Source organism: Rhipicephalus microplus, chromosome 8, assembly GCF_043290135.1.
Source record: "Rhipicephalus microplus isolate Deutch F79 chromosome 8, USDA_Rmic, whole genome shotgun sequence".
Lineage (NCBI taxonomy): Eukaryota > Metazoa > Arthropoda > Arachnida > Ixodida > Ixodidae > Rhipicephalus > Rhipicephalus microplus.
This window is the reverse complement of record NC_134707.1, coordinates 101,760,720-101,904,898: the sequence shown is the minus strand read 5'-3', so window position 1 is coordinate 101,904,898 and position 144,179 is coordinate 101,760,720. Positions and strand designations below refer to the sequence as shown.

At 44.3% G+C, this 144,179-nt stretch overlaps 1 protein-coding gene and 3 long non-coding RNA genes across 7 annotated transcripts in view; 2 read left to right on the top strand and 2 right to left on the bottom strand.

Moving 5' to 3' along the window:
• LOC142768691 (uncharacterized) overlaps nucleotides 1–1,212 on the top strand; it is a 2,564-nt gene extending 1,352 nt beyond the window's left edge. Inside the window, exons 2-3 of the long non-coding RNA XR_012885396.1 lie at nucleotides 50–135; nucleotides 499–1,212. This is a non-coding gene — a long non-coding RNA (uncharacterized LOC142768691). The remainder of the gene's footprint in view (nucleotides 1–49; nucleotides 136–498) is intronic.
• Nucleotides 1,213–56,761: 55,549 nt separating this feature from the next.
• On the bottom strand, nucleotides 56,762–95,383 carry LOC119186190 (uncharacterized). Of its 4 annotated transcripts, XM_075872421.1 has the most exons (7): nucleotides 95,263–95,383; nucleotides 92,784–92,858; nucleotides 91,323–91,373; nucleotides 67,252–67,394; nucleotides 61,613–61,695; nucleotides 59,335–59,421; nucleotides 56,762–57,012 (listed from the first exon to the last, which is right to left on the bottom strand). In XM_075872421.1, exons 1-7 carry the CDS (start codon nucleotides 95,335–95,337, stop codon nucleotides 56,843–56,845), a joined length of 684 nt encoding a protein of 227 aa, XP_075728536.1. In that variant the 5' UTR covers nucleotides 95,338–95,383; the 3' UTR covers nucleotides 56,762–56,842. The 4 variants fall into 4 exon arrangements, with proteins under 4 accessions (XP_075728536.1, XP_075728537.1, XP_075728539.1 ...); XM_075872422.1 differs by lacking the exon at nucleotides 92,784–92,858; XM_075872424.1 differs by lacking the exons at nucleotides 92,784–92,858; nucleotides 95,263–95,383 and adding an exon at nucleotides 92,335–92,396.
• Nucleotides 95,384–107,649: 12,266 nt separating this feature from the next.
• On the bottom strand, nucleotides 107,650–124,715 carry LOC142769294 (uncharacterized). The gene is made up of 3 exons (XR_012885753.1): nucleotides 124,574–124,715; nucleotides 123,270–123,346; nucleotides 107,650–107,827 (listed from the first exon to the last, which is right to left on the bottom strand). It is a non-coding gene; the product is annotated as an uncharacterized LOC142769294 (long non-coding RNA).
• A 2,678-nt stretch (nucleotides 124,716–127,393) lies between these two features.
• LOC142768690 (uncharacterized) lies at nucleotides 127,394–131,698 on the top strand. The gene is made up of 2 exons (XR_012885395.1): nucleotides 127,394–127,608; nucleotides 131,199–131,698. It is a non-coding gene; the product is annotated as an uncharacterized LOC142768690 (long non-coding RNA).
• The last annotated feature ends 12,481 nt before the right edge of the window (nucleotides 131,699–144,179 follow it).

The window sequence follows — 144,179 nt, the reverse complement described above, 5'->3', positions numbered from 1 at the left end:
TTGTTAGAGGCGTGATTTAAGTAAGTAAATCTTTCACTTTTTTTTGCAGACCTCTTCGCTAGTGCCACGCCCAAGATCATTTGTTCTCATGTAAAAGAGAAAGCAGAGATGTCTTCACTGTTTGTACATGAAGAGGTAAGTTTCTTGTGTGTTTTGAGTAATGCTACATGTTCTAAACGTTGTACTTTAAGAATTGTTTTTCACACTGGCTTACTACCCTAGAAGGAATTTGATTATTAAGTGAGTTCAGGCTTTCGTAAGTGCCATTTTTGAGCTGTAGTCTTACACTTCACCTCATTTCGGGAATTCGCTGTATGCTGAAAAACTCTTATCTTTATCATACGAAATTATTGGAATGTATGGGTTGTATGCTTCGAGTTCAGTGTAATGTCAATTACACGCCATTTCGAAGGATACACACTACACATTCTTTATATATGGTGCTGCCAGAACAGCACGAAACTTTTTTATGAGAAGTCATATTTGCTCTTATTACAGGATGAGAGGGTGCCGCTGACGTCCTGCGTAGTCTACCCTGGACCCAGCCTAGAGCAAGCCTACTTGCTGAACCTCCACATGGATAACCGAAAAATCTTCCGTGTCAGTAATGACGAAGAAGGAAGGAGTGACAGCACTGATGAGTTGATTTTTTTTTATTTTCAACATTGTCTACGGCCGCAAGGCCTTTAACAACCACCGTGATTGAGCGGCTTTTTCTCGGCGTGAGTTTGGAGTTTATCAAAGAAGTTGTTCAGGCAGTACGACGCTGAAAATTTTAGTGTCACAATGCCTGAACAACTTTTTCTAGTGTGTTCATGGTAGATGAACAAATATTGTTATTTGTGTAAGTTATTTTGCTTAAATATAGCTGGACCATTCCATGCCAAACGTCCCAGCCACTTTGGCGACCATCTGAATTGTATTTGAAAAAAAAATGTGCTGACTTACTGCGTTGAAAACAGTGAACTGCTAGAATACTTCAGCGAGAAAAAACGTTTTGTTCATGTGGCTGGCTTATAACTTCCTGGCATAATGCCGTCTGTGTGCTGTTTGTGGAAAATTTTGTTTTAAAACTACCGCTTATTTTTTCTAAAGCAGATTCGGTCTACCTGTTAAGTAAATGTGCTTCTGTAAGGTATTTGAAGCTCAATAATAATAGTGCAATTTTTTTGCCACATTCGCTTCCAAGAATAAAGCCAAAATGTGTTATGTTTGCATTTTTCATTGCAATATTACACTTTGTATGAATATCTGAGCAGTGAATACTTACTCCACAGAAGGTATATTCTGAGGAAAAAATATCTTTATACCTCTCGAGCTGCTGAAATATACGAGAAAATATCACGAATTTCAGAAAATCGTGATTTTTGTCCGTATTGAGATGCAATTTGCTCCATGTTGTGATACAATGAAAACTCATCATTATACCTAAACTCTAAGAAAATGAAATTCTTTTCTGTAATAAAAATCTTATCGCAAAAAGGACAGGAAAGAGCGCTGTCAACTGAATTTTATTGAAGGTGCTACGAGCGTTTTTATACTGAGCACAAGACCAGGGCTCATCTGCAACACCACATGTGTGACCATGACAAAATAATTTTAACCGAGAAAAGAATACTCTTTTTCGGAAAAGATAAGTGAAAGTGTACTGATGCATTGATCCTTGGCCTTCCTGATAAAGAGTTCTAAAATCTCTCATTTTTCTGCTTGCTTTTTTTTCAAAAACCGTGTTTTATGAAACCTAGGACTACAGTTACATTCTTTACGGTGTCCGGCCATGAGACTACTATAGCCCTTCTTAACATTTGAAGCATGCTGTCTTGCTTGATCATTGAAGCATTGCCCAGTTTGTCTTATGTTTACTTTTCCACGTGTTAGCGGTATCTCATACATATTAGATTGGCATTCAGTAAACCTATTCTAGTGACGAATGGTGCAAGATTGACTATTCCTGTTGCTGTAAGTACATGCACTTTTGAAAGCTTGCAAGGGGTGGAAAACAACAATGTCATATCTGCTGGCTCTTTTCCTAAAATTGTGAGACACCTTATGTACGTAGTACCATGTGACATGCAAAGGTGATTGGTCATTCTCTTTTTCTTTTGGTCCTGTTTCCTTTAACTTTACTTTCTGCAGGAGGGTTTCGCAAACAAGTGTGATGATGCTGTTGGGGTATTGCCTGGTGCTAACAGCCCAGGAGTGCTAAGAATGTTCTGCCTTTTGATAGTGGTCATTCAAAATTAATAGAAAGAGGAATTGATACCACATGTATTCAGGCCACCCTTCAGAAGTCTTGTTAGCGCAAGGGTGAGGTCAGGCTTAAAAACCAGATTAAAAGACTAAAAGATGCTGGGTATCCCAACAGAATCTTCACACCCGTTTTCAAAACCCTCCTGCAGAAAGTAAAGTTAAAGAAGACAGGACCAACAAAAAAGAATGACCAAAACCTTTGCATGTTATACCACATCACGTGTCTCACAACTAGAAAAATAGCCACCAGATATGACATTAGCGTGTTCTTTTCCACCCCTTGCAAGCTTTCAAAAGTGTGTGTACTAAACAGCAACAGGAATGATCAATCTTGCCCCATTCGTCACTAGAATAGGTTTACTTATTGCCAATTTAACGTTTGTAGAAATATTTTTTATCAGGTAAACCAATGATCAGTGCATCACTACACGTTCACTTATCCTTTCCGAGAGGGAGTATTCTTTTCACAGTTAAAGTTATTTTGTAGTGCTCACACGTGTCGTCGCGCATGAACACGGTTTTTGTACTCCGTATAAAAGCGCTTGTAGCACATTCATTAAATTCAGTTGACAGTCTGTGCTCTTTCCTGTCCTTTCTGTCTCTTCCTAAAGCTGTCGCGCTGTCACTAGCACACAACCACGATGAACTAACTCTCCCAAATTAGGCTCTTGTTACGTAACACGTAGACGGAGTTTCGTATGGAAAGAAGGAGCGGTGCTTTTAAAATAAAATTTTTCACATACAACACCTAGACGGCATTCCAGAAAGTTCAGAAGGCAGCCACGTGACCAAATATTTTTCCTCTCCTAAATATTCCAGAAGTTCACTATTTTCAATGCAGCACGAGTTTTTCGAATACATTTGAGATGGTTGCCAAATTGGCTGGGACATTTGGCATAAAGTGACCCAGCTGTGTCATTAGCCATAAGTATGCATTACCTCTTTTGTTTTTTGTGTGTCCTGACTCAGTTTTGTGTTCGTTTTTAGCATATTGTGTTTCTAATCATTGTATTGTTTTCTTAAGTATCCGCTAAAGTTATATGTGCGAAAACCCGTATATGATTGCATGTACATCATTTCTCATAACAAATTGTTATACATCCAGGAATACAAAGCTTAAACCACTGTGATTGTATACATTTGAAAACACTATCCATATATTTTTTTGTGTGCATCACTTCTTGGGAACGATTGTGTACATGAAGGCGTATATAGTGAAATCATGGTGATTGTATATATTTGAAAGAATCATAAGTATATATTTGCCTGTATTTCATTCCTATTAACCGATTGTGTACACGAAGGAGTATTAAACTGGAAACCACTGGGATTGTAGAAACCTGAAAGAATTATAGGGATATATTAACGTGTATTTCATTTGTAGTCTCTATGTACTTGAAGCAGTATACTAAACTGAAACCAGTGTAATTGTATGTTGCAATAAAGTGAAACTGAAAAAATATAATAAACATTTGAGGTGTTGCATGTGTAGTGTACGTATACATGAACGTATATCTAGTGAAAAAGTTGTGTGGCAGAAGAAAAGTTTATGTTTTATTTGCCTATTAAATAAACGCAATATGCAAGGGCAGCAAGGCTTCATTTTCTGTAACGCACATTATGCATATACACTGAAGTATATATAGATCCAGCACAAGTTCATACACGATTGTACGCGTTTATATTTTTGCCCACACGCAATGAATGGAGCTCGACAGGTGGTGTACCATCGATAAACAGGACCACTTTCTTCAAGTAGTGTTTAATCAGTGCATGCTGGTATCTATTGGTGGCAGTAGTTGCCACCCCTGCCATGGGCACTCAACACCCTTGTGCACCCTTCTCGCACCCTCCTCAGAGGGTGCTAAAAAAGTGATGGACATCGAAGGCACCCTTTCTTAAGGGTGTTTTTTTAACACCCTACAGTTTTTTTACATGTACACCCTATTCTAAGGGTGCATGGTAAAGCACCTTTTTTGGAAGGTGCTGAATTAACACCCTTAGGGTGTCGTCCACGGGCCAAGCTCATTTACACCCTTCTGGGTGTAAAAATTTTTACTGTGTAGGCTTTTGCAAACACAAGTAATTTTCATGAAGCTTTCATCACATTGTAGCTGCTTTAAGCATTTATTTTAAAATGGTCCATATTTATTTACTGGTTTCTTTTTTATTTGTTTGCTGTACTCTTTTCAAGGGGAGGCTTTACTGTTCTTTATGCATGCTGGTGCATCTATTTATATGTGTACGTGTACACAAGCAACCCCCCCCCCCCAATCCCAGCATTGCCTACGCCAGAATTCTGTGCGATTTTTGCAGCTGAAGTGAGTAGTGGCAATGCCTGGTTGGTGATGGGCTCTATCTCATAAAGAGAAAATTGTTGCTGAGCCTTGGTAAGGACAAGAAAGGAAAGTACTTGTGAATACTTTATTTTTTACCTTCTGTTTGAATGTATACAAAGTGCATTTATTACTGAATACTGTGCTTGAACATATGTACCTACCTTGTGTTATATTCTTGGCATTTGCATCTATTTATAGGTATAGTTTGTAAATTATTGCGCGCCAGAATTTCTTATATTCATAACAGGATATGTATATAGGTTTCACACATATTGTGGTGGCTTTCATGTTTGATTTTTCGCGCATTCATTTCAAATGTGTGCACAATGAATGTCTCACAATATTTGTATTTGTTAGACACGTACATTGCGTAAATCGATCATAATACAGTTTCACAACATGATTCCTTATAGCAAACAAGCTGTGTTGTATTTTGCGTGTGAATTTTTTACTATAGACTACATTCTATCGAGCTTCTCACTCTACACAGGTACTTTACTTTATTACTGGAAGGTAGGGGAGGTAGTCCCACTTCTCCTATGAGGTAACAAAAGCCTAACAACCAACTATCGCCCCATTTCTCTTACGAGCACGTGTTTTTTCCTAAAATTAACACCTTCTTTTAACCTCCACAACATGGTTTTAGGAAATCATAATCATGCGAGACTAAGTACCCGATCTAATTCTTGATCGTTCATTATCCGCTGACTGCATTTGTTTTATATTTTGCAAAAGCATTCGATCAAGTGTGTCATAAACTTCTCATCCACAAGTTACGGAACCTAAATCTTGACATTAACCTAATAAAGTAGGTCGAATGCTTTCTTGCTAATCAGTTACAATACGTTACCGCTAACAGCTACAATTCATAAATGCGCCATGTTGCCATGAGAGCGCCCTGAGAGTTGGTCCTCGGTCGCTTGTTGTTTCTATTATATATAATTGACCTAACCTCTGTAGTAATTCTAACATGCATCTTTTTGCTGATTGCGATACTTTTACAGAAATTACTTCAAACGACTATTGCAATCGCGGCCTACACTCCAATTTAAATATAATATCTAACTGGCGCAGCTTGTGGCTAATAGAACTAAATAATAATAAATGTAAAGTTATACATGTATATAGATCATCTAACTGTTCCCAGGTATACTACATAAATATTCTTTCTTGAGATCAAGTAACCTCATACAATACTTAGGAATTCATGTCACAACCAATCTTGCTTAGACAACAGACATCAATTATAAAATTAACAATGCTAACCACACCCTTGGCTCCCTCAGGCGAAACGTTTTTGATGCTGCTGACTTTTTAAAATTATTACACTATAGACCAGTATACGTCCAAAATTGGCATCATCCTCATCAGTCTGGAACCTTAATAACACTAATCTCGTTAAAGCATTAGAACTACTTCAGAATAACGCCGCCTGTTTTATTCTTTCTACTCATAACACAACTCCCAGCGTAACAGCCATAAAACTAGCCTATCACTTTCGTCTCTTGCAGCCCGGTGTGAAATCTTAAATTTTCCATTGTTTCGAAAAGTATTTCACCACACAACATTGCATGTCACGCATGGTCATTCATAATACGCACTATGTATCGCGTTGCATCGATCATTAATAAGTTTCATGCTCTTTTTAGCAGCACCAACACATTTTGTCAATTATGCATTTCTTGCACGTCTTTACAGTGGAACCACCTTCCCAAAAATATTTTATGTATTAGTGAAAACTCCTTGTTAAGTGTTGCACTAAGCAGCATTGCTAAGTAGATTGTCATTTATTTTGCTGCATATTGTGTATGTTTGTTTTTCTTGCTTTTCTATTCATTGTATAACTTATCTTGATTTAATACTTTGTAATGGTATATTCACTTTTTTCTCTGTATTGCACATTTATGTTTTACCTATGCTGTGCAAACTACTGATTGTAACCTGTAACGTACACCTCTCCTAATGCCCTGTTTGATTCTGACGGTACAATAAATAAAATGAAAATAACCTATGAAAATATTTCGCTTATTCCGGAATATTTTCGTTCTATCTAGGACTCAATTCGTACTAAAAATTGGGCGAGCTGGATTTGATACAAGGTGGACGGTAAAAACCGCACAAAGAGAAGGTTACAAGAAAAGTACTATTGACGCATGCACTGGATTTATTTCTATAGGCTCATTCATATCGTTCCGCAAGTCCATGTATTTGCGCTGTTTTATACCTTCTACCTCACAGGTGGTCTCACAGGGACGTGACTTGAGCAATGTTGGTACAAGAGGAAGTCATAGTTTTGTTCAACAGCATTTTCACGCGTATTGTTGACAGCTATGACGTCCTGCAGTGTAAACTAAGAATGTACTAAGCGCAGAGTGCTCTAGAAACTGCATCGGGGACTTTATTCAGGAACACGCACTTTAATGAGATCGCTTTGATGCATTAATTGTGTTTGTTCACATTGAAAACTTTTTCGGCGCGAATGGGACGGAGCACAAATAAGGAACTACACAACACAGGCGCTGGCTATCAACTGAAGTTTTATTGAATTAAAATTCAAATTCAATGCATTAGGCTTACGTAACTCCCATTCTGAAAGGCAAACGGACGGCTCAGATATGCAAACATCTCCCGCATCTTTTATGAAGTACGCTCCCGCGAGTTCTCGTGCCCTTCTATCACTATGCTTGTGCATGATGGCAGTATTGTCAAAGAACTGCCCTGTTCGCGTTGAAAATTTTTCAATTTACATCAGTTCTGACTCGCCCACCTATCTATTTTACTGCAATTCGTTCACAGTATCAACTTGCAAGACAGACACGCATTATGGACGAATATGCCATCCACACAGATCTCAGCAGTTCATTTGAACACATCTTAAATCGGGTACAATAGAGTTTCCACATTTAGCGTGCAAATTTACGCAGTAGCCACGTTAGGACAACGAAGCTTGGACGTTGTGCCGTATTGACTAATATGCTAAATATTTAAAATAAATCTCATGGGGTTCCTCATACGCTCACCTAAGATGAATGACAAGCGAAATTAGTCTTACTTCTTCTCACCCATTGTACCCATCGTCTCCCCTCCCGGGTATTTCTATATCAAACATGGTTTTCTGACTGCCTTAAAAATGCGCTAAACTGCGAGCAATGAAAAATCAAAGACGAGTGAAAAAAGAGGGTTCAGCACGACCGAAAACCACTTAACATTGCTGTTGCTTTTCGCAGTCTCTAGCGCAGAGACTCCAGGGCGTAGAGACTAGGACGCTAGTCTTGCTAACTTGATAGGCAAAGTGGAAGGTGCTCTGGAGGCTTATACTAGAAGCTGGGTTATATGAAGATGCGTGGAGCAAGAAACCATGTTACCGCGATTCTAAATTAGTGCCGGTGCTCCAGCGCTTTGCTTTGTGTTCTCCTTTGCCCCTTCGACGCAGCGGGTGAACAGAACAAAGCGAGGAAAGCACAAAACAACGCAGGGACCGACCGACTCTAAGTCATTGGCTGAACTGACACTCTATGTGATAAAAAGTCACGCTGGCCGCCATATTGCAGAACACCTGTCTCTGACATCAGATAAAAACAATGTACAATATCAGAGCCCTAATTACTTGGTTGTGAAATATATCATTTAGGCCTTAAATAATCGTCGAAGCGGAAATTATAAAGTTAATATATTACCAGTTAATATAATACAAAAAGTATTATTGGTTGGGCGTGACTTCTTTGTGTACTATAGGTTCTCCGTGAATGCACATATTTAAACTGTTAATGAAGTCACGAACTCAACTGAGCTAGAAAAAAAATTTCTCAGCCTGCGAAGCCGTGCATGGCCGGTCCAGATTATATATAATATGAGTGGTCATTCATTAGAGGAAAAGAAATGCGAAGACGCTTGTTCGTGCCTTTCGTATTGGGGTCACGGCTTAGCGCTTTGTCGAAAGGGTATAAAGGGGATATGAAAAGAGAGAAGGAGAGGAATTAGTAGGTTAAGACAGAAGTAGTCCACCCTGGCACGGGCACAGAGGACTACTTGCTGGCCCACCGGCCTACTCCTGAACCGTTCATGAGTCAGAAAGAATAGGTAGATATAAAAACGGCGCGTCGTCTGCTACAGCACTTACGGTTGAAGGAACCTTCAAGGCTCAGCTCTTCACTGCTTCAAGTTGTGTGCGATTCAGTGTAATCGGGGAGGAGGCAAGATAACTGGTAACAACCGCGTCGCAGAAAGTACGTGTTTACTCCCGATTACACTGAACGGCACGCACCTTGAAACAGCTTAAACAACTTAACACCTTAAAGCAGCTAAAAACACCCTAAATGCCTTAAATATTTTAACAGAACAGCTAGACATCGAACTGGAAGACGTCATTTGGCTATCTACCACTCCAGAGGGGAAAGTGAGGAGCTCACTCACCACGATCAATATTGCTGGTGGCAGGTGCGCTATTCTTGGCCTCAATGAGTGGTTACAGGAGAGAGAACAAGGTGTATCGAAAACCAGTGCCTTCTCTACTCTCAGACGCATGGCACGTCGGCCACTGTGTTTTTCCGGCTTTTGCGCCGGTTTCTCTAAAAGGGCTTCAACGCTTAAATGCGGGAAAGATTGGCAGAGCTCAGCAGAGTGAAAGTATACAAGTTCTCAAAACGAAATGAGAGCGCAAACAACAACACTATAGCACAATATTTATTTACTGCAGCCCAACTGCCCGCTAAACTTCATGCTGAAGGTAGTGAATTATCACAAGATTGTAATAATTATGGGATTGAAAATTTCTTCAACATCCAGAATTGAGAACAACCTACATCAATACAAACACGATCAAGTGGGTAAGAAATTGTGAACACATTTAGAAAAAAACATTGCCACGTGAAAAAATTCAGTGACGCCGACCTCTATACTCCCTTCTAAGGTCCGTACCCGCTGTGCGTTTATTTCCTGTGCTGCACCCAACGCCCCTCTGTTTCTAGTTTAATGCAGCGTGTCTACTTTGCTGGTTGCTATGTGATTAAGAAGTGAAAAAGCAGCGCTGAAAACGGGAAGACAAAAGGACGTCTGTCGTCCTTTCAACGTCCAGTGTCCAGCGCTGTTTCCTCACTTCTTAATATATTTTGTTTTGTTTCTTTTTTGTGCGTGTTCACCCCTCTCAGCGCAGCAGTTAGTTTTTCTTGTGGCGCGTCTCTCCCTCATCATGCCTGAGTGTGTATTTTTTTTATTCTTCCCCCTACGGGGAAAAGGGGTTGAGGGCTCGGCGGATGACTCCGTGGTGCAGTATCCGTGCTGAAAGGGCAGGCATTGGGAAAAACTGTTCTGCACTCTGCGCGTTCCTCTCGTAGCCCGTCTGCTTGGTAGTGGGAGGAGAAATGCGAGAACGAGTGGGAGGGTTCAAAGTCATGCGCCACGTGGTGGACGTTTCGCGAACTAGCCTCTCATGAGCCGGAATACCGCATGTTCAACATAGTCGGTAGTTTTATACAAATCTCACACTTCTTTACCAGCTTCCACGAAACACTCATGAACAGATATAACTCTTACATCACGGTGTCTGTACAATAGCATACTACGCCAAACATAATGAAGACTAAGTAAAAAAAATAACGTCCAGATGTTGCACAAAACTTTGACAAGGCAAAAAAAAACGTATTTGATGTGGAGTAAGGGGTATTTTTTTTAATTTCTCTGTTTAATGTCCAGAGAGAAAATGGCAAAGTTACTATCAATAAATACATGTTATGGTTTTTACACAGGCGACAGCTGCTACCCTGTGGTACATACATCCCTCTCTCTTAAATCCATGCTTTCACGGACAACGTTCCCGTATGAATCTTGAAAAAGAAAACTGTAACATTGGGTGGTGTCCGCAAGTTCTTCACTTGTTTTAGTACGTCTTCTCTCAATAATTTCTCATACAATGAACGGTGAAAGGGCCACAGGAAGAATATTCTGTATTGAGTCTTTCATAAGGCGTTTTTTGTTCATATATACCGGAGTGAAATTTCGTAATGGCATACCGCGTTATATAAAAAATTCCCGGAACATTTCCAGATCATTGAAAAAATACTACTTTGAAGCAATTTTCTCTGCTTGAGTTGACTGATACTTTAGGTTGTAATTTTTCATTATGTACATATATTGCTCTTTATGTGTTTAGTGTTTTCTTGGAAAGATGTTTTAATTTTGTATATATATTGCCCTTTATGTGTTTAGTGTTTTCTTTGAACGGTGTTTTCTTTGAAAGATGTTTCAATATCCTTGTTCTCTATATTAAGCCATATAAGAGAACTACAATTGATACTTGCAACTACAAGTATCATTCTTTAGGTCTGTACGCCACTAGTCAAATATTTGTGTTTACTACAAGTTATGTACTTTTCCTTTTTTAATGTTCAATTGAATTCATGTGACTGTTGCTAGCGGATAAACATTACTTCTTGTATACCGAATTTGAATTGTTTACTTCTATTTATTTTTAATTAGAACTATTACAGTTTCACTTATGTATACTTTCAATGGGACGTGCACTAGCCTTCGGCTATGGGATCATACAGTTTGTGTTATTTTGTAAAAGATATGAGTGCAATAAAGATCATTCATTCATTCATTTACTTTCGTTAGGCACTTTATCCAAAACATTGCCCTTAAAAAAAAACTACATGAGAACACAACTTCGCACGAAAACGGTGAAAAGTTGTGTGTCCTCCTGTGTCTCAGGATACAAAAATGTCAGGCATGTGGTGTAAAAACACTGTTTGTAAAATAAAGAGCTTAAGAAAGCGTCTCAGAGACAGCCATCTTTGCTTAACACGCTGAAACAAGTTCGTTCTAGATGTCTTCTCTCATGTAGAGCTTCTGGTGAACGTGGCAAACATCCTGTGAATCTTATGGATGCTTTTACGCGTACAACTAAGTGCCTGTAAAAGGTGCATAACTTTAGCAACCAAAAACAAGTTACATACAGCTGACCAAGAAAAAATTGATAAGCTAAGGCCGCCCCAACCTTGAGTTGCCTCACGCTGTTCCTCCACCTTTTCTAGCCAAAACACTGCACTGTCTCAAGCCCCATATTCAGAAATGCTGTTTGACTTGATATTGACTTGTCACGGATTTCACTGCAGCACAAACGCGTTTCGAACGCGCTGTCTTTAGGCCATGCAAAGGTAACACAAACGCCGAGACGCGTTGCGAATGCGCTCAATCGAAGGCGATTGCAAGTGAAGTTCAAGTCAACTAGCGTTTCTGAATACGGGGGTTAATACCTGTTCAATTACACTTCTAGGTAACGACTAGGGGTCGTGATCCGCTGTATATTTCCGAAAAAACTGGGCCTCAGGTCCCAATTACTCTCCCATAAACTCACGCTTTTGAATGCGGCGCATTTTTCAGCAAACTTCAGTGACAATAAGCGTATCTATTTATCTAGCCGATTAAGTTTGGGTGCCCTTGTGGTCACCCCCTCAACTTGGCGTGAACCAAAATTAGCATGGGATGGTACGATGGTTTGACGAATATGATGCGCTGGTCAAGACTTGAATAGTGACACAATTTGGTAATGTAAGCCGTCAAACACTTCCCGCCAGACAGTGGCACATGGCCGCGGACAGGTATGTGCCACAGTTGATTGACACTTACTATCTACCCACGAACGACGAGAACGTACTTAGGTAATTTTCACGCGCCAGCGTCAAGAAATACCCGACATTTGTAGCGTCAACCCGACGAATAGAAAGAAAAAAAAAACGTCAGGGTGCCTTCTGGAACAAAACCCAAGTATCTGCATGGGAGTGAAAAATTTTACCTCAAACCTAGGCCAGGTCACAAAACCACTTTTCAAAAAACACGCTTATCGTCGTGAAACGTCAACAGTCATTGTAGTGCTGCCTACACAAGTTTATAAACATTACATATGTACCCCATCGATACAGCCATCACATCGTGTTAGTGTCAATTGTGGTTAAGTACTATGCACTGAGGTTGATTTATGTAGCAGTGTATGGGCCAGCATCTTCAGGAACATCAGCACTTCATATCAGATTGTGGTGTCGTTAATACGCATATTTCAGTTCACATAGTTGCGCAAGTGCAAACAACTGGTTATATTAACATATGGAACTCTTCAGCATATGTCTGTGCGTGAAAGATTTGTATATATATTCAGCTTCATTTCTTGACGTGTCGCTCAATGAAAAAAATTGTAACACGTTCACCTTCCCTTCGCATGCTTCGCATAACGTCGATTCCCAGGCACGTGGGATTTGCCGAAACGTTTTTCTTTGTTCAATAAACCTTCACATGTGTCGCAAAATCTTTCAGTGTTTCTTAATAACTAAGTGACACTTTCTGTATCAACAGCAAAAACAAACAGGCAATATCATCTGCGTATGCCAAAACACGCGCTTCACATGACTGCAACTTGAAAATATTCATCTCAGCGTGGTAAATCACTTTCTTACACAGTGGTTTCAAAAATATATCAAAAAGTAAAGGACTCAAAAGACACCCCTGGCACATGAAGGAAAAAACCTGTATGCACTGTGAGAGTCCTCTATTCACAATAAATTTGTAGTACAACTTTTGTATGCCATTCTAATACCTTTTCATGTGATCGCATCAAGAATTACGTGCTCAGCTAGATTAAAGGGTATACTGTGTAGAACATGTGGAAACCTTCATTTATAGCAATCTGTAGCATGGCTACTTTCTGATGTGCAGCGTCACAATACTCCAAAATACTCCTGCCAACATGAGTATTGGTGAATACTCTCCTACGCTTGATGCCGCAAGTCTGATGCGGCCCGATCAATTTGTGTATCACTCCTTGCCGCTTCCTAACCGGCACTTTCATTACTACCTTATATTCAACGTTTCTTAGGGTAATTGACCTGTATCGCGTTACTTTGCGTAAAAGGTGTTGCTATTTTCTTTTAGGAATCACTACAGTGTGCGCACGATTAAATGATAGAGGCAGAGTACCTCGACCTAAGACTCTAAACAAACCTTATACAATGCTGTGGCCATATGCTTATTAAACGCTTTTTTTAAAAGGCGGTAATAATGCCATAAGACCAGGCTACTTGCCCATGCAAAGATCTTCGATAGCCCTCTCATTGTGTCCTATACTAATAGACATTTCTAATAGATTTGTGTTCCCAGCATTACGTGTTAGCATTTTTATCAAGACCTCCTGTACAAAACCCGGCTCCTTTGCTTCACAATAAGCGAAAAATTCTGAAAAGTACTATAGCTTTCAAAAGCATTCATGATAACTTTATGTATCCTAAATATTTTATCATTCAATAATATCTCTAGTAAGTTGTGAGCTCAAGTGTATGCGTTTTCATCTGACAAGGCTCGTTTTGGCTAGCCTTCACCAATAAGCTATTTCTCTGCTCTTGTGCGCATTATGTTTTACACAATTGACCCTTTATATTTACTCTGTTCAAGGCACTCAATTTTGTTAATTGTGACCTGCAGTTTATGTGGAAATAAGAGCGGATTTTCTGTTTTAATTTTCAACAAATACTTTAGCTCTACATGGACCTTGCATTCCTGTTTTTGAGCTTGATACTGGCGACAACACTCAATCGCCATCATTTTTATCTTTGCATAAATGATTCTCATCCTTTCGTCGCACTCCTTTCTGCGTGTTTTGAAGAATACTTGATTTCCTTTTTTGTCTTATCACCAAGCTTTTCATGAGTAAATGTTTTGGTATTCAGTTTTCGTGTTTGCTATACAACTTTTTTCACTTTTGTTCTATCCTAAACAAGACTAAGCAATTATCACTGAAGGAAACATCATAAACTTCATAGCTCTGACGTTTGCCAATTCTCAGATCAAACATATGGTCGATCTGGTCGTGCGTGACTAGAGCCTTGAAAATGTGTGAAGTGTTGGCGACTACCACTCTTCATAAACGTTTTGTGTTGTTAAACTCCCCGTATAAATCACTCTTCGTAACCAGAAACACGTAATGCAAAAATAAATTGTCAAGGCTATCTCTAAGAAACTCAACCCTTTGATCACTTACTTTAACAGTATACGTACGATCACCTTGGCTGAGAACACAATTCAAGTCACCCAACAGAATCGCACATCTCTGACACTCAAAGCACGCTTACAATTAAAAAAAAGACATCTGTCTCTCATATCTATAGGTGTTTATACACACCTATCTTTAATTTTGTGTTCCAGTAACAATTGTCGCACAAAACAAAACACTCGTGTAAGCAAGTTATCACTTCTACTACAAATCCAAGAGAGTGCGTGAACAAAAAAAATTGGCAGATCCCGCATATACGCTGGGAATCGATAATATGCGAAGCACGAATGAGAAAGGTTGATATGCCACTTCAAAATCAGCACAACGTTACGAGATGGAGGTAAATGATGCCGTACATACCTTCCGTGTCAGGAATATTATGTTCGTACTTGTCGTTTACTTTCGTCATCTATTCACGTCACGTGATACCGAATTTAGTGTACGTAGAGCTAGTGATACGCCCGCGAGCACGCTGCGTGGTATGTTGTCATTTTCGTATAAATGACATGCGTGTCAGGATTATCTTGTTTGGATTATGATTATCATGTTACGTGACGTCAATGAATTATCATCCATTGACGTCACGTAACACCAAATTTGGTATATATAGAGTTAGCAAAATGGCCGCGAGCGCATCGTGAGTGTAGCATGTAGTCAAGTTGTTACATGACACGCATGTCGTGATTATCAAGTTTGGCTGGGTCATTTACTTATGTCGTATGTTAGCGTCACGTAACACAAGATTTGGCATATGTGAAGCTAGCGAAATGGCCGCGAGCACATCATGAGCGTAGTATGTAGTCCTGTTGTTACATGACACGCATCTCATGTTGATCATGTTTGCACCAGTATCATGTGTTACTCGTCCATTCATGTACCGTAATACCAAATTTGGCATATGTGATGCTAGCGAAACGACTGTGAGCACATCATGAGCGTGGCATGTAGTCATGTTCTTACATGAGTCGCACATTATGATTTTCATGTTAGGGTCTGTTGCTTTTGTTCGCCACCCAATCTTGTCATACCACAGCAGTTTAGCACCATGCCATGTGAACAAAATCACCGGAAGAGCTGCAGTGACATGAAATCACGACATTCATGACATACAATTTAAGATTTTCGTATTCTGACTAATCGAATATGTTGCTCGTACAGTCTTGTTACGCTATACCAAGTTTAGTATTGATACCATTATCGAAATTACCAGGAGAGCTAAAAGTCGTAGGTGGCTAGATAGATAGTACGCTCAAAGTTCGCTAAGAAATTCTTCGCATTTAAAAATGATACATCCAGCTGATGTTTTCACCACATGGCTCGTACATGCATTTCACTAGAATGAAAATTGTGATACCCAGGTATCAGTCACGTCCTCAATACTAAATTTTGTCTCCTGGACCGCGAGCAAGTCAAGGTCGTTTTAGTGCTACAGGCATTTCAACTGGTACTGTTTGGGACGCGCTCCTAGGCCACATACATTCAGAAGTACCAATGCGTAGAAGCTTAGTCATGCTAGTCACTTTGATGATAAGGATGAAACTACCATACTGCGCCTACCATGTCTCGTATACCGTGCAGTGAGAAAACCAGGGTTTCACGCGTCTTGATTCTGTCCCCGAACCGCGAACCGATGACAATGACAGCGACCAGGTTTCTAGGACATATTTTTCACTCATAGAGCCCACGATGCGATGTCACAGACGCTCCGGGCATTTCAGGTTACGTTCCGTGCTTTCCACTCGGGTGCGCATTCCACATCTCACGGTCGCTTCCGTATACCTTGCCCTGGCTTTTGGTGTACCCATCTCGCCACTGGTGCCCGTGTCTTCTTTGACTGAATATCCTGCTGGCCGGCTGTTTAAGCCAACTCATCTGCTTCCTTTGTTGAGTCCTTGCCACCTTGCGTTGGTACGTAGTCTGTCTCTTCTCCAGTCGCCTGAACGTTTGCGTCACATCCCATGAAGTTGCGGGCAGAGGCCAACTTCTCAACCGCCTCGGAGTGTATTAAATTTGCTTGGGCGTCGTCTGTTCGCAGTGAGGTGTGTGTTACTCTGGCATGACGCCTGGCGTAATCTTGACTTTCATGTCCATACAGTCGCCACCAGTGTGGGAAGCCTGGCAGTCTCGTCCTATATGTTCTAGCATGTGACACCTTAAGCAGAGTGGTGCCCGACCCGGGGCAACAGGAAGGGCAATGTTCCAAACTTAAAAAAAGTGCAGCAAGTCTTCTAGCACCACGCCTTCCTTCAATTCCTTTTTTCTGCGCTGAGAGGACGGTGATGGTCGCTAACTCGCTTGCGGTTATCTAGAGGGGGGGGGGGGGAGGGATCGTACGCCATGGCTGCCCTCCAGCTTTCACTGGAAGGATTTTTTTTAGTTACTGAACGCAAAAAGGTCACTGAAATCGTTGCACAGTCTCTGTTTACAAAAAGGCACACTTTTCAGACACAGTGAAGCAACAGCTGACACGCTGATTAGCGCTCATCTGTACGTGTGAGTAGGTTCTGTGCGTAATTTGTGCGTGAGAAATGTGGTGAACGTTTCGATGTGCTTACATTCGGGTGCGTGACTTTCTCCTTTGTTGCTATCGCATTCATTGCTTCACCTTGGCGGCAAAGCTGTGACTTTTTAGTGGCAGTGGCGGTGAACGATCAGCTTATAATTCACGAGCAGCGAGTTGCATTTCGCGTCTTTTGTGCGTTCAAGTTTTTCACGCTCATAAGCCACAATGGTTGTATTTAGTGTACAATATCCTTCAGTGAGCTCAAAACAGCCTCGCAAATGTGGTCTAGTGGCTAAAGTACTCGGCTGCTGACCCGCAGGTCGCGGGTGCATATCCCGGCTGCAGCAGCTGCATTTTCAATGGAGGCGGAATATTTGTAGGCCCGTGTGCTCAGATTTGGGTGCACGGTAAAGATTCCCAGGTGGTCGATTTTCCTGAGCCCTGCACTACGGCGTCTCTCATATTCATATTGTGGTTTTGGGACGTTAAATCTCACAATTCAATCAATCCATAAGTGAGCTCAAAACAAAAAGCATGTTTTTGCGCACTGCATGTGTCCCATATACAGTGGATATTACGAAGCGTCGCATGATGCCAACACATTCGAGCTCACGCAGCAAAGCGAAAAGGTTAGAGCAACGAAAGGTGCAGTTACGACTAAAGTCCACGCTTCTTGGCTAACTTTCGCCTTTCACCGGTACCGTCCGAACGACGTTGTCGTTCAACGAATTTTCATTATTTCAACTTCGCGAAAAGCGTACGCGTGTATTTCGATATGCTTGTTGTGATCGCGCTGATGACAACTGCATCATTCGTGTGCTGTAAATTGCACACTGTTAGATTCTCATCATGGCTGTCCCACAAGTGCTTGCTAATGGGAAGTTCACTGCTTGTGTTGCGTTGTATAACCAACTTCATGGTGCTCAGAGCGCAAATAGTGACGACGGCGTAATACGTTTGCAAACTATCGTATGGTGTACATTCGGTCCCGTGCAGCTGCGATGACGCGCTACTCACTAGTGGCCGATTTCTCGGCAAATTCATCAGGCAGGCTTTTCACAAATAATCTAGGAGTGCCGTTCAGTTCGTACATCAATTCGAGTTCGCACAGTTTTTGGTAGCACGTGAAGAATTACACAAAGGGTCGTTGCTTCACGGTCAATCAGCTGAAACTACCACCCTTCGCACTACGGCAAGAAAGAAGGTGGTGAATATTTAGTAGTTAATATCGTTCAGTAAAGCACTCTGGTGCCATATACATTCATTTCATGATCAATAGTACATCCGGTGAAAGCAGCATGGGGCATACGTCCGTGCGTCCTATCTTTTCCTATGCGAGTTCACGGGTTGTTCTTAATTCGGCAGCCGTCCTAGATTGTACGTTGCGCCACCTATAGCCCAAGGGCATTGCAAACACTGCTGATTCCAGACATGTGCAGGTTGTGCTCGTTTCGCCAAATTGCTATTCTCACACACTGTCCCGCCCATGGTTAGTTCGTGCGATGAAGATGGTCGGCACATTTTTCCTCCTCTTTAGCGTAAATGGCCAACAGCGCTGCCCAGTTTTTTACTCACGTTTCAATAGAAGACGTTTGAGCCAATTTTGTGACTACAACTAAATCATGCGGAGCCTTAAAGAGGCTTTGATGTTCACTGTAAAAATAGCTGGAGTGTTCATCTAACTATCTTCGTATTATGATATCATGTTTTCACCGCACGTTTGAAGCATTGAGTCCCGCGTTTCTTTTTTTTCTTTCATAGATAACTTGACTACAAAGTTGGTCACATAAACTTGAAGGGGATTGAAAAGACAATGGTTAGGCATATTTCATTATTAGAGCTCACCAAATGATGACCTCCCCGATCGCCATCTTGATAAGGATAGTCTGTGACAAAGTTTGAGCAGTCTTGTTCTTCAACACGGGTTTTGCTCGGATGCACTTGATGTCTGGCCAGTCCAGTGTCATTAGGTTCAAGTAGATATCTTTTGAATTCATGTACTGAATAATTGGAAATGTGAAAAAGTACTTTATATGTGTGCATCTAAAAACAATTGGGCTGCTCTTAGGTACAATTGCTAAGCAAATGGCTTTTATATATCAAGCTAAAAACGTTTATTATAAATTCGAGAAATAGACGAAAATAAAAAAATAACTGAAAAAATGTGAATTAAAAGCCAGTGCAACAATTCCTAAAACTAAGAAAAGTTGGGTAGCGAACACTACATAAGGTTATTTTGGAAAAACATAATTTCTCAGTCATAAAGTTTGTCATCCTTTGTTGACTATTGTTACGCCGCAAGCAAATGGTAATTTAAAAGGTCGAGATAGCAATATTCATGCATTAGGCCAAATTTGTAATAGTGTAATTAGCCCGGCTATGCAGTTTCATTCTATTTAACCACTAGCCACAATAGTCTAGTTTCCATGGTGAGCGACTGCTCACACGGAAGTAGTAGGATGCAATCACGGCTATGGCGGCTGCGAGAATTACTTAGACCAGTATACTTATATTGAAGTACACGCTAAAAGATTCTAGATTCTAAATTTGGGGGGACCCTACTACTTTTCGATCCACCGCATCTCATAATCACATTGGACTGCACGTATCTTGTTTAAAACAATATATTGATCGGTCTTTCCCCAACGAAAACTCTGTCACGCGCTGTGCAGGTCTCGTGAAAATTTCGCGAAAGCTTCACGCTTCTTTGAGATTACTGCCCCATCGCGGTGGTGTAGTGGCTAACGTACTCGTCTGCTGACCCGAAGGTCGTGGAATTGAATCGCGGCTGCGGTGGCTGCATTTTAGATGAAGGCGAAAATGTTGTAGGCCCGTGTGCTCGGATTTGGGTTCACGTTAAAGAACCCCAGTAGTCGAAATTTCCGGAGCCCTCCACTGCCGCGTCTCTCGTAATCATATGATGGTTTTGAAACGTTAAACTCCACATATCAATCAATTATTTGCGTATAATTTGCTGAGATGACACACAGAACGCGAAAGGTGATGTTTTATCCAGAATGAGCTTGAGTGCCAGGAACAACGCTAAAAAATTTGGTGTACAGTGTATAAAAACGGCATGTTACAGCGATGCTCACTTTATCACCGGCGAACGTTGAGTTAATGACTATCATTGTACACTGCATATAACTGTTGTCTGACTTTCCATTTGCCGGCCACAAGTTCGGCCAAATAAACAGTTTCATCTTGGAAGGGCTGAGTGCTGCTCCGTCAACGTCTCGATACCATATTATGTGGTGGACGGGCAGGGCCGTTTTACTTAGCGAAAAAAGTAAAAAGCCGGCATCGAAACCTTCAACGCTAATGCAGTAAAGCTCAAAGGTAGAATAGGGCTAGCGACAGGCTTCAAGCTCCCCAACCGGAGGTTGGACATCTACCTGACTACACAAGAGCCATGGCAATGAAAACTGGCACTCTAACAGGCGTCTCCCACCACAATCACGATGCAGCTACCCTGATAGCAGCAGTTTCCCATCATCGTCATTTGTCAACCGCATTTTTCAAAAATACCCCGACTGTCGGGTTATGAATCATTCGTCTCTTCATCGTGCATTCACCTAAGTCAAGTTGATGTGTACATCCATGAAGAACTCACTTATGTTCACCCAAGAGTAGAGTCTCACTATGGATATCACTACGTGTGTCCATATGTTAAAAAAGTTGACGTTTATATAGCACCATCACGTCTACTAGATAAACAGATATAAAGTATATATTTTCGACTACTCCATCTCCTCGGAGATTGATGGGTGACTTCAACGCCCATCATCCACTGTGGGGAAGCATCAGGACAAATCGAAAGGTCACGAATCTACTTGATCTCGCATCACAGCATGGGCCTCAGGTGCTCGACGACGGCAGCCCGGCTTATCTCTGAGGAGTAACTTAGAGCAGTTGCCTGGACTTGAAATTGGTGTTGCATAGTATTGTCACAAAAGTCCAATGGTTCACAGATATCAAAGCCCACTACAGTGACCATATCCTCACGTACGTGACAGTCAGGGGTCTTGGCGATCATCCTTCCCCAGGAAACTCAAGACTGGGAAAAGTATCAGATATAAATGGAACGTAAGTGCATGCACGAACCACCGGAATCCGTTGAAGAAGTGATTGGTTGTGCGATGGAGATTTCCCCGAAGATATACTCGAAAGAATTGAGACGTATCGCACTCGGCCAAGAGGTGGAGCAACTTCAAGCTGTCCGCTGGCGTACCGAAACACGATACAAACGCGCAAAATCTATGACCTCAGAGATGCCAGACGCACAAAAAATCCAGCGTCGTATACACAAACTCCAGGAACAACAATGGAAGCGTTTTTGTGACTCGCTCGACCCTCGAAAGCCTTTGTCTCCCGTACGGAGGACTCTTCGAGGTATTCACTCGCATCCGTATCAGCGTGATCCCTTCGCTGCTCTGGTGCTACACCAACGTCGCTCACAGCTTGATGTTTCTTGTGAATTTTGAGCAAACATCACCGGAGACATCTCTATATTGATCGATCTATTGCCACAGGACGTTACAGTCACACGAGATCAGCATATGGAGGTGGCATTCACAATGGAAGAACTTCATGCAGCATTGAACACATGCAGGTGCTCATCGCCCCCAGGTCCGGATGGAGTGACCTATGCTGCTCTACGTCGCCTAGGCCCGGAGGCGCAGCGTTGTCTCCTGGACATTTTTGATAGGTCTTAGCACGATGGAATGGTGCCTGATGAGTGAAAGTGCAGTCACCTAGTGCGTTTGTTGAAGCCCGAAAGTCTCCATTGGATTTGGCATCATACCAACATATAGCACTAGCAAGCTGCGACGGCAAGGACATGGGGAGGATGTAGCTTACACGCATGGATCGGTACCTGTAACATTGAAACATCTATTGATGATATGGCTGGCTTTCGACGAGGTCGTTCTCCAATTGATAGCGTCATGCATTGGCTTAGTGACCTCTGTTCAGCAACAGAAATCTAAGAAGCGGCTGTTGGTAGCTCTTTTCTTAGACGTGAAAGGTGCCCATGACAACGTGACCCACGAGGCTGTTCTTAATGCTCTCGAAGCAGCTGAACTTGATAGTCGTATCTTTCGATTGGCAAGAAGCAACCTCACAAATCGATACATGTTCGTTCTAACTGAATGTTTGTCTTCGTATAAGCAATTCACAAATCGTAGGGTGCCACAAGGCGGCGTTTCGAGTCCAATTTTTTCAAGCTGGTTCTGGTGGGGCTCAACGAAATGCTGCCACGGATGGCTTATATATCTTTTTATGCTGCTGATATCTGCATTTAGACATCTGGCATGACACAGCCTCAAGTGCGCGCAAGGATAGAGAAAGCGGGAACAATGACATCGGCATACCTTTGCCAGCAAGGTTTGACGATCGCCACAGAAGCATGCTTAGCGGTGGCATTTACACGTAAACCGATGCCTTTCCACCCATCGTGCATCGATGGCAGATCAATCGCATATAAGAGCAGTCATAAATTTTTCAGTGTCATTGTAGATCGTGACCTAAACTGGAGCTCAACATGTCGCATACGTGAAGAAAATGCGCATTTGCATTGAGAATGTATTCAATTTAGTTGCCGGTAAATCATGGGGCCCTTCTATGCAATGCATGCTACAGTTTCATACAGCCCTCTTTCTAGAACTTTTCCAGTACAGCCTTCCTGCTCTGTCCAGCACGTGCAAGAAAAACATTCGTGCACTGCAGAGCGTACAAGCCCAAGTACTTCGTACCGGTCTTGGTCTTCCAAGATGCTCATCGACAGTGGCGACTATTTTTATCGCACAAGAACAGCCGGTCACGACGCGTATCTTTGTCGAGACGCTGAGAGCTCACATTCAGAATTTATCACGGCTTCCATCACATCATTTAGTGTGTTTCACAGCAAAGAAGCCCCATTCTTCGTTCTGCGGTATTGTGACGAAACATCAGGACACATTACCGCCTGGCTCAAACTTGCGATGCGTTCAGCAGCTACGTTATGAAGTCTCCGTCAACCTGACGTGCGATTATCGGTTCCAGGTATCGTTAAGAAGGCATGCATGTCACCGCTAGCCCTGAAGCAATTGACAAGTACAGAAGGTACTTTGACCACATACATGTTTACGCCGATGGCTCCACTTATTCCTACAGCTCTACAGAAGCAGTGGTTGTTCCATCTGGTAATGTGTTGCTTCAGTACAAGTGTTCTCACACCACCACGTCGACAGCAGCAGAGCTCACAGCGCCTCAAGGTGCAGTCAACTACATTATTCGGCAGCAGCCTATTCAACGGACCATCTTTTGTGAATGGAGGTCAGCCTTACAGGCACTACAGTTTGTTATGCAGCACGGGTATATCGGATAAGGTACGACTACCACGAAGCGCTCGAGGAAGGTCACGACATTGTATTTGAATGGTTAAGAAGTCATTGCAGAATTGTCGGCAATGACCACGCGAATGAAGCCGCCTAATTGGTAACTTAGAAGTGTGGCAGCTTAGGCTAATTGGTATGGCATGACGATAGTTATAGCGCGAGAATAAAACGACGACACAGAGACAAGAAGGACACGAAAAACACGAGCGCTCGTGTCCTTCGTGCCCTTCTTGTCTCTGTGTCGTCGTTTTGTTCTTGCACTATAACTATCGTCATGCCTAATCGGCTCATGACCAAGACCTGCGTCCGCTAATACCACTCATGAGAACGCACACTGCAAGGTGACTACAATCACTTGCTCGCCGTATATATCTCCTCAATGAAATATGCCAAGTTTCTCCCACGCGCGCCTGTATTTGATCGACCCAAACTTGCAACTTCGTTTGCCATTCGAGCTCCCATGATGTGCTGAAACTTTTCTATGTCACAGCAGGTTGGGCGTGGCATTCATGAGTGTGTATTCTCGTCTCCTTGGAATTGCGAGCAGTTCAGCATGCAACATCTGTGCCTGCGAGGAAACGCTTGAGCACTCACTATGCCACTGTCCAGCATACCAGTCTGAACAAGATAATATGGAAGCCTAACTCTGTCAGCTGGATCCACGGCCGTTTGCAGAAAAGAAGATTCTGGTAGCTTGGCCGATGGTTTCTCATACGCGCAAAGCCACGAAAACCTTCTTGTACTTTTTAAGGACAACCAGACTTCACGAGCGCTTGCGAAAAAACAGTGCGAGACCGTGATGTGCAGTCTCGAGCTGACTATTCATCCTGCTTTTTCTCACTCCTATGATTTTCTACCTTTTTCCTTTCTATTATTCTCCCTTTTCCCCACCATGTAAGGTAGCCATGCGAGCCAAGCTTGGTTAACCTCCCTGCCTTCCCTATATATTTTATTTATTTATTTATTTACAATACTGCTAGCCCTTGCGGGCTGTAGCAGGGGTGGAAGGTGAACAGGTTAACAATACACAAACAATGTTAGGCAAAAAACAAGTCCAGCCGTCGTTGAAAATCCTGTGAGGATCTACATCCTGTAAGTACCTCGGGAGGAAGCGCATTCCAGTCAACAATGGATCGCACCAGAAACGAAAACTTAAATACATCCACCCGCGGTACATATGCTTGGACAGAAAATGAGTGATTGGTACGAGCCGATACTCGTCCTGGGGGGCGCAGGTATACACTGGGATCCAGCTTGTAGTTTTTATGATACAGGTCATAAATAAATTTTAAGCGAGCTATTTTTCTACGTGTAGCTAACGATTGAAGGTCAGCCCTAGCAAGCAAAAGTGATACAGACTGTGTTCACATGTAATTTGAATAAATAAACCTCGCGGCCAATCTTTGTACTCGTTCAAGTTTGTTAATTTCAGTTTTAGTATGCGGATCCCAGATGATAGCTGCGTACTCCAGCGTTGGTCTAACAATAGTCTTATACGCCAACAATTTAACAGAGGGCGGTGCATTACGGAGTTTCCTTCTCAGAAAACCCAGCTTTCGCTTCGCCAGTCCTGTAATATTGTCAATATGCTTGTCCCACTTTAAACTGCTGGATATAGTAACACCTAAGTATTTAGGCTCATTATAACTCTTAATTTCTCTATTGTTTATTGTGTATTTATAGTTAAGGGGGTTTTTTATTTGAAATTGTCATGCACACAGTTTTATCAAAATTAATTTTCATGTCCCATTTTTCACACCAGTTGTCAATACATCGAAGAGCATCATTGAGGAGCATTTGATCAGAAACACTTTTCACATGACAAAACAACAGACAATCATCTGCATATAACCTTACATCAACAAAAGGAGGCACAACCGTTGCAATATCATTCACATAAATTAAAAAGAGTAGAGGTCCCAACACGGAGCCTTGTGGCACACCTGAGGATACGCGTAAAAGATAAGAACGTGTGCCACTTATTTCAACAAACTGCAACCTATTGCGCAAGTACGCTTCAACCCATCTTACAATTGCGGGATCAATACCAAGTATTAACATTTTTTTAATAAGTTTCTGATGACATACTCTATCAAAGGCCTTAGAGAAATCAATTGCTGTGACATCGACTTGTTCTTTTGAGTTTATCGCTGTAGCGAAAGCACGAACAGATTCAAAAAGCTGAGTGACGGTTGAAAGGCCTTTTCTAAAACCGTGTTGCTTATTATAAAACAGATTATTGTTTTCTATATATTGAAATATATATTTTGAAATTATATGTTTTATTACTTTGCATGCCGTGCATGTGATAGAAATTGGACGGTAATTACAAACATTAAGGCGGTCACCAGCTTTGAAAATGGGCACAACTCTTGCTAATAACAAATCAATCGGAACAGCGGCAGTACACAAAAATAAATTAAAAATTTTAACTAAGAAACTAGAAACCCAATCAGAGTAGCACCTCAAAAATTCGTTGGGAATCATATCCGGACCAGGTGATTTTTTATGATCCAACTCAAGCAGTAAAGCCATTACGCCCTCTTTAGATACGGTAAGAAGATTGGAACTAGTATCATCGAACGTACAGCCTTTTTTTGAATGATCAATACTTGGAGAAAAAACGGTACTGAAGTAATGATTGAATGCTTCGGCAATCTGAATCGGTTCGCTATAGGAGGTCCCGTCTATAGAAAGCCCAGTTATTTCAGACTGCGAACTCGACAGGTACCGCCAAAATTTCTGGGGAGAGTTGGATATGTATTCAGACAATATATTAGTTAGAAAATTACTTTTAGATTGCTTGACTTCTCTTCGTACCTGAGCACTAATGTGAGCAATAACAGACGAGTTTCTTGGTATTTTTTGACGGGCGCGACATAGTCGTCGTTTTAGGTGAATGATGCTTCTGGTTATCCATGGGTTAGCTTTTGCAGTTCTCTTTTCTCTTTGGGGAACAAAACGTGACAAACAGTCGTTTACTACCTTCTTAAAGTATTCCCAGAGGTCATTTACATTATCTGTAGGCGGGATAGCGTCAAAAGCCATTTCTAAGTAATCAAGAATTGAGGTATCATCTGCGGCCTGAAAATTGTACACCTTTACTCTGGTTATTTTTTCTAATTTTTTATTTGGTTTAAGAGTTGCTGCAACCACCTTATGATCCGAGATTTCATCCTCGATACTTATTTCATAATCAAACACTTCCTGTGACAAAAATAGTAAGTCCAACAATGTCTCGGTTTCTCCTTGAACTCGAGTGGGCTTGTCAACTACCTGAACCAAATCGTACTTGATCATGATGTCAAGCAGATTTTCTGCAAGAGGCCTGTTAAGCGGCCCAGCAACTCGTGCATTCCAGTCAACACCTGGTAAATTAAAATCGCCTGTGATTATTACTCTGCTTCATTTGTTTGTCATTGTTAGCAAGTAGTCATCCAATTTCTCAAAAATATCAACTGAAGTTCCGGGGGGCCTATAGAGAACCCCTATAAGTAACGTGATATCTCCCATAAATAATTTGCACCACACGTTTTCACAGTCTTTAATGGGCGGCAATAATTCGTACCGAAGAGTTTTCTTAATCAGTAAAGCAACGCCTCCGCCTCGGGTTAGTCTGTCATTACGCAGTACATGAAATGAAATGGGAAAAACATCCGTATCTGCAACATCCTCTGTTAGCCAAGTTTCTGTTACAGCCACGAGGTCAGGGTCATAAATTAGTGTCAACGATTCTAGTTCTTCTGTTTTTTTTTTCAAAACGCTTCGTGCATTCACGTTTATCAGCTTTATGTCGCACTGCTTCTTTTGTCAGACCGGGCTGCGTGCTTCGCTTTGAGCGTTCTTAACTTTCACGCGTGTATGGGAACGGGAATCCCACGTATAAGCAGCGTCGTCGATGTAAACCTTATCTCGAACAAGCCTCACCTTCGCACCATTGCGCCTATCATCCAGAGCAGAGCGCCAAAGGGACTTCCTTTTTTCTAATGTTTCTTTTGAGTAGTCGTCAGAGACTGCGATATTAGTACCTCTCAATTTTTTGCAGCTCATAAATATGGCCATCTTTTCATTGTAGTCATAAAATCTTACAATTACTGGTCTGTCCTGTTTGCTTTTCTTCTGACCAATGCGGTGAATTCTTTCTACTGAGGACACTGTAACACCAAGGCGCGTTGAGAATATGTTTTTTAATACTTTCTCTTCAATGTCCTGCCGTGTTTCCTTATCAGTCTCAGTGACACCAAAAACAAGATTATTTCTTCTAGCCCTGTCTTCCAATTCGATTAACCTTTCTTGCTGTTGTTCAATTGTGCGATGGAGGCTTTCCACAGCAATGTCAAGGTTATTTGTCTTAGTAGCATATTCAGACAAAGGTTCCAATTTTTCTTCTATCTGAGTTAGCCTAGCTTGTATTTGAGTTTGTGTCTTTAAGATTGTCTCTAGCATTTCCTCAACAGTTGGTCCGGGATTGAGTTCAATGTCCCCGGAAAGCATTAGCACCGATTCTGACCACAACTTGAACAAAATGTCAAAACAATTCACTGGGAGCGGCAGCACAATAAAAAAAAAGATTGCAGGAACGATAGGAAGATGCAGGAGCATAATAACCAACCTGCAAGATAAGCCATGCATGTTTCAGCGACATTGCTGCTGTAGTGCCGCCGCTCCCACTGAGGTGCCGCTAAAGCGGACAAGGTTTTATGTCTTCTTCGCGTGGTGACGTCACCGAAGTCTATATATATATATATATATATATATATATATATATATATATATATATATATACAAATCTTAGATCACCAACCCCGAAACCTAGCTTGACAGGTATCATAGGGTGTATTATTCATCATTTGGGCCATCGACAAGCTGCACCTCGTGTAGTTTTACCTGATAAATGCAGAAAGGGCCTGCTTTGAGAATCTGGAGCTCACTTTTCAAACTTTTCAGTGATACTTCTTGAAAATGCTCAAAAGAGTCACCCGAACAAAGGTCTACGACCAAGATGAAGTCTCAGGCAAAACAAGCAAATGAAAAAGTTACCATTTTGACGAAAGACGTGGTCCCAACAGTTCCCCATGCTGACACTACCAAGCCATAGGAAAATTAAGTTCAATTTTTCGTGTGGGTAATTAAGCAGGACCTCTTTACCAGTGTTAAACGAAACCTACCGAAGACGGTTATAAACTTTTCTCAGAGGCCACAATGGTCAAGCAGGTGCTTCAAATGGGCAGCAGCTAGTACACCTGAATCAGCGCATTTTGAGTAACAAGCAATAAACTTGTAGTGGACGTTGAATGCGGGTGTTTGCGGTAAATTTAATTGTATGCGCATCTCAATTCATAAGCAGAGGCGCAATATAACATACCTCATGTTATCTGAAAACCGCGGGAGATGCGGAGCCACGCACCTTTTGCGTTGTCCTTTTTGAAGCGTATATTTGTGGAAATTTAAGTATTATTGTCTTGTCCCAAGTTCAGAGAATTCTAGCTGTTTTCTTTTTGCACCTACTTGGGGCGAGTACGCTACAAAATCTTGACCCCTGACGTGTGCGAAAACAGTAGCCATAACATACGAGGAAGGAAGACACTCGAAGCTTATTCCCAACCAACACCTCAGTGTTGAAGCTTCTTCATTTCCGCCCGAAAACTCCCCGGATGTCTATCAGACGAATCGAGGCCAGCTTCCGGCTTCGCCTAGTGACATTCCAAAAGACAAAACACTTTCGTGTCGTTGCAGCTTTGTCACCTGACATCCCTATGCGATAAACAATGTGGTCGCCTCCCATACATCGGAGAAGGCCTACGACAATCTAAAAGGCACAGTCCTGATACCTCTCTAGGTGTCTGAACAGAAAAGACTTTCACAACTTCTGTTTCATGAAGGGTTCGGTGACCAGTGCCTCTCGCATATACTGCTCATAATGCGTCAACTACAGGGCCAACAAGAATCAGAGGAGCGTCGACAGCAATTTGCTTCCCGAAGTGCTTTTGCAGATAGTGCCCCTTTCAACACGGATTATACTTGCTAGCGTGGATGACATAACACTTGAGCGTCTGGCTGAACTCGTTGACAGCATCAGCAGTAGCACCAAGACATAAAACTTGTCTATTGATGCGTCGGGAATGCTAGAACATGCAGAACAGTTAGGTCATTTAGAGGACACAGCTCACCGACTGGCTGTAGCAGTCAAAAACTTCGCCCTGTTCAACGAACTCCCCCTACATGGCATTTTTCGACGTGCCGTGCTCGAAGTGCGCAGCAGCGCGACTAGTTAAGCGAGACAGAACAGAGATCTATCTGCTGGTGCCGCCGCCGTTTCAGAAAGCAAGGCCCTCGCTGCACTAAACAATGCTCCTGGACGAAATTTCACCGGCCAGTCGCTAACAGCGGAATGCAACTCGAGTCATCGCTCAAGCTGCCTCTTCTTCACGTTCGACCAGATCACCGGCACGCGCCTCCTCGCTGATACCAGGGCTGAGCTACCTGCCCTACCAGCAACAGCTCAACGTCGCTGACGTAGCTAGTCTATTCACAGTCTAATTGCAGTCCAAAATACTGCTATTGTGCCCTCAGAGGTTTAGTCGATCATGCTAGACATCGGACTTAGCCGCACATATCAATTGCTTTTCGTCGTTGCGGACGTTAGAATCGCCATCCTGGGAGCCGAATTTTTGAGCCACTTCAATTTCGGTGTCAGCGTTCCTGATCGTCGTCTCAAGGACCAAGTTACTTGGCTCGTGGTTGTTGGACTGAAGTCTGACCTGTCCTCATCTGGCATTTGCTCTTTCAACCAAGAGTTTAACTTTCAAAAGACTGTGGTGGAATCTCCCAAAGTTGTCAAACCTGGGAACACCTAAAGGCCAATCAAGCACTAGGTGACGCATCCTACTGTCACCACCGGAACGGCCCTCTCTGCTTGTCCTAGGAGGCTCACTTGACAAAGACATGAAATCACCCGCTGCTAGTTCTACCACATACTCCAGCCCGGCATCATTTGGCCTTCTTGCAGCATCAGGTCGTCTGTGCTGCACATAGTGCCAAAACAAGAGCCCCGTGACTGGCGGCCTTGTCGTTGTTATAGGGCACTCTATGCTTTAAAAATGACTGACCTTCTCCCTCAGATTCATCATTGCCGCGCTCGCCTCACATGAATGGCCATGTTAACTAAACTGGATGTGATAGCCGCTTATCGCCCAATTCCGGTCCTAGAATCAAGCGACATCCAGAAGATGCCCTAAACAACACCTTTCGGCTTGTTTAAATTGGTTCCTATGCCATACGCACTGAACAATGCAGCACGTACGTTCCAGCATTTCACAAATCAGGTCATTCGTGGACTGCCCTTTTTATGCGTCTACGTAGACAATATTTGGGTCACGCCCAAAACGATGGAAGAGCATAAAAACTAACTATGGCTTTCCTTCGAGTGTCTCGGCGAGCACGATCAGGTTTTGAAGGCCCAAAAGTGCGTACATTTGGTGTTGAAAAAGTAGATGTTTTTAGGTCATAAAAGCACACCGCAGAACATCTTGCCGCTCGATTGACAGGTATAAGTTGGAAATTTCCCTCGGCAACTTTTTTCCGCAAGTTGCGCAAGTTTTTCGGGCTGATCAACTTCCATAGGCCCTTCATCCCATTTTGTGCACACATTCTACAGCCGCTAACTGACTGGCTCCACCAAAAAACAAAAAACGCCAGAGTTTTAATGATTAGCAAAGCACAAAAAATAACTTCCCAAAGAGAACCCTGATGGGACGCGAAGCAGCAGTGTTGCGTACCGATGGTGTCACTGGTTGAACGGCGCTAACGCGGGTGCTACGGCGAGCTCTGGACGACTCTTTTGAAGCGATGGCTGGCGTAGGTCTTGTTGTTTCTTCTGAGAGGACACGGGCATTACACTGGAACTGGCACACTTTTCACCTTGACTACCATGACCTTGTGATCATAGAAGTGCATGCTGACAGATTCCTGCAGACACTCGACGTCGAAGTCGGCAAATGCCAGATCGGTGCACGTTCCCCTTATTGTAGTAGGTAGTTTTCCTTCCGACCAGCACTTGAGCGAGTGTACGTCACGCATGCAATCCACGAGCCATTCCCCTCCTCCCACGTTGAGGTGAACTTTGAAGTTACCCACGCCTTTATGAAAGGCAGGTTGAGACGCCTCATCGCAATCGATCGCCGTATTTTTCAGACAGCGGTAAGAGTGCTCTTTCGGCAGGTTGGGGACGAGGTACAGCGCGAAGATCGCGATTTTACTGACGTGGACGGCAACGCAATCGGAGCAGGAGCGTCTTCGAGAGATTCTGAATCGTTCGTCCCGGTCGCCTGCGGAGCGGACGACGAAGCGCGGCGCTTTCGAGATGTTGTGGACGTTGTTTCCGATGACAGCGACGTCGAGGATTCAGCAGCGTTCGCCTTCCGCAGTCGGTGCTTCCACTCGGCTTCCTTGGCTCGCGTCTCATCAAGTGGCGTATTCACGTGGCGTCTTCATTCTCGAACGCAATTGGAGTGTTTGACACGCACCTCATCGCTTTTGTTGGTCTTCCACTGCCAATGCTTGCGTTCGACTTTCCTGGCTCGCGCGTCGTGAGTCTGGCGCGACGTCACCGTTCGCGAACGCGATTGGCTCTGCTAACCCTAGCAATGCTGGCGACGGCCGGGTTAGGCCAATACACTTCGGTGCATGTTATGGCGGGTGAAAGAGCTTCGCTTTCCGGCGTCCTCTAAATCTCAGGTAAGCGAGCTTAAACAGTGTTCACTCGATGTGCGCTCGGACGTTGTGAATAGTGCAAGGGTTAAGAAAGGTGACGTCACCGCGCACTGCGAGAAAAAGCGTGACCCGCTTGGCAATTTCCCAACAGCTGCGGAGAGGGTTGCGTGGTGCTGCGCATTAGCACACAGACACAGAGAGACTGCGTTACACGAGCTTGTCAAAGAGCTGCTTTACATGTAAAACCACCAGGCCTGCGCGGAACCCGCAGCACTATCACAGCGAAAGGTAGAAAAGCGGCCTTTCAGCATCCTTTTCCAACGTTCCTTGCATAGCTGGTGCAAGTAAACTTGCAGGGTGCCCACTACGCCATAAATCATTGTGTAATAGGCAGGCGATAATTGTGTGAAATTTCGGCACAATTCGGGAATAGTTTCAACCGCTGCACACTTGCTTGGAACGTTGTGCGATTTTTTGCGTCGTTTCTAATGACGATGAAGAATTATGCTATAACCTTTTGTTATCCTCAACCCCCCCCCCCCCACCGTGGTTATGTGCCACGGGTAATAGGTGAACAAAATATAGCTTTTGTAAAGGGCTGGAGCGTTAGACAAGGTACTTTGTGCGCAGTTCAAATTGTGTGACACCTGGTTGTTGCACTGTTGTTCTAAAATGCTTTATCACTCGTAATAGCGTGATCATTTTCCCGACATCAAGCTCGCTTCAAGCCACTTTGCAAAGGAGTCCCAGGCACCAGCATGGATGAGCGGTAGAACACTAAGCTGGCACGTAGGGGCGCCGGGTTTGAACCCCACCGTGTTCTCCATATTTGTGTTTGCTAATTTTTTTTTATTCAGTGCAATAGTGGTTACCGAAACAAGTGGCTGCGGTGGCAGCGGTGGCGGACAACTACCGCGCCACACGCGACGCGTGTTCGGATCTCATCACAGCTTTCACTGTAAAAATTATGACCCTAACTTCATTCAGGAGGCTATTGCACGGTGTTTATTTCGAGGCTGAGAGCATCTTTTTTTGCAGAGGAGTGAGTTTTTTTTATAACTACGGACAAAAAAGCACACGTTTTGGGAAATTATAAGAAGAAAATGAAGCTATTTGTATTGATTTTACAGAAAATTTAAATGCTGTTTGCGCTGTATGTAAAAATGCTAAAAAATTCTCACCGCCCAAGGGCTTGTCCGCCGCCATTCTCCTGGCACGTTTGTCTGAAAAGTTAAAGAATAGTGACGCTTGCTTTAAGAAGTTCTGTGAATTTGGCGACTAAGGTGATGCACCTTACCACAAAGCGAAACCCAATGGTCATCGTATGCCGGTTTTACAGATTACTCCCCATACTGCATCTAACAGCATCGCAGATAACAAAAATTCAGAAAAAAATATATGCAGATTTCACCCATTTTGTAAATTGATTTCATGAGAAGCAGGCAGCGAGTCGCTGTACAAGCTTCAGCTTCTGGCGTTCAGCCTCATGTTAAGAGTTGCATGACTTGACATGTACTTTATTGGACAAGAACTTTAACGAACTACCGGAGCGTCTCGATGCACTACAGTGCATCAATCACACGATCTAGGCGGACGGCGTGACCGTGTGGACGACAGCGAATACGAGCGATGGTGAAATGCAAGAGAGAATGCAGCAGGCTGTCCGAAAGGTGGCGAAGCACCTAGAAAGCACGGAACTCGTCTGCTCTCCCGGTAAATTGAAAATCCTCCTGCATGGCCCACGCAAGAAAGAAGCTCAACCACAGGCTTTAGTGTTTACTCGTCGCTTTGAAATTCACGTCCCGACGAAGCAGGGGATCCAAACACTAATGCGGTCGAAAATACGAGTGCTCGGCCTGTGGCTGGAAGAGAAAGGTGCCAATCATGAGGTGGTTGCACAACTGCAGAAGAAAGGGGCCTCCGCAGCGAACCTTGTGCGTGGAGTAGCGAAAAAAAAAGAAAAAGAATGAATGAAGACAACGTGAAGAAGTTGATACATGAGTACGCGCTCAGCCACATAGCGTACGTCGCCGCGTACGCCGACTGGAACAGAACCAAAACCGAGAAGCTTAACGCGGCTATTTGTCGGGCATTCAAGGTAGCCCTGGGGGTGCCCCAGTACACGGAAACCCCATATATAGGCTGCTAGAGCTTGGCGCGCTCAACACCCCGATGAAATAGCGAATGCGAAGAGGATCAGACAGCTCGAGAGTTTGTTGGGCACCCGAACGAGAAGACGCACTCTCGACCTGCTTTAGATTCAATATGATGAGGTGTAGCAACCGAAGGAAGCATACCGGAAGTCACGTACCCCATACTGACAGGAACATTTCTAGGAACCTGCACCTACCCCGTTCAGGACTTGCAACGATGCAAATGCAGAGCTGCAGCAATCCTGAAGGCACACCAAAGCCAAGAAGGTGTCCCCTTTGTCGATGCGGCCAGGCATCCACTGTCAGCTGGCAGCGGTAACGGGGTACGCTAAGAACCACCCCCGCTACCCGTGAACGACCGAGACGGTGACGGGGCGCGCTCGGAACGACGGTCGCTACCCGTGAACGAGCTAGACGAAGTGAACGCGCCAAAGCCAGCACCACTGCTACTTTACGACACCAACGACAGCAGCGTCAGTGGCAACATAAGCTGCAAGTCCAGCCAGTGGCGGCGGCACCTGCTTTTTCTATGGTGGTCCTGGATACAGCGGGAAAGGTTCCTATCCCGGCATCATCGCCACGGCTGTCATCAGCCGAAGCTAGAGAAGAGGTGGTCATAGCTTTAACTGTAATCCACAGTGGTACGCACGGCACCCTGATGATTAGCGATTCTAAATTAGCGATTCGGAGCTATATTATGTTGTGGGTGTCTTGAAAGGTAACATGCATGCTTAACGCCAGAGCTGGGGACTTCGTATCAGGTAGATTACCAACAAGTCAAGTGGCTTCCCGCGCACAATAGGGGACATTGCATCTATGAACCTCAACAGCCGTAAAACTAGCAGCCACAATGCCAACAGCCAAAGACTATCCGGCATCCCGCCTAACCATAACGACCACACCCATCTTGTCGCGAGGCAACTTACCCAGTGAGCAGTCGCCACCATGGTTGCGAGGGGCCTCCGTGGAGGCATGGCGTTGGCCACAGGCTCCGGTACCGCCACAATGACCCCTCCCACCACCTCCGTCTATGTGGTAACTGAAGTTGGAGCAGAAGAACCAAGGCAACAGATATGCGTGGACTGTTATGCAAATGAGTTTTGTGCCACGTACCACGACGTGCTTGCACACTATAGAAAATACCGGAAGAAATTTATGCAACCCCACGTGCGCCTGGACGGGTCGCAGGTGGTGGAACTAAGAAGGCTGCAGACAGGCACGTTCACCAACCCCCACCTGTGGCCCGCGCTGCACCCGTCACCCGCCTGCCCGCGGTGCGTGCATGACTGGGCCGATATTGCACGTATACTTTGGCAATGCACAAGAAACGAAGGTGGGCCACGAGAAAGGACGACACCAGCTGAGGAACCCTCCGAAATGAGGCGCCTTGCTGTGCGATGGCAAACCGCCCTTCTTAGCGAGGGCCTCGAAGACCAGATGTGGGCTATTCAGCGGGCCAGGGCAATCACGGAGGACATCGGAAGATGTTCTTCGAACGATGTGTCCCCAGCAGCCTAGCAGCGGGCACAGCAACAACCGGTGGACAAAGTTCATTCAACTAAACTTTATTGCAATTCTAAGGAAATGATGATTATGGGGGCCAGAGGCCTCTCTAAATCAAGTCGGTGGTACCACCCATAATGGTACCGGAAGTCGAAGATCCATCGCGATATTATGGGTTCTTTGGGCCGCCTTGAGTTGAGTTTGAGGGCTCCTGCTCTTCATAGGTGCATCGTTAAAAAGCATGTCAGGTATGCGCCACAAGCATAACGCTGGGCTCACTAAGCCTTCTGTGACCTGAATGAGACATCGAAGACTGTGGAGGGAGACAGAAGAGTGAAGGAGAGTGACGACGGTGATCAGTGGGAATGAAGACTTGAGCCCAGGCTGAGAGAGCTTTAAGCCTAGTTGAAAGAGCAACAACAACGCAAGGAGCCGGCCATGAGGAGGGATCCGATCATTGAGCGTCGTTAAGCGTCCAATTGTTAAGCGTCAAGAACAGTTGATGACGAAGTGGAGGCAATAGCGCAAACTAAAAGTGATGTGAAGTTGAGGTGGAACAAAAAGACTTCAATGAACGTAATGAAATGTTTTCGTTAGACATGGTTCATTCCTATGTGCTCACGGTTTAAAGAAATCATATGGTTACGTTGCTATGAGGCTGAGAACGAGTTGAAGACATACACAAGAAAAACGAAGGCAGGAACAAAAGAAAACGATACATAAAAAATTGTTTCAGAAAAACATAGAAGTAGGAAGATAAAAACGTAGGAATGAGTTAGCAAAATAAACTGAGAAGCTCGACCTAAGGTTTTAGGGCTTAACTGCCCTCTCAATGCCGATTCAATTTAGACCTAATCATCCATCTCATGGCTAGGCATGGCTGTTGGGGTAACGAAGACTGGCCAGCTCTATTGTGGGAAAGCTACCCCAATTTTAGGAGCGTAGCGCTTTGGGGCAGCGGCTGATCGTCTGTACATGTCATGTGGCAGAATCATGCTCCTAAGAAAATGCGCAGTACAGGCCTAAAAATAATATGAGTCCTCAAATGCTCGCCACACTAACTAAGAAGGCCGTAAATATTGCGAATGACAGGAATGATCACGAAGTAGATATTTTAATTGGGTAATGTCGATAAAGAGGCTCTGATAACGTGCGGCTAGCACCCACATCACGCAAGCGATGGCGGCACTGCTTTGCCACGCTCGCAACAGTTCTTTACTTTTTTTTTACTTCCCTAGCCTTTTCTTCAATACATTAAAAGGGAGGGTCACAACCTTATGAAGCTCCCCGTAGACGAGAGGCAGCTCAGCTTCCGCAGCAAACCCTGCATGCTTACCTCTAACATACGTCCTCAGCGGTTTTGTAAACGAAACAGTGAGAACTACAAACTAAACGTAGTGGGTGTCTGCGCTATGTATTTCCTCAGGTTCGCTGGTTTAGTATGTACATTTAGCGGATGAATTGGAACTGCACCGATTTTCTAATTGGTTCAGTTCTATTGAAACTAATTTTTTTGTTATTGTCTACCTTAAGCTGTACGATAATTCGCAATGTGATTGTCTCTATTGTCATGTATTGAAGCTGCCCTATGTGTGCACATGTTCTAGGTGCCTCTCACAATACCTAAACACAGAAAACAGTTTATTTTTCGGGTTACAGATTTCAAGCAAACCAGGAGTTTACGTACGGCAGCAATACGTCGTTGTGTCACTCCAAAGAATCATGGCAAATCAACAAGGCCATCTTCCACTAACCCTACGGTCCCACAATTGAATGAAAATGATAATGAAATGAAATTAAGGAAGCATATCTTAGAAGTATTTCAGTACATTTACGTACAATCACAGCAGTGTGAACAAATAAAACATGGTCGCACTATTTAAGCACCAGAAATTGCAAAAAAGAAAAAAAATGTAATAATAAAAAATGATACTAGGGTAATAAGTGATACGCTTCAAAGTAAGAAGTAATAAGCAACACGCTTGAAATAATTCCAGGCTTCTTAATCCAGAATTACCCTCCTTGACTCTGTTGCATTGCTACATGGTCGTAACGGTAATGAACACGGCCTTTGGTGCTAGTTAGTAGGCAAATTTGTATTTACTACGCAAATCCATTTTCTAGGCAAACTTGTTTCCAGGAAACGAAAATAAAAAGTGGAGGCAATACACACTGTACAATGATAGTGGTGATTCGAGTGGCCGCCGTCGCTAGTCTCATCTGTGGTTAGGCACCACGGCATTTATGCATATGGCATGGAAGATTATAGCAGTATCACTGCTGGCCCCGTTAGTTTCAGAATAGGCTGTACTGTTTGCACGCCGCACCTAGGTATGTAACAGTATTATAAAATAATCTGAAATGCGTCGTTGGATTTGAGTGCGGTTTCCGCAAGGTAGGGATTACACGTATTGCGAACAAGTTACGTGAAAAGAATGAGAAGAATGTGTTGCATGCGTCCTATATATAAAGAGTATCAAATGAACATACGAAATTAGGTTACTCTTCTATATGACTATTTGTTCTAACCCAACAAGTGAGAAAGTCCTTTGGAAGAATTTTATAAGCACGCATAAACTTAAATGGAAACATACCTTGTTCCTACCTGCGACAGCCATTAGTATTGAACTTGAGAATAAAAACAGTGACCAAAGGCCGTGCGCAAGCATCGCTGTGGTTCTGCTACGAATAGTGAAATGGTCAGTTCTAATTGAAACATCTCTGCGGCTTGAAAACCTAGAGTCGCTTATATACCCTCTTTTCTTCGCCTTACACCTTGAGATGACAACGTGAATGGAAGGGCGCACTGGAAGAGTAAATGGAGTTTGTAAAATATTTGCTATACGTGGGCGTTTGGAGCATTTAAAAACTGTATGTAGGACTCCTTTTCCGTGTCTTTAGAAAATAAAAATATCAACTGCCTCTTTTGTAGGTAAGAATACTCGCCGTGGTTTCACTGTCTTTGCGAAGCATTCTTGAGCCGCGTCGCTAATTTTTCATTCGGATATTGACGTTATTTATCATAAGTAAAGGCGTTTTTGAAAAACTGTCCCCGTAAAAACCATTGTCCTCCTTAAGAAGCACTGACAGAAACAATATTTATAAAAGGCGAGTTTTATGGCACCGTCAGGATATTTGACTGTTCTTAGCTTGTAGTAGTGAATATTAAAATCATGTACCTGGCATTATTTTATTCGAGCTCGCTTGGTTTTCGTTTCCTTTGTGACTTGTTCAGTGCATAGCAGAAATAAAGGACCTTTCACAAAACACCGTTTAGAGAACGTAGCTAAAACATGCTTTTATAGGTACTAAAGCGCCATCTATACAAGTTGGTGCGTATGCTTGAATGTGTGCATATTCATGTACGAATGCAGAACTGACACTCTTTAATATCTAAGTGTGTAAACACTCCGTTCCGTGCAGCAGTGACAGCGCTACTTTCTAGCAGCCAACCACTATTGCAAATTCGTCAGGCAGGCTTAAGGCGAAATACCATGGTAATTACGGCAATTACGTCAATTCCAGTTCGCAAAGTTTTCTGTAGTATGCAGAAAACTGCATATCTACGGTATATTTTGGACTGAAGTAATATTTCACAGTCCAGTTTTCACACGAGTACATGCATAATCCGCCTTCTACCTACGTTTTTTTTTGCTGAAAACCGCAAGTTGTTGCGTGACCATTTATGACCTCTTTAAATTATTGAGCATCGGGAGTCGGTAACAGTCGTCGACTTAATTGCTAAGCATGTGCTTCTTCATGGCGTCGCCTTGAGCATAAGCCTGCTTTGGAAGAATATGAGATTTTTTTTTTGAAAGGGGGGGGGGGCGCTGCAGAATCTTTCTCTAGTTACAGCACACATTCCTCGCAAATTACTTAGTTCTCTTCCACTTCGACTAGAGTTTGTATCATTGCCTGTGATCTTGCTGTAGAACAAACAACAGGTGTTTGTCACCTGTAGTAAGGTTATCAGGATGTGTCTGACTTAGAAAGGCAACCCTCAAGGCCAGACATCTCTTGTCACCCATCGCATAAACGCTGGTGTCGGGCTGGGAGCCCCATTTGTGAAGGACCATTTTGCGTCTGCACTGCGGAAAGGAGTATCTTACAAAAAGAAGTCGACTAGATCATATACAGGCACATCAGTGAACGATCGAGTAGCCCGTGCGCTGCCCCAGCGGTCTTCGTAGGGAAAGGAACAACTTATAATTTATGGCCCACTCATGCGTCAAGCGGTGGAAAGCGCCAAAGCGCAGACACATTCAGGTAGGCACGTAAGTACACTCGTATATATACATATATATATATATATTGTAGCGAAGCCTCCGAACTATGAAATGGGTCGAACTCTTGAGTACCTTCTAGTGGGGCTACCCAACAAGGACGCCGCTCGCGCTGAGGGCCCGTGCTTGGCTGTGACTGTCGCCATTGTGTATTCTCGCTCGTTGCCGGCTAATAAACGCCTTGACAATTTGGTGGAGAGTGCTGCGATCCCTGTCTATGCCTTTGGAGCTACGATCACGTACCCTGCCATCTACTATGTACCAAGACGCTTCTCAGCAAACGCCTCCTCCAATGCCACCCCCTTGTCCCGGTGTCCCCAGAATCCGCGATCCACCCATCTTCACTGGCGCTGATGGCACTGACGTGGAGGACTGGCTCGCCATTTACGACCGCGTGAGCGTCCCCAACAAATGGGACGAGGACGGCAAGCTAACCAACTTGGTGTTTTACCTTGCCGGTGTCGCCAGTTTGTGGTACAACAACCACGCGTCCAATTTTGCCACCTGGTCCGATTTCAAGACCGCAATCGTCAACGTCTTCGGCCACCCTGCTGTTCGCAAGCTGCAAGCCGAGCAGCGCTTGCGTGAACGTGCTCAGGAGGCTGGTGAGTCATTCACCAGCTATATTGAAGATGTCCTCGACCTATGTAACAAATCCAATCACACCATGTCCGAGTCTGATAAGATCCGAAACATCATGAAAGGCATCGACGATGATGCCTTCACGATGCTGCTCGCCAAAAACCCCGGCACGGTGGCTGAGGTCATCACACTGTGCCAGAGCTACGAGGAACTCCGCCGGCAGCGTTCGATGACCCGACGCTCCTCACCACGAGCTGCAACGCTTGCTGGATTGGAGGCCAGTTGTGACCAAGTGGCGTTGATGGCAGAACTGAAGTCCTTTATCCGTGAAAAAATCGCGCGTCAGTTCTCCCTCCTGCCCTTTTCCCACCAACCTGCTGTTCAACAATCGGCTACTACCCTTCTCCCTCCCATCCGCCGAGCGATTGAACAGAAAATAGCGGAGGTAATGCCTGCTTACCACCCCCAACAGCCTCCGGCTCCTGCGTCCCTGAGTTACGCGCAAGTGGTCGCCAGGCCACCCCAAGTCGTTCAAGCACCCGCCCCTCTGACCTACGCTGAAGCTGCTGCACGACCTCCGTTCGTTGCAGCGGGTATGCCCGCTACGTATGTTGACGTAACCCCTCAGCCTCAGCTTCAGTCCACCATGCAGCCACCGTTCCGTCCATCAGCCCTTGCGACATGGGTGAGACCTACCCCGGTGAACAGATGGCGCACACCCGACAACCGGCCCATCTGCTTTGCCTGCGGTTACGCCGGTCACGTGGCCCGTTATTGCCATCGCGTACAGCCGGCTCCAATTTCTTCACCTGTTGCTGGCCAACTCAGCCGTCCTTATCGCGAAGAACCGCCGTCTATGCCACCTCGATCTCGCCCAGGTCCATCTCGAAGATCACCGTCTCCACGACGCCGTTCCCTGTCTCGCATGCGGCCAAGTGCGGCAGCTCATGAGCGGGAAAACTAGTCGTCGCAGTCCCTGAGGCAAGGACTGCGACGCTATCGCAATGTGAAAGCCCTCAGAGCAGCCCCTCGAATGTCATTGACGTGCTTGTGGACGGTGTTCGTGCATCGGCTCTTATTGACACTGGAGCTGCCGTATCAGTTATGGACGAAAAACTCTGCCGCTTACTTCGAAAAGTGACGACGCCACTTTCTGGGTTATCCCTCCGTACTGCAAGTTTGCACCGGATTCATCCTACAGCAGGGTGCACAGCTCGCGTTGTCATCCAGGACGTTCTGCATGTCGCCCAGTTCATCGTCATTCAGGCATGCTCTCATGACGTCATCCTGGGATGGGACTTTCTCTCCCGCCATGACGCCGTCATTCATTGTGCCGCCGCCGAAATTGAGCTCTCACCCTTCTCGCATTTGACGCCAGAAGACAGTCCCCCGACACTGAGCAAGATTCTAACGAAAGACGATACAACAGTGCCTCCAAACTTGACAACGGCTGTGTCTGTCTACTGCGCTGGTCTCTCCGACACCATTGGACTTGTTTCGTCATCTGACCACGCTTGCAGCCGGAAAGGGTTGCTAGTACCTTTCACGACCGTGCAGGTCAACCAGGGCAACACTGCTATTTTTGTAACCAACCCGTTCCCGTACGCTGTTACCTTGCTTCGAGGGGAATGTCTCGCAGAGTGGAACCAGTCGACGACGCACAAGTACTGGACGTACCCGATGACACGCGCGCTCCCAGGTCGTGTACCATCAATGCTGTTTCCACTTCTGATTCGTCGTCTGCTGATGTATTTGGCCCCTCCATCGCTGACAACCTTACGGCCGTACAGCGTTCCCAACTTCTGGACCTGTTACAAGAATATCGTTCTTCTTTCGATGTCGGCCGAAGTTCTCTCGGTCGCACGTCCGTTGTTACGCATCGCATCGACACTGGTGCCCATCCACCTTTACGGCAACGTCCATATCGCGTGTCGCCTGCTGAACGTCGAGTAATTAATGATCAGGTTGACGATATGCTCCGACGCGACGTTATTCGGCCCTCCGACCGTCCATGGGCGTCTCCTGTTGTTCTTGTTGCGAAGAAAGACGGTTCTGTGCGGTTCTGTGTGAACTACAGACGGCTCAATAAGATCACTCGCCGGGATGTTTATCCACTGCCACGCATCGATGACGGGATTGACAGCCTTCATGGAGCCGATTTTTTTTTCTTTTCTCGATCTGCGCTCGGGGTACTGGCAAGTACCCATGGCTGACGACGCTCGACCAAAGACCGCCTTCGTCACGCCAGACGGCTTGTACGAGTTTAACGTCATGCCGTTTGGTCTATGTAATGCACCTGCGACCTTTGAGCGCATGATGGACACCGTTTTGCGCAACTTGAAATTGTACACGTGCTTGTGTTACCTCGACGATGTCATTGTCTTTGCTCCGGATTTCTCCACGCATCTCCAACGTCTAAAAGAAGTTTTTGCACGTGTGAGCAATGCCGGCTTACAACTAAATCTGAAAAAGTGCCGCTTTGCAGCGTGGCAACTCACCATACTGGGGTACGTCGTGTCCAAAGACGGCATTCTTCCTGATCCTGCCAAGCTTCAGGCCGTGACCGAATTCCCCAAACCTGCATCTGTCAAAGAACTGCGTAGTTTCGTGGGCCTGTGCTCATACTTGCGACGCTTCATACGAAATTTCGCCACGATCATATCACCGCTGACGAAGCTCCTTGGAAGCAACGGGCCCTTCAATTCGTGGTCATCCGAGTGCGACGACGCGTTCGCGAAGCTCCGCCATTTGTTGACGTCGCCTCCCATTCTACGCCACTACGACCCTACAGCCCCAACGGAGGTGCACACGGACGCCAGTGGAGTAGGCCTCGGCGCTGTCCTGGCGCAGCGAAAACCCGGATTCCCTGAATATGTCGTAGCATATGCAAGCCGTACGCTCACGAGAGCCGAGAAAAACTACACCGTCACTGAGAAAGAGTGTTTGGCGATCGTCTGGGCTCTTACAAAGTTTCGACCTTATTTGTATGGTCGCCCATTCGATGTCGTCACCGACCATCATGCACTATGCTGGCTTTCATCATTGAAGGATCCCTCAGGCCGTCTCGCCCGTTGGGCTCTTCGCTTACAAGACTACGATATCCGCGTGCTGTACCGCAACGGACGCCAGCATGCTGACGCCGACGCCCTCTCGCGCTCCCCTCTGCCTGAAGATGATGTGCTCTGCTCAGTATCCTCGGCTGCTGTTTCTGCCATTGATGTTGACATCATCGCTACCGAACAGCGAAAGAATAATTGGATCGGCCCGCTCATCGACATGCTCTCTGATCCATGCGCAACGCCATCCACGCGTGCATTGCGTCGTCAAGCTCGCCATTTCGCCATTCGTGACGGCCTCCTACACCGACGCAATTACGACGCCGATGGCCGGCAGTGGTTACTCGTGATACCCCGCAGTCAGCGGTCAGAGATATGTGAATCCTTCCATTCTGATCCGCAATGCGCGAACTCTGGGGTATTAAAAACCTATCATCGCATTCGACAACGCTACTTCTGGCGCGGGATGTACCGCTATGTGCAGCAGTTTGTTCGCTCTTGCCTCACTTGCCAACGCCGTAAACCGTCAGCCCACATGTCGCACGCCAGTCTACAACCGTTACCTTGCCCTGACCGTCCCTTTGGGCGCGTAGGTATCGATTTGTATGGACCACTTCCTCTGACGTCGGCTGGCAACCGCTGGGCCATCGTTGCCGTTGACCATTTAATGCGATACGCCGAAACCGCCGCTCTCCCTGCGGCTGCTGCGCGCGATGTTGGGTCCTTCCTGCTGCATCGATTTATACTGCGCCACGGACCACCCCAAGAGCTTCTCAGCGATCGAGGCCGTGTCTTCTTGTCGGAAGTCGTCGAAGCCATTCTGACGGAGTGCCATTCTGTCCACCGCAAAACTACTGCTTACCACCCACAGACGAATGGCCTCACCGAACGCTTAAACCGAACCCTCGGCGACATGCTTTCTATGTACGTCGCTGCCAACCACACTAATTGGGATAATATACTGCCCTTCGTCACCTACGCCTACAACACCGCCCCTCCGAGCACGACTGGTTTTTCACCTTTCTACTTGCTGTACGAAAGGCACCCGTCGCACACCATGGACACGATACTCCCGTACACACCGGATCCATCTGAGTCTACACCTATTTCCGAGACAGCCAGGCTTGCTGAAGAGTGCCGCGAGCTTGCCAAGACTTTTACGACGCAAGAACAAGAGCGGCAGAAGAGTATCCGGAATGGCTCCACCACTTCTGAGCCCACGTTCCTTCCTGGTGCGCTTGTATGGCTCTCGATCCCGACCTCTGCCGCTGGCCTCTCTTCCAAACTACGTCCCAAATACGAAGGCCCCTACCGTGTCATCGAGCGCACCTCACTTGTCAACTATCTGATCGAAACCGTTGAACAATCTTCGGACATGCGCCGCCGTGGGCGAGACATCGTCAACGTGGAGCGCCTGAAGCCTTATGATGACCCGCTCATAATAACAAGCTGTTAGGTCGCCAGGCGGCTCCCTCTTCGACCCTGGGGTAATTGTAGCGAAGCCTCCGAACTATGAAATGGGCCGAACTCTTGAGTACCTTCTAGTGGGGCTACCCAGCAAGGACGCCGCTCGCGCTGAGGGCCCGTGCTTGGCTGTGACTGTCGCCATTGTGTATTCTCGCTCGTTGCCGGCTAATAAATGCCTTAACAATATATATAGATATATATATATATACATATATATATATATATATATATATATATATATATATATATATATATATATAGTGTAAAACACATACCTGAGAGTCTACATCAGTGATACTATTATTCAATTTACCATATCTTTTTTCTTTATCTCTTGTTTTGCAATATTCTGTGCAGATCACATGATCAATGTGGCGCTTGTTTATATTCATAACCAAGTGCTAAATTAGCAAACAAATGCAATTAGCAAGGGTAGAATGCTGCGATTGCCGGTGTTCTCTCCGTCCTGACCTCGTCATTTCAGTACCGCGCTTCTCTTTTTAAACACAAGCAATTACAACGTATAGGCAGATATAAGCAGATGTCTCTGGAAGACGTTGGCGCATGCAAAACAAATGTACTTTATCGGAAACGCTAAGATTGAGATGGTTTAACACTCGTTGGATAATTCTACAACGCAATTTATTGTGCGAGTAGGCGTCTACAACATTCATTGTTTTTGTTTTTTATTATAATCTTAGAGATAAAATTAAGTCCTTTATGAAAGCATCCTTGCGTTAGTTCTCGGGGCAATGCCTTTCGTGAATGTGCACTTATTGTATGCTGACGAGAATACCACCACTGGACATTTCTCGCTTTGAATGACAGTGGCCAGACGGAAGCGAAGATGTTAAATGGTGGCTTTAGGGAGCCTTGGGGGTTTAAGGCGTGTGTTACTTTTTTCTTAAGCTAATCAGCAAGCTTGAACACCTTAACGTGCCCGGGCTAAATTTTCCTGCTCAAGGCTGTTGAATATAAATTCGGAGGCCAGAATGTACTATAGCGAGGCCTTTAATGTGCCGTTAACGTTTAAGTGTCTTCAAAACGTATACCTGTTTCACCGACTATTTCGGGCAAGATGTGCGGTTGTGAGTAGACTGGTTGTATTGTTTTGTCTAGGGCTCTACGTGAGGAAAAAGAATCACTGTGTGGCTTTGCCGATAATGTATTATACACACTAGCTTATTCACACTAGCACAAGATGACCTCACTTCAAAGTTCATAGTCCATTTTCCAATTCCATAGTCCCACTTACGCAGCACAAACCCAGATGCTTACAACGAGGGTTCAAATTGAATTGAGGCTGAAGCAGCAAGGCGCTAAAAAGAAGGAACCTTCAAAGATAGTAAAAAGAGAGAGTGATTCGAGGATCAAGTGGGCGCTAAGGATAACATAGTTGAAATAAAAAAGAATTGAACGTGGTCAGGGCACGCATCTCGTATACCGACATACTCAATCAACCGCATATGTAGAAAGCCCGTGGTAAATCAGGCGAGAACATGTAGGTGCAAATGTCCAAGTGCAGATGTTTGAAACTACTGAGTCTCAGAAGCCACGTATCTGATTGTAAAAGACGCGAAATACAGTTCAGTGGTGAAAGCGGGATGCTGCCGTTTGTCCACCAGCCCTATTCTCAGGGCACAGTGGAGCACCAAAACATTAATTGTTAAGCATAGGAAACGTATGATAGTTTCAGATATATCGATAATCTTACAAACCGAACTAGATAATGCGCAACTGTTCTAAAAAGTCTGGATTGCGAATTACCGTTGCAGATAAGGGTAAACTCCACCTTCGTGACTGAACGCTAGCATTGCGCTATGCAGCAAGTGCTATGAAAGCTAAGTTAGATAAATATGTGGGGTTTAACGTCCCAAAAGCACCATATGAATATGAGAGACGCCATAGTGGAGGGCTCCGGAAATTTCGACCACCTGGGGTGCATTAACGTGCAGCCAAATCTGAGCACACGGGACTACAACATTTTCGCCTTCATCGAAAATGCAGCCGCCACAGCCGGGATTCAATCTCGCGACCTGCGGGTCAGCAGCCGAGTGCCTTAGCCAATAGACCACCGCGGCGGTGCATGAAAGCTAAGTTGTTTTTATAGATATTGCATTGTGAATTTTCAGAGAACATTAATTATAACGCACAGAAATTGGCAGGAACATGGAGCGGCAGTATATTTTCAAGGTACGAGAGGCTGTTGGTGCTTTATTACCACCTCTGTGCCGATATGTGTAATAAACACGCACAGACGCATTTGTAGCAGCTCTCGCGCTAATATAACTTCAAGGAATCAACATCTAAAGCAATACGCACTTGAAAATATCACGTAGTTCTCCAACGCCATTAATCGGGTAGCATACTTTCTGAGAAGGTAGCATATCTTTGTATCATGAAGTGCCCACTTGACCATCAGAAATGAAGATGTCAAGTCCTAGTTTGAAATAAACGCCTAATTTCTAGCAAATTAGTGTAGATATTTTCAATCCTGAGGCAAAATGTTTGGGACTGAGTTCCATGCTTAATCAAAAGAACGGTTCAAATTAACTGATGTTCTGAAATCAAAATTTGCTGCTTGTCCGTGTGTTAATCAGTACGCTTTCCTAATATTGGGTGCACGAAGTATACCGGTGACGTTAAACCATTTAACTCTTAGCATAAGTATACCACGCCGCGTATTTTTGATAAGGAAAGATTCCGTAGAAAATATGCTAGAGTGTCAAAGAGATACCGTAATTTTTTCAAAAAAACTGATCTATTGTTCAAATTATCTCAGCACCTGACAAATTGCGCACCCATAAAAAGGTGCTCATAACTTTTTTTAATTCAAAATCAGGACACTGGCCTCATTTTTTATTCAATTTTGCAGCATTTATGCGTTTCTGTTTAATCGTCATGAGTACAGGGTGTTGTGACGAATGGCTTTTTGACAACGCTAAGATTGTTTCTACAGGTTAAAGCGCAGTACCCTCCCACGGTGAAGAAAAGTCAGGCTGGCTTTGTAGCTATGTCAAAACACAGCGTGCACGGAAAAGCTAGGTATACACGGGACGCATGCAGTTCTCGCCAGCGCAATGAAAGATCTGTAGCAAAGACGGCGACCAAGATGGGCTCTAAACAAACGAAAACATTACCAGGTGGCGTTGAAGTCTAGCTCGGCAACAGCGATGTGCCGTCCGCTTCAGAGAGGACAGACAGAGGACAAAAAGAAGGGGCCGCACTGCCTTTACACTATTTCGCATCTTTACGAAAATTTACTGGGTTCAAATGAAGGTATTTCACTCAGTGACTAAATAAGTTGAGCTGTACAAGCGAGTGTCATTTGGACGACCAAAGACACGGGTTGGATTACAATATAGTGACATCAGTTGACATAGGGAGATGTGGTAAAAGGTGGCAACATCTAAGAAGTGAGGCGTGTATGAATACTGTCGCCGAGAAGGCATGCCATTACGAACAGCGCAAAGGAAGGGCTCGTTAGCGCTAGTCTACCTTGAGGGATACCTAAAGCTTCTAAGTATTGAGTGACTCTAAATGTTAGTAAATGGTGTGGAGTGCTGGTAATGTAGTATAATTGATTATTTATTTTCACAACGTGCTTCAGCTCATCTAAGTTGAGTTGTCGTCGAACCAGCCAAGTGGGTATATTTAAGTGGTGTTTCACAGCATCAACTCAGAATATATAATTGTATTATGAACTCCTTGCTCTAATTATTTTTCCAAACTATACTCTGCGTTCGCTAGCGCGCTGAATAGACATGTTAAATTCTGGCATGCTTTCATAGACTCTTTCTTTTTTTGGGTGGAACGGTGGGGTTCGCTTGTGAACTAGTAATTTACCAGGCGATTGCCTCGGCATTATCGGGGTTATGAAGCACGTCTTGCGAGGCTATACTCTAATATGCTATGCTGTGCCTTCTCACTTCTAGCTGTTCCTTCTCTGTCCCTCCTCATCGCTATGTCATCGGTCCTCCTCACACTGATTACCCGTCCCTATAATCCTGATAAAATACAATGTGTAAGGTATTGAGGCGTTTCGCTGTCTCTCCTCCTCTTGCGTTTTTGCTCAGTTCCGTTGTGCACCCTTTTACTGAATTATACTAAGCATAATATTACTGTGATAAGCTAGGAGCTTCTTCACACCTACCGTTGTTCTATTTGTCTGGATTTCCGTCCCCATTCATTCTAAGTCAGTGCAAAGAAGCCTACATGTCCTGGTAAAGTTGCCTGCCTTTCTTTTTTTCAGTAGTCGCACTGGCTCTCTCTCTCTCCCTATCTATGCGGCAAATACCTGTACACTTTCGCGGACAATCGGGGGGCATTCCAAGCTTCAAGAGCTGCTAAGCTGAATACAATTCACCGTATTGTTCTTTGCTGGCTTGCGTTGGACAGCTATCACAAACTTATTGTTGTCATTGCAAGCATTTGTGCTCCAGTTATTATTGATTGCGGGGGCTTAACGTCTCGAACGATCCTATTGCTATAGAACTGGAGGGCTGCGGCAATTTCGACCATTCGGGTTCCCCTTAACCTGCGCCTAATAGTTCCGCTGACAGGCGAATGCAATGGTCGGTCACAACGAGGTCAACAATCACTGCGTTGCTTTCAATACTTCCGGCCCCATTGACTTTGGAGTAAGTTTCCACATCATCATCATCATCATCATCATCATTATTATCATCGTCGTCGTCGTCATCGTCATCGTAATCGTCATCATCATCCAGCTCATCATCATCATCATCAGCAGCAGCATCAGCAGCTTGACTACGTCCACTGCTGGACAGAGGCCTCTCCCATGTTCCGCCAGTTAACTCGGTCCTGTGCTTGCTGCTGCCAATTTATACCCGCAAGCTTCTTAATCTCATCTGCCCACCTAAACTTCTGTCTCCCCCTAACCCACTTGCTTTCTCTGGGCATCCAGTCAGTTACCCTTAATGAGCAGCGGTTATCCTGTCTACGCGCTACATGCCCGGCCCATGTTCATTTCCTCTTCTTGATTTCAACTATGATATCCTTAACTCCCGTTTGTCCCCTAATCCACTCTGCTCTCTTCTTCTCTCTTATGGTTACACCTACCCTTTTTCCTTCCATTGCTCGCTGCATCGTCCTCAATTTAAGCTGAACCCTCTTTGTAAGTCTCCAGGTTTCTGCACCGTAGCTAAATACCGGCAAGATGATAGGTGCATTAGACATGGTGCAGAACCGCGCTATCAGGTTCATTCACTCATCATATTCGCATATCGTTAGTGTATCCTTATTAAAGGCGGCAACTGGCCTGCCCACCCTCTCTTGTCACGGTCGCACTGCCAGCCTATCCCTGTTTCACAAAATGTATTACACTTCACTCAATCAGCCACCTTACATCTCACCGCCTGCTCGCATATCCCTTCGTACAGGCCATTGCTTAAGTGTTGCTCGTCCTCAAACACGTACTCTCACCTACTCTTCTTTTTTCCCACGCACTATTGTAGACTGGAACGGCCTTCCCTACGCCGTCGTTGCCACCACCAACCCAGATGCTTTCATTGATGCTGTAAAAGGGCACCTCTCATCCTGAATGGTCATGTATCATCTATCCTTACTGTACACCCACCCCTTATGTAATGCCCCCACTCGGCGTCTTTAAGAAAATAAAGTGAAAGTGAAAGTGAACGATGCAGCTCTTATACAGCTTCCTCTTGAGGGATAGTGGTAACATACCTGTAATACTTTGAGAGTGCTTGCCAAATGTGCTCCACCCCATTCTTATTCTTCTAGATACTTCAATCTCGTGGTTTGGCTCCACGGTTATTACCTGCACTAAGTAGACATACTCTCTTACAACTTGAAGTGCACTATTACCTATCTCGAAGCGCTGCTGCTCTTCCGAGGTTGTTGTACATTACCTTAGTATTCTACAGATTAATTTTCAAACCCACCTTTCTGCTCTCCTTGTCTAACTCCGTAATCATGAGTCACAATTCATCCCCTGAGTTACTCAGCAATTCAATGCCATCGGCGAAGCACAGGTTACTAAGGTACTCTTGATTAACTCTTATCCCTAGCTACTGTTCCCATTCTAGTCTTCTGAAAACCTCCTGTTAGCACGCGGTAAAGAGCATTGGGGAGATTTTGTCCCCCTGCGTTACACCCTTCTTGATTGGTATTCTGTTGCTTACTTTATGAAGCACTATGGTAGCAGTTGATCCCCTGTATATTTCTTCCAGGGTGTTTATATATGCTTCATCGACGCCCTGATTCTACAATGTCTGCATGACTGCTGATATCTTCTACTGAATCTAACGCCTCCTCGTAATCAATGAAGGCTATGTATAGTGGTTGGCTTTATTCTGAGCATTTATCTCTTACCTGATTGATAGTGTGAATGTGGTCAATTGTTGAGTTGCCTGTTCGAAATCCTGCTTGTTCCTTTCAATGATTGAATTCTAATGTTTCTTTCCTCTGTTAGGAATTACCTTTGTAAACAGCTTGTCTACTACAGAGAGCAAGATGATCGGCCTGTAATTTCTCACGTCCTTGTCACCTCCTTTCTTATGTTTTAGGTTGGTGTTACCATTTTTCCAAGACTCTGGTATTCTTCCCGTCAGGAGAAACCTCGTGAACAGTGTGGCTAGTTTTTCTAGCACAATCTGTCCTCCATATTTCAGCAGATCTGATGTTACCTGAATCTCACCAGCAGATTTGCCTCTTTGCATGCTCTCCAAAGATTTTCTGACTTCTATCATTACTGGTGGGGTGTCATCTGGGTTACTGCTAGTTCTTATAGTACTAACGTCGTGGTTGTCCCGGCTACTGTACAGATCTCTGTAAAACTCCTCCGCTATTTTATCTATCCTATCCATCTAGGTAGTTTTTTCGCCTTCGTTGTCCCTTAGTGCATACATCAAATTTTCGCCTATCCCAAGTTTCCTATTCTCTGCTTTGACGTGAATTCCTTCACTTTTCAGAGCGTGTTCAATTTTCTTCATGTTATACCTTCTTACTTCGGATACCTTACGCCTATTAATCAACTTCGAGAGCTTTCGAAGCTTTCCAAGTTTCCACAAGCAGGTTTTAAATGCGAAGCATTTTTTGTGTACTGCAAGCACTTTGGGTATCTATCTATCTATCTATCTATCTATCTATCTATCTATCTCTCTATCTATCTATCTATCTATCTATCTATCTATCTATCTATCTATCTATCTATCTATCTATCTATTTATCTATCTATCTATTTATCTATCTATCTATCTATCTATCTATCTATCTATCTATTTATCTATCTATCTATCTATCTATCATCTACGTGTCTAACCACCTAAGTTTGGGTGCTGGTTGATAGATATGTGGTGTTTAACATCCCAAAACCGCCATTTGATTGTGAGAGACACCGTAACTCATGAAATTTCGACAAACTGAGGTTCTTTAAAGTGCACCCAACTCTCAGCAAACGGGCCTAAAGCATTTGCATCTCCATCAATAATGCTATCGTCGCCGCTCTGATTCAATCTCTCAACATGCGGGTCAGCAGCCGAGTACCCTAGCCACTAGACCACCACGGTGGGGCTACGTCTGGGTGCTCTCGTGATGAACCTCTTACCTCAATTGTCTTGAACGAAAATTATTATGGGAGGTCAAGATGGTTGGAAAGATATGATGCGCTGATCAAGGCATGAATAATGTCACAATCCCGTCGCATACGTCGCCAAACACTTTCCGCCAAACAGTGGCGCATACACACGAGGGGTATGTGCCACAGGTGTTTAACACTTAGTATCTACGCAGGATCGGAGAGAACACACGCGGGTAATTTTAACGCACGAGAGTTAAGAAAAAACTGACATTAGTGGGGTCAAGCCGACTAATGCGAAGAATGAGTGTCAAGGTACCAGCATGAATGGAACCACGTCATTCTGCGTGGCGATCACATATTCTACCACATTGTCACGCAAGGTCTCGCAACTACTTTTCAATTAGATCCTATAAACTTCATGACCATCAATAGTGGTGGCAGTACTAGCTTTCCAATATTTTGAACATTATATATGTCTCCTACGATACAGCCGCGACGTCGAGTTAACATCCATGGTATAGTTAGGTATACTCCGATGAAGTTGAGTTATGTAGCAGTGTCTAAGGCTACACTAGAGCTTCATATCAGGTTATCAGTTTTGGTGTTTTTATACTCATTTTCCTGTTGATGCCAATGCGCAAGTGCCGAAGACTTGTCATGTGCCAACATTGCGGCTGCTGAACAGACATATGTACGCATTTAGCGTCAATACATTACGTATCGCTCAACGAAAAATTTAAAACATGGTCACCTTCCCTTCAGACGCTTTACAGAACGTGAATTCCCAGCAAAAGTGGGAATCGACATGGGAAATCTTTTTTTTTCGCTGTCCTGGTATACTTAGGCAACACGCGAAAGCATCAACCTGAACACAGGTGCGCTATCGAGTCTGTAATACGATGGGCAATGGCACGTCGACCAAAACAAGCTTAATCACCTGTTTCTTTGTCTCGCAGAGAAGGCATTATAACTCTGTTTTTCTGTGCCACCTCACAGTGACATCTGATAAATGGTCCAAGCTGCACATGAAACGTCGGGAATTTCTTATTGCAAAGCAAAACTAGTTTTCACTTTTGAGCGGCAGAGACTGCGGCCGCTTGTCTCTGCCGTCAGTGCTGGGTACTGGTGATGTACTGCTAGTGCCTTTATGAAATCACCGACCCATAAACAAAAGTGCTAGCTTTCCTTACTATCTTAAGTGCTCGAAGTGAAAATAAGAAGGGGATAGTCAAACTCAGAATGGAAAGGCGCCTCACGCCTTCGTACATCGTGCATGTGCTGCAAACACTTTTCTGGCAGTACTTTTTTGCTATGCCTTCCCTATGGGCCACTCTTCTATAAGCATGCAACTCTGTTTCAGCGCTTTGCCAATACTTCAGTCATTCAATGAGTGGAGGCTACAAGCGTGGAAGACTTACACCAGGAGTGGCGACGTTTCAAAGACAACCGCGAAGGCCCCCATACCACGAAGGTTCCCAAAACCTTCTGCGAAGACCTCCGATGACACAGCCTCCGTATCGCCCTGAGTAAGCGCATCTCGTGAACACAGCTTAGTTGTGCAAGATATATGAGTCTAAGGCTTTATTTGTACGTGCATACATACGCAGTTTGCTGATCAAGACAAACGCGCACGTAGCTCATTGCTTATCACAAATTTATAACTGAAACCTGCTGTCACTGTTTAGTGCAGGTTCACTAAATGCTGTCACCTAAGGTAGTGCAGACACTGTACACGGAGCTCCTTAAAGTTTTCGTTTTATCACGCGCGGGAACTTAAACTCATCCAGCTTGCATTTGTTACGTTAATCTTTGTGGCCCTGTGAATGCTACATATATTCAGCGAATAAATATTCGCTATATTCTGATAATCAAGCGACAGCCTTGCGCAGTAATAATATGAACTACTTCTTGATGCCGCTCTCACTGAACCGACACTAACTGCACCAACTGCAGTCATTTGCATTAGCCAGGGCACGCAATAAGGTGGAACGTGCCCTGTCTCCCAACCACACCAGCGCCTGCCCGTCAAGACCCCCTTACTGCGATACAGGATATGCTGGTGCCCAGCATATACCCTTATCAGCTGTCTGAGCACTATTATCTGAAGTTTGGTAATTTATGCCACTTTTCATTTTTATTACATACCATGTACATACCATGTACCATGTCTGCCTAAGTAGAAATTTCAGGAGCTGTTCTGCAGTAATTATATCATGTGTTGTTGGCGATGCGAGCGTGGCAGAAATCAGCAATTTTAACAAGGACAAGAGCAGGCGTGCCCTTCTCTTTAAGATTGTTTTAAAATGTAACGTCTTTTTCACGGGTGGCCGAAGCACGCTCAGACACAAAGCAGCACTTCATGCAGCGCTCTAGCGCCGCAGAGAAAAAATGTAATTGTATGTAACACTCTTTACCGAGCGAAGCTGAATGATGATTATTCGTTTAGAACTCGATTGCTATGGAGAGGTTGCCTGGCGGGTTCGCAAGTCTACTTGTTTGCAATACCAAACCCGCAAAGTTGATGCAATCTTCACCGATGACCTGGACTGCGATTTTAACAACATAGCCTCCGTCGTACACCCCCGGGCCATCGATGAGACACCGCGATATTCTGCAAGCTGTTGCTGCATACTTCTAAATGCTGGATAGAGACGCGTTTATCGAGGTATCGAAAGACGCACCCGAACTAATTAATATCGCACGGAGGACACTGCAGATTACGAGCGGAAACACTCACACAAGTTTCACTTTCGTACCAGCAATGCAGTCAGCGGCATGGGCATGCTCGTTGGCCTTCCTGGCCGTGTCGATTAGGTCGGTACTACTACAACTTCATCATTGCACTCAAAAACATTAGTTGCAGGTGTCAGTTGACCATCGCCAGGCTGTTTGTTCGAAAAAGTTCCAATCAGAAGAAAACTATCTACTCAAAGAAACAGCGGGTACGGCAGTGCAGTTGAGAGTGCAGTCCCCGAGCTTACGTCTCCCGCGAGACCAAAATCCAGAAGCGAATAGACCACCGTGGCAATTATTGTGCTCCTGTTGGCCACGCTGTTCCATTATGGTTACCACCTACTGAAAGATGCTGTATATAACTACTGTGTTGCCACTGTGCTGCAGTGTAAAAGCGGAATGGTCACTGGACTAGTAACAAATGACCTGATAGAGATCGTATAGAGGAATCTCTAGGCTATCAGTCAGTTCTCTGGTAGGTTTTTTTTACTAGTAATCAGCAAGACGCACAGAATATTATTCTGTTATGAAGACAACGACGAGCGATTATCTGCGCAACTATAAAAAATACTCAATTAGGCACGAATGTTCGAAAAAATTCTGGCATTGATGTTAATACGACAATAACCATGGCATGTCCAAAGCTTTTCAAATTGAATCAGCTGTATTACTTTCAAAAGGGCAGTAAGTATGGGGGCTTCTTTGAAACTTTGCTGCAAGCATTATGCCCAATTGCCTAAATAGAAAACTTAGAATTGACTTAACTCGACTACCTCAGGGTATAAGTAACGTCAGCTTCGGACAGACGCACTAGTGATCGAGTTCACGCGAATAAAACTGTGGTTCACTAGGAGTGCGTCAATAAGGGAGCTTCCAGTTCTTATCTGGCACGCCAGATATGCGACGTGTGACGTCACTGCTCCTGGGGAATGCGCAGCGTCGCTCTCCATAAGCCACGCGAGACTGCTCAATCTGGGCGAGTGTAGCTCACGGTACAAAACGTCTGCCATTCCGCAGAAGCAGTGGCGTAGCCAGAGGTTGGCACGTCGATTGCATGCCCGACCCCCATTTTTTCTCGCAATGGCATAATGAAGAAATGATGACCATGCAAAAAATATCTCTTCACCCTGCCCCGGGAACTCAAGGAGGTAACTCCCTGAAATAATTTTTGTCCACGTCCCTACACAAGAGTAAATACTTCATGAATCAACAGTTCATATTATTTTATTGAGATATTGCCCACAAAAATACTTGCTCATTTTTCCTATAAGTTCGAGACCTTGCTCACTAGACTAAAATAACTTTGCCAATTCTTTCGTCACACTCGGAAATAAAGTATTGTTTTGGGGTATGGGGTTTGCAGTACTTCCAGAAATTTGCTGTGCAAAATTCGAGGCCGTTGGTGTTTCTGTCAAAGAACTGATCGTTTACCCACACTTCACATACTTGCTTGTAACCTGTGAAAACAGAGTTATTGATTAGCTTTTCAAACAAAATTACGTTTTCCGACACCGTTCGATGCACTGAGAGGCACTAGTACCGTTGCATCGTCTTTGTCTAAAAACGTCTATCATTATTTAGCGAATATTTTTAATATTATCGTATTCTGTGAGCAACAATCAGATTGTAATGGGAGTAAAACTGAATCACGAATTCGCAAATGTGTTTTTTTTTCATATTTATGTTGGCTGAGAGCCGCGGTTTTTGATTTACATATCTTGACCCAGAGAACATTTATACCGCAGGACGATAATACATTATAGTAATTTTCTCTTTTCATAATCAAAGTTAACCTACTGTAGTATTTAGTCCTTCTATTTATGCTTCATGCAGGTATATGCACCGTGTCACCGCAACTGTGCTGCTGTGCAAGATACGCTATGATAGGTGTTTGGGTGTCTTGTGTTCGAGTGGCATTCTCTAGCGTTTTGTCACTGATTTGTTTTTCTCTATGACCATTATTCGGTCGCAATTTGATGCTCTGCATAATTAAAGTTAGAAAAACATTTAAGAAGACCAATTCTGCCCATGACAAGCGTATTTTGCAGTTTTTTTTTTTTTTGAGGCTGAGCATTATACAGCCCAAAGGTGACTCCTTAGAAATGTAAAAGGGAGGCTCCATTTAATAAAGCATACACTCTACTACTCTTGTCTACCTCTCCTCGCCACCCATAATTATCAACCCCCGTATATCCGATAATTTCACTTATATAATGTTAGCAGACACTCAAGTAGTATTATTGTCGTAATCTCAATGCGCTTTATAATCACACATCTCATGCTCTAACGTGTCCATAACTACTGTTTTCTGACTTCCGAATTCTTATCATTTTCCAGAACATGTGAACACGATGCATAGCATCGCGGTTCAATGCGATGTATTGATCAGCTTAGTTATCCTTTGCCTGATTGCGTCTGTACATACACTCTGAGATACAACAGGAAATCTTCGTACTAGTGGTTTTAGAAAGAGGTCAGCCTGGATTGCCGGTGTCTCTAAAGGTGCGGTGTGGTTGTGTGATTCCCTGACGACACAGGAACTTCATGATAAGGAAGGTTAGTGAGCCCTCCAAGTGTTAAAAATTGAGCGAATGTAATAACTGCGTTGTCAAGCATCAGGAAAAGAAATGGTGATGGTGTACAATGAACCTTCAGTTCAAGTTATGCGAAACTTCTAATTAGTTGCAGTAAGTTCAAGATTGATTTGTCTGCCGTTATGCGCAGGCGGTTTTTGACTGTTCGTGCAGCACTTTGGCAGTAGCCTACGCATCATGACATGGGATGCGTAAAAAACTTGCAACATAATGTTCCTCGCACTGGTAGAATCTGATATGTGGATGCGATTTCCCGATTAGTTGCTGTACACGTCAGACGTTTGCCGGAATATAGTATATTTCACGCTGCGCCATTAAACGACGATTTGCAATCGAAAGTGAAAGACCGTCATATCAATGCAACTACTTATTGCGCTTTCTTAACAAGCGCAGTTCCAAAAAGAATAATGTACGTTTTCACGAAAAAAGATTCTCTCACAAACAACAGTTTAGCAAAGCAACGCCACATGAAAAAGCACCCCCCATTTCATTCTGACGGCTGAAATTTTAACGCTGCCACTCTTGGAATAATTGCTGTTACTGCTGAAGTATGAGACATTTGAGGTCACGCGTCCACGCAACATTAACAGGTCGCTTTTCTCGCATGCTGATGTCTCTAACTAAAGAGAACCTTTCAATCAGCATGGTTAGTGTAATACTAACATACTCATCAAGTTTGTGTAGAACAACACTTCACACAATGAGGTGTGCACTGCAGTGCTGCTCAGGCGTAGGGAGGCAGAAAATTTGGCAATGTTTGGGGTCATTGTGCTGTACAGGCAACTTTTAGCGAAAAGGAATCTTTCGTTGTCCGTGGAAAAGTAAAGGCCCTGTACGCCTTTGTACTCATTTGTACTACCATGAGAGAGTGCGACGATGTCATTAACAAGTATCCCTTGACTTCGTAATATTCAGTCATGCTTCTTCGACCAGTCGTATGTGTTTAGCGCATGAGGAGAGGCCTTCTTTTGACAACTGTCGATATATCTATGTAGTGGTTTAATAAAACAAGCTACTGCGCACGTCCACGCACACCACTGCCACGATGTATGTACATCTCATAAAATCTTTCCCACGTTTTGATGCTGAATGAGCCTCTCTGTGTGCTTGTAATAACAATTATATTTTCACGCGGAGTTCCTTCACATATCGCGTTTTAATTTTGAGCTAGTATACGGTACTTACCTCCTCTTTTTGTATTCTTTGTCTTGTTTACAATAGCACAATCCTTATATATGTGGTGAAGCGTATACGTTGTTTTTTCACCCGTGCCTGCAATTCAAGCGCTTGATAAATACTAAGCTGTTTTAGCAAAACGTTTCAACACTAGACCACGATGTAAGGTCTCTCTTTTTTTTTGAGCAAAATAACATCGCGCAGATGTATCTGGTGAACAGGCAATGTAGCAATACCTTAATTGGTCAAACGGGATTTATTTATTATGTGTAGGGGTTCTATATATCTCTGTGGTGTTTTTGTTAACCTAAACAATATTCTAGTATACGCCAGCCTAATAACAACTTCCCTCAACATTGTTCGCAGGAACCGTGGTATAAAAACATCGCAATAATAAAGGATGTCTTGACAAACTGATTTGCCATAGTTATAGCGGTTACGTTGTAGACGTTGAAAACATTTGAAATACTAAAACACCGATTTTGAAAAAAAAAACCTAGAATCCCTGATCTTTTGAAATATTTATTTGCAAATTCAAGAAAATGGTTACTATTGACTGACTAAATATACCGCAAATATTTGAAGTGAGAAGTAAACCTTTTTACAGCAGTGGGACCAGCCGCTCAGGCGTCATAAAACTGCGGTCCGAATACAGCTGTGACGTCGCATTGAGGCGGTACTTTGTTATCACTATTTCAATCTTCTTTTATGTAAAAAAAAACGTTTGATAATTCAACACCATCATTCATCCTTCATAATCGCTTTGGATTCAGGACATTGCTGGTTGAGTAACATTAAAGTAGGCGTTGCTTAGCCCGTGGAGGAGCTTGACCTACTAATTTTTTGTCTGTCTTACTTTTCTTCCATTCATGTTTTGTTCGAAATAGCCTATAATATATGTTTTCCGCTGGTTTCTTTTCCCGCCACCGTTACGTTACGTACACACACACACGCACTCACGCACACACACATACGCACGCTATATATATATATATATATATATATATATATATATCTGAGCCATAATAAAAAATAATGTAATCGCAATATTTTCCGAATTGCAACACTAGTTATAAAAAAAACCGCTCCTCCTAGCTTCCCCACACACCGCGTTAAACGAGTCGGCCTACGTACTGTGTTCAGCAACATTATCATCGAATAATTTCCGTACACAAATTATATAATTATATACACATTATGGAGAACTCGGACGTACTTTGACATCCTCTTTATCACCCGTAAGATGGTGCGAAGGACGCGCTTTGAAGGTCGATGCCCCGCTCAATAACCGTCACGGTCGTGTGTGATGTCTAAGAGTGGCACCGGTCTTTGACGCGCGCGCAGTCGGAGCGATAGAAAGACAAAGACCGCATTAGAACAATAAAATAAAATAAAATTAACATTTTTATAGTCAGCAATTCACCGATAATTTCCGATTGTTTTCTCATCTGAAGTCAATTTTCCCGTATATTGACCACTGGTTTTATAGCTAATTCCCCGAAATGGGTAAAAGCTATATAGGAAAGATCAAGCGAGCAAGCAAATATGCAAGCAAGCTGGCCCAGCAATGGGTGTTGTCTCCATCTCTGTTTTTTCAGCCTAAAATGAAGCACATTCCAAAAAAAAGAACACTTTCTATCGAACTTAAAGATTACTGAATTACTAAATTCACTTCGTGCGAAAAAAAAAATGCAAGACAATCTGATATGTACTTTATGCCCATTCATCATCGACTGAATGACTCTTGATATATAGTTGACTGCACGTATTTCGGTTCGTTGTTACTGCATGACAACATCATATCGCCGAAATTTAGGAGCACTTCTGTAGGGTGTCCCTCATGATCATATTGTTGTTTTGCGACTTTAGATTGCCGCTAGTATAACCAAGCACTTGCATTTTGCAGTGAATAATTAAGTGGTTCTTATGACAGTGGAATAAAAATGAAATGTGCACAAAATTATGAAAAAAGTAAGCAGATGCGTTGACACAATGACTTCTCGCGCTGAATTGTTTGGTATTAAAAAGGCCTACCTCTTTACGCTTTTTCTCAGACATCGCATCGGAGGCGCGTATTTCATAGCAATATGAACCAGTGTGTTGGTCAACTTTCCTATTTACCTGCAGAATACGCATTAATCATGCTGTTTTTTATATACTGCCACATATCATAAAAGCTAGAATAGTGAATACAATCTCAATACCTAGCTGCACAGAATGCCCCAAACTGAGAAGCTGTTTTGCTGTATGTTTGGAATCGAAAATGTAACAAATTTAGATTGCTTACTCTTATTAAAAGACGTGAACCCTCTAACTTTCTTGTTATTTTTCCATATTGGTGTGTAATCCACATACTCATAATCATAGCTCCTGGAAAGAAGAAACAAAAAAGAAAACTATGAACCATATCCCCAAAGGGAATTCTGATGGGATGCGAAGCAGCAGTGGGGCGCAAGGCGTTGGCCCCGTTCAAACGGGCGTCGATGCGGGTGGTAGAAGAACGGTTTGAAACGAAGCTTAGTGCAGCGTTTACTCGAGTAAACGTTTGTTTGAAACGCAGAGACGCAGTGGCGGATTGGGTTTTGTGTAAAATTTATCGCAGATAAACAAGTCGAAAGAGTGTTTCAACTAGACCTGCGGTCGAACGTTGCGGGTGGGGGAGGAGGTGAAGCGAAAGAGAAATGTTTTGCGAGCGGGCTGAGCAGCCGGAAGCTGTGGGCGCTGCAACGAGCATGCTGCGGGTGAGTAAAAGAGTGGCGTCAGCGTGCTCCTGTGAAGGAAGCATGTGAGAGGAGCGTTACGTTCATGCGTAGCGGCGACGTGCCTTCCATAGCGCTGCTCCCACTACTCCGGCGAGGTGGACGCGTTGTGGCGTGTTTGCACGGACGCACATAAGTACGGCGTTACACGCGTGAGTCAAAGAGCTGCTTCGCATCCCATAATGCATAAATAATGCGCCTACCGGCATTATACCCCTGTTTTTTTCAGCAGATAAGACTCTCACCCCTCCTCTTACGAATATATATTAACAACCTACCATCCATTTATCGTCTAATATTAGTTCATTTGTTTACAACTGTGTCATCTACCGCACAATTTTAACATTGCTGATCAAACTGCCCTCAATCAGGACCTTAATCTTGTGCAAGAGTGGTGTAATGTTTGGCCCATGAAGCTTAATCCCACTAAATGCAAAGTCATTTCCAGTATTCGGCAGCGTCACCTTTTATAATCCTCCTATTTAAACTCTAATTCCACTGTTGAACATGTTGAATCATATAAATACCTAGGTGTCACCTTATCATCTAACCTTTCCTGGAACGCACATATCAACAACCTTATATCACCCGCGAACAGGTGCCTCAGTTATCTAAAGCATCGTTTGTGTTACGCACCCCTAGACATAGTACTTCTCGCGTACAAATTTCTCATCCGATCAAAACTACAATATGCAGCGCATCTAGAGCGTACACCAGGCATACCTTATTACCCACCTAGATTCTGTACAAAATCATACCACCAGACTCATTCATTTTCAGACTGATATGATAGAAGTATATCATCCCTAAAAAGTGAAACTGATGTTACTGATGTTTGTGTGCGTCGCCTCGTTGTCAGTCTTTGTTTAATTCGCAAACTATTTACAGTTCCTTCAATCAAGCTCCTCCCATCATCCCGTCATCGCGCATTTCTCGCCGCACTACCCATCCTTCATCATTCACACTCACACGTGCTCCCACTAATGTCTTTGCCGCATCAGTATATTTTCGCGCAGCAGCGTAATGGAATGACCTCCCCTGTGACATTGCATCCATCACGCGTACATCACCTTTTGCGGACAACGTAACTGCATATTGTTCGTTGTGAAGATCACTCTCTACAACCCACATTTGCTAACCCACCCGTTGTGTAATACCGCCTAACCGGGGTCTTTAAGTTAATAAAGAGAAGTGAAGAAGTGAAGAGATTGCTGACCTACTCGCATGCCCCTTCTCAGACCCTGTCAGAGAGAGATAAAGATGCAAAGAAAAGCAGGGAGGTTAACCAGACGCACATCTGGTTTGCTACCCTGCACTGGGGAAGGAATGAAGTGGATAAAAGAGGTTGTAGAGAGATAAGAACGTACACACAATCACGAGCACACTCGGGGGAGCACACACAGTCTACAGGTGGTCGCTCAGGTTTGTTTACTTTAAGCAAAGTAGAAGTGCTTTAGTCGCTTTCTGCGCAACTGAGGCAGATGCCCAAGGTCCTGGAATCTTCTGCACCCAAAATGGTCTGGAGTCAAGTTGATTCAAAACCATTCGGAGCTGGCATCGCTGTGTGTCGTAGCAAGCGCAGCTGCACAGGACGTGTTCAATGGTCTCTTCAGCTCCGCAGTAGTCGCATGTAGAGGTGTCTGCCATATCAATGCGAAAGGCATGCTATTGGTATATAACTGTTCCTTCATGTGGTGGTGCCAGACTTCACCTCGTTAAGAGCATATACTCTCCTCCAGGATTTATTTCACAAGGATATGGGATGATTTAATCCCATGGGTACAGGTCCAAAACGCTCACAGGAAACAGGGCAGGAGTAAATTTTACCAGGATAGTTTAACGTATGTGCTGTATATCACATGCATTTTGATTCACACACAGTGTTTCATGCAGATGCGGTAGTGATCACATTTTGTTAGAAAGCGCCTTTCTGTAGATGCATGTAAACTGGTAGATAAGGTTTACTTATATAACTGCACAAATGGTACAATTTAATTACAGTGCTGTGCAGGAACTCGGCAGATATTTCATTTAGAAACATGAGGTGCTGTTTACCGCATACCGAAATGGCCAACAATTACTAATTGATGAACCAATAGCACCCGGTAAAAAATAGTTCCCTTGTGCGAAAGTATAACACGCATTTGAACTTCCAGTTGGCTGGAGAATAACAGTGTTTGGTTGGTACAACAAACCCAGCACGCTTTGAACCGATAAGCAGCAGAGCTGACACATACGTGCGCATTTCCAGTGAATGTGATTTTTTTCAAATGATGATGGCGTAATTAATCGCCCTTCCGGTGATGCTGTCGTTCACAAAAAGCGTGCGTTGGTGACCCAGTAAGTGATTCTTATAGGAAAGAAACGAAGATAAAAGTGAGCCCCGTAACTGTCTGCTCACAGCGCGACACCTCAGCAGTGGCTATTGAGGAATGGGGGTAAGGAGAGATTAGAAGGAATAGAAATAGAAAAAGAATAGCGATAGAGATGAGGCCAGCGACAGTGACATAAAGAAGTAAAGAAGAAATAGGAAAGATGCGGACAGTGACATAAAGAAGTAAATAAGAAATAGGAAAGATGCGGACACGGTCAAAAGATCCGAGGACGGGGCACCACTCAGCGGGAGCTCTTGCCGGCGTCAGGCGATGGCGAAGGGCGAGCCTGTCCGCCAGAGTGGCGCTTTCGTCAGAGGTCGCGGGAGTACAACCGGTCGGCATGGAATCCAGCGAGCGAGTCCAAAACACGCAGCTTGCTTGACGTACATAGTGTGAAAGAAAACCTTTATTGATGATGCGGTGGCGCACTCTATCCTGTCGGAGTGGTTCTTGAGAGAAAGGAAGAGAAAAGTGAGCCCCGTTATTGTCTGCTTCAGTGAGCGACACCGCCACAGAGCTCACAAAGGGATGGGGGTAAGGAGGGATAAAAGGGTAGAGGTAAAAGTATAGGAAAGAGGAAGAAGAAGCAACAACAAACTGAGGGGATAGAAGAGACAGGAAAGATGGAAAAACGGTCACTGGAGTCCGAGGACGGGGTACACTTGCGAGAGATGGTGTCGGCGTCTGTAGATGGCGTAGAGCAGGTCCAGTAGGTCAGAGCTGCGCTGTCACCGAAGACAGCCGGCGACAGGAGATGACGTAGGGCCAGCCCAGTCGGCCAGAGCTACGATGACGCCGAAGGTCGCGAGCGCGCGGAGCGCGCGGGCGCACAATCGGTCGGCACGAAATCCAGGGAGCGTCCCTCTATCCTGTCGTTTTCCTCTTTCAATTTCCCTTCTTGGGGTTTAACAACATTTCTTCTCACCTTACAAACATTTCCCATTCCTTGCGCGATAGGGAACGTGCACCGATCATTTATGAGTTAGGGCCATGCTCACATGCACTTTAGTTGACACACCGAATTGTTAGTTAAATATGGCACATACTACAGCCCATACACAACTCATGTGTTATCCAAACCTTGGCACTTTTGTGAGTGAGTGAGTTACAATTGATCGAGCACAATTTAGGATAAGCTCTCTCATTTTTCTCACTTAATGTGGGTGCCGGTGCGCCTTCGTGGTACCGATCTTTATATTCTCATGTATTTTTTATCAGATAAAACTGGTTGGCAGTGAACACTCGTGTCCTCGTCTTTTCTTTTTTAGTGTTGTCCGTTCGCGCTTTAATCTATTCCGGAAGATGCCGGCCCGCATGGCAAATCATTTAGTTATGTTATCTGAGGAATCTGTTTACGTTATTACGAAATGTGTGTTTTTGGACTAACCCTTTCAGACGCCAACTTTTAAGAGGTGTCTGTAAATGTGTCAAATCATTATAACGTTACTTCAAGGTACTCAATATTGCATTGCAACAAAACGAGATAGTTGTGGAATGTATGTGTGTCAATATAACTCCTTTTAATTAGGAAGCAATTAAATATCAATTTATTCCGAAGTAATTGATGCTTGCTTTTGGCGTAAATAGAATCTAATGTGAGGCTAGATATGTAGTGCAAATTCATTTTTCATTATGCCAATTGTGAGCAAGAAAATTTCTTCTTTTCACAATGCTTGCCGGAAGCGGCACATTGCACGACTCCTCAAACGTGGTAGTGCCTTCAGAAAAGTGATCATATTTATTAGTACACTGCAAATTGAGGTTAAATGAAGACAAATTAATTATGGAGGAGCATTCCTCTAATGTACGTTATATCTTGCTCTTTCTTAGCCTCTACTAGATGCAAATAACGAGAACGAGTGGTGCACACGAGTGTGTACATAGCGTCTGAAAGGGTTATAAAGAGGGGTACCTTATAATTTCAGAGAAATTTTGAGGAATGAGGAAAAAGTTCTCATATATGATTGTAATAATAATATTAGCAATAATATAAAAATTATCATCAGTGAACAAATGAAAATATTGATTTATGATTGCCAGTTGTCTCTACTGAACTTAAGTTAACCCGGACCGACATCGCAACCCAGCCATATACACGTTGGGTTAAAGGATAGACAGTATTTGAACAATGTAGCTAGCATTACACACTGCACCCTACAAATGTGGTGCGGCCCTGCTCAAAAGGAGAGTTCGCAAAAGGAGGCGTAATCAGGACCAGATGATACCCGAAATTAATGAAGCTGCAGAAATAGAAAGGCTGCGCATTGCGTGTGTCAGCAGCCCTTCAATTGCTCTATCACAAAGAGAAATAAATTTTTTTCAGAACGTTGGCACACTTGATGTTCATGGCGCGTTATCACTATGATTACTAGGTTGTTGGTGAATTCTGTTTTGTTTGATTTGTCTTTTCTCTTTTTATTAGATACTGCTCAAATATATATTGCATGGTTCCAGCAAATAAATCCTAATGTAAGTCAGTGCCGCTCTCTCTCTCCTGCTTTTCTTGTCCCTCGTTATTGGCGCTGTTTTTTATGTGCATTATTTCGTACCAACTCGCCCAAGCAACCACGTTAGATAATGAAATGAATTTCGGGCTGCAAGAGCACTCATTTTTTTCGTTCATAGTCACATATACCTCAGCAGTGCAACGCTTATCACAATAAACACAGAAATGTGTTGAAGGTTTGAGCGCTCTGGAAGTGTTTCCACTGAAAATATTTGTAACTGAAGTTCAATGATGTAATTGCGAGGCATATAATCAGTTTAACGAAACTGTAGTTAAAAATACTTACCACTTCTGAGAAGACTTGAACACCAATACCTGAGACAAGGTTCGTGCCGTCGGATTCATCTTTGTCCTTATTGCTTTAATGCACGCTACTCCAGGAATCCCCCGCGTAGTGAGGTGCAAATACATGGGGTTTGTAAGCATGAACTATGAAAAATAATACAATGTGACATTACTCCAATATCCTTCGCAATCTTCTAAAGCCGATGAGAAATGGTATGTATATATGTGGTATACCTGCTAAAGTTTTCACTGGAAGTATTCACGTAAGTAGGGAGTGGCCCAGCCTCTTAAAATACGCATGCATCCATAAAAAAGCAGCCAGAAACTCAGGATGCTTCAAGCTAAATGTGTGTCGTTTTGTTGTCATACAACTTCCTTAGTGTCTATTATTGTATATATAATGGCGTTCATGATAACCTTTAAATGACCGAAGCAATACCTCATCAGTTATTTTCGAAATTTGCGGAGATGAACTCAAACAGGCAAGTATTAGGTTAAAAAACGCATAATGTATGGGTATATTGCACTCATTTTATTTACTTTTTGCAGCGCTTAATATCATGAGTGCACCAGAGACAAGTCTTTGGCACAAGGAACCAGAAATTACAGTGGATTCGCTTTCAAATTTTTATAGGGTATGCTGTTGTGGAAGGCTGATAAAATTTCAACCGGTTGGTGTTCTTTACTCTGGGCCTATGTCTGAGTAACCGGGACTCAACACAAAGTATAATTGCAGTTTCTGAAAGTTGTTCAATACGACGAATCAGTCAAGCATATTATCAGGAAATCTTGAGTAGATGCGTAGAGAGATTAACTTGCGAAGTATGCTTAGCATTCTTTATCACACAGAAAGGCTACATGTCTTTGACTACCACACAATTCAGTATAGTATCGAAGACATCTATACTAAATAGTATCCCAGGTATTCTTTCAATATCTTGTGTATGATGAATGCATGTATTTCCAGAATATAAATATATTGAGTAACTCAGGATGATGATTGATATGCGTTGTCAACGACCCAAATCAATAACATGATTATGAGAGACGCCGTAGTAACTTAAGAGCTATGTCATATTGATTGCTACACCAACTTGTGAAACAATGAACATTGGCTATCCTTGGCTTCTCAAGCTGACAATGCTTCAGTAAGCCACCCGAATAAAACAAATTGCAGGGACATTTTTTATGATTTGCACAAAAGCCAATCAGCAAGGGGCTCCTAGAAGATCTCTGGGTTCCTAAAGTTAGAGCAGAGGCATGTCATGGTGCTTGCCTTATCACAAAAATACAAGCAGATGAACGTAGAGACACCGCTAGCCGTTTATTTCCTCTTTTTTTGCCTAGATCTGCCAGTTCCCTGATGCATGAAGACATAGCTACTGTCCTCAACTAGATATTTGAATTAGGTTCGACATTTTAATGCCCTAAATCTGATGCCAATATTGTGCACTTATGAAAACCTCTCTTTCATGGCGCTTTGTTACGACATTGGAAGAATGTAAGAACTGAGGGTTTATATCACATGGCTATCAAACATCAATCACTTCAATAATCTAGCGGACTTAAAGTTGGCTTACTGTGAAACTAACTTATATTCTGCAATGAAGATCCACGCTGTTATGAAATGCAGAAGACACTGGGCAGAGGAGAAAAGAAGACCATGTTCGCCTTAGTGAATCCGAACGCTTGCGTCAGTCCAAATGTTAGTTGTGCCGTAATGGTGTCTGCGATCTATTAAAAAAGCGCTGCACTGAAACGCATTCTTTTATTAGAGGGAAGCGCTAGGTACTGTACCGTCCTGCAACTTCACAAAAGTATTTTGGCTCCAGTTCATTCCATAACTACTGGCAGCGACCAGCAGCCTAGGACCCCGAGAACAACCCTAAGAACTGTTAGTTGGTCCGGTACTCTTTGGCGATGCTACCTGCCCTCTCTAGTGATACTCACAAAAAGGATGAGGATGCGTAAGGCTTGTCTAATTAGTACAATCTGTTACATGAGCACAGGAAATGATGCGCATAAGTTTAATTGTGAATTTTTTTAGTCAAAGACATCGTCAGACACTGGATTTGTTAGCACAGCGGCGACCTACCTATGCTGTCGGCCTACAGAAATGTATTCGTTGAGCTTTGCCGACGTCCAAAGAAGTGCCGGGCAGCACTTGTATCATAGAGTTCTATGAAATGGTGAAATGACACGAGAGGTGCTATGCAAGATGACGCGAGCTTCTCGGGGCCGACGATTGATTGATTGATTGGTTCGTGGGGTTTAACGTTCCAAAACCACCATTTGATTATGAGAGACGCCGTAGTGGGGGGCTCCGGAAATTTTGACCACCTGGGGTTATTTAACGTGCACCCAAATCTGAGCACACGGGCCTACAACATTTCAGCTTCCACCGGAAATGCAGCTGCTGCAGCCGGGATTTGAACCCGCGACCTGCGGGTCAGCAGCCGAATACCTTAGCCACTAGACCACCGCGGCGGGGCTCGGTGCAGACGAGTTTTTCCGAAGCTTACCCTACGGTGGCCATGAATGAGAACAGTGCGGAGTGCGTGTAAGCAGCGTTGATAAAATTCTCTACTAGAACGCACGTGGCGTAGGAAATGCATGTTGGACTTTCGCAGCAGTTATAAAAAAAACATGGCGTGTGAACACGTCAGCGAAGCCACTCAGTGAATATTTTAACAGTGCAGCAATGTTAGCGTGATTGTCGGGGCATCTTTTTTCCAACTCAGTACGTGCCTCCAACAGGCGTGTTCATGGGGCGTTTGTGCTCTTTCGGGCAGAAGTTTTCGTTCCACCCGGTGCATGAAAATTTCCACACTAGAAGGCAGCAAGGGTGCACATGCAGCATTCTCGTGCTGTTCATTTCACTTCTATAAAATATTGCAGGTGAATATTAAGACAGGTGGTCGCCAGGGGCGCTCACATCACGGCGGCAATGAGGCGGTGAGTGGATACGTCCTGATCGCCATGAAATTGAATGCGAGACATTGTAGCCACGGCGTAATACCACTTTCTGTTCTACTGGGGTGTGTGCTCAGTCTGCGCGATAAAGCTGATAGATTATTGTGCCGCTAGGCTTCAGTACTGCTCCTCAGCAAAAGCAAACGTAGTGCGCGTAGCCGATCTTCCCCGCGGGCGTCTGTCAATAAAACTGATTGACGCGTCTATTCGGAAATAAGCTATATAGTTGATTCTGAGAAGGCACCAGTTCAACTCGTGACTTTCATAGTGCCTGTTCAACTGCCAAGAAATTGATGCGGCAAACGGTAAGCGGCAGCTTTTATGCGTATAAAATAATCTGATCAGCTTGCACTACTTGACCAGGCTGGAGCCATACGTGAGCTTGTAATAACCTAGCTTCTTTTAGCTTTTTAAGTCGGTTGTCTACTGATATGCTCGACCAGCTTTAAAGTGAAGATCACATCAACTCTGTCTTTATTTTTATTACACTAATTGCCCAGCCCCGGTGGCCTAGTGGGTAAGGTACTCGGCTGCAGACCCGAAGGAAGCGGGATTGAATGCCGGCTGCGGCAGCTGCAATTTCATTGAAGGCGAAAACGCTGTAGGCCCGTGTTGTCAGATTTGTGTGCATATTATCGAACGCAAGGTGGTCAACATTTCTGGAGCCCTCCACTACGGCGTCTCGCATAATCATATGATACTTTATCACGGTAAACACCACATATCAATCATTATACCAATTGACAAAAGCTTAATGACTATTACACTGAATTGTCTTCAAATCATTCACAAGGTTTCAAGTAAAAGACAATTATCTCGGGCGCAATTAGCAAGGTCATCATCAGTATGAGACTAATTACCAAAATACTCATTAGGCCAATCCTAAACATCATCATATTAGTAAGGGCTAGTTACCAAGGTGTTAGCGTACTGACGCATTAATCGGCAACCATAATTAACGTCGTGTTAGTAGCATGATTTGGTTATAAGGACTTCGTGCTGAGTTTTATATACACGTCTGCTATAACATAGGTCCGTTTGTGTGTAACGCGTCATTTTTAGGTGTTTCTGATATCTTACCCTTCCACTCTCTTTCTATAGAGGTGGTATTACACTACTTCTCCAGAAAGACTTCTTGTCCACGCGAACAGAAGATTGGGCCCTAATACCCTGCTTATAGTAGGTTACAAGCTATTAGCGAACATCTCGGTGCACCGATTCGGCCAGTCTCTAACATCATTATTCGCTTCGCGCTCGGTTGGTTCCGTTCCGGGCCCAGACATAGACATTCATACTTGATTAATGCGCAAAATCATTCACTACACTACTGCCTGATTTGCCCAATAGCTGTTGGCTTCCTTAAATCAGGAAAATGCTTTTGATTTCATAGAAATTGACTACTTACTAAATGTTTTGCATGCATTTAGACTTCAGGACAGGTACCATCAGCTCATTCGCGTGATGTGCACGGATTCACAAATTATTCTTTACGTAGATTCCAGTGAATCGCCCCTTTCAAGTCACGCGTTGGCATGCTACTAGCTTTACTACCAAGCTGTGGCGTCACCCCGTCATGCGAGAGGATATATGGAATGTATCAGCGCTGGAACACAAATAGCTTCTGGATCATTTTTCACAGTGCCAAAAGAGTGCGAAACGGAAGCAGAATGGTATCCTCTCTTTTTTAGGTATTTTCTCTTTCTCTCATAGAACCGGAAAGCACGTTGCCGCCATTGAGGGCCACAAACGCTTTCTGCAGGCACGTCAAGTCAAACAAAGGAGGCGTTGGTGAAGTAAACATGCGTTGGCAAAATTTGAAATAACAAACGTACGTTTGTGTCCCATTTATAAGGACCTTCGTGTATGGGTTCTAATAGAAGTGCTTGATGGATTTCATGCTGAACAGTCACGTTTCCGCAATTTTTGAGGCCAGGGTAGCTCTTCTGGATCAGCGCACCGTTCACCATCTCCTGACGATGCGTACAGCACACGTCAAGTGGTGCCCCGTCTTCGCACTCTTCAATCGTGTCCCTATCCTTCTTCCCTCATCTCTCGTCTTTTTGCATTGTTGTGCGGCGAATGCTCTGTCTACACATCTCTCTACTTCTGCTCTTTTTCTTATCCTCTTTCCCAACTCTCCACAAGATGTTTAGCCATGTAGGGTACAAGGCAGAGTAAAATTAGCTTTTTTTTTTGTTTTGCTTCAAAAAGCACTTGCTACGGTTTTATTCTTGCACGTAACGACTGCTTATTTGCTGGTTTCTACTTCGAGTAGACGCACCGGCACCATTTTGCTTTGACGTTTGGCAATATAACTTGTGCATTGCTCCAGCCAGGCGTATATTGAGCTGTTGGACCATTACGCCTAGAAACACGTCATGTGAGATGTGAAAGTACGATTCATCAGGGCATTTGTCGAAAAAAGGCGCAGCACTCCTTAACCGCACGTCAATTACATCTTAAAAGACGCCAAGCAGTTTTAATATTGTCTCATGCTCGTGGTGAACGGTCTCTCTCTGGTGCACTTATTTTACGCCGCTTTTTTCCAACTACATTGCATCTTTTATGCTGCTTGGGGAGCTGCCCAAAGCCCCAGCCAGTGAAACATGCTTAATTTAACCCTTTTCTCGGGGGAGGCTGGTCTTTGGGCCACTGGCTAAATCGATCAGTTGAGGCTGGGGAGCTGAGCCTGCCTAGAGTTGTCGGCGATGGGGCTCCCGGACGTCTATAACCCAACCACTTTTATAATTTGTCAATGCGCAGCAGCTGTTTGACTAGCCTGTTGTGGTGAGCAAGGGTAATGGGCCCAGGTCAATGGACGCACTCAAGATAGCCTGGTGAATACAAAGACAATAATTATATAGGACTAGGACTATATCACACAAAAGAACGTCAGAACGATGCGAGATTAAAGAGGGTCTACAAAGAAACTGCTGCCCACGTGAGATGTTGATATACGTCTTAACACCCAACGCACTTCATCCTCCTGCCAAGTTTTCAAGACCATAATTCCGCACACCGTCGTTGCAGTGGCCGTAGCACCAAACAACGTGGCGTTGAGCCCGTCGCGGTATCGTTCGTGATGGGAACACGCCTTCTCGTGTAGCTTGCTGGCTCGAGCTTACGTCGGTGCCCGCGTCCTGACGACTTGTCGGCGTCCAGGTCATGCTCGACCGGGGCGAGTGCCCAGGACACGGTGTCCAAAGCCCCGACAACCTTCGAAGCCGGCTGAGCACGCTCTCTATACCAGTCCCACTACGGCGTCTCTCATAATCATATAGTGGTTTTGGGACGTTAAACCCCACATATCAATAAATCAATCAATCAATCTCTATACCAGTCTTCTTTCTTTGCCCTTTTTCGTTTTAATTGGGCGCTCAGGGTTTTGCCCCCATGGCTCACTTATCACAGTCCTTACATTCTTCCCCCTGTTTCAGAAAGTCGCACGCACTTTGGCTGCTGCTGTTGAACTAGCCCACAGAGCGTGTAACTTGACGATGCCAGAAGATGTAGAAGTGGTGTTGGCTTGACACTTTGGTTGCTGACGCTCATGTGGTTGGAAGTCCGTTGCCGATTTGATGTTCAAACTCATAATTTGGAGATTGCATCAATCTGGGAGGCTGAAATTTCCAAGTGCTTCACCGACACTTATTAAGCACTCCAGTGTACACTCATAGATTTACCAGAATGGAAGCACACTCATTGCAGCAATAGTTCCGATGTTACATTGACTAGTTTCTCTATGTTTCACGAAGGAACATGTCATGCACAGATTTCACGTGAATCTATCCCAAAACAGAAAGCGATGCAACTCATTCTGTTGTCTTATGACATGTCACGCCCCCTAAGATTCGCTAGTGAGCACGACATATCTACACATAGAATGGGAGCACAGGCCAGATTGGTATCAGTGCACCAGGTTTATAGGCTGATTTTTTTTCTTCCAAGTGCTCGCGGTGAACCAGCGCTCTTCTTTTCTGCTAGCTTCTGGCTAACGCTGAGCCTTGTCGAAGCTGCTAAGATTTAACACCCAGTACTCAACCATGAAGTCTGTACCTGAGTGTCCGGTTGGGTGGCCCCCACAACGCGGCAAGCTTTATCTGGGTTCATGCACATATGTTCTAGAGTGTTACCATTAGCCATACATTAGGCTCATGGCGTTCCTAACTGCGCTATTGCTTTGGGGGTTCAGGTCTTTTTTGCCCGACCTTTGCGCTTGCGGCTGTATTTGAGGAATGTTGACAGGAACTTTCTTTATTTTGAGGTTTTGAACAATCATTTCAGTTGCCAAGATAGTTGCCTTGCTTGGGCCTAGCATGCCTCCTGCTGGCATGCTTTCGCGGAGGACCCAAGCTTCCGGCAGGTCAACAGTACCATGGTTACTGGCTGCGCAATCCTCCACATCACTCCTGCTACCACAACCACTTGGTAGTTCTGGAGTCACCAACTGAGATATGTTTGCAACACTCTTAGTTTGACGAACAGGTCCTAGCTGAGGAAGGCAAAGACCAAGTTGCTCTCTACCACTGCGACCTGTGTTTTCGTGACATGCCTGATTAACACCTGTAGTTGCAGACTGTGTATCTGGATTAACAACGTCAAGTTCTTTATCAGTCACGTTTCCGCGTGTGACTTCAAAATTTCACCCTATTCAGTGATATATGTCTCTTATTGGTGAGCTTCTATACCACCCACCTCATTAGCCTCCTTACGCGCTGCTTTACGTCTTGCACCTTTTCGTATGTCTAAGATAGCCGTGTGTATTTGTGAGAGTAGCTTCTCACCTTCCCGTCTTAGGCACTCATAGTCGTAAATTTTGCATTTGTACTGCAGCTTGAAATCAATCCCCTTGCGTTCGTTTTCGAGGTCTTCTCGTAACATTTGCCCTAAATTGCACAAAAACTATCCGACCTCCTCTTCAATACGTTAACACGCGTATTGTGCGTGACCTGCTCTAGGTTGAAAGATGGTAAGGGCCAGACCTGGCAAGGCTCGCCAATTGTGACAGCTTCGCGTGGGCACAGATGCTCAAACGACGAGAGATGTGACGTAAGCAACGACCGCACGTTTATACGACATGGACACGAGTATATGAAATATTTACAATAATATAAGAGAACCAAAGATTCCTTGCGGAAAAAATTTTCCTTTGCTTCTATAGCCTCCAGTACACGGTTCCCGCGGCCTTGACACAGCGAACCTATTTCAGACAACACTCACACGACGAGATGGTCTGACGTGCCGCCATGTCGTCTAGATGGTTCAACGTGCCACCCTGTCGCCTCGAGGTAGTGGTGCTAGAGCGTGGTTCTCCTATCACGACAGTCACCGGGACGGCCGCTTCGCTGTAGCCTGGCTGGCCAGACGCGCGCTTGCAACCACTCCTGGAACACCGGTAAGCCAGTCTCGCAGGCTTCAGTTTACCTGACTCAGTTGCTTCCAGAGTCGCCTACTTTGACTAGCCTCCGTACGATGCGCCGCGCTCCGCAGATGTTGGCGTGGCGCCTAGTAGGTGACATCGCCACTGCGCGTTGACGTCACCGTCCCCTCGAAATGCGCGCCTCACTTTTAGACCATAGCTGGCTGATAAATGGGTAAATAACTGGTTACGGTACAATTCTTCATTTTGTCAATAATTTACGCCATCGAAATCGTTTCGACATGTAATCTCGGCGAGAGAAATGCATTCGAAGTTCCTCGCGATTCCCTTCGGGGCAAAAGCGGCAATTTTTAAAACAGTTTTATGCCTCACTTTGTGCGCTGTCCGGTATTCAGGCACCGTGCCAGTACTGCGTCTCCCTTTCACGCAGGAGTTAAAAAATGTTGTGAGCGCTGGAACGCCGATGGCGTCTGAACGATGCCAAAATAATGGGAATACTAACGCATTGGAAACAGAAACAGATTAGTCGGGTGGCTCGCTGTGATTTGCAGTAAAAGTTAAAACAAACAAGCATATTCGGGGAATGAATGAAGAAGAGGAGGAGAAAAAAATTGGCAGCATATTCACGGAGTGAATGATGGAGAGTGGGGCAAAGCATTCGTCCGTCCATTCGTTCTTGCTTCCTTCCGTCTGTGCGACGGTCCATGCGTCCATCCGCCCGTCCGTGCGTGCGTCCGTTCCTGCGTTCGTCCATGCATCTACCCCTGCGTCCGTTCATGCGTCCATTCATGCATCTGTCTGTGTGTGCGTTCGTCCATCTATTCAACACTCCAAGTACCACCATCTCGCATCTTTTCATCATATATTCCCCATATAGAAACGCCGCCATCCAGCGGACATTCCAAGGACTGAATGAAGAGGTGGCACACGCACACTTTCTAACAGCTTGCGCTTCGGATCTACTTGCCACCTTTAACCACCTCGAGTTCATGGTATATACTAGTTGACTGTATTCATGGCACTGCGGCCCAACACTCGCTAAACCTTTCTAAAACCAAGGAGGTTACGCCCAGCGAGTATAACGTAGCAACCTTTTCCTGGCAGATAGAGCTCAATGTACATGCCAATGACTGCATGGGAAGTGAGAGACAGGAGAATTTGGCTTTTACTTTCTTACGGCATGCCCTTCGTACCTACTTCCCACCTTTAACTACCTAGAGTTCATTCATGGTATATACTAGTTCATTGTATTCATGGCACTGCAGCTCAACGCTCACTAAACCTTTCTAAAACTAAGGTGGTTACACCCAGCGGGTATAACGTAGCAACCCTTTCCCTTCAGATAGTGCTCAATGTACATGCAATGGCTGCTAGTGGAGATCGCAGCGTGCACGTTAACTAAAAGCCGAATGCTCCTGTCTCTCATACTCCATTATCAGCTATTGGCATGTACATTGAGCACTATTTTTTGTTGTTCAACAACGCACAGATAGAATCTCTCACCGGCACCACCTTGGAGGTCATAGTGTTTGCAGGTCAAAGCGTAAGAATGGTTACATACTACGCGGGACGAACGGTTGCCGCTAGAAAGAGCTTCGTCCTTAAAACTTTATTTATCCCAAGAGGGAAAGGTGTGGTGGTGGAGTGTCAGAGGAGCCTCCCCGGCGTAGGTCTCCGCTACCCTCTTGGCCCAATCCAAGATCTGATCCTGGACTTCGGGTGCCGAGCTGCATATAGCAGCCTTCCACTGCTCCTTACTATTATTGTGTAGATAATTAGGTGGTGGGTTTCGAGTACACCCCCACATGATATGGTCTAGCTTAGCTCTTTTTTGACAGAAAATGCACAAAGCGGAGGGGTATATCGCAAGGTGCATAAGATGGCGAAAAGATGGGGTAGGAATTGTACGGGTTTGAAACTGGCACCATAGTATTTCATGGTAGCGCGAAGCTCCATGATGTAAGGGGGGGGAGGCATATAGTGTGCTGTAGGTGGTAGTGATTTCTTATATCGTGGAAGGTCAAAGGACAATCTCTATCCAACGATATTTTGGATGCATGTTTTTAGGAAGGGGCGGTATGAGGAATCGTTTGCGTATGTGAATGAAGATAAGTGGGGCGAAGCGTTCGTTCGTCCATCCAGTCGTGCGGGTGTCTCCGTGCCCGATGCGTTCGAGAATGCAGAAGGCGCGCGGGTAGCACCGACGAGACATGAGTGAAGAAAGCTCAGCGCAAGCGTCTTAAACGCGACCGCCACTTTGCTTCGCCCATGCTTCATCAACGATCCACCTCGTACAGCGACTATCCAGGACACTGAGAGAGGCACTCCTTCTCCACACAGACCACGCAGCACTATTCAAAGAGTAGCGATACAGCGCCATCTATAGTATCCTGACTCAATTGCAGTTTGCATGCACTTCTCTAAACAGAGCCGTCTATCGTACCAGAACATAACCTCTATTATACGGATCGAGAGATACTGCCTTCTTTTTTTCCCTCTCTCTTTTCTTGATTACGCGTGGCGCATGACAAGGTTAGACAAAGAGGAGCTTCGCCCCTGAAGCTCGCACTTATTCCGTCTGTGTGCAATTCCACTAAAATGTAGAAAACACATGGCATATTCAATTGAATGGCCGTAGGCTTCACTGACATCCGTTAAAAAGGCTGGAAGACGCATCCCCGCTCTCCCAGACGAACGCTTTTGAAGCCAACGAAAAGTCCCTTCGCTGTCCCGTATGCTGGTGTCTCCTGGGTGTTTTAGACGCGTAACTCAAATATTATCTTGCGGACGTTGTTGTGATGGCATTTCTTGTGTTTCTTATAACATTATCGCGATCACGCAACGCTTCAACAAAAAAAAAATAGGCAGATCACAGTTACAGTGGGAAGTGATGATATGCAAAGCACGAATGAGAAAAGTTGATATGTCACTTTAAAATCAGCACAACATTACGACGTGGAGCTAAATGATGCCGTACATAAGTTCCAAGTCACGACTATCATGTTTGGATATGTCGTTTCCCCTCATCATCTATTCACGTCACGTCATACCAAATATAGTATATGTGGAGCTAGCAAAACGGCCGCGAGCACGCCATGAAAGTGGTATGTTGTCGTGTTTTTTGCATGGCATGCGTGTCAGGATTATCAACTTTGCACCAGTAATATCATTCTTCATTCATTGACGTCACGTAACACCCAATTTGTTATATGTGGAGCTAGCGAAATGGCCGCGAACGCAAAACAAAGGGCCCAATATACTCCAATGTAGCGTTGACGCGGGCGTACGCTGGGCACAGCGACGCTACGTTAGCGAAACGGGAGCACTCTATAGTCTTACGCCAGGCGCAGCCAGCGTCCGTTATCGCGGTCCGACGGCAACCGGGGCGAAATGCGACGTGCTGCATTTCGCGCCGATGCGTTACCCAGACAACACTGCGTCTCCCTCTTTTCGTGATGGAGGGACTCCGGACGAGCTGAAAGGCGCATGCGTCACAGCAACGCAGCGCGGCGCACGCCTGCGAACATATGGCAGGACTGGCGCCTGGCGTGACAACGCCGGCGAGCACGCGCACCACGTCAAGTCGAAATGTATTGACGCCTTGACTGTGGCATGTAGTTATGTTATCACATGACACGCATCTCGTGATTATCATGTTTGCACCAATCACATATCTTTGTCATTCATTGGCGTCCCGTAATACCACATTTGGCACATGGAAAGCTAGCGAGACGGCCACGAGAGCATCATCAGTGTGGCATGTAGCCATGTTATTACATGACACACATGTCATGGTTATGTTTGGATCTGTCATTTACCCAAGTCGTCCTTTGAGCCGTCACGAAATACAGAGTTAGCTACATGTGAAGCTAGCGAAACGGCCGCGAGCGCTTCACGAGCGTAGCATGTAGTCATGTTGTTACATGACACGCATCTCATGATTATCATGTTCGCGCCAGTCACACACTTTCGTGATCCAATAACGTACCTTAAAACCGAATTTGGTTCATGAGAAGCAGGCGAAATGGCAACGAGCGCATCATGAGCATGGCATGTAGTCGTGTTGTTACATGACACGCATCTCAGGATTATAACGTTTGCACCAGTCACATAACTTCGTCATCCATTCACGCACCCCAATACCAAACTTAGTATATCTGACGCTAACGAAACAACCGCAAGTGCGTCATGACCGTGGCATGTAATCATGTTTTCACATGACACACATGTCATGACTTTCATGTTAGGGTCTGTTCCTTGTGTTCGCCATGCAATCATGCCATACCATACCAGTTTTGCAACATGCCATGTGAACAAAAAACACCGCAAGGGCTGCAAGAATTGTAAATCACGACATTCATGACATACATCTCATAATTTTCATAAGATGACTGCTCAAACATGTTCTTCATACAGTGATGTAATGCCATACCGAGTTGGGTATCGAATAGACCAGGAGAGCTAAATGTCGTGGGCGGATAGATAGATAGATAGATAGATAGATAGATACGCTCAAAGCCGCCGAATTTTGATAAGAAAGGCTTAGCATTTAGGAATCACAGCATATCCATGGTGTGCATGATGAAGAGTGAGGCGAAGCGTTGTCCGTTCATTCATTCATTCTTGCTTCCGTGTGTCCATGAGTCCAACTGTGCGACCATTCATGCGTCATCCGTCCATGCGTTCATCTGTGCGTTCATCTATCAATTCATTCATTCGTTCGTCCATTCATCCATCTGTGCGTCAGTCCTTCATTTTCATCATATATTCAGCATACAGGTGGTAACAGCGCCATTTCTTACGGTCTGCGCTTCGTGTCTACTTCCCACTTTTCAGCGCCTCTACTTCATGGTCATATACTAGTTTTGTATATTCATGGCATCGCGGCCCAGCCCTCGTTAAACCTTGCTAGGGAGGTAGGTAAGCAGCTTTATTGTTTCACGAAGGAATAATTTGAGGGGGGGGGGTGGCAGGGGAAGTGAAAGCAGGCTGACGACGGGCCCTCGGGCCGCTCTAGGTGGCCGGACACTGCTGTGCTTCGGTGACCCTTCTGGTCGAGCTCCCTGTCCGGAGCTGTAATCCCAGTACCCCAGTTGCAAGCTGCGCAGAGCAGCCTCTGATTGCTCCTGGTGTTCTGACCCTTGCCACGGGGGCTTGGGTTTATTCGGACAATTCAGAAATATGTGCTGGAAGTCGGTTCTGGTGCTAGGACATAAGTGTCAATGAGGCGAGGTTTCGCCATGTGTAAAAAGAGAGAGAAGGAAAGGAGTCGTCACTGTGGCCATTTGAAGTCTGCGTCACAAAGCCTGGTCACTTCTGGGAAGAGATTTATGTGGTGGGGGATACGTTAGGCGGGAATTTCGGTAAAATGGCGTGATATCTTGATAGCTGAGGAGTCGATTCCTGGCACCTCGAAGCGAAGGCAGGTGGCTGTGAGCCCGGTTGGCGAGTGCTCGGGTTGGGTGTGAGCGGCCGTGTTGCCTGGGTGTCCACAGTGCGCAGGGACCCAGAGGAGGGTGATGAGGCGATCAGGCGGAGCAGATTATTCAAGAATTTTAGCAGCTTAAGAATGAATTCGGAAAGTGACGCAATTATAAATGGCAGTTTTTGAATCGGAAAATAATATACTAAGCGGAGGAGTGAACAAGGGCTAAATCTGTTGCCACCTCCTCTGCTTCCAGGGATTCTGTTGAATTTGGAAGGGACGCCCTAGCGACCAGTTTTGTAAATCGGTCTACAACGGCTGTCGCGAAAGCTTGATAATCAGCAAATTCTGCAGCGTGTACATAGACTGCGGGAGAATTAGGAAGGAAGCGCTTCTGAAGAGACTTGGCTCGAGCTTCCCGTCACGCCCGATGATGTTCTGGGTGAGTATTCTTGGGGAGTGGCGGGATTAATAGATTGCTGCTAACAGTGACGAGAACTGCGTGCGTGGCCGTGGTGTGACCAGAAACGTTGATTCTATGTCGGCACAGGAGCACCTGTCCTGTTTCTCTGAGGGATAGTCTTTGATATTGGCTGAAGAGATGCGCATCTACAAGCTCTCCCAGAGTGTTGTGCACCACAAGTTGAAGTAAATTATTCGTGGCTGTTGATTTAGGGAGATGGAGTGCAGTTTTATAGGCAGAGCGAATGAGCCTGTTAAGTTGCTCGGCCTCCGTGGGTGAGAGATAGAGGTATGGGATGGAAAAGGTAATTCTGCATAAGCCAACGGCCTGAATTAGGCGGCGTGTGTGTGCTTCCCTCATGCCACGATGACTATATGATTTGCGCCTAATGAGGGAAGCTGTAATATGAACTGAAATGCAGAATAACTTTATGGTGTCAGCGTTCGAACCAATGTGGGAAATATTAAGGCATAAAATTTTGATTTTGTTGACCCTGCGATTAGGGGTGTTATCAAGCATGACTTGAATGTGACGTGTATATATTGCTATTTAAAGTAAATTATTAGGAGTTCTGATTTAGCCACCGAGCAGGTGAGACTAATACTGTTGGCGTGTTTGACAACAATGTCAGCGGCCAACTGAAGCTTCGATTTGATTTCTCCATGGTTATCGTCATTGACCCAGATGGTGATGACATCCGCGTATAAGGAGTGATTGATGAAAGAAAGTCGCAAGTTCCCACGCCAGCGGTATTAAAGTAACGTTGAAGAGAAACGGGGACAATGCCGATACCTGGGGCGTTTCCTTGCTACCTAGCGTGAAGGAATCGGTTTTGAAAGTTCTTAATTGTAGGTGGACGGACCTGTTGCTGAGAAAGGCAGTGACATACCTGAGCGGGCGAGAGCCTACGTTTAGTTCGCTAAGATATAGTAGAATCGAGGAATGAGAAACATTATCGAAAGCCCTAGTCAGGTCCAATGCAAGGATGGCTCTGGTGATATGTGGAAAAGTAGGATTTAGCACGTGCTCCTTAAGCTGCAGCATGACATCCTGAGCGGAGATTGCCGCTTCGAAGCCGTACATGATGTAGGGAAAGAGTTTTTAGATGCAGAGCATCTTGTACTCGCGCCTTGTAGTGCGCCGTCCGCGCCGTCCGCACCGCTTCTCGAACATTCGACAGCTGACGCGCGCGCATGCGCCGTCGCGCCGTCGCCCACTCTTCCACCATCTGTGCATCCCTTCCTCCTCTACACACCGCGCGCGCTTCACTCCTCCACCATCTGTGCACCCTTCCTCCTCTACACACCGCGTTCGACATCTACAATTCTCCTGATTCTCCAGTGGACGCGCATGTGGCGTCGTGCTTCGAGAACTTTCAACAGCTGACAGTGCATGCGCCGTCGTGCTGTATATATACTCAAGGTCGGCGCTCGCTCGCTCAGTTGCCGCTCGTCGGTTGGTTTGTACGGCGCGTCGACGTCCAAGGTCGCGGTGAAATGAATTCCAACGAATCCACAAACACAATGATCGACGTTCCTTCGACCAGCGCCGCCCTTTCGCATACGTGTGTACGTGTTCACTCATTTAACACCCCCTCCTACAACCACGTTAACCAATTTAGCCATCGACCCAAGTAAGTCGCAATTTAACACCCCATTTCACAACCACGTTAACCAATTTAGCCATCGACCCAAGTAAGTCGCACTTTAACACCCCGTTAACCAATTATATGGTCCGCATCCTCCTCAGTGTTCCCCCGAGGGAAGCTGCGGGCAATTTTTTTGTTTTATGTGCCATTAACACGATTGACAATTACATGCTATATAAGTTTTCCCGTACTTGAGGTAAGAGAGATTAGTCTAAAATAATTAAGGTCTAACGACTTATTATGGTTGGGTATGAAAGTCACCTTAGCTGATTTAAAATCCTGGGGCAGGGTGCCCTTCTCCCATTGTTGATTTTTATAATCGGTAAAAGCAGCCACTTACTTAGAGTCTAACTTTCGTAGTGTCTTGCTAGTAATTCCATCGAGTCCTGAAGCGGATGAGGTGCGAAGTTTGCTTAGTGCAGGCCAAACTTCCGCCTCTGCAATCGGTGCATCGAAGTCTAGATTGGGAGCTCCATTGTAGGTAGGTAATGATTCTCGCCTTGGGCTAGGGATATAGGAAGTTTTAGGAGCAGTTTTAACGTCTTGCCGTTGTTTTTCTACTTCAACCAAGACTTTCGTAATTTGCTTATTACTTTCAGATCGCGAGGAGCATGGGTCTAACATATGGTGAAGCAGGGACCAAGAGTTCTTCATATGTTGAGTGCCGTCGAGTCGGTTACATATCTGGTTCCATTGCTGCGATGAAAGTTCGGACGCGTGTCCAGTTACAAACTAGAGTGTTTGTGCCATTTTGCGTTTTAGTTTGCGATTATATTTTTGCTTGAGCCATCGTTTCTCCAAGCTCTGATAGGCCTCCCATAGGTGGAGTAGCCTATTCTTGAGAAAACAGATAGTAGCGCATCCACCACATTTACTGAATTGACTTCACTCAGTGGAATAGCCTCGCGAAACTTTGTGGCTGGACAAATCATGGTTAAAATGTACTTATAGCCTGATTTGGTCACGGGGAGCGGCCCTACTACATCTACAACAAGGTGCCTGAAAGGCTTTGTGATTAGCAGCACCAACTTCATGGGTGCTTTCCGGATTTCACGTGGTTTTCCTACTCTTTGGCATGCATCGCATGTTTGTACATACTTCTCGACATTTTTAAAGCAACGAGGTTAATAGAACTTCCTTAACAACCTCGCCTCAGTTTTCTTCACTCCCAAGTGGCAAGCCCATCCCTCGCCATGTGACAAGCAAATAATATGTTTCCGACACTTTTCAGGGACAACCAGCTGGTCGTAATGGACCCCTTTCTTATCTTTGTATTGACGATACAAAGACCCGAACGGCTTTGGAAACCTATTCGCCTACGAGATACTCCTTCCTGGTCAAGTTTCTTTAGATTTTGCATCGAAGGGTTTAGATCTTGTTCGTGCACTGAAGTTTCCTTGTCGACATTTAGGAGGTCAAGTAAACTTTCAGAATGTGGTAGCATAATATGGGGCAACGCCTGTTCCATTGTGTAGCATGCGGGCACTTGCGTTGATGATTGAATAGCAGCCTCTGTAGCACTGCTATCGCCCAATGTCACAGGTGCTCCAGACACGCTTCCTTCCTCACGCGTACTAGTTGATCCTTGCTCACAGTGATCAGCTGGTACTGGCTGTTCGACTTCATTAGTCCTCACAGCGGCAAGCTCGCGCGCCTTAGAACGGGTAATAGCCTGTGCTACGAATTCCCCGAAGCTGAGACCTCTCTGCTTCAAAAGAATATCAGACTTGTTCGAAAAAAGGTACAGGTACTGCTTCGGTAGGTTCGGAGATACTGCTGCCTCAGTCTCCAGTATCCCAAATGGACCCTCAATTGTTACCTTTGTGATAGGCAAGCAAACGCTGTTCTTTTCTACTACCTGCTTTATCCACGCGCACTCAACCGTGAAGTGTTTAGCTTCAACGTATCCAGGATGGACAATGTCCATTGTAGCTGCGGAGTCACGAAGAACCTTACATTCTTTTCCGTTTACGACTAAGTCTCGAAGGTACGGTCTCAAAATCTGCATATTTTCATCGCCATTGCCCGTAGAAGAAAATACTACTTTCGATTTCCGACATCCAGCCGCTATGTGTCCTGTCTCTTGGCACCGGAAACACAAAAGTGGCTTTTTCACCTCAAAACTCTTTTCCTTCCCCAAGTTTTCCTTTGCTTCGGTCTCGGGCGCATTCATTGCAGAGCTGGCTCCTTTACGCACAGAGCAATCTTTGAGCGGTCGTTTGCTGAATGAACGAACGCGTGCTTTTTCTGACTGGCGATGGACGGTGTACTCATCAGCTAGCTCAGCCGCGCGTTCTATGTTCCTCGCCCCAGGTCTATCTTGAATCCACAGGTGCATTTCCTCATCCAAGCACCCGTACAATTGCTCAAGGCAGATCAAGTCCACCAGCTTATTCCGATCCTCGTAGACACCTTCTCCCTTCAGCCACTCCATCAAATCGGCCTTCATGTTGAATGCGAACTCTTGAAATGTCTCGCCCGTTCTCTTTTGTGCGTCCCTAAACCGGCGGCGAAACGCTTGTGCTGAAAGCCGGAATTTCTTTAGGAGGGCAGCCTTCACTTTGTTATAGTCAACTGCGTCTGTTGCTGGCAAACGCGCAAGCGTGTCCGCTGCTTCGCAGGGCAATACCATTAGTAGCTTTTTAGGCCACGTGGCACAATCAAACCCCATCCTCACAGAAGTGCTTTCGAAGTTTACAAGAAACAACGCTATGTCCTCGCTCATTTTGTAAGGCTGCAAGAGGTCCCTCATGCTCCCTCGTGCGCCTGCCTGAATATCTGCATTTTCTGTTTCCAGATCACTATTGCCTTTTGCCTCTGCAATCTTAAGCTGAAGCCGCAAGCGCTGAAGCTCCCTTTTAAGATGCGGAGCATCTTATACTCGCGCCTTGTAGTGCGCCGTCCGCGCCGTCCGCACCGCTTCTCGAACATTCGACAGCTGACGCGCGTGCATGCGCCGTCGTGCCGTCGCCCACTCTTCCACCATCTGTGCATCCCTTCCTCCTCTACACACCGCGCGCGCTTCACTCCTCCACCATCTGTGCACCCTTCCTCCTCTACACACCGCGTTCGACATCTACAATTCTCCTCATTCTCCAGTGGACGCGCATGTGGCGTCGCGCTTCGAGAACATTCAACAGCTGACAGTGCATGCGCCGTCGTGCTGTATATATACTCAAGGTCGGCGCTCGCTCGCTCAGTTGCCGCTCGTCGGTTGGTTTGTACGGCGCGTCGACGTCCAAGGTCGCGGTGAAATGAATTCCAACGAATCCACAAACACAATGATCGACGTCCCTTCGACCAGCGCCGCCCTTTCGCATACGTGTGTACGTGTTCACTCATTTAACACCCCCTCCTACAACCACGTTAACCAATTTAACCATCGACCCAAGTAAGTCGCAATTTAACACCCCATTTCACAACCACGTTAACCAATTTAGCCATCGACCCAAGTAAGTCGCACTTTAACACCCCGTTAACCAATCATATGGTCCGCATCCTCCTCAGTGTTCCCCCGAGGGAAGCTGCGGGCAATTTTTTTGTTTTATGTGCCATTAACACGATTGACAATTACATGCTATATAAGTTTTCCCGTACTTGAGGTAAGAGAGATTAGTCTAAAATAATTAAGGTCTAACGACTTATTATGGTTGGGTATGAAAGTCACCTTAGCTGATTTAAAATCCTGGGGCAGGGTGCCCTTCTCCCATTGTTGATTTTTATAATCGGTAAAAGCAGCCACTTACTTAGAGTCTAACTTTCGTAGTGTCTTGCTAGTAATTCCATCGAGTCCTGAAGCGGATGAGGTGCGAAGTTTGCTTAGTGCAGGCCAAACTTCCGCCTCTGCAATCGGTGCATCGAAGTCTAGATTGGGAGCTCCATTGTAGGTAGGTAATGATTCTCGCTTTGGGCTAGGGATATAGGAAGCTTTAGGAGCAGTTTTAACGTCTTGCCGTTGTTTTTCTACTTCAACCAAGACTTTCGTAATTTGCTTATTACTTTCAGATCGCGAGGAGCATGGGTCTAACATATGGTGAAGCAGGGACCAAGAGTTCTTCATATGTTGAGTGCCGTCGAGTCAGTTACATATCTGGTTCCATTGCTGCGATGAAAGTTCGGACGCGTGTCCAGTTACAAACTAGAGTGTTTGTGCCATTTTGCGTTTTAGTTTGCGTTTATATTTTTGCTTGAGCCATCGTTTCTCCAAGCTCTGATTGGCCTCCCATAGGTGGAGTAGCCTGCTGTCTACTGGATTGCGAATATGTGCTGCTGGGGCTACTTTTTCGCTAAGAGCTACATCCCGTTTAAGCTGAGACGCCCAGTCTTTGTTGTCTTGAATTTCTTTTTTCGGGTTTCAGTCTCGGATTTCGCGAAATTCGTTCCAGTCAACAATAGGTTTTTAATGAAACTGTGGACGAAAATTGGCATGAGACAGTGTCATTGTTAGGATGTAATGGTCACTGCCGAGGTTGACTCCACTGTGTGTCCAGTTAGCTTATCGCACGTTTTAAGTGAAAGTAAGGTCTGGGTTGGTATCTCTGCTCACACTGTTGCCAAGTCGTGTTGGTAGCATGCAGTCAGTGACTACAGTGTACCTGTTTCGCTGATTGTATTGAAAAAGGCTGGCGCCCTTTCGAGTGTTTCTCCCGTACCCCCAATCTACGTGCGGGGCAATAAAGTCACCTGTTACATATATAAGAACAGAATTTGCTATTTGGATGGCTCTATCAATTACTTCAAAAACAGCAGTGAGGCCATTTCTAGGATGAGAATAAATATTCAAAATAAAATATATGCCTTCTTCTGTATGATGTGGGAGAAGTTCAAGAAGAAGGCAGTCACTGTAAAGATCGAATAGATCGTGCGCTATAAACGAGATATTCCTGTGTATATATGTGTAGCCCATGGGGAGCTACGGTGCGAATGTACTGCCTGATAACCAAGGAGTTTGCAAGCTTTTTAAATGCTCCTGTACAGAGATGGCATCAGAGCCCGCGTAGACCGCTCTATATTATGTGAGAGATTGTCTCTCTTGTTTCCTAATCCACAGCAATTCAATTGACATATGCAGAGTGAAGAGGGTGAGGATGAGGCAAAGGTGCAGGAGGGGGTTATGGCGGCGAAGGTGCTGGAATGGGGTGAGATTGTGGGAGAGACTCGAGCCGAGCAACTAATAACCTCTAGAATACTCTCTATCTTAGTGAAGTGCTCAGCGATTTCCGTAAAGCCTAAATCAACCTTTTCTTTCAGTTCCCGGTGTTCTTTAAGAATTTTTAGACTGATGCATTTAAAATCATCTTCGATGACTCGGGCTGCTCTGTCTTTTTCTTTTCTGCTGGCTGTGGGGAGGAATTTATAATATCGGTCCCTGACTCAGCTGCCATATCAGGCTTTATGATAGCGGCAGAAATGGATAGGGGTGGAGAAGACACAGGTGGGGCAGCTGTAAGCTGTAAGCACCAGAGCCAATTGTTGCTTTAGCTCTTGATTCTCTAGCATTAGACGTTACATAGTCTCCTGAGTTTTAGAATTTTCCTTGGCGTCAGAGAGCATAAGACAGAAGCAGGAGGCTTGCTTTGCCCAGCTCACCTTATTGGGCTTGGTGCCAAAGTCATGGCTTTGTGATGCACTTCGTCCAGTACTCTTGCTTCTGCTGCTGCGGTTTCATCCAGGACTCTTGCTTCCGCTACAATGAATTCTATCGTCAATGATTTGAAAAAACTCTGTCTCGAGCTGGAACTCGGGCTGCTCCTGCTGGTGCTCTTGTTGCGGCCTCTGTCGTGACCGAGAGAGACGTCTGGAGCCACGCTGAAATCGTTGCTTGCATGCCGTGTTGCCCATCTTGTGAGCGTCCCCATAGACGACGCAGGAGTGCAGGGATAGTCCTCCGGGTGTTTATGTCCGCAGCTTGAGCAAGTGAGGCGATTTGGCAACGGACATACATCTCGTCGGTGGCCAACTTTTCTGAAGTTTAGGCACGCTTCCATCTTCGATCGAAAGTTGTAAACGGCGTAGAGGATGCCGAACATTTTACAGACGGAGGAGCTCCTCAGCCATGAAGTGAATGAGCACTGAGCGTGACGTACGCCCCATGTCCCTTGCTTGGGCTATTGGTAGAAGGGAATTTGCCCAACATAATTCTTGAAGCAAGTGCTGAGGTGATTCACCATTGCAAGCGCGGTTGATGATGCCCCGTCCGGCGGAGCTATGTACGCATGAAATCCCAGTTTCTTAGCACGTAGCGTGAGTTCTCGTATTTTTGCACAGTAGGCAACTCGGTCGGCGCAAGATTTAGACACGGTGAAAATATTCTTGGCCAGATTTGTGCACACAAGGTCTTCTTCGGCCACCACACAGTGGTGTCCTCTGTTGGCGACTACAGCTGCTCGTAACTCTCCATCGTTGTGCTGGGCCAGATGTACGTCAGCACTCGGACGAAAGACGATGTTGAAGTCATCGACTGGAAACCGTGGCAGTCGTTTTAAGCGAGGACGTGCCACAGCTGTGTCGTCGAGCTTTCAGGAAATGATGGGTGCTAATTCCGTTTTGCGTGCTGGCGTTACGTCGGCTGCCGCCGCTTTACTTGACTGCGTCCCTTCAGTTTCTTTTGACTAATGCCGAGGTGAGCGTTGTCGGGCATTCGGGACTACACTTCATTCTTCTGGGTTGAATTCTGTGGCAGGTAGATCCATGCCATTCACTTTGTATGCCATTGCGTTGCCGAATGAACTTGCGCACGCGTGTGGAAGCACGAGCCCGACGCCGGTGCCGGTGGCGTTCTAGCTAACGAGGTGGCGTTCCCCCACTCAGCAAGAGTTGAAGTTTGCAAAGCTCCTCAAGAACGAAAAGCTTTGAAGCACTCACCAGCAGCGTTGGCAACTTGCAAAAGTGAAAGAGAGACCACTGTTGGAACCAAAAAAGCAGTCTTGGTTTAAGAAAAACTTCGTAGAATACTGAGCCCATGCGAGGCACAGCAGCCTTGCGAAGCACAACAGCGGAAGTCCATCTTGCTAAAACCAAGAAGGTTACGCCTAGCGGGTTTAACGCTGCTACCTTTTCTGGCCAGATAGTGCTCAAAGTGCGTCCTTCTCACACTAGGTTTTTTTAGGTAAACATCGAATTGAAGGCAAACGGTATTGAAGATTAGGTCACCAATACTTGTCTTTTTAGTTTTACAACTATCTTTTATTTATGAATAATGTGCGCGGGATTCCTCCTCAATTGAAAAGGGTGTGCACGTGCCGTTCCTCAACTACTACTACTACTAGTACTGCTACTACTACTACTACTACTACTACCAATACTGCACATACTTCCCGGATGCACGACCCATGGCGTAGGGAGCTTCGCCCACAAAATTACAGATGCCATAGAGGCACCATATAAATACGGCGAAGTGCTGTAGTCTACAACTAGTGCATACAACACACCCTACGACTAACCATCACTTAGAACGTACAATACCGCTACACGAAAAATGACAGATGCCTTGCAACACCCTCCGAATACGACGGAATGTTGTAACGTGCAACCTTACAATTACTCATCAGTCAGGTAACAAAAAAATTGTCACAAAATCTTTTTACCCCCCCCCCTCTAAAAAAAGCTATGAGTGCATTGGTAGCCAAAACTGCAAAGGCTTGTCTTTTATAAGTGGTGCGGAAAAGAAAGCAGCACTGGGATGATATCAGTTCGAACGTGACTGCAAAACGGTCACTGCAAAGTCTGATTTCTGGAGACGGCTTCTAGTTGTCCTTCTCTGAGTTACTGATCCACTTCTTGTATATTTAGGGCCTCGAGGTTGGGAAACAGCTTATAAGAAAAACCAAACCGCTTCAACACACCTCGTAAAAATGCGAACAACTACCACAATTTTCACTCAGAATGGGCTAAAAGAAAATCTAATTTTATAGTACTGGGCGAGGAATGTCTTTGCGATGACATTTTCGGTAAATGCATGCAGTTTACAGCGCTAGCTGGCATTTAATTAAAAAGAAGTGAAACGATCTAGCGCTGGCAGCTGGTGACTGTCCATGGCGGTGACTTCTGGCAAAGAAATCGTGGCTTCCGGTGGCTTCAACCACGCGCGCTGGATGTGTCATCCAGTAGAGATGAGTGGTAGGCTTTCGCGGTAATACAATTCGGAATTTACAAAGGGTCCTTAAAGGTTTAAAGTATCTTACCAGATAAGGAAGCGATTTCTGCGGTACATATTTTGAGGCTGGACGACTGACCTAGAAAAAAAAAGAGAAATTAGTCAGCTCCACTGGAATTCACAAAAAGCGTTAAACAAGAATCTATTCATTCAATTCACACACGCTTTTCAGGTATATTTGATATTGCTGGCCTGTGTAGCCGGTTATGGCGGTGTTTTGAATATCTCTCCTGACTGACAACTTCAGCGCACTAAATAAATACTAAATAAAACATCATGCACATCTTTCCAAGACTGGTGTTTGAATATAGTTTGCCCATTTAGACGGTGCTTGCCTCAAACTCTTAATCACAGATCCTTGTTCATCCAGTGCGTCCTGAAATGAATAATAGTTTACGAGCGAAGGTCCTTTGAGCGTAGTCTTGTCCTAGTCTTTCACGCTACACAAAGCGGAAACTAAAGCTTTGTGCCAGCTGTGTATATCAATGAAGTATATGACAACACAAAACATGACCATCTGCGCTTTCCATCTGTACGTCCCATAGTGCGTCTGTATACCCGTCCGTAAATCTGTCCATGCAACCGTTTTTCTGCCCGTCTGTGCGTCCGTACTTCCGTGTGTCCGTTCATGAATATGTGCCACCATCCGTGCATCTGCACCACTGTCCGTTCGTCCGTCCTTGCACATATGCGTCCTTTATACCAGTCTGGGTCTTCAACGTAGGCATTGCGGAGCTTCGGACGAAGCTTCGCCCGCTCTTCACCAATCAGTTCGTCGAGATGCGTGTTTTTTTTGCGTGGTATCGAAGCCGTCAAAACACATCCGTAACTGCCGGGAACATGCAGTACATGCTCAATGAAAACTGGAAAAGTGGTCTTTTTAGACATTATTAAAGACTGTGAGAGAGACTATTAAAAGTATATTTGCATGGTATCCACTACAGAAGAAATACGTGTGAAGTGCATAATCACGCACATTGTCATTAGCAATCACACACAGAAATGCGGTACTCGCTGCACATCCATAAGGCGCTACGTACCCTTTGTTGATGCTTCATCGTGCTCTGGATGGCGGAGCCTTGCTGGGCAGACTTTGTAGACAAGTCGCCTTCACAGATGATGGTACCTAATATGAGCAAAAGACCACAAATCCTCCCCGCTCATTGCGCCAATCACCTAGACTCCACCAAATCACAACCCTACTGACGTCCCTCTGCCGCTCGGTAGGACAGGCTGCTGACTTCAAGTTCTACAAGCGGCTTTGAACAAGGCTTCTGGGTTTCACGGACGAATCGGTAGCGTACAATGAATTTGCCGCTGCAGCCTGTCAATCACGGCTAGTGGAGTGAGCTGACTATGCCGTCCTTCCATCAATGCGAGCTTCTCCGCGGTAAAGCTGTTCATCTAGCTGCTCACGCCGTTGATGAGGAATCTGCTGAGCGACTGGGCTTTTTGGCTCAATGCCAGCGCTCCGACAATCTGGTCTCACCTGTTCTTTTTGGTTTCCTTGGTCTTCTGTTAAGCAGCACCTTGCGCAAGTATTTGCGGTAGATTCACTGGCCTCCTACAAACAAAAGAGAACTACAGGTAAAATGTCTTTTGCAAAGGTTAAGTTGATATATCAACGCGCTTCCGTCTAATCTCACTTGAAAGTGATGACATGCAGTTCTTACCTTTGTTGATCACCTTGCCAAGACACGTAGAACTGAAGCATGTCTGCTGCCTTACGGCTAGCTGACTCCTGATCCCCTTTGTCAAAAAAACTTGAGAGTAATCGGCCGCATTCAGTGCTCCAACACAAAGATCGAAGCCATCTTCTTTTTTGAGCAGGCTTTCCGCTTCTTCCTGGGAACTCAAACAATGTTGTTCAACAAGTCTCCCTCTCATATACACTTTGTAGCTGGCATCATGAGGCTTGCTGCAGAAAAACAGGACAACTTTTTCCGACACCAAAGTCGCTTCTTCGCATAACGACGATGTGCAATAAAGTACTCCATCCAGGTTAGCAAAACAATGCTTAGTCCAGCACTCAGAAGGTGTTTGCAGGTAAAATAAAAAGTTCAAATCGTTCCGTGCCTCATCTGAGCTGGCTGCACTTGGCGCTTCTTCGCTAGCGATAAATTTATCAGCTTGTAGCAGCGACTGGTCGTCCGGGTCAATTTCAGTGGACGGCGCGTGTGCCGCAGTCCGATGTTTGGTACTGCTGGTCGGTCGGTCACCTTGTTGCTTTCTTTTAGTCCTGGGTTAGGGAGTCCTTTTGCTGAAGTACGCGGGGAGATTCGGAAGGATCGTCGGTACAGAGTCTTCTGACAGCGTTGGTCTTCCACGAGGTATGCGTACCTCTTTGCCGTCTATATTATGAACGTAGTCCCTGATTACAAAATGTGGCTCGAAATGCAATTCGCACACTGTGCACGGTTCATAAAGCTCCTTATCCTCGCGGTACAGGTTCCTTTCCCACTGTCTTTTGTTTTCTTCGTCTTGAGGAACGTTGAAAAGGGACGCCTTCGGCGCGCCTTTCACACGGCTGTAACCATTCGGGCATCCCGATGCGAAACAGTGATTGTGCCGCTCGGTAGGCATACTTGCTTAGCATGCCTTAGCATGGGCACGTCAGCAGAAAACGAAGTCCATGGTTGTCCTTGACGCAAACCACTGAATTTCTCAACTATACGAAAAATCAATCGGCTTGCAGCCTCGGTGAGCACATGTGCAGCAAGAGAGCGGCAGCGGCAGACGGATAGGAGCGCGAAAAAGTTCAAGGAAACTGCTGCAGCACCTAGCAGCTCCCAGTACCGGCGACACGAGCTGCATTGGAGCGCCACCTGCGTAGCTTAGGGCAGAGAGCACACTACCCCCTTCTAGTACCCCACATAGTGCATAACAGATCCTACTCGGCGCTGGGTTGTGTAGGAAGGAAGCAACAAAAGGGAGCAGGGTGAGAGGCTAACCAGAAAGACATCCTATTGGCTGCGTTGTGTAGTAAGAAGAAAGTCCCCGCTGTATTCGCGCATCTCTCCAATATCGGACGCCACAGAGTGCTCGAACAAGAGGAGTTTCTCCTTATTTTCTATCGGGTGCTTATTTGTCCCCGCTCAGACAGACAGTGTTCAGTGCGCATCAAGCGAAGGACGTGGGCTTTTATTTCCTACATCACCCGCAGAAAATTTCTAATGAATCAATGTGGGTACAGTTCATGCCTACCACTAAAAATGAAGACATATAGGTTCGTATTTGTCTTCAAAATGTGTTCTGACCTCTCTGTAGCGTGCTAAGCAGCTTCGAGAGTAGTTCATTATTATAGAGTAGAACCGATGACATTTGGCAAGCATTGTCAAGCTATGCTCATTTGTAACAATCGCGAACTATTGATATGAAGCAGCGTTATATAAAATACGCGCCAAGAAAACGTTTCAACCAGCGTAGTGGAATTTATTTACAGACCCCTTCAGGGAGTTTTTCGGAAACGGAACACTCAATTTCCAGTGAATTACCAAATTCTAGCGCACGCTGCCAAAGGTTAAGTCGAAACATTATTGATTCAAAGTCTTGTTAGGTATTATGTAAATAGGGCAAAGATCCTTTTGATAATCGCATGTCGCAGCTTCCACTGATCATGCAAGTGCAACGCAAGAGAAACCAAGCTGCGGTTTCTAATTATAAGGGTTCATAGAGGAAAACTGTATTTCAATTTATAAGAAAGCAGCATCTCTATAAGTGGAACAGAATCCATGAAGTTGGATAGGCAGCTGTAAAGACCAGTTATAATATTGAGATGCTTCTGCGTATCAAAATATGTGAATACTTCTTGCTAAGTAATTAATAGGTTCAGGATCCGTTAATGATTAGTTAACTTGTAGTGTGAATAAGATGCAACTCAAGGTAGGCTTATAGCTGTTATTTCAACAGTACTTTTATGGTAACTAACATCTACAATATGTGTCGAGAGTATTACGCAAGTAACGCACCTTCTTATGAGCTGACAAATGCTGAGGTGTTACCATAGCAACTACAAGGAATATCCAAATGTTGTAGGGCTCCATAAGTGTTTCACAATAAATTAGGCTCAGTGGAGTACTAGAGTTTGAACTTCCTGGGAGTACAAAAAAGGTGAAAGCCAGTCTTTATATATCCACTGCACGGTAACCTTTTAGAGACGCAGCAAAAGTTCAATGAATAAATATAATAAAGCAAAAGAAGGATCATAAGTATCGGTAGTTGGAGTGTTATTGAAAATAAAATTTCAGCCGATCTGACCAGTGAAATATCTGGTCAGTTTAATCCTTTTTTTGTTGTTGATAAAGATTACTAACCAGGAGCACTTTCTTTGAAATGAGCTTGTGGTTTGGATAAAGCCGTAAAACACAAAAAAGTTGCAGACCTTGAAAATCTCAGTGCTTGTTATAAGTAAAAATTCTAGCTAGAATATCGATACAATTAAGCACGAAAATTCGCGCTTATGAAGTTCTTGTTTGCTTCATAGAAAGCTCGTTCGGACTTGTTTATGAGACATGGAGTGCCACATACATTTATTCCTACGGGCGGCCCCCTACCAAGCAATCTGGTGTTTGTCACTTTCACCATCTGTCTAGCATAGCTGCAGTCCATTTTAGCTTGTTCTTCTGGGAGAAAAAATTTTTGCTTAACACTGAATAGTGGCTTGTCGTCCAGCCTATGCTCTAGAAAAAATTGAAGTAACAAAGTCGGTAGATAAAAAACGTCTTTAGAAAAGTGCAACAACAACTCTACTTTTGCGATAACAGCTTCCAGATTATACACTATGAACTATGTGTTTTTCGTCACTGTGACAGAAACACCACTATGGGGTAATCCAGTCCAGTCTTTCCACGAAACGTCGTCACCTTTGTTTTAAGACCAACTTTTTCGAAGGACAAGCTTGGCCCTTTTGATGAGCACGCAAACTTTCACATCAAAGCAGAAAGCTTACCGACTTCTTCCTTATCAATTTATTGAGGCTGTTAATTTTGACGCGCAATCAAAACAAGGAACGGACCAGAAGCATTATGTGCAGTATTTAACGGTAATCTAGTTAATATAGCGTAAATGGGGAGGAATGCAAGGGGAGGGAAAACGTGGCTGATTCTTCCAGCACTGCAATAGATGTGACATGAAAGTCAAACGTGTCTGGGCAGAAGTAGTTGATAGTTTATTGCACACTCATACATGATTGATTTATATGTGGCGTTTGACGTCCTGAAACCACCTCATAGTTTTGAACTTAGAGAGACGCCGTAGAGGGAGGGCTTCAGAAATTACGACCACCTGGACTTCCTTAACATGCACACAAATCTGAGCACACGCGCCTACACCATTTTCGCCTCCAACGAAAATACACCCGCCGCAGCCGGGATTCCGTCGCGCGTTCTGCAAATCAGTAGCCGAGTATCCTAGCCACTAGACCACCACGGTAGAATGCATTCATACATGGGAGCTTGTACAAAGCGCATAAATATTTGAAAGCCACAGCTACAATTGATGTGAGTGCAACCAAGTTTACGCTTATGGGCACTTCTCCATCACAGCGAAAACGAGCATGATCATGATTTAGCCGTAGGAGTAACTGAAGTTTTTTATATGAACGCAGCTTACGGTGAATCTTCCTCGAAGATGACATTAACCAACACGTAAAAAATCCTAGCACTCAATTCGCACATCCTCAAAGCGTGGTTCAATCAGGAGAGAGATGGCAAGGTGTGCGCGCTGCAGTGATAAAGTAAGCTACGTCTTTGCTCATACATACGCCACAGCACGGCGCTTCAAGAACGCGGGGACAGAGGTTTCTAGCTTCAGGCATGAGCACGCTTACTTTATCCCGTTTCTTGCTGACCCAAGATGTGATATTCGCTTTTCGATGACGTCTTTTTGTGGCGCTTATTCCAGCAGTTCTAACGCGATAGCTTTAAAGAGCTCGTTTTGCAGAGATTCTCGCATCAGCGTTGGTGTCGGGGTCGGCGCCGTTAGTTTTGAGCGAAAATATGTCACCTTTGCGTGACCAAAGAATAAAAAAAGATGCGAGTGAAATGAATGAGAAATTCTGCATCTTAGTGGGCATCAAAGCCGGGTAGTTTGCATGGTAAGCGGGTGTTCTGTCACACAGTCACGCCTCTGTTTGTTAATACATTAAAAAAATTTATCTGGTTGAAAAGTAGTGAAAGTAATTTTTTGCATTAACACACCCGTGCTTTTTGCATGTGTCACAATACAACACGATATATTGCTTCAATAATGTGTGGTAGAAGCGTACCATTTCATTAGGAGTCAGGACAAGGAATTATCATAATTACTTCAATGTTTAGAGCCAGTCACCCACTACAAAGGGTACACAGGTTACTGCACTCTTAAAGTGAGGTAATGGGTGCGAAGAAACTTCGAAAAGATTTCATACACATTTCGTACACTAACTACACTAAGATTTGAAGTGCGTGCTAAGAACTAAATATCGCTATCGAGTTCAACTTTTAAAGATGGAGCTTAAGAGTCCCCAATTTTTAAAACAAATGACATGGCGCTCAGCTGAGGTGATGTGCATATGAAAACTGTTGTGCTCTAATATCGAGCTGTGCCATGCTAGAATGACGCGAACGGCAAAACGTGTGAGTGCGTTTGGGGCGCCCCTTGATACCAGAGTGGTAAACGTTGCTTCACTCATATCAAAGCGCTTCGACTACCTCGTCATTATTGGGCTGCTTATCGGCCCTCTTGAGTGTCTTGATTAGTACTTCACTTCATAGTTTTCACGCAGTGGCACCGCCCCCCTCCACCCCCACACAGAGCATCATGCGGTAAAGAATGTGCGCTTGCGGAGCCTCTATCTACTTCTGAGTCAGCGTGGACCGAGGTCGCAGTTCAAATTCTGTTTCTTTTCTGTGGTCTTTTTTTTCTAATTTTGAGCTACTCTGTACCCCATTTGCATTATGGCGGGTTTCCTTGGTTTGCAGCATACGCACACCAGTAAGCTGGGTCGATGGCTCTTATTGGAGGAAGGAATAGCTTCCTATGGTGATGTGAAGGATCTGTCCTACTTCGCTGTCCCGTGGAATCACACCTGTTCATAATGACTGCCGCAATGTACACGTTTTGTATAATTCAGTATTTATGGCAAGGTATCTTTCTATCAAGTTCACTTTTTTCACAATCACATAGTCACTACTACGTGAATCCTTGTCCATACGGTAACCAGCATTACTGTCTGTTGTTGTCAATACTATTTTATGAAGCAAGACAAGGAGGAACCCTTCAGCAATGGATTCTTCTGTTCAATTGTAATTGTAGGCATATGTTGTAGACATGAAAATCCATGGTGACTTGTCTAGGCCTGCAGTACGTATGTGTGTGCATTAGCCTTTGGCCGTTAACCCCAACCAGAAAAGTTCCCGTTATTGTCTCAGTTTCATCTATAAGTCAATGACTCTTTTGTGTAGATTTTAAGCCATGTCAATGACACTATAGTTTGGCATTCTGAATTTTTACGATAAAAAGTAAGAATGGGCACCTCGATAGATCTTCATTGAAAATCAGAAGCAGGTTTTCTCTTCTCGTCAAGTACATCTTCAACACAATTTCAGTTGATCTGCAGCGTATTTTCAACGTACATTTTATTTTCTTATAACTGTAAATCAATACTGATTTTATACATGTTTTCTTTCAATTTAGGGGTGAAGGCAAATTTCCTATACCGATCAACAATTTTAAAATCAATATTTTAACTTAACCTCCACGTACATTCAATGCTGTGTTTCAGCATGAGTCAATCACTTGAGCACGGTTTTGCTTTCAAAAGACATTTTTATAATGGCATTGATCAGTCAAATAAGCATGTTATGACTATTGTTTCGGCACTTCCGCATATTCACGTTATTTTACCCTTCTACGTAGGGTGAGTGAGGGAGTACCAAATTTATTCACGTAGGCTATGAAAATAAAATATAGAGTAGATCTTCGACACAACGGCATAGTCGGTCTTGTTTGTGAACGTTGCCTGTACGCCAACTGTGTTGCGGTGAATTCTTAACCAAGTTGGTTGCATGAGCGATGGTTACTTAGCGTGGAACAATTGAAATAAACACGTGCGCAAAAAGCAAAGCGTCGAAAACATTCTACTGAAAAACCTATGCACATGTGAAGACAGCCTACGAAATTTTTTCCTGTAGTACAACATGCTAATACCACAGCCAAGCATTAGAAGCTTGTGGATTTATGGGAACCAAAAATAGCGTAAATCACCACAACAATTTCGCAAGGCTCCTAAGAGGGTAAAACTAGTTAAGACTTGCAATCGCGTTAAGCCAAATCAAAATAAATGCGACCCACCAAAGACCAATACTTCGGCTTCATGGCCGGGACAGTGGTTGAAATGAATGCAATGGTTGCAGCGAATTGCGTTTGTTGCGGAGTGGTTCGGCGAACAAAACAATGGCGCTGCACAGATAATCACACAGAGTTTATTGTGGTTGCCACTTGCACACCCCACAAGTTCCTGCAGCCAAATGTTATTAGTGGCTTCGTTAGAGTGTAGTAGAATAGATGGTCTTTTGAAAGTCCAGTGCGAATAAAAAAAAAGGAGCGAGGGCCGTTCACCGTCAACTTGCACGCCACGGCACAGCCGTGCCAGACCCGTGATATTTCTTCGCTGTGCAAGCCTCGTAAAAGAAGCGAGCGTGAGGTACGTACCCGATACTTCGTTTGCTTTTAGCCAACATAGAAGTAATGGGGTCAATATTTATTATTGCGTCACTGCCACATAAATCTGTAGCGACTTATCTAAACTATTACAAGTATGTGCGCTGTGAAACGCAAATTCTATATATTATAAAAAAACGTCTTTCTTGGATAACTTGATTGATAGAAATTTTGGTCTGTCTGTCTGTCTGTCTGTCTGTCACACCATTAAGCCCTTCATTGAACGTTAAGGCACTCAATCAATGCCCTGTATTCTACATGTCGTGGCTGTGTTCTTATTTGTGAGCATTGTCGATAAAAAACAAATATTACGCGCATTGGAGGTGCAACATGAATACCTCAGTATGAGGTGGTGTGTTCTTTTATTTGAAAATACATAAATGCGTAATATTCAAGAACCTAGTGTTTCTTACGCTGCGCTGAAAATGCGGTGGTATGGACGAAAAAGCGCTCTGCGACGACATGGCGCAGCCACCAGCCAGTGGCTTGGGTTCTGCACAGGCTCCTGTTTTTACAACACTATTTCTAGAAGGCATCGATATCGCACGCAGTGCCGCAAGTCAAAGTCCTATCGTCTATGAATAATATTTTTGGCGAAGCACACAGGTACGAGGCCAATTTCGGAGGCGAAGATCCTGAAAGTTGAGCCTTATCGCACCATCGCTTGACATAGTACTTAGAGCACCGGACAGAGGCGCCATGGTTCGAGCTCACGCCCAGTGCGTGATCTCTCTCTTCGACAGCAAATCCAACGAAGTCCTCTCGCGCGGCGCGTGCTCTTGGTTTGAGTGGAGACTGCTAGAGGCAGTGCAGTATTGCTCCCTCCCGGCGCACGATTTTATTCGCGTCTACAGCGAAGGCAATGAAAACAACGCGACGAAACGGCATGCGTAGATGATGGCTTAGAGATCAGCTGCCGCACGGTAATACGGAAAACCCAATTAACTGTTTTAGAATGGGATGCTGCAGCGAAATGGCAGCACTGGCCAAATGACGTGGAGTTGAGTGCTCGCGAAGCTGCAACAGCACGGCAGCGTAGACATGCCAACCCGGAAGCGGCCAGAGGATTAGAAGCGGCTGAAAAACACCGAAACGTTGCGCGTGGCTACTGCTACCCCTAAAACGTTACGAATTACCCACCTTGAACCACCTAGAGGAAATGTAGAGAAGCGTTTGAACCGTGTTCCCTATGTGGGTCGATGTGGGTAATGGACTGTGCGCTTCGCCTATTTATAATTCATTTTCTGGAAATACGTCTTCTCTTTTTCCTTTCTGCTAATTCACTACTGTGATCGTCCACACTTACGCCGGCTCAAAGCACACATTCACCTAGCGAACATGTGTTTCGAGCCGGCGTCACCAGTGCGAATGATTTAGCTGAAAGACGCCCGTGTTAGTGATTTCATTGAAGATTACCTCAAGGTGTGAGCTTTACCTCGTGAAACGAGAACCTGAGGCCACCATGTATTATTACGCAATCAGAGCACCAAATGTCATACAATTTCACAATAAGCATCCAGAGTTTATTCATTCTGAAGCTAAAACGCAATTTATTATCGTGTCGCTACCAAGTACCCTTCAGGTATGACCCATATATTACATATGGGAAACATCTTCCTTAAATTGACAGCTTTAGCTCCCCTGCAGGGGCGTCTGCGCAAGCAGGCGTTTGATGTGTAGCAATACGGACCCAAGCTCACGGGGGGCATAGACCTCTCCCACGCCTAGCCGTGCGCGGCTCAGCCATGTCGAGGGAAAAGTGGATCCTGCGGGTTGAGTCGACGCCGGGTGATCGGACCTTTAATCCCCCCCCCCCCCCGTTAGAGGCAACACACTTATTTGGCCCCGGCTCCATGTAGAAGGCACCCCTAGGCTGAACCACCCAGTGAAATCGGCAGTCGCCTTTTCCTATCTCTCTTCACTACAACTTCGTTTTTATCTCTTACTTTTAGTCTGCCCTGTCTACTTCTGTTCCTGCTTACTTCGAATTTTTCTGGTGGTAAGGGTCAACCCTGTGCAAATAGCCTCCCTTAGTCTAGGCACGTTGGGTTATGGCAGTGTTGTACGGCTGACGTCTGCAAGCTTTCAGCATCTGAAAACTTGCAGTGTCTCCTTGTTAGCCTCCGTGGTGGGTGGCTACCAACGCTGCTGAATAAATATAAGACTGGCATGCATAGAGCATTACCCCCACTTACCGATCGTACCGGCATGAACCAGGTACGCACCGATGACATAAACGTTTTCAACAAGCCAAGAGAAACAGTTCTTGATTTCCACGTCATTCACTGTGAGAAAATTGGAAAGCAAGCCAGGACAGTATCTCCTTTCGTAGTTGCCAGGTGCCTTACCGAAACTCTCGGGGCTGGATACAAGGTAACCAAAATGGCTAACGGAGACCTCCTCCTCGAAAATCGTGACAAAGAACAATTTGAAAAGCTTGATGGCCTCTCATTTTTCGGTGACGTGCCGATCACCATAACACCACACAGATCAATGAACACAACTCCCGGAGGGGTATCTGATGCAGACTTACTTGATCAGATCGAAACTGAAATTTTGGAGGGGTGGGAGAGCTAAAATGAGACTAATGTACAGAGGATTATCATAAGAAAGAATATCAAGAAAACACCAACGAAACACCTATTACTCACGTTTGCTTCCAGTAAACTGCGAGAAACCTTTCAAACGGGTACACGAAGAGCTCTTTCAGATCATTATTACCAAACCCTCGTCCTTGCTTCCAATACCAGAGGTATGAACCTGGCTCTCAAAGCTGGCGTGGTGGCCAGACTTGCGCCCAACCTTGAGTCCTGGGCCACGTGTCTGAGAACTGCAAACAACCGCCCCACTGTGTAAACTGCGAAGGAAACCATGGCGCATATTCGAGCTCCTGTGCATACTGGAAGAAAGAAAAATAAATAATTACTTTGAAGGTGAAGAAGAATATTTCATTTAAGGAAGCATGACGAGGAGTATCAACATTCTGTGGACCTACATAAGCTGATTCGGCGAGTCAGGGGCACCGCCGCACCAGCCCTTTTCCCTCCTTTGGCCCCACATGACGAGCCGGTGGTTGTGGCCCCTGCAGCCCAACTGCAGCAACTGAGTGTCCACCATGGGTTCCCAAATGGCTCATCAACAGAGCCGGCTGGGAACAGTTTTATACTATAGCTCGTTTAGGTTGTAGGTTCTTCACCCTGTTCATCATCTAGGCATCCACCTCGCTACAGGTGCTTTTCGCGCTAGCCCCGTGAAGAGCCTGTTCGTGGAATCAAACGAATGGATGCTCCACCTGTAAAGATGCTATATCTCTTTTAAATATTATCTCAAAGTGAGTTGAAACAAGGAACAATCTTCACATTCCTCAATTATTGACATGTCCAACCATGTTGTGTTTGAGAAACGGCCTTCTTTGAGACAGCCCTACTCATTCCGTGTGGGTTGCCTAGCGAATAAAACCGGTGTGCCACTTGAACGCCATTTTATGGCTGCCGCAGTATGCTAGCCACCGTGGCAGTGGCAGGCGATAGATTGCGACGTGTCTTTCTTGGAGGTTACGAAGCACGCGCCAATTGCACATATTCAGACACACTTCCTAGAACTACAACAGAACTACACTCGTCCCGACTTCTTTACGGATGCCTTAAAGTTCAACACTTCTGTGTTGTATGCAGCCATCTGCCCATCTGCACGCTGATGGGCCGACGGCTGCGTACGAGCCGGCATTCTGCACGCTGACACAAGCATTTTCACCGGCGAAGCTTATGCAATACTTGCTGCTTTTAAACACATTGAACAAACAAATCTACAGTGGGCTATAATATACGCAGATTTCTAAGCGTAGTCATCATCATCATCATCATCATCTTCATCAGCCTAACTACGTCCACTGCAGGACAAAGACCTCTCCCATGTTCCGCCAGTTAACCCAGTCCTGTGCTTGCTGCTGGCAATTTATACCCGCAAACTTCTTAATCTCGTCTGCCCACCTAACCTTCGGTCTCCCCCTAACCCACTTCTCTTCTCTGGGAATCCAGTTAGTTACCCTTAATGACCAGCGGTTATCCTGTCTACGCGCTACATGCCCGGCCCATGTCCATTTCCTCTTCGTTATTTCAACTATGATATCCTTAACCCCCGTTTGTCACCTAATCCACTCTGCTCTCTTCTTGTCTCTTAAGGTTACACCTACCATTTTTCTTTCCATTGCTCGCTGCGTCGTCCTCAATTTAAGCTGAACCCTCTTTGTAAGTCTTCAGGTTGCTGCTCCATAGCTAAGTACCGGCAAGATACAGCTGTTACATACCTTCCTCTTGAGGGATGGTGGCAATCTACCTGTCATAATTTGAGAGTGCTTGCCAAATGTACTCCACCCCATTCTTATTCTTCTAGTTACTTCAATCTCGTGGTTAGGCTCTGCGGTTATTACCTGCCCTAAGTAGACATAGTCTTTTACAATTTCAAGTGCACTATTACCTATCTCGAAGTGCTGCTCCTTTCCGAGGTTGTTGTAGAATACTTTTGTTTTCTGCTGATTAATTTTAAGACCCACCTTTCTGCTCTCCTTGTCTAACTCCGTAATCATGAGTTGCAATTCGTCCCATGAGTTACTCAGCAATGCAATGTCATCGGCGAAGCGCAGGTTGCTAAGGTATTCTCCATTAACTCTTATTCCTAACTGTTCCCATTCTAGGCTTCTGAAAACGTCCTGTAAGCAAGCGGTAAATAGCATTGAGGAGATTGTGTCGCCCTGCCTTACACCCTTCTTGGTTGGCATTCTGTTGCTTTCTTTATGAAGCACTATGGTAGCAGTTGATCCCCTGTATATTTCTTCCAGAATGTTTATATATACTTCATCTACGCCCTGATTCCGCAGTGTCTGCATGACGGCTGATAGTTCTACTGAATCAAACGCCTTCTCGTAATCTATTAAGGCTATGTATAGTGGTTGGTTATACTCTGAGCATTTCTGTATTACCTGATTGATAGTATGAATGTGGTCAGTTGTTGAGTAGCCTGTTCGAAATCCTGCTCGTTCCTTTGGTTGATTGACTTCTAATGTTTTCTTTACTCTGTTAGCAATTACCTTTGTAAATAGCTTGTATACTAGTAGTGTAGTAAGAGCTCTCAAAACTCTTAAAAAGCCCAAAAACCCTGTCTTTGTCTCTCTTTATTCGCTCCTATGCACAGTTTACTCATCCAAGCAGCATGTTGTAGTCTGCTGGCTGTCAGGACACCGCAAAATACAAGGCAACGTTGTGGTGTACCAGCTAGCTTAATCCTCTAACAAAAACGCTACCAATACATCGATACAGATGCCTGCACTCGACTTGAAACCTTTTCTAAAACACAAGCTCAGGGGTTACTGGTAGAGCACGTGGGACACGCGCACGAGTGATAAAGTGCATGTCGTCAAGCTGCAACTTGGTCATTGGCCGACAGTATCAATATCACGCCGCATAGAAGTAATTTTTACAAGGTTAAGAACAGGACATACATACACTACACATTCATTTCTTTTGTTTAATGGCAATCCATTTTTGTGTGACAGATGTGGAGAGGTACTCACCGTACTTCACATTTTATTCCAGTGTAAACAATTAGACACGCTGAGAACACAGCAGTTTCCATTAACCTACCGACTACAGATACCACTTCATCCTGCAATGTTCGTCGGTAGAGAACCACTTTTCACACATATATTGTTGTTCGCTTTTTTGAGAGAACTCCGCACCTTTCATGTGATATACCCGAGCATTCCGTAGCAGGACCTCTCCAGAGAGGTGTCCGCTGCGGTGGCTGCACTCAATAAAGGACTAGCCTCATGGCCCTTGGACGCAAGGGTGTGAAGGATCAAGGCACTTGTGCTAATGCCAAACATGTTCACCATGGTTTTTATTATCACAAGCTTTCGTCATCCATTAACACCACACACTTTTCATGGCATGGTCATGATTTTATTACTTCTATGTTTTTACCCGCCTTAGCGCGGGGAATTTTAAGGCCATTTTACAGCCGCTAATCCCAATCACTGTCCACATCTCTTGTCCCATGAACTGGTGCTCTTTGGCCATCAAATGGCCCTTGCGCCACAAAGCACCAATCATCATAAACATCATTAGTTTCAGCCCACATCTGTTTCAACAAATTTTGACTACACCGACTGGCTTATATTGTCTTTAGTGATGTATTTAGGTCGAATAAATTTTTAAGAACATGACTTGTAGGGTGAAGTGAGCTTGAAAACCCCACTATAGCGGAACAACATGACAGCTCAGATGTTTACAATGTGGGTACACAAAACAGTCTGTGACTGTCTAACTCCCATTCCATGACAGACTGGTGTCTTGACTGAGCCACGTAAAATGAATGTGTCCTTACAGTAATTTGACGTTAAAATCTCCACACAGTAACTTCAGTTTAGTACAGGGCTGCAAATTTCAAAAAACTTGTCTTCGCTTCCGAGCTGTGTGAATATTCTCGCGATGACAAGTTGGAAATAATATTTATATGACTCCTATTATTGTGAATTATGAATACTACCTTTGACATAAAATATTGGTGAGTGCCAACAGAAAAGAAAATAGCAAGAATGTACAAATTAAAGGGTCTAGTCATTTTGCTTTTATTTCATTCGTTTAAGCGTCAGGAATTTAACCTCCCTGCCTTTCCTTGCATATTTATCTCTCTTTATCTCTCTCTAACCTCCCTGTCCTTCCTCATTTATTCCTCCTTTATCTCTCTCTCTCTCTCTCTTCATTCGTTTAAGATAAACAAGAAAGCGTACGCAGGCTTCAAATGAAATTCAGCCCCTGAAATTATCCAATAAAGTGACAAATAAAGCTTTTTTTGATAAAATAAGAAATATATGTGTGATAAAGTCAAACGCACAGAAAGAAAATTTTTTCTTCAAAACTGATATAAAGTTCTGAGATCACAGGCTGGTCATATCAGGACTTTTGGTAAGTGAGAAAGTGCGCAACAGCTAAATGCAAGGGGCAACGCCACCATAAAATTCATGCAACAGACGCCATCCTATATTTTCACCCTAGTGCATACGCGGTACCTAACCGGTAAAAATTAATTAGAATGATCTTTGAGGAAGCCACGACATGAAGACCAAGTTTCATGAAATTTTGTATAGTGAATGTCTCTAAAAAACTATAAATACAGTTCAAAAGCCTTTACGTCTTGCGCGCTGAAACTTTCGCATTATTTTCTCCTCTGTCTTTGAACTTGTAAAGGCGAATTGAATGACACACAAGTTCTCAGAATATGCTATCAGCGGCAACCACTTGAGTGTTTCAATTTATAGGCCTTTCAGAATAATGCAAAATCCAGGCCCGGCCCAACCTGAGCCCGAACTATCGAACCCGTGCACGACTTTAAGCCCGCAGTTTTATTCACAGTGCTGGACCTACTTTGAAACAAGCTTGCCCGGCTGGTGCCCGGATTTTTGAGTATGCCCAAGCCCATGCAGTGCTTTAGCTCGCATCTAACAACAAGAGTTTACATAGTGCAGCCACATTCAGTGTTCGATGATGACTTCTACTTCTCTGTTGATCTATGTCTATAGAAAGCAATTTATCATTGTAGCAATGTAAGAAGATTTATTTGAGTGCCAAAAAACTTTGTGGCAGGTGGAAACAGTCACTCTTATTCAGCAATTAGGCGCATGACGCCTACGTACTTCGTCTTGTTCGCATTGAATGGCGGAGTACCATGTTGGGTGCCCATTACAGTTGCATACGTGCATGAACTCCTTGTAACAGGTTATGATGTTCTTTGTAACAGAAGGATTCTTCACCCAGAGCTCTTTGCTTTTCAGAGCATCTGCAAGGCGAAATTGTGAGCCTTTAGAATGTGGCTTCTTATTGCATGGTACAATTATTTAGGAAGTTTGGTAGACTAACTAGCTGCCATTATTTGATTCTACAAAGTTTTAAGCGTCAAACTAAACAAAAACAGTTGTAGCCTAAAGAAAATCAACAGAATCAAGACAATGACGATATCTGGTACCGCTGGGCAGTATCGCGATTAGAAAGCATCACTTCGGCGAGGTGGTGCGTATGTAGCTATATGTCGAGATGGGTCAGATCTGGCACAGCAGGACCATCGGAACCTATCTTCGAGATGCCTTCAGTATCTGTATTTCCGTATCGACAAGCACTTGAAAATTGTGTTTGAATTGTAGTTGTGAAATACTCTTACAATGAGCCCCGCTGTGGTGGTCTAGTGGATAAGGCAGTCGGCTGAAGACCCACAGGTCGCGGGACTGAATCCCGGCTGCAGCGGCTGCATTTCCGATGGAGGCCGAAATGTTGTAGGCCCGTGTGCTCAGCTCTTGGCGCACGTTAAAGAACCCCAGGTGGTCTAAATTTTCGGAGCCCTACACTACGGCGTATATCATAATCACATGGTGATTTCGGGACGTTACACCCCACATACCACTCAATCAACTATTACAATGAATTGAATATATCATATGTTTGTGTTGGATGCTGGTAACTTGTCGCTTTTTTTTGTAAAATGATAACAGGTGTATGCAAAGCGAAAAGGGGTGATTTTCTGTGGTAAGCTAAGCAAATGTGAACCACCACTCTTCGACACAGGAAGGGTATAGCGAATGGTGCTCCCGTTGCACAGATTGACCAATGCACTAAAGCGTCCCAAGAAGCTGATGGTATAAACGCTGAGACAGTAATACCAGCCTTGATGACAACGTCGCTATAATTGAGGGCTGGTGAAGCACATCATATTGCTACGTGCCATTGCATGTAGTTGAAGAAGACAAAGCAGATAGACTGGCACGAGCTAGTTTGCGTGGCTGGCCTAGCTCACTTAACCGGCTGCAAATACATCGGTGTCTACCCCTTGGAGTTGGTCTCCTCTCGTAACATAATTGGTGGAGTTGTGCGATCCCCGTCCTCGCCAGGGAACTCCGAAGCGGACGCTCCCTCGCGGCTTACAACATGACCACTCAATACTCGGCTCCATCTTCTCCGGTCGCCCACCCTTCTGCCCGGCCTGTCAACCCAGCCCCCGCAACAACTTTCGTGACGCTTCCCGTGCTCAAAGACGCCGGCGTGTTCTCGGTCAGCGAGGGTTCCGATGTCGACCAGTGGCCACGCCTCTAGGTACGCGTCAGCGCCACTTACAGGTGGGATCCCACTCCTATGCTCGCAAACGTCATCTTTTATATCGACGGAACGCCTCGTGTTTGGTTTTACAACCACGAGCATGACATGACAAGCTGGGACAGCTTCAAGGAAAAGATCCGTGAACTTTTTGGCAACATCTCTGGTCGTCGTGAAGCTGAGAAAATTGAGTTGTTGGCTTGCGCACAATCTTACACGGAGCCCTACATCGGTTATATTCAGGCTGTCCTCTCACTATGCCGTCAAGCTGACGAAAGCATGTCCAAACCTGAAAAAGTGCCGCATATCCTAAAGGATATTGCCGACGATGCCTTGAACTTGTTGGTATTCAAGAATGTCTCATCTGTTGATGCAATCATTAAAAAATGCCACCGGTTCCAGCAAGCTAAAAGCAGACGCATCTCCCATCAGTTCCAGCGCCCTCCGAACACCACTGCGACGTCCTCGTGTCTCGACACATATCATCCACCATACACCTATGACAACTTGGCGTGAATCGTCAGGTGGGAACTTGAAGCGGCGGCTCCAGCCAAGGTGGGACCAACGTCCCCTGACCCGTCTCCTCCAATCTCGTTGCCTCTCATTCAAGCAGTCGTGCGGCAGGAAATCGCCAGCTTGGGAATTTACTCTATCTCACCGCCTCCCCGCACCGACTACCAGGCCTAATACACGCCTGCACCTTCCTTCCCGACCGGCTATCCCTCAACGTTCCGTAATCTGTCCGTATGACAAACTGATCTGCTTCTCGTTTCACGGAATCGGGCACATTTCTCGCCATTGCAGAAGTCGCTGGGGTCCTCCTGCACAACCGTCCTCTCGCCCCTTCTATGCACGTCCTGCCTATCGCCATGAGACCAGCCGCGACCATTTTGCCCAGGAACCTGCTTCTGAAAACCGCTACTCTCGCTCTCCATCCCCCCAACATCGCCAGTCTCGTTCTCCACAGCCCCGCCGACCATCTTCTCCCACCTTCCAACGAGGTTCCCCGAAGAAAAACTAAGTGTTGCAGCCCCCGGAGGTGGCGGTGCATCGCTCGGACGGACTGAGGACGAATCAAGTTGTGCAATGGCTCCATTTTTACAACAAGAGTGAGAAAGGGCTGAGAAAAGGGTTCCTAGTAGTACGTCAACAGGCCCAGATGGCATTCCAATCAGGCTAATAAAGACATTAGGTCCGAAGTCTAAGCAGGCTTTGAGAGGGGCAGTGAGCCCAATAATAATCGATGGTGAAGTTCCCGATGAATGGAAACTTAGCAGAATGAGCATGATCTATAAAGGAAAGGAATACAAAGCTGACATAAACAACTACCGTCCTATAACAGTGACATCAGTGGTCTACAGGCTGGCGATGCAAATTATAAAGCAAAGACTGCAGGCGTGGATAGAGGCTGAGGGGGTGCTGGGGGAACTGCAGAATGGGTTTCGGAAACACGGGAGGTTGGAAGACAATCTGTTTTCACTGAGGCATTGCATCGAAATAGCAGAAAAGGATCACAGGCCCCTGTGGCTAGCATTTTTGGATATCAAGGGAGCGTACGATAGAGTGGTTCAAGAGGAATTGTGGGGAATACTAGAAACACTAGGCGTGAAACATGTAGTCACTAATCTTTTAAAGGGTATCTCTTAAGGTAAAAAGGTAGTTATAAAGTGGGGAAAACAGGTATCCAAGCCTGCAGAGGTAAAACGGGGGCTTAGGCAGGGGTGCCCCTTGTCAACCTTATTATTCATGATTTACCTACAAGGATTAGAGGCAAAATTAGAGGGAAGTGGACTGGGCTTCAACCTCTCTTTAGTCAAACAAGAAAAATTTATTGATCAGGCACTACCAGCATTAATGTACGCAGATGATATAGTGCTAATGACCAACAACAAGGAAGATTTGCAGAGATTGATGGACATCTGCGGTAATGAGGGAGATAGGTTAGATTTAGATTCAGTAAGAAAAAATCAGCAGTCATGATTTTGAATGACAACGAAGGTAGTAAGCTTAGAATACAGGAGGTCACGCTAGAGGTAACAGATAAATACAAATATCTGGGCGTATGGATAAGCAATGGGACCTAGTATCTGAGGGAACACGAAATATACGTGACGACTAAGGTAACAGGAATGCAGCAGTCATGAAAAATAGGGCACTGTGTAATTACAATAGGTATGATGTTGTGAGAGGAATATGGAAGGGGGTCATGGTTCCTGGGCTGACGTTCGGCAATGCGGTCTTGTGCATGAGATCAGAAGTTCAAGCAAGATTAGAAGTTAAGCAACGTGGAATTGGTAGGCTTGCTTTAGGAGCTCACGGGAATACACCAATTCAGGGAGTACAAGGTGATATGAGATGGACATCGTTTGAGGGCAGGGAAGCTAGCAGCAAGATCAAATTTGAGAAGCGAATGAGAGAAATGGGGGAAGAGCGTTGGGCTAGGAAGGTTTTCAGCTACTTGTACATGTCGATACAAAATGGAGGAAGCGAACCAGGAAGTTGACTGGTAAATACTTAGAAAAGAGCAGGTGGCCAAACCAAAAAAAAAACTATCGGTTAAGAAGAAAGTGAAGGAAACGGAGACTCACATGTGGAGAATGGGCATGAATAAGAAGTCCGCACTAGAGATCTATCGAACTTTTAAGCAGGAAATTGCCAAGGAAATGATCTATGATAATACTCGGGGTAGTTCTTTACTGTTTGTGGCCACGACGGGAGTACTGCAAACCAAGACATATCGGGCCAAATACGAAAGGGTAGACACAGTATGCAGTGCGTGTGGAGAGGAAGAAGAAACTGCCGAACACTGGATAATGTTCTGTAAAGGGCTTCACCCTATAGTTCATAATGATGGCGCCGAGTTTTTCAAAGCACTGGGGTTTAGGGACCGGGAGGGCAAAATAAACTTTAAGCGGGTAGACTTAACTAGACGGAGGTTATCTCATTGGTGGCTAAAGTCAAGGCACGAGGGAAAATTAAACTCTTCACTGCAAAGTACGAATCCTCAAATTTACTTTTTAAGGAAAAATAAATAAATATAGTTTTTGGTTCATTAGGTATTACGGCTTGGTGGCGCTAGCCACCGCCCGATCTAAAGGGTATAGTCATATCCATCCATCCATCCATCCATGACCGAAAATCCTCTCTTGACGATACCGACAAAACCAAACCTTATAGACGTACAAGTAGATGGCGTACATGTCACTGCTCTTGTCGACACCGGCGCTCAACTTTCCGCGATGACAAGTGATTTTCGCCGCAAGCTGAAGAAGGTTCTCATACCTGCGACCACTCAGTTCATCCGTGTTGCGGATGGTGGAATAGCATCTATTGTTGGAATTTACTCCGCTCGTGTGAGCATTGCGGATCGACACACAGTTGTTCTCTTCACCGTCCTTGATAATTGCCCCTACGACGTAATCTTAGGCCACGACTTCCTGTCCGCGCATTCTGCCCTCATAGACTGTTCGACCAGTACGCTCCGTGTACACTTGCCCGAAACAGAACCTCTTGCACAACGACCAAGCTGCCTCTGCACAACGGAACACGCGCGCCTCCCTCCACAGACACTGACCTACATAGAGCTCGTCTCAATACTACCAGTTCCCGACGGTGACTATGTTCCGACCCCTATCACCGATGTCCTCATAAACCGCGGTGTTACATTACCGCACATCATTCTGTCCGTTGCAAGAAATTCTACGCGCCTCCCAGTTGTCAATTTTAGCTTGACACCTCAAGTTCTGCCCAAGCAGGATTAAATAAAAATTGCTGGAGTGGAAGCTCCCGCAATGCCTTGCCAGCAGAAGTGAAGCCACATTTTGCCACTGCCAAGATGGCGGAAACATGTTCTTTTCTGATTGTGCCCACTTATAGATCAAGTGGCTTTGATATTTTATGTAAATGCTACGTTAGCTCTATTTTAAAAGAAAGTTGTTCCCGACGAAATAACACGCAGAAATGATTATGGGTAGCTGAATCTTCAAAGAACTTTGCCTCTGATTGCAGGCTCACTAAGGAAAACTAGGAACTGTAAAACGTACTTGGAGCACTATGTGACCCGAAAAAGTTTCCACATTAAACTCGTTGGGCGTGCGAGGGAAACGCTTCGTTTTTATTCGCTGAACAGTGATACTTTATTATGCCCCGAAAAAGACTGCCGCCACAACCGCCATCTTGCCAGAGGAACGGCTTCACTTCTGCGCAATCATTTCCACTCCAGCAATTTTTTTATATCCTCCTTGGTTCTGCCACAAGGGATCTCTTTGGCGTTGCTCTGCACCTTAGAAGACAACGTGGTATATGTTTTCGCGATGGCCAATCCTGCTGACCCCCACGCTCAACATCAATGCGCCATTTGCCCCGACAGCGCTAATACGTCGATGATCGCTTCCAACTTAACGCCGCAGCAGACAGATGAGCTCCACCGGGTTCTGCTGTCCTACATCGACGTTTTTGACCTTAGCGGCCGTCCGTTGGGGAAAGCTACTGGTATTACTCATCGCATAAACACTGGTAATGAGCATCCTATTCATAGGCGTCCAAATCGGGTGTCGGCGGCCGAGCGTCACATTATCCAAAGTGAGGTGGACAAAATGCTCGCCAAGGACATTATTGAGCCATTCTGCAGTCCTTGGGCTTCTGCTCTAGTGCTCGTCTGCAAGAAATACGGTGCATGGCGTTTCTAAGTTGATTATCGACACCTCAACAAAATTACCAAAAAAAAGACGTCTACCCTCTGCAACGAATAGATGGTGCGCTTGATTGCCTCTAAGAGATGGTGCGCTTGATTGCCTCTAAGTATTTTTCCTCCATAAACCTTCGTTCCGGCTACTGGCAATTAGAGGTAGATGAAATTGATCGTGAAAAGATGGCATTTATCACCGCAGATGGCCTATATCAGTTCAAGGTCATGCCCTGCGGCCTTTGTAACGCTCCAGCCACCTTCGAACGTATGATGGACTCCCTGCTCAGAGAATTCAAATGGTCCACCTGTTTGTGCTACTTGGACGACGTCATCGTCATTTCACCATTATTTTAAACTCATATAGAGCACCTCTCAGCCATCTTAGGAACCTTCCGTCGCACTGGCCTGCAGCTTAACTCGTCCAAATGTCACTTTGGACGTCATCAAATCATAGTACTTGGCCGTTTAGTAGATGCCAACCAATCAGACCCAGCAAAAATCAGCGCCGTCAAAAACTTTCCTGTACCACGATCTGCGAAGGATGTACACAGCTTTATCGGACTATGCTCCTACTTCCGACGCTTCGTGAAAAATTTCGCGCACATAGCGAGGCCGCTTACGCAGCTCCTCAATAAAGAAGTCCCGTTTTCATGGGGCTCAGAAGAGCCTTCTGCGTTCTCGACTCTCGTCGCTTTTCTCACTACTCCTCCAATTCTGGCACGCTTCAACCCTGCTGCCCCTACGGAAATCTGTACAGATGCAAGTAGACATGGCATTGGTGCAGTGCTGGCTCAGAAAAAACATGGCCATGATTGCTTAAATGCGTATGCCAGCCGCCTTCTATCTGCTTCTGAACGTAACTATTCCATTACAGAGCGTGAGTGCTTGGCTCTTGTATGGGCGGTGGCGAAATTGTGACCTTATCTATACGGCCGCCCATTTTCGGTAGTTACCGACCACCACGCGCTCTGCTAGCTCAACTTTCTGAAAGATCCATCAGGCCGCCTTGGTCGCTGGGCTTTGCGCCTGCAAGAGTTTTCCTATTCGGTGGTCTACAAATCTGGCCGCCTACACCATGATGCCGATTGCCTCTCTCGGTACCCTGGCGACGATCTTGAGGACAATGACGAGCCCATGGAGAACTCTATCTTGTCAGTATCCGACTTCCTTAATATTGGGGAAGAACAGAAGCGTGATCCAGTGCTGCTTGACATCATCAGCCGTATGGAATCCTTTCCAAATGGTGCTTCCGTCCGCTACTTTTTCATTCACAATGGTGTGCTATACCGTCGTAATTTCCGACCAGACGGGCCCGACCTTCTTATTGTTGTGCCTAAGCATTTGTGCCGCTGTGTTCTCACCGAACTTCACGACTCTCCCACGGCTGGACACCTTGGCTTATCCCGCACGTACGAGCGCGTCCGGCGCCGTTGCTTCAGGCCAGGCCTTGCTCGCTCGGTACGCCGTTACGTCGCCACGTGTGACCTATGCCAACGCTGCTACCCGCTGGCCATCTTCAACCAATTGACATACCCGCAGAACCATTTTACCGCGTTGGGTTAGACCTGCTTGGTCCTTTTCCCACATCAACATTAGGAAACAAATGGATAGCCGTTATTACAGACTATGCTACACGCTACGTATTACGCGAGCTCTACCAACCAGCTGTGCAACCGACGTCTCAGACTTCTTGTTACGAGACGTTATATTGATGCACGGTGCTCCGAGACAGCTTCTCACAGACCGTGGCTGTACATTTTTATTCCAAGTCATCGCCGACATTCTGCGTTCTTGTTCCACGCAAGACACACTGACAACCACTTACCACCCTCAAACAAACGGCCTCACGGGACGATTTAACCGCATTTTAACAAATATGCTCGCTTTGTACGTGTCGCCCGACCACCGAGACTGGGACCTTGCCTTACCCTACGCAACTTTCGCGTATAATTCATCCCGTCATGACACAGCGGGCTGTTCGCTGTTCTACTTATTGTACGGAAGAGAGCCGACGTTACCACTGGACACAGTCATCTCAGCTCACACCTCGTCCACCAGCGAGTATGCCCGCAACGCGATTGCGCGAGCCGATCATGCCCATCAGCTTGCTCGCACTCGGCTGATGGCGTCGCAAACCAACCAATGCCGTCAGTATGATGCGGAACATAGAGACGTACATTTCGCCCCAGGTACCCTTGTTTTACTCTGGTTTCCTCATCGTCGACTAGGCCTATCAGAAAAACGTCTGTCTCATTACACGGGACCCTACCGTATATCGCGTCAAGTAACACGTGTCACCTACGAGATCAGCCCCATCTATCCATCATCATCTGCTATGCGGCCCAGTAATATTGTACACGTCTCGCGGATCAAGCCTTACAAGAATACGTCAGCTAACGACATTTAGAGCACCGGGACGGTGCCTCCGCCACCAGGGGTCATGCTACGTGCCAGTGCATGGAGTTGAAGAAGACAAAGCAGATAGACTGGCGCGAGCTAATCTGTGTGGCTGGCGCTGCTCACTTAACCGGCTGTAAATACATCGGTGACTACCACTCGGAGTCGGTCTCCTTCTTGTAACAATATTTTGTTTTTGGGGTGCTGAGAAGGTGGCAGCCATATGGGGAGCTTGGAAGTTTTGTGGTGAAGCTAAACCAACACTGTCTAGCAAAGGCATTGAGAAGCTGTTGCTTTGCGCGTTCACTTAACGGAACCTCCTTAGCTAGGCACATCTGTGTAATATAAATGCGTGCTTACTCTGAATTCGCTGGTGTCAGTGATTCGAGCAATTCGATTTACTTGCTTGTTACAAGGCACTGCTACGTTATCTGCAATTTTATTTTGCACTTAGGAATGTTTCTTCGGACTATCAACTTCCTCGTAATAAAACCTATTCCAGTATTTCTACCTGAATTTCATCTCTATTCCGCAATACTTTCTTTGGGTTTTACTAATAAATCCCTAAAATATTCCTTTATGTCAAAAATAAAAGTAGTTCGTATCTGCATTGCAGTCTTTCAGCACATATATTTTAATATTCATATTCGTGAATACTTTTCCAAATATTACTGCCTACCCCTGGTATACGGTACGTTAACTGTACTTTTTCAGATGCATAGTACTGATTATGATATAAATTTAGAGAAAGTACTGTGGAGAAAAGGCAAGCTGACACCCGCTGGTACCCAACTTGTAACTTTCGAATAACGCACCAGGTGATCCACCTATCGAGATACGGCGGCCGTAATCCTATCGTCCACTTTATCGGGTATCCATTTGCACGCTAGCCTAGAAGTGTTGGTTGGCATTACTTTGAGCCATGACGGCGAGTGGCGAACACTCTTTCTAACCAGCTGGCATCCCGTGGCACTTGAGCTTTTACAGAGGGGACAGCTGATCTAAGCTCTTGCTATTTACCTGATTCCACCATAACTGCCAGCGCGAGACCAGCGCTGTGAATGATCTAAATAACAGAAACCGTAGGGCTAATTTCTTCGCTTGATACTACACTAGCAAGAAACTAGAAATAACTATATAATGACAGTGTAGAGGACGCTAATTGTATTGTTTTAATTGTGTTGTAGTAATCATCATATCGAAGTCAAGAATGTGACGTAAACAAAGAGACAACCTGCCACCAGCACAGGCCAAACCTGACGAACTGTTTGATACGAGTGCATAAGCTGGCTCTGTATTTATGATATTCTTTAGCGCCACCAAGACTGTACCAGACTAAAGTCTCCCTTCGATATTGATTTCATCTCTAATATTCTGCATAACACCTGTTGCTTTTGCATCAGCTATCTCTATGCGTTTGCTTCTGAATTTGTTTTTGTAATTGCCTTTCATTGCGTAGTCATATGGCAGTGAATGAAATATTAGTCCGAGTACTACGCCAACTTTATTTTTCTATTTCATCTCTAGCTTCAACTGCTGCACTGAAGCAGGTCGTCTGGCGCAATTTTTATTCACCTGCCCGTTGTGCGGGAAGCACCCTACGCCTTGTCACGCAAGGCTGAAATGTGACGGACAAACATAAAGGAACACTGCAAAGGATTTGGAAATTTCGTAAAAAACCCATTGCACCGGTACCACCAAGTTTTAACAGTAATTTACAGACTTATTCAAGATCGTGGTGTAAACTGCACTTTATTACAACGCTTTAAAACTGGGATTCAGCGTAGATCACTGCAGCTCAGCCAAACGCGTTTACAACCACCCATTCGCAGTACGCCATCTATTCGAAGCGTTACGTAACCCAGCCTGCTGATTTGATTGGAAGTGGAATGTGCGTGAGATCGGCTCATAGTGTGGCTGCACCTGTAGGTGTGGATATCAACCACTCCACGATGTTCATCTCTGTAGCCAGGCGGTGCGTGCGCTGCAGGGCTATAGCTTTCCAGATGCACGCACCCTGTCGAAGCGTAATCTCGGTAGTCATGAATGGGTGAAACTCGAATAGTCGAGTGTGCTCATGAGATTTCTGCGATCGACAGCGATACCAGAAAGTCTCATGAGTTGAGGGCACAAGGCAGGAGGGAGAAGGTCGATATAGATAAAATCATCCGTAGCGGCCGTGATACAGGGCGTGTCACTAAAATTGTGGCAAAAATGGTTTGGGTGATGTTCTAGTCTAAACGCTGGCAGAACTTCAAGAACCATTTCAGCCCCCCTTTAACACTCAACTAAGTTGAATAAAAAAAGGTAGACTAGGTATCGAATAGACAAACTACTCAGCACGCACCAGACCGGGAAGTCCTGTTTAACGGAAGTGAGTACCTTCACTCCTAGTCTGGAAAAGCGTCCTCACTCGAGTCGCTCGGGACCGCGAACTCGAAAAATACAACCACAATACTAGTGAAACATTGCGGAATGTGTGTGTGTGTTGTCTCTTTTGTTGCAGTGTGTCTGTGTTCGCGCTGTAAAAGTACATCTATGATTATAATCCAACTCGGACCAAAACAAGCGTTAGTAAAACTAAGTACATAACAGATTCATCCAAGTGCAGTAATTTTCCCAGGCTATTCGACCCGTCTGATTTGCGCACATAGGGCGTGGTGCTTAAGAATTAGTTGTCCAGCTCTAAATAGTTACGAAGTATTGATAGGCTCGATAGGCTCCTCCCAACGCTTCAGATACCCTTAATATCCATCTGTATTTTGTCTTTTGGCAGTGATATTGAGCTCACCGATTCACGCTTGTGATGCTTTTGTATATAAACACATGGCAAAGCTCTGCCGCAACATCTTTGTTATAAACGAATAATTGTTTCAGCTACGTTTGGTGCACTTGGTTGATGTATGATCCATCCCAATGGCAGATGAAACAGATGTCAGGCTCGTGTGTGCTGACAAGGCACCGCGCCAGCCGCAAACACTTCTAAGGCATATGTACCGATGGTGTCATTTGTTTAGGGAGGATAAAATTTCGACAATGTCTTCTTACATTCAGACCATTCAGACGACTCTCTCTGTATCAGCTGTGCGCCTTCTTTATTGCCACGACTCTTAAAGTCTTTTATGTGCCCGTTCTAAGCTTGGTTAATGAGTTGAAAAATGAATGAGAGTGTGAGCACGTGAAAAATGCTAGCGCTGTTAACTAGAGAGAAAAACTACAAACTCAGCTCAATGAAACTGATTTATGTTGTGCCTATCTGACGTAGTTGCGTGTTTCAGCCATGGTCAACACGTCACTGCCTAACCCTCAGTTTTTTTTTGACACCAGGTTTTCTTTGTTTCTTGAAATTGATAGTCGTTGCCTACTAAAAAAACTCACCTGCTCCTGCTTTTCCTTCACTTTTCGCCACGACTGCGCAGTGACGTGTTGTAAGGAGAAACGTGTAATTATATGAACACTTGTTTCTGAAAAGCTCAGAATCATATAAATATTAAGGTTATCGGCCAGTAAATTACAGCCTAAAAATTGCTCATTTACCTAAATATATGAAACAAAAGAGGCACCACGCACTTTAAGCAATAGAGGACCTACTCAAACAACTGAAGGCCATTGCACGTCGCATGACTCGAAGGATTCATCATCTTCGTGAAGTTCCTGTCGGTCCTCCTGAGAGGAGAATTTCACCTATTTTTTTTCGAACCAAAAAATTTGTCGGCATTACGAAATACGATTACTCCGCGTGATTACTTGCAAACACAGTAGGATTAGCGAGCTATGTTATTACACATTGATATGTGTGTTGTTGCACTTTTATTCCGGTTTGGGAAGCTCAAAGTTGAAGTGCACTGGTAATTTGTGATTGCCTTTAGTTTTTGCGAAAGCTGCCATTCAATAATAAAATATTGAAATTCAGAAATCGAATATGCGAATTCATTCGATTGTCATATAGATAGGCAATTTTGTATGTATTTTTGCGTAATTGTTTCTCAAATAAATAATGGTATGAATTAGACCAGCGAGTGTACATGGTGTGTTCAGTTATTTCTTCAGGTTTTAATGTCTAAATTTAGGTCATTAGGTTATTCAGGGGACGCCATAATGACAGCCACTTGAACCACAAATTATTATGAGGCACCAATTGTTTAAACATAGGGGTCGAGCGCAAAAAGACGAGGCACAAGAAATAACAGAGAAGATAGAACGCTCACCACCACCTCATTTTATTACGAAATATTTGTAGAAAAAGCACAGATCATCATACGTCACAACCGCGGCTGCGCACATCACCAAGCTGCTGAAAGTTTACTGTGTGGTAGGGGTATAGTTTATAAATTGCTATTGCCCCGCTGTGGTGGTCTAGTGGCTAAGGTACTCGGTTGCTGACCCGCATGTCACGGGATGGAATCCCGGCTGTTGCGGCTGCATTTGCGATGGAGGCTGAAATGTTGTAGGCCCGTGTGTTCAGATTTGGGTGCAGGTTAAAGAACCCCATGTGGTCAAAACTTCTGGAGCCCTCCACTACGGTGTCTCTCATATTCATATGGTGGTTTCGGGACGTTAAACTCCACGTATGAATAAATTACGAATTGCCATTAAGCTATGGCTAATCATGCATCGGGAAACGTGGCTGATGTCACAACTAGTGGGCCCGGGAGCATGAGTTGACGCTCATGAACGATAAGGGCGCGCATCTTTCTGTGCACTGCGTGTTGTGCGAATGTGTGCCTTTGTTTGATAAATTGAACTTGCTAGAATGCATAAGGGAAACGGCCGCTCGTGAACTGTTAAATGCATTTTATATTAAGTTGAAGGGCGAAGTTCTCGCTATAGCCAGACGTCGGCGCGTTTGTGGGAGTGCGAATTACAGTTACAATTACCATAGTATGTTATAATATCTCATATGAACAGCTTTGTGATGTGCGCAACCACGGTTTTGACGTATGATCTTCATTTTTTTGTACAATTCTTTCGCAATTAAATCAGTTGGTAGTGAGCGTTCTATTCTGTCTTTACTTTCTGGTGCCTCGTCGTTTTTTGCGCTAGACCTTCGTGTGTAAACATGCACCAACTCACTCGGCAATGCACCTTGCTGTGTGTCTCGTGTTGCCTACGAGCCAGTAATTGGGGTAAAACATTTGGTTGGATGTTATTCAGAGTACGCCATAGAATACTCGTCAGCGTTGGTGGCGTCAACGCGAGTGAAAAGATGTGATGGCGCCAATAAAACGTCACGTAGCGAAACTATACATGATGCTGTCAAAACTTCACTGAGTGGGATCTACAGGGGCAACGTGATACCGGAAGTGCTGCGATACGATGGCAGGAACAGCGATGTTTAGTGTGTAAAAGATCACTTCAATAGAGTTAGAAGAAAAAGCAGCAGCTTTAATTGTCATTATAATGGCTTTTTTGATAGCGATATACCACAAAACTTGCAGCCCAGAAGGAAGGGCATGAACGAGAAATGGTAGGCAGGATATAAAAATTTTGAAGGGCTGACAACTGAGCAAGTTGGGCGCCACCAGGTAAGAAGAATGCACGCAAAACAGGGGAACGTGAAACGCAAGTGCCTACACTCAAATGAACTTTTTTTCAAAAGCACAGACAATCAATATGAACTCACGCGATGTTTCAGACGGATAAAAGACCCGTAAATCAACGTATGATAACGAGTGTGAGCAACGAAGGAAAATAAATAAAAACAACATCTTTTCTCATTCAAGTTTATTTTTTTTTATTTTGTAAGGCTACAGATGGGAAGCTAATGCATGATTATTTTCGCTTTTGTTTGTGCGAAGCCTTGACGCTTTCACGAGTGTTCAGGTTATGATGTCACGGCACTATGCTGGTATCTCTGAACTCGAGTTCACATCCACAATTCCGACTCTGCGTAGCCGTATGCAATAGGTGATCGTTAAGTACACCTGAATTCTGCTCTTTTATCATAACAGCTTCCTGTCTGGGCTATGTAGGAATGGCCTCATGACAGGGGGATTCTGTAAACAGCACCCGAGGCACACTCAGCTGCTTCTGATCTGTGATTAAGACCACAACCTTCACTATTCTTTTTTTTTCATTTCTACTACTTTGCATACACGATGGCAAATTTCTGGTAATTTTCGAGCAACAAAAAAAACCTCATAGATGCTGTTTTCGTGAATTAAATTTTTTTAACCCATGCGTTCTAGCCCAAAACAAGCAAAGCGCCAGTGTGCTAGGCACTGCAAGATTGTTGGCCTGAGAAAAGATATGTCTGACTGTTTGTATGCGTAAACTTTATGGATGTATTTTGGTTCTAAAGTGAAGATTAGTAACAACAAATTTAGGGCAAGTATTGCATAGGCAGCATTGGCTGTGAATAAAATGAAGCGAACACTTAACTGTTTCATATGTGCATTGGCTGGGCAAGGTGACGTGTAGTTATTCAAATGCGCTGATTACGAGAACGAGGTGCCAGACTAAGTGGTAGACTTCAAAGTTATCGACGTGGTTTCAGTTGTATTTGTTATCGCTAAGGTTTTTTTAGACCAAGAATCACTTGCGAAATTAGAAACTTTGAGCCATCTTTCAAATAAAGTGATAAAAAGCATATAGGTTAAAAAAAACTCCTGTTGCCGTATCTTTGTTCCCCTAAGATGACTCGAAGTTTGCAGCCCTCTTATTCGATGTATTGATGCTGCCCCGCCACCCTTCGAAAGCTGTCTGCCCCTAAAATGGTTTTGCGTGGCCTTCGAAACAGGAGGCCTTTTCATTGGCTTTTTATCACCTCCGTAATCGGACTACGTTTTACCAAGCTACGATGTCAAGTTACGATGTCTTGTGCCGACAATATAATATGACGTTACATCTTCTGATGTCAAAATAAGTGCACAAAGTGGAAAATCAGTGACCTTATTAGGGCGTCATTTGGTGAAATCGTCATGTGACTACTTTTCTCATCACTCGTCAGTGGTGCCCTGGTACGCCAAGACCACTGAACGCCGACGAGAAAGCTTTCCGCTTAGAGAGTCGTTTAAAACTTTAATTATAGAAATTAGAACTCGCAAGCACTTACCCTTGTCGACAGACGTGAATATTTTCACGTCTATCCCTGATTTAACGAGTGGTGCAAATGAGGCATTGAAATTCATCCTAAGAAAATAACAAAAGGAAACAGTCGCCTTACACTTGTACCAATCATCGCGTTTTTGTTTTGCAGCCCCAAATTCGCTACAAAAAATAAGGTCAGCAATACCTGCGGACAAGCAAATAGGTGTGCGTTACACAACACAAAGCAAAATAAACCTCAGTTTCCGACTACGGGATAGCATAAACTAATTCTGCGAAGCAACCAAACTTTTATTCAATTGCAATTGTCGATTTTGTGTTCATAAGTATTTTTTCACTGACTGAATTAAGTAAATAACAATTGTGAAAGATCAAAATGAGTCCCCAAAAGTGGTACTGCTTAAAGCAGCACATGTTACGTTCACATGCACAAGAAGTTTCTAAATATTTGCCAGTGTACGCCACATGGGTGAATAAACTTTGTTTTATATGTTTTCCTAAACATAGGTTCAATTTCATCACGGGATTGCTAAAAAGGCGGCTGAGTGAATTTTCAGCTACGCGGTCTTAGGTTTTCATGTTTTTAATACTTTGAGCAACTTTACTTTTTTTTCAACATCTAAATATTGCTTTATTTCTCATTCTTTTTCGAAGTATTTTTTCTGCATTTACTTTTCGTCATTTCCCTCTTTATCTCTATTTTTGTTGTTTTTTTGTTTCTTTCACCCTCCTCATTCATTTCTTTTTCTTTCTCTATTTCTTTTTCTGTCGCTTGCTTCAGCATTTTTTTTCTATATCTAGCAAAATATATTGTTTCCTTTTTCATTGGTTCTTTCGATTTCTCTTTTTTTCATATTTGTGCATTTTACTGTCTATTTCTCACGTTCAGCGCCCCCCCCCCCCTCGCACAGTATTCTAACACTAAGCCACGCCGGTGCTCTCTGTCTATTTTTCCCTTTTACGTTGTTTCTATGCAGTGCTACACTTGCTCCTTACCTCCTTTCCATCCAGCTCGCCATCACATATTTCGACTTGCCGCTCACTTCGATTTCCCGCGTCCTTGCTCCACAACCATTCAAAACGCCATGCTATACTCTACTAGCATAGCTGGATAGCGCGATTTCTTGGAACGCTTGCGCACAGATCGAGTGCACACCGGTTCGAATTCCACAGTGATTCCCGCGTCAGTATAATATTTATAACATTTATAACATTTATACTCTCATTCGCATCGGAAGATTTTTGTAAGAACGTTTACAATGCGCTGTAATAACACATATTAAGGAAATATACTTAATTGTCATAGCTCACTCTTGGTGGTCGTCGCCCCACTTGACCAGCACGTCGTAAGTTAAAGTGTTGCTACTTTTATCATCCTTTAATATTTTGGCACGGACGCAGGTTACATTCAAGGACTTGCTGCTTGAGTACAGATAAATGGTTCTATTTGTCATAAATTAAAAGTTGAAAAAAAGAACAACATAACGTAACTCATTCACTCTTTATGCACCAGCTTTCTCCACGCACTTTTTGTCAACACATGCAACTGAGAAGTGCTAAAAAGTTTAGGAAAAATAACATTCCTGATTTTTTTAAATTCACAATCACCAAAGTGAACAGTAGCGCGACACAAGGGGCGGCATCTTAAATGCTAGCTAATATAGATAGTTGCGCTGGATTGCAGAGAGTCATGACAGATGCGAATTTCATGCTGATATGTTTGTTTCTAAATATCTTAGATTATCATCACTCAATCAATCAAATAACAATCGTAAATGACTTTATCTGCAGACCAATCGATACTTAAAATCAAAACTACCCTATAAAAGGTGTTTATACTTCTGGTATCACAAACACTTTATTATGATCAGCAATTATTATTAAGTGCTTGGTTTTCGTTTTTTGGGTTAGCCAGAAGTTTTGTTGAAAAAAAGTGACAAGCTAGTTCGTGCTCTTTTCCTAACTAAAAATAACGCATTACTTGTTTGTATGGCTGTCTGCCTGAAAAACGATGGGATAGCGTGAGTGGGTAATATAATTGGGACAGTTATCTTCGGCCGAGTTCAAGGCAGTAGATTAGTCAGTTTAGTTCTGATCCCAAGCGATATTTGCAGATGCTACGTTTCCTGAGTTCACTGCAATGTAGTCAGGATGATCTGTAACAGTGAAGAACTTGCCTCAAGCAGAACTGATTAGTGAGTCTGATCTTAAATGTAGCCGTAAATACACCTTAAAAAATTTACTCCCTAAAACGTGTGAAACGGGTGTACACAATAAAAGCACCCATATGAACACCCATTTCACGCCCCATCTTTGGAATTTGAGGTGTTCCTTATAAAACACCCTCAAAACACCCCATTTACACCTTTATCTTTAGGGTGTAAACAACAAGGCTACAAATAATTGATTGATTTGTAGGGTTTAACCACCCAAAACCACCATACGATTATGAGAGACGCTGTAGTGGAGGGCACCGGAAATTTCGACCACCAGGGGTTCTTTAACGTGCACCCAAATCTGAGCACACGTGCCTACAAGGCTACAAATGCACGACATTTTCGGGCCGTTTTGCTTATACTGTTAGTATACGTTAAACATCTTAATACAAGCAAGGCTCCCACTACTAGCTGCTTGCGAGTGTAGTAATAAATCGAAGCAGAAAGTAATGTGAGCGAAACGCAGTTTTCATCGATAAAGCACGCTAACTACAATAAGATGGAAGATACAATAGGGGCGACGCTTGTTCAATAAAGTAAGGGCCAATTCTCCTGTACCTGTTTCTTTCATCTGTCTCATTTGCGTGATTAGTCAACACTCACAAAGTACACTGATTTGCCTGAACAAGGTAATGTTGCGCATATTGGTGTAGCCATGCATAGAACACTACCCCCTCCCCCCGTCCCCCATAAGATCAAAGCTTTTAAAGCTGAAGATAAAACATCCGCCACCTGCAAAATACAACAACAACAGCACAGTTGCTTAGCCATAACCACCACGTCAGCAGGCCATAAGGTCCCTTAAAAACGAACATTGACGTCATGTATGTTTAGAAGGCACGTTTCATTTAATTACTGTAGCGAATGTTCCTCTTCATATGTACTTAAGAGTGCGTCATGGAAATTAGGAAGAGGACACCGACCATAAAGAAAAATGCAGAATAAGAACATTTCGGTGACCTTGACGCAGCCTCGCTCACAATGACGGAAGCCTTGTGGACTAAATTGCGAACAAAGCTCTCCTCAGGAGAGCCGAAACTCATTCTCAAGTTCATCTCTCTCTCTCTCACTCTCTCTTCATTTTTTGTTGATCCTCTTCTTTTAATTTATGTAACTTCCCCCACAGACGTGCTTCGGTCAAAGCCTTGGCTTTGTGGGTAGTGAGAAAACAGCATTGATGAAATATTCTCAGCTGTGGTCTTGTTCCAAGGACTGCGAGCTAAGTACAATTGTATTGCCGCAACGTGAAGACAGAAGTAGTAATTAACAGGTTGAGAAAGTAGCAGCAGGTCAGTATTTTTATTTACTGCGTGCCAGAGCGTTCCTCTTCTTTCTTGTTATTGCTTGCTGCATAAAAGCGAGCAGATGCGCGTATGCGCTGTCGTCTTCGTCTTCCTTGCACTACGCACGTGGCAAAATGTTCTCATCAAATAGTGTGACGGCCGATGCATGCAATGTTGCAATGTCTTTACCGAAATAAAGGTGCCGATAAAATATCGCCTGCGTGACCTTGAACGTGCAGTCCCTAAAGACCCATAGAGCTAAGCAAAAAGCATCAGCTGAGCTTTTTTTACCAAAATTCACTACATTAGGTCGGTGAAGGTGCGCTAAACATTGCTCCTCAATATTACAAATGCGCGTTCTGACTAGTAGCTCGTGCTGGCCGCACTGCACCGTCACAAAGTTCACTGCGAGTCAGATGCACAGTTAAAGAACGAGCATAACGCAACAGATCGCTGCAGCAAAAAAAAAAAGAGCAGCGCCCGCACTATCAGCAGAGGGCCGGAGCTAGCGTTAAACTGCATCTAGCCGGTCTGAGAGGGCCACAAGGCGCAATCAAGTCACGTCGCCTAGACAACCTTGGCTGCCCGGTATTGCTGCGCGCAGGGCGCACAGCGCGGGAAAGGGGTCGGCATCGTCTTACTTGTCACTGCGTACGCTGGCGAAAAACCCTCCCGTGTGTGTGCGTGTGGTGCGCGTGGCTTCTCGATTGGTAGAGTTTATTATTCGGTGTTTAGTTTGAACTCTGTGCTCCACCAGTGTGTTCTGTCAGTGCTGATTATTACGAAGGTGCACCATCCTGAAGACTGGACCTGTGGATTCATATTGTGGAGCACTCGAAGTAAAATAGTGAGTACCACTCTCACGTTGATCCGTTCAGCGCTTTGTTAACTGCATGAGCACGAGAATAACGGCTTCAAACAATTTTGTTTTCAACTAGTTGATGACAAATCAGCATTTGTTTACTTAGCGAGAATATTTGTCCGAACTGTTTCACGGGGATGATGGCGAAGTGTGATTGTGGGCAAGTTTTTTTTTGTTTCTTTGTTTAGATCGTTTGGAGTACAAAGCAGAGTGAGCGTGCGCCGCTGAGGTTGAGTGAAGAAATTGAACAGATTTTTGCGGTGCCCTTTGTTGGAAGCCGTTTTTAACGGGGCCCGCTCGTGCTGTACATCAATTTAAGTTTACTAATTAATACATGTGTGGGGACGGCGCCTCCCCACACATGTATTACACAAAGCTCGAAGCATCACACACACACAGCTCGAAGCATCAACCGTATGTCAGACGCATATGCTTGGACATGTCGGTAGTTCATTCACTATCTTTTTTTTTCTTATTGCACAAAAAGACCGATAACGGAAAACAAGGGTGTGGTGTCCATGTCGTTCTTTTCGGTTCTTTTTCGTTTTGTGCGGTAACACTACCGTGATAACTCGGGTTGATGCAAGGGTGACAACACAGCATATTGTTTCGCGTTAGGTGCGCCTCGCGAAATTTGCCTACTTCCTAATACATTCAATTTAATTAAACTTGTCTTCACCGGTATTTTCGTTCCCCCGCAACGCAGCGTGACACTGCCGACAGCCGTGCCTATATAGCGGATCGAGCACTGAAGCTGGACTTTTGAACAGACCTTTAGTTTGTGTGTATGGTCGAATTGCCTACTTGAACAGCGCAAACGCCTGTTTGAACATAACTGCTAACCTTCGTGCACATTTTATTCAGATTGTTTTCATCATGTGTAACTTTCAAAATATTCTTGTTCTTCGGAGCTTTATTGCCATCGCCTCGCTTTGGCGTTTAACTTCGCTAAGTACTTCAGATGTTAAAGGTGTTTTCGCTATGTGAAGCGTATTCTTAGTTTTTTGTTGTACAAAAACACTTTGATGTTATACATACTGCACGGTATCTAAGCATGTGTTGCAGCCTAAATGTAAGTCTGGGCAGCATATCTATCTGGAAACACAACGCGCACAGCAACAGAACAGCCTACGCTGCATCGGGAAGGAGTTATGCTTTCTCACCCTGACAGCATGATTGAAACTAATGGCCCTAATTTAGCAGTATGCAATGGTCATTGAGTGGTGGTTACAGGGTCACTTTATTCGACATTTTCCAGCCAATTTTGCGGCTATGGCAAATGTGTTTGAAACAAAAATCGTGCTGATTTAATGCATTTAAAACAGTGAACTGCTTGAATATTTCGGAGAGAAAAACTTTTTGTTCACGTGGTTGCCTTTCAAACTTTTCAGACTGTTGTTTGAGTGTTGTTTGGGAAAAAAATATTTTACATTGACCACACCGCATTTTATACCAATTTTGGTACATGTTAAGTAAAAGAGCTTATGTAAGATGTTTGAAACTCAGCAATATTATACAAAATTTTGGCCACAAACGTCAGCAAAAATTTAGCCTAAGTGTGTTATGTTTGCAGTTTCTTATTGCTATACTGCACTTTGTATGAATATCTGAACTGTGACTACTTACTTCACTAAAAAGATATTTTGATGAAAAAATATTTTAGACATCTTAAGCTGTTATCCTCTACGAAAAAAGATCACTCATTTCACAGAATTGTCATTTTTGTCCTTATTGAGACGCAATTTGCACCATGAGATGGTCCAATTAAAAATCACCTTCTACCTAAATTGAAAGCAAATACAATTGTTTGTACGTGACAAGTTTTATTACAAGTTCTATTTCAAGGAATAAAATATTTTCAAAATTTTCCCACCAACGGCAATAGGGAACTTCGAGCCGTCGGCTGCAGTATGACCAAATGGCGAATGGGAAACTTGGAACTTCAAAAATCATTTAGGGGCAAAGCTCTTGAGGCCGTGGGTCATTCCCTCCTCTGTAGTCATACCAGTAATATGTAGCCACTTGATGAGTTGCACAATAAATAGCGTTAGTGGTTTTCACAGCATATTCACGGAAAAAATGAAGATTCGTGGGACGAATCGTTCGTCCGTACATTTGTGCTTTCGTCCGTTCGTCTGTGCATCCATCCGTCCGTGCTTCCGTGTGTCGGTCTGTCCGTGAGGCCGTCCGTCTTTCTGTTCGTTCATACTGGCGTCAGACTTTCCGTCCATCCGTTTGTGCGTCCGGACGGAAAAACGCTACGCCCCACTCATCATCATTCACTCCGTGGATATGCTGTGATCTTTTTCTCAAAACATAAATTGCTATGAGAAAATTTGGCACATGAAAATAACTTTTTATTTGGTTCGATTTGGGTGCAACGTCTATTTTAATTCAACCACTACATGGTGCAAGTTGCGTCTCATTATAGACAAAAGAATTATTTTGTGAAATTTGCGATTTTTTCTTGTAAAGTTTGACAGCTTGAGAGGTCTAAAATATTTTTTCCTCCAAATATACCTTATGTGGATTAATCATTCACTCCTCAGATTGTCATTCAAAGTGCAGTATTTATAGAGAAAATGCAGATATAACACATTTCGGATAAATTATTTGAGTCGTATGTGGTCGAAAAATGGTAATCATATTACTGAGCTTCAAACACTTTACGCAAGCCCTTCACTTAACTTGTAGACCAAATTTGGCACGGAAGAAGAGATGCTTATGAAATAATTTTTTTCACAAACATCCAGACGAGATTCCGGTAAGTTCAGGAGGCAGCCACGTGACCAATAAATTATTTGTCTGCGAAATACTCTAGCAGTTACCTTTTTTAATGCAGTAAAATCAGTGCGATTTTTTTTCGAATACATTTGCGGTGGTCACCAAAATGGCTGGGGCGTCTTATGTGGAATGACCCAGTAGCCGATTCTTCCATTATATAATAGTGTCAATGTGAGCCAGTTCAAGAACGCTAGTATCATTCGCATTTTAATACGTAACTGTACAATACGTAATTTTACAAGTTACCTGCACTGAATACCTTCTCGATGCGCATACCGTCATGTATGCTCAGTGGCATAGCGCTTTTGTGCAATACAGATAAAATATGTATATGTTGTGGCGCTTCCTACTGTATTCCTTTTAAGAAACTAATCGAATGAGTACCATGGTAGATCTGGAGAAATACACATGCAGCTGTGTTGATGCATACTTAAGCATAAAACTTGACATTCTCTTAGATTGGTCGTTGCATGCAACTAAAGGAACATTATCAACTTGAAGCAGCACCTTTTTAGTTGCCTGCACGAGCGAGCTTAAAGGGTAAAGTAAGGTACATATCTACAGCACGAAACGCATAATGATTCCGCCACAGCGCGCTTTTTATGGCGTTTGTTGCTCAGCATACCTTTTCTAGCATTTCTCACTGCAGTGAAGTCAGATGCCACTGAGTATGTTTGCTGTGCACTCAATTTATACTTACACATAAGAAAGCAGTTAGGTATACATGGTGCACACTGTATGTTGCATTTTTTGTGAAATTTCAGTCATTGTTCCTTGTGTATTTATTTTAGGTTTCCGGGATTGAATTTCCTGTACAGAAAGTACAGCTTCGCCTCACTTCTCTCGAAGGCACCCGTCATCTCAGCAGCTGAAGATGATTGTGCAAGCAGCGGTGACGAGTGGTTTTGCAGTTAGAAGTATACCAACACTGACATTACATTATGACAACCTCAGTTACACTACCTGTTGAATGTTGTCTTTTTTAATGTCGAAATTTATACTGCGAGATGTAATACGTTGTAACTGTGACTCCAAAAACTTGCTTACTCTTTCAACGTGTTTTTTTCTATTGTATGTGTGTCAATCAAACGCCATATATGTCAGTCGTTTGCCCGACTGGCGCAAATGTTTTGAAAGTTGTGAGATTTATTGTATTGAAAACAATGAATTTTTAGTATAGAGAAAAGAAACTTGGTCCCGTAACACATTTCGAAATTTTGCAGAATGCCATCAGAGTCCTGTTTGTCAGATTCCCAGTTTTTCTATAATAAAGGCAGATGTTAAAATATGGGCTTAAATGTTTTTTTGCTTCGGCATTATGTTCGGCTGGACCTTACGCTACAGGTTACTGCTTGCACTACTGTGGTGTAGTGTGTGTGTGTGTGCGTGTGGGTGTGTGTATGTGTAAATGCCTTCCACGTCTTTGTCGTTTACGGCCCAGTCTACGTACACCTATATACACCGGTCTCATGTAGCTCATTCTAGACCATGGCACCTTATTTTATCAGCAGCATTCATACAGGTATAGGTGCAGTGGGTGACACCAGTATCTTCCTTCTTCCCTGTCAGCCGCAGAGAAGGTTCATATATGCTTCTCCCTGACAACAATTGAGGCTTGGGCCACTTGGTGATGCATATTTGATAGAATGAAGTGCTGTGAACGGCTCTCCTCAACACACAAGTAAAAGCGTCACCTCCCGTGTCTCTGCTTTAGTTGCCCAATAATTGCGCATCATTTGATCAAGTAAGCTCATCCATATAACCGCCATCGTTTCAAGGGGGTCTTCAGTGTAGACCCCGCTCGCATGGGTGTAGCTTCATCCAACACCCATAGTTTAGGGTTGTTTATAAACACCTATTAAAGTAGGGTGTGACGTTTCTTTACACCCTACGGTTTCAGGGTGTTTCTAAACACCTTATTGTTTAGGGTGTTTCTTGACATCCTAAAAGGATGTTGCCCATGGGACAAAACAAATACACCCTTATGGGTGTGTAAAAAGTTTTGGAGTGTAGCAGTGTTTCTTAGTTAAAAAATTTCAGCATGAGTATATTGGGCAGGCACCGAAATGACTGAATCTCAAAATATGCAATAACTAATTTAGGTACCCTTCTTTAATTAGGCAAATAATCGTCGCGTCCCTATTAGGTAAACAGCTTTTGACAATATTTCCTGCATGGCAAAGGCTGTATGGCCACTCCTTTTTTATCAAATGAAGGACATTGTCATTATAAACTGCGGAGCTCTGTGCAGCAGCGCAGCCCACAGTGTGTGCGAATCACAGTGCCATTGTCGGGTTGCAACCATGTTGCGTGAGAGCTAGTACGATGTGTTGGTAGAATTTTTGACGGCTTTATTAATGAAAACCGCTTGAGGAGCTGAAAGGGTAGGCTTGCTCGAAAATAGACTGCTAATGTAAGCTGCATTTTTCAATCTCTTCTTAAACCTTTTTCTATGTCTTATATGTATTACGTGAACGTTGCCCCATAAATTGTTATTTACATAATCTCGCATAAAAATCCGACGACAAAAATAAGCCCCAAGTCAGTAATTTGAACGTTGGAGTTACTCATAGAGTTTCGTACAATAATACCTACAGGGGAATCTGGCACTAGTGTCTGGGAATTATGGGAAGTCCAGCCTTCGGATCCACTTCGTATGGATTACGTTCTTGAGATTCAAGACGCTTCTTCTGAGAGTCTAAAACAAAGTGATATGAACCTATGTTTAATTTAAGCTTCCTTCATTTATTTGTCCGCAGTTTTTATTGCAAAAATGTCTTGTGACCAGGCGGCAAAAATGAAACCTTGGCAAATTTACCTACCAGGCGATGCATTTCTCTGCAATTGTATTGTACATTGCGTTCAAGAAAACGAACATATTTGTTTTTCTTTCAAAGACAGGCATTATCTATTTATGAAAAAAAAAATGGCATATCCCACGTACAGTGGGAATCGATGATATGCGAAGCAGGAATGAGAAATGATGATAAGTCACTTTAAAATCAGCACAATGTTACGAGGTGGAGGCAAATGAGGCCCTAAATGTCTTCCGTGTCATGATTATCATGTTTGAATGTGTCGTTCACCTTCGTTATATTTCGTGCCACGTCATACCAAACTTAGTTATGTGTAGCTAGTGAAACGGCCACGAGCACGCTATGATCATGGTATGTTGTCGTGTTCTTACACTACACGCGTGTCAGGATTATGATGTTTGCACCAGTGATATATTTCGTCATTCATCGACGTCACTTAACACCGGATTTCATATATGTGAAGCTAGTGAAACAGCCGCGAGTGCGTCATAAAGGGCCCAATGTAAGCGCTGACGCGTGCGCACGCTGGGCAGAACGACGCTACGTTCGCAAAACGCAAGCACTCTATACGCGGCGACAACTTTCTGTGGCAGCACAGCCAAGGCTACGTGGGCGGAGCCTATGCACATGTGCTACTGCGCCAAGTAGTCCGACCGCTTCGACGGGTGTTTCGGTTTCGATTTCTCGCGTTTGCTCACGTTTCGGCTCGCGTTTGCTCGCGTTTCGCTGCAGGAAACGCGAGTCGCAGGAAACGCGAGTCGACGGAAGCCAAAAAACCCCCAAAAAACGTGAGAGAGCGTGAAACGAAATTTTTTCTACTGCGCAACGTTTTTATTCACTAATTAAAAAATAAATCCGCGAAAATTGTAAGTGACGAAGGGTAAAATCTTAGTTACCCAGAACAGTATACAAACGTTTTTGTTGAGGGACTACATGCTGTGGCGCAGTAAGACAAGCGTGCTTCGGCTCCGTAGCCTTGGCTGTGCTGCCACAGAAAGTTGTCGTGGGGTATATAGTCTGACGCCAGGCGTGACCAGCGTCCGTCGCTGCGGCTCGACGGCAACCGGCGCAAAATGTGACATGCTGCATTTCGCACCGATTCGTTACCCAGACAACACTGCGTGTCCCTATTTTCGTGATGGAAGGACGCTGGACGCCCTGAAACGTGCATGCGCCAAAGCAACGCAGCGCGGCGCGTGCTTTGGCAGGACCGGCGCTTGGCGTTGCAACACCAGCGTGACGCGATGAAATAAACGCCAGTGAGCACGCGCATCGTGTCACGTCGAAAAGTATTGACGCCTTGACTGTGGCATGTACTCATGTTCCCACATGACACGCATTTCATGATTACCATGTGTGCACCAGTCACATACCTTCGTCATTCATTGGCGTCTTGTAATACCAAGTTTGGCATATGGGAAGCTAGCGAAACAGCCGCTAGCACATCAGAAATGTGGCATGTACTCATGTTGCTACATGACACGCATGTCGTGGTTATCATATTTGGATGTGTCATTTACCTATGTCGTCCGTTCGCGTCGCGTAATAACGAGTTTAGTACAAGTGAAGCTAGCGAAAGGATCGCGAGTGCATCTTGAGCGTAGCGTGTTGTCATGTTGTTACATGACACGCATCTCATGTTTGTTATGCTTGCACCAGTATCATACCTTCATCATCCATTCACATCCCGTAATACCAAACTTGGTATAAGTGAAGCTAGTGAAACGGCCGCCAGCGAATCAGAGCGTGGCATGAGGTCATATTGTTACATGACACGAATCTCATGATTATCAAGCTGGCACCTGTCACATACCTTCTTCATCAATTCACGTACTGTAATACCAAATTTGGTATATGTGACGCTAGTGAAACGGCCGCGAGCACATCATGAGCGTGGCATGTAGTCATGTTGTTACATAAGACGCATAATAATTTTCACGTTAGGGTCTGTGGTTTCTGTTTGTCATGAAATCATGCCATACCATACCAGTTTTCCAACATGTCATGTGAACGAAAACACCGCAAAAGCTGCAGGATCATTGAGTGTAAATCATCACTTTCATGACATGCATGTCATCATTTTCATGTTATGACTAGTCAAATAGCTTCATACAGTCATGTTATGTGATACCAAGTTTAGTTTCGATACCATTATCAAAACGGCCAGGAGAACTAAATGTCGTAGGCATATATATATATATATATATATATATATATATATATATATATATATATATATATATATATATATATATATATATATATATATACATATATATATATATATATATATATACGATCAAAGTCGCTGATGTTTGGTAAGAAATGCTACAGTTCAATATTAAGTAAGGAACACTATCGTTTCATCTTCTGCAACGCAAGATGCGTCTGTCTAAGTAATTGGCTCCCAACGCACCTTTGATTTTATTGTGAAGTAGAGTCAGAAGAGCGTGGCGATGCGTCTACTTTGCGTCTCCGTCGTTTTGCAGTTGATTTCAAAGAGTTTTGCAAGACGCACTAACCACAAACGTGTACTTGGTTTAATATCCTGCACTGGCACGGGACGCTACATCTATGTGCAGGGTGAGTTGACGACGTTTCATTTTAACTCTAAAACACGACTTATACAGCTCCAACGTTGCAGTAAATTGAGAAGCCTAACAATTTTCAGCTTCTTTGAACAACAAAGGCACACCTTCAGTCATTTCAGTCATTTCTACAGTTTCTAGCACCTTCAACACCTTCAGTCATTTCTACAGTTTCTACTGACACCGTAGAAAAAGATCCACAGACAGTTAACTGGCTAACGCGATCCAATCTGAAGCCTGTACTTCCCATAATTCCCATAAGGGTACTCAATCGCAGCATTAAATTTCTCTCTAGGAATTATTTTATGAAATGCTTTGGATTTACTGTATAGCATAAAGGGTATGTGCTTATAGACGTTACATATTGTTCTGTCACAAGTATGCTCGACATCAGTCTAGCTTTTTTTTCTTTTCTATATGTTTGCACTGAGCGTTGATCACAGACACCATAAATGGATGATCATCGTGCTAAAGGCTATTCGCCCCTGATACCGCAGATCAAGCTGGAAACAAACTGAGGTATACTACGTGACAATCAAGCTGCCAACGACAAAGCAATGCTTGTGTTTGAACTTTTTCTTTAAAAAATCCTCACAGCTGTCACATTCTGAAAAATAAAACTGTAGTTGCATTGTTGGCTATCTGGTTTTGATTGATTGATATATGGGGTTTAACGTCCCAAATTCACTATATGATTATGAGAAAGGCCGTAGTGGAGGGCTCCGGAAATTTGGACCACCTGGGGTTCTCTAACGTGCACTCAAATCTGAGCACACGGGCCTACAACATTTCCGCCTCCATCGGAAATGCAGCCTCCGCAGCCGGGATTTGAACCCGCGTCCTGCGGGTCAGCAGCCGAGTACCTAAGCCACTAGACCACCACGGCGGGGCTATCTGGTTTTAATAAGCCTTCAATACGAAAGCTGTACATGGGCACTCGGCAAATAGGTCAGTTGACGCTAGTTATCATACGCACATCAAATAATGATAAGCTGTTGACTTCGTCCGCCTAGCTGCGTTTATTTTCCTTTGTCCCTGTGTTTCGTGTGAATAGTTCCGTTCAGCATGTCTTTGAAGTGTGGCCAAAACATGGGTGCGTTAAAGCTTGCCTCTCTGTCTATTGTGATAGACTGTTTAGGCGTCGCTAAAATTTAGATGAGAAGAAAACAAAGGGAGGGGTTCTTTATCCACAGAATTATAGCTGGTAACATAAAGAAATAATGTAGCATTATTCCAACAAAAGCAGTTATCATAAACAAAGTTATAAGAGATAAAAGAGGAAGATGGTACAGGCCTACTTGCCTACGTCCAGCCATGATGAACTATTAGTTGAAAGCTTCTATAAAAACGCTGAATTGTCATTTAGGAAGGTAAAAACACCGAATACTTTATTGATGGGCCACTTCAATGCCGAGGTAGGGAAGGAGCAGGCTAAATGACAGGCAGCCGGGAGTAAAACATCGGTAATTAAAATGCCTCTGAAAAGGTATCAGTACAGTTCGCAGAACGCAGTTATTTACGGGTTTGCATACTTCGTACCGAAACTCAAGCTCTTGGACCATGGTTCACTCATTTTCGGTACTTCGTACCGAAAATGAGTGAACCGTGAGTGGTCAAGAAAGAGCCCTAATGGCGAAAGTAATAACAAAATATACTTCTTATTGACTCTACACCTAGGCATCGTGCGTAATGCCGAAGTGCTTGGTTAGGTTCAATGCCGTAACCATAGATTGGTGAAGTCCCGAATTCGCCTGGAGTTGAAGAATGAACGACAGAAACGTGTACGTAAGCAACCCATATATGAGCTAGCACCCACAGTGAATGTACAGGAATTGCGTCTCGTTTCAGAGTAGATACTAGGCAATCATTGGGTAAACGGGCCTTAGCGTTCACGTAGTGAACGATAATCTGACGAGTGTCATCACAGAGTGTGCAGTGGAAGTTGGAGGTATGGTAGGTATAGAGGGTAATAGCAAGCCCTCTCAGGAGACGAAGAAACTTATTGAGAAATGTCAAAGCATAAAAGCCTCAAACACAACAGACAAAATAGAACTGGCAGAAAATTGGCAGTTGATTATAAGCGTAAGGTCTCCGATGTAAAAACATACAATGTTGAGAGATTTGAACATGCTCTAAGGTACATGGGAAGAGCCAAAGGATGGGGAGGAGAATAAACTTTATCATAAGAAATGACCAGATTTAGGTGGCCGCTGAAAAACGGAAGACAGAATGTGTTGGAAAAATTGCCCACCCTGTTTGCGAATTGTTTTTTGTCCGGGAGGGTGCCAGAGATTTGGAAGAATGCTAACATCATCTTAATCCGTAAGAAAAAGGACGACAAGGACTGGAAGAATTAGAGGTCAATCAGTCATATACAAGCTCTCAGTCATATACAACTTCTTTACCAAGGTAATTGCTAACATATTAAGGCAACATTGCAGTTCAATCAACCAAGTCATCAACCAGAAATTCGTACAAAATACTCAACAATGGACCACAATCATACTATAGATGAAATGGTGCACGAATGCTCAGAATACATCTGATCATTGTACATAGCCTACATTGATTACAAGATGGCCTTTGATTCAATAAAGATTGCAGCAGTTATGCAGACACTGTGAAATCAAGGCATCAAATCGTATATAAACATTTTGTAACAACTCTACATCAAATCAACTGCCACCATAGTTTTCTATAAAGAAAGCGACAGGTTACCAATAAAGAAGGTTGTAAGACAGGGAAATATGATCGCCCAAATGCTATTTGTCGCGTCCTTTTAGGAGGTTTTCAGAGACCTAAACTGGGAAGAGTTATGGATATGAGTTAATGGAGAGTGCCATGATAACCGGCGCTTTCCCGATCACATTGCATTGCTGGTAGCTCAGGGGATAAATTGAAATTCGTCATTACTGAATTAAACAAGGATAGCACAAATCAAGCCTTAATTTGTAATGTGCGTAAAATAAACGTAGTTCTATTGAAGAAGCAGTGGGTTATGCGGCTCGGGCGTTGTCACTGCTTTCGCTGGCTAGGCCTACGATCCTACTTGGTCTCAAATATCAGTTCTGGTTGTCCCAATTTTTTAATATAGTAATAAACAACAACCTCGGAAAAGAACAGCGCTTTCACGTAGGTAGTAGTGCACTCAAAGTGTTAAACGAGTACGTCTACTTAGGACAGGTGGTCACCGCGGAGCCCAACCACGAGATTGAAGTAACTCGAAGATCAAAAATGAGGTGGAGCACATTCGGTAAGCAATTTCAAATGATGAATGGCAGATTGCCATTATCCCTACATAGAAAGGTAAATAACAGCTGCATCTTTTCGGTACTTACGTACGGAGCAGAAACCTGGGGGATTACAAAGAGGGTTCTTCTCAAGTTGAGGACAATGGTGTGAGCGATAGAAAGAAAAATGATAGGTATAACCTTAGAAGGCAATAAGAGAGTAGAGTGGGTCAGGGGAGGAACCGGGGATAAGTTAAAATCAAGCAAAAGAAATGAAATTGGCCGGGCATATACCACGAAAGCAAGATAACCACTGGTCATTAAGGATCCCATGCTGAATTCTAAGAGAAGGCAAGCTGTTTAAGGGGAGACAGAAAGTCAGGTGGGCAGAAGATATTAGGACGTTTGCCGGTATAAAGTGGCAGCAGCAATCACAGGAAGGACTGAGTAGCGGGGCGTGAAAGATGCTTTTTCCCAGCGCCAGGCGTCTTATGCTGCTGCTGATTAAAATGAGACAAAGCTAGTTGAACTTTATTCCACAGCATGGTCACAAGTCGGTGCGAACGCTACTCAATTTTCAAACCTAATCGTGTCGTAAGGGTGCAGGTTCCAGCACACATGCGCTAAACCTGCATCTGTAATGTTTATCCAGAAGCATGTCTTCAAATTTGGGTGATGAAAACTACTGTCTTCTACTTTCTCTTCGCAGTCATTTCTTGTGAAAGGATATCATCCTAAGCTTTTGGTTTGTCTTCCTAACAGGAGACAGCGCTGACACGCGGTACAAAAAGACGTTTTTTTTTCGGTTGGGCGCATTCTTCAAGTTGTGACAAACATCATCTCGTGTGGTCTGCCGCAAACGGCCTTGCTCTCGGGGCGCCATTTGTTGGAGCTTTCCTCGCGACACCGTCTATTGCAGTGTCTTCTGAGCTCACGAAGTTTTGCGCTACTGTAAGAGAGCTGTGCTTCCGGAGTACCAACCATGCATGGCTTTGCCCATGGCAACCCATACTCGTCTCTGCCAGTGTATGTTCTCTAAAGGAGCGCGAAATAGCCCGGCGGCAATGTGCATCATCGCAGAGTCACACCACCCACCTCCTCATAAAGGCTAACACGTTTGTACAGCAACTCATCGTAATGCGTATGATGACTATTGTCCTATGTGGTAGATTACACGGGCTATGTCGTATGTGGTAGATTACACAGTAGGTCGAAAGTGGCAGTTGTCGCCTTAAGACCATTTCAGATGGAGGCTCGACACAGAGGGTTTTAGGCTGCGAATTCACTCTTGGCGAAAAAAACAAGAAAATAAAAACGAGAAAGAGCTGATATATCTCGCCCGAATGATCAGCGGCGAGCGATCGCTGCTTTTCACTGTTTTTTTTTCCTCGCGCGGCAACTTCCTTAGAAATTATGCCGAGCCGGCGGGGCCATAAAACTGCGCTGACGTGTTTTTTTTTTATGACGCCCGCTGTTTTGCACTTTGACATGATTTTGAATAAAAGAATATAATATATGACTAACCAGTCGTGTCCTTCACTATCGTAGATGAGACTTTTCAATTTTTACAACAAAGAGATTTTCTTAATACGTTTGAGTAAGAAAGCGGGGCATGTGATAAATAACTATAGCAAGCAACCTTGCTCTCCACGCCGATAACAAAGCGATACTCACTAATTACTAGCAGTCCATCTCAAACAAAACCACAGTGGTTGCTAACAGAACTCTTTTTTATCGCACCAATAACGTCATGTGAAACAGCTTTTGGTGAACAGGAATAAGCCCCCTACATACCAGAGATGCATTCATGGTTTGCATCGGCTCCCTGATGCTGAGTACATTTGTAGGCTTCAGATTCTTGAGAGTCTGTGAGCGTGGCCTATAAAATCGAGTGGTAGCCTAAATATTCGATATGAAAATACAATCTACTTACTTCCCAGGGCTCAGGCATGTTTTTTGTAATATTTTCAGGTTCTTCCTGAAAAGTAGATGGGGTAGCATGGTTTATACATGTAAACTTACGAATAGCAGTGGTTTCTCAAGTTAATCGATGAAGAACGGCGGTCTTACGTAGAAAATTGACAAGAAAAATTGGCAGTCAGAAATAAATTGCTTTTTGACTACTGTAGCACACCTGTGCGAGAAAGTGACTTTGGCAAAACATTAGGTAAAAACGCTTCGCCATAAGAAAATTTGTGATAATACTAGTAATCATGAGTTGTTTCTGTAAGGACATTACAAAGATATTCATGTAGATTGTAATTCCGTGAGCTAAACAAGTAAAACGACCTTGTCATACCACTATGTTATACTAAGTTGCCAAAAAACATCACTGCACCAAAAAATTAGCAGTAAGGAAGATTCTAGACGCCTGACCTACTCCACAAACAACGAAGAAGCACAGAGAATGAGTATGGTGTTTTAAGCGTCTAAACTTTTCAATCATTATCAATTTATGATGCCCCAACTAGTTAAGAAAAAAAGTACTTCAACGATTAGCACAAGGCTCTGCCACCACAAAGTTTGATAGAATACTTCGTGAATTTTGCTGTACCGTAAAAATATTTTGGCGCAAGATGTAAAAAAAGTTCTAGTCTCATGGCGCCCTTTTGAAATCGGCTTGTTTTATTCAACAGTGCGCTGTATAAATTTAGGTAAATCATATTTCTAATCTTTGTACACGTTCTTTGTTATCGCTCAGGCCAAGAAAAATTCTTCTTTTTTAATGTTTTTTATTGTTTAAATGAGAGCTAAGTGTTCTCACTCAAAAGGATTTGCCGAAGTTCATAGTTTACTGTGAAGGGCTTCTCACAATCACCAACCGGTTATATATCGGTAGGATAGGACGGCACAGTACTTAATAACAACTTTCTCGCGACTTCTCCAGAGCAAACTGCCGGTCTTTTAATAAAAATCATTCATTGATTCTTGATGAACCGGAAGCTGTTTTTTAGTTTTCAACTATAGAAGCGCGAAATGTTCTTTAGCTCATAAAATATTCAATTAAGTCTTAGCCAAGCAATTATGTACCAGAAAAAAAAGGAAAAAGAAAAGGAAGAATGGCTACATGAGTATCAAAGTTTCTTGATTTCTAAAACTGCTTCTTCTGTAGATTATTTTGTACTTGATGAAGCAAATTAGGTACATCTTGTTTCAGCGTAGCGTGGTAGTGTGGCGACTACACCACACCAAAACATGCTTTTCTGTTTGCAGAATGAGTAGTCGACAAGCTAATTCACCATTTCGCTTCACTTTTGTTTGTCGCGTGCTCGAAACAGACATGACCTTGACGTCTTGCTTAAATATGCCCATTTATTAAACAGATACATGTGCTGTCGGTAATGAATGGCATTGCAATAATGGCAACATATCTTTCTATTACAATTCAACAATAAAAAATTGAAGTGAACCGATGAGCACCTACAGTTTACCGGTTGTGACTGCCAGGTTTGATGTTCAATTCACGCTTTTTCCAAATGACGGCATGTGAAGAAGTTTTATGCCATTTCAGAGCTGATTCAATAAACACTCATGTGTCATTGATTGTGTACTGTGATGTTTTTTCGTGCAGCGTACGGCTGAGGCAGGGTGGCTAGCGCAGCCGTTGCCATCCCACTGATTCCAAGCTCTATTATTAGCTACAGCTATACATAAGGCTTGACGAAAAACGAATGCACTGGGCGGGAAGAAGTGTTTGATTATTTTGGTTCAGTAATGCATACGAATTAACAAGTCAGCATTTTCGCATACGAGTCGGAGCAGTGCCAGCGAGTTCAACCCGTGCCTGCCTGGGACAGGTCCCGTACATTTGCTGGGAGCATATTGCTTTTGTGTGGACACTTTAGAACAGAAAAAAATTGCGTCATTCAATATAAGTGATGCCTCAGCCAAGTTGCACAGTCTATTGTACTCGTCTGAATTGTGTATACCGAAACATAAAAGGTGCGATCACACTTGAACGGGCTTTGTGAGTACGCTTGGCTTGACCTTTGTTGGAAATTCTGGTGGTAGACCAATATAGCGGATGACATGCTTGCTGTATTTTATTTCAATGGTTGTCGAAAACTAAAGTTCTGCGTTTTGGTGTAGCACCTACTCTCAATGTTAAAGTACTGTAATGTGGTGTGCAAGAATTGCCTTTGTGGCATTTATACCAAGCCATATCATGTAGCCGCTGTTTTGTGGTCTACTTGCTGAAAGGGGCAATAACGAAATAGGGCTGATTTATTTCTCGACAACTTCACGGTGATGTAACACATTTACTAACACTGTTTTCACCGGCACCTCTTGTCTTGTAAACAACAAAATACATCAAGTCACGAAACTAAAGTGATGTAAGTACCAGCCCAAAATCCAAACATTCACTGCTGCTGTGCTTCACAAAAGTGGAGGCGGCTATTTATGCCACATAGATAAAGGAAACGTAGGATTCTTTTGGTTTGAAAGATATTTCACGGCGTATTCTAGAGATAAACATTGCTAATTGGTTATTTCTCCTACGGCGGCTTCAATTTTCCACATTTCAACATCGTTCATGATTCTTCTATCACATCACCACCATCCAGCTTATTTGTCAAGCCATCTAGCAAACTTGTTTTCAATCGACACCGTCGGCCAGAATTTTGCATGGTCACCACCACTAGCTCTCCACTACCTCATTTGAACAAAATGCAACATCACCACCCCCCTCTGTAACAATTTTTTTCCCATTCTCATCACCATCAGCTATCATGAGCAGCACAGCTTCTAGCATATCTACTATTATTTCCACCATGTCCACTACTCTCTCCACCTTAGCCACCAAAAACTTCCGCACCCACCAACCCCGGATTTTCAATTGGTAGTTGAAAGCTGGGCTGAGCGCTGTAACCCTAGCTTAGGATGTAAAAACAGCACAAAAAATATAGAGAAAGACAGAAGAGACGACACTGCGCTGATCAGCATGGAGCCGTCTCTTTCTCTGTCCTTGTCAATTTTTTTTGCGCTCTTTGTAGATCCTAAGCATGAGCCACCAATTAGCACAACTTTCGCTATTATGGTAACCCCAGAAAACTGCGTCAGCAGCTTTTGCCACAGTGCACGATTGAACGAACATGCGTTCGTCTTTTTTTTTTCTAGTATGTAAGAGAGCACAGAGA

Bases quoted from the DNA above. Each gene is read 5' to 3' on its own strand.
- LOC119186190 (XM_075872421.1), bottom strand. From the start codon at position 95,337: ATGGAGCCCTACAACATTTGGATATTCCTTGTAGTTGCTATGGTAACA. The intron at 67,395-91,322 runs GTAAGATACTTT...TATTTTTCATAG, and splicing joins AGAAATCGCTTCCTTATCTG to TTCATGCTTACAAACCCCAT. The intron at 59,422-61,612 runs GTAAGCAATCTA...CTTGAATTGCAG, and splicing joins GTTCACGTCTTTTAATAAGA to GCACGGGTGAAAAAACAACG.